This window comes from Mixophyes fleayi, chromosome 4, assembly GCF_038048845.1.
Source record: "Mixophyes fleayi isolate aMixFle1 chromosome 4, aMixFle1.hap1, whole genome shotgun sequence".
NCBI lineage: Eukaryota > Metazoa > Chordata > Amphibia > Anura > Limnodynastidae > Mixophyes > Mixophyes fleayi.
The window spans coordinates 226306757-226450935 of NC_134405.1; the positions used below are offsets into that span (position 1 = coordinate 226306757).

Below are 144179 nucleotides of genomic sequence, written 5' to 3' on the forward strand. Positions count from 1 at the left end.
TTTTGTAGGCTGGTTATACTGTTACGGTTACAAACAGGAGTACAGCTAGGAGTCACGCATATGGTGAAAACACTCTGTTTATTTGCAGAAAAGTATAAATAGCAGGTAATCGAGAGCAGTAGTAAAAACCAGGTGCAAGCTGATGCAGGAAATAACACGAATGTTCAGAAACCAGCAGGTAAACAGCTAATGCAGGGAAGCAGGAGGTATGAACAGGTTCCAAGCAGGCATGAACCAGAGGAGCAAGGCAGGAGGAAGAATCCACAGGTTGCAACAAGGATATGACATCACAGGATGGGACAACAATAACCAGCAATGTGTGCTGGGAGTGACAGGTATATAAAGGGAAAACCACACCCAGGTGCATGGGATAATTGGTGAACATGATGGTTAACCCCTAATGCACACAATAAGGCACAATAGCAGCACCTCTGGTGAATGGAGGTACTGCCAATACCAATACAATAATAAGGAAAAAAAGGCAGGAGCTGCCATGCAAAGCAGCCTGTAATGCATAAGCTGTAGGCAGATCGTGACACCGGTGACCCTGCTGGTACCTAACATCTTCTCCGGTGCTCAGTCCAGTCCACAGATCTCTAGCCTGCCTCCACTCCGTGTGCTACCTCCTGTACCTGTACGCGGCCGTGTGAGTATAAACTTATACTACTTTGAGCTTAAGTCCTGGGGGCATTTGAGTACCTGTGAGCATAACCAATCTCTACGGGAAAGGCGGCTGCTAAAGGTGAAGACCTCTGCTACTAGTTCTATAAGTTTATGCCGCACTGGTTGTCGTAAAAGTTATGTGACAGAACGGAGTCTCCTCCGTCAGTTTTTCAGTCAACTGCTGCTAGAAAAGAAATTAGCTTTCCCAAGAGACCCAGGGATGATGGAGATGACCCAGCACAACAATTTGACATATGGTCTGGTCTAAAAGAATTGACCAAAAACCGTGACACCTCTGCCGTAACTCCACCTGATCCTACTGTCAACATCCAAAGGATGGTGAAGGATTATTTTAATGACAGCATAGAAATAGACACGTCAGACAGTCCCTTTGCATACTGGGAGGAAAAAAAAGGCAATTTGGAAAACCCACGTACCAACTCACTTTGCAATACCTAAGCTGCCCACCCTTCAGTGTGTACTCGGAAAGAGTTTTCAGCACAGCTGGGAACCTTGTCAGCGATTGGCGTAGGAGGCTACTTTCTCAAAATGTGGAAAAGATGATGTTTCAATTACATAAAAGTACAGAGACTTCTGTAATGGTGGATTCCATCAGGGATGAATTAATAATGTGTGAGGATGATGTACACACAGATAAGGGTGAGAATGAGGCTGAGAATGATAACAACAACAACATCTTGTACACAGTAGAGTTCATTAACAGCACTGTTAGCTTAGGTACCTTAAGCCCATTGTTAACTTGTTTTATGAGGGCCCAAACAAGCTAAGCACTTCAGTCAGAAAAGTGGCGCTCCTTGTCGCTGATGTGCTTGTTTGTTAAAGTGTGCATGTCCTTTTTAAGATTCTATATACTGGTGGGTGGGAGAGTCCAAGGATAATTCGATCTTGCACCAATTTTCCTTTCAGCTACCACTGTGTGCCATTGTTACCTATATGTGCTACATACTGTTGTGTGCTTTGCAAAACTTAGCTTATGCAAAACCACCCATTGATGATGCAGATGATTCAGCATAAGATTTTGACATCTGTTCTGGTCTACTGTAAAAGAATTAACCATAAACTGTGACACCTCTACCGTAACTCCATCTGATCCTACTATCAACATCCAAAGAATGGTGAAGGATTATTTATTTATCTTTTTAATGGTATAAAGACAACAGTTTTATTAACAAAGAACAACATTGTTTGCAGAAGTAATGTAAGCATAGATGTCTAAATAGACGTGTATATGTATTACTCAAACCTTCCACTTTGCTGCTGTTTCATCAGTATTGCACAAAGTGTTTGTAATCTGCACTTTATGTCAAAGGTACCCAGCTATATTTAAATTTTTGGGGGATTGGGGCAGATTCAAAGCACAGTGATGGCCTTGCTTTTTGCTGTGAATGTCAGTGGCTCTTTTTAGTGCACTGTCTGGAACAAGATCTGATATACTCATGTCAGAGTGATCACAGCCAAATTTTGGACATCTGGCAGATTTACTCTTTTACAGTTTGTTTTCAATCATTCCTTTAATTGCTTCTCTCTCATATGTGTGACAACATACTTTGTTTTTCATTGGGTTCGCAACCTCCATGCAGTGCTCTGGGTGACGGCGATCTTCTAGTCTTCATCTTCCAAAGCTTTGTCTGCAGGGGCCGGTAACACACCCATTTGTTTTCTCAGGTCTCTTAGCTGTTCTTTAAACTGGACATATTTATCGTTTTGCCTCGTGGCCTCCTCTGTATTATTCTTCTGAAGCACAGTGTATCTCTCGTGTACACCACCGCCGTCGAAATGGACGTGGCCATATAGTGATGCGTGTGTGGCTAACATGGGCTGTAGCTGTGCCTCTTTACACATGACATTATGGGGGGAATTCAATTAGCCACTAAGTGTCTTCGCAACGTCCGTGAGACACTTCACGGTAGAGATTTTGACAGAAATTTCTACCGTAATTGAAGGCAATGTGTGCGGTGCAATGTCCATGCACCACATCGCCGCCAATTGAATTCTCCTCATTATGTATTAAAATGGTGTTGCTCTTACCTAACTGTTATTGCAGCTTTCACAACCCGGTTACTGAATTCTTGTATGGATCCTGGAATGTTGGGACTTGTTTGGAAAATTTATAGGTATATGAAATATGGAAAATAATTAGTGAACACGGTAAACAGAACAGATCACAGAGTATATAATTATATAAAAAGCAAAATATGCTTGATAAAAATAATCACAGATATCTATATGTTTGTAAATGGTCAAATAATGAAACACAATTGTAGCCGTATAAAAGAAATGGCTACCTCTAGGGGCTAAATAAATACATCATAAAAATTAAGAAGCACTCAAAAACCCTTAAACATAAATTCAATAATGATAACAAAAAATGACATAAGATTTTAAACTCAAAACTAATTTATTCATAAAGTAACAATATGGTGGAGATTCAATTGCTGGCAATGTGGCACATGGACATTAAACTGCGCACACTTCCAGCAATTACATTAGGAATCTCCACTGTGAAGTGTCTCCTGGATGTTCCTGAGACTCCTCTTGTCTATTTGAATCTGCCCCATATCTCACAATACAGACAAATTATAAAATATATGTATATATATTTTTATATATTGAGTGCCTCTTAATTTTTTATCATACAGTATACAATACATACATTATAATGATACATAACATTTAACACGCCATTCCCACGGCCACATCACGTCACCCCCTTTGCCACATCATGCCACCCCCGTGGCCACATCACGCCACCCCTACAACTACATCAGGCCACTCCCACAAACACATTACAACTCCCCCAGACACCTCATACCCCCCCAGATACATCATACCCCCCAACACATCATAAGCCCGCTGACACATCATAAGCCCCCCCAACACATCATACCCCCTTAGATACATCTTACACCCCCAGACACATCATACACCCCCAAGACACATCATACGCCACCAAGACACATCATACGCCCCCCAGGCACATCATACACCTCCCAGACACATTTAACCCCCCACACAGACACATCATATTATCCCCAGACACATCATAACCCAGTGGTGCATGCAGGGGGGGTTTCTGGGTTTTCAGAAACCCCTCCCCTCCGCTAACAAAGTGCCCCACATAGCGGCACTGTACTATACAGCAGCCGCGGTGCTGTCAAAGAAGTGTCCGCAGCGGTGCTGTATTGTATACAGCACCGCTTCTTTGACAGCACTGCGGCTGCTGTATAGTACAGTGCTGCCGAAAAAAAAACAAAAAACGAGAGAGCTGCTGCGCATGCGCCCGCCCTAACAATCCTGCGTGCGTCCCTGTAATCCTCCCCAGCAAAGCAAATTTACCTAAGCTGAGCTGGAACTCAGTTTACAGACAGAGCTTAAGCTCCTCCTCCTTGCTCTCCAGGCTGCTGAAACAGTGTGTGCTGTGTGTAAGTAATCTTCTAATAGGTAATAAATGGATGAACAAGTTTTCTTCCAATAATAGGTTTTTTATTGATTAATAATGAAATATAATGAACTGAACGGAGCAGGTACGTTCAGTGTATATCAAAGTCAATATGATAGCCAATTCTGATTAGATAAACTTGGAGCTCGTATCTTTATAGGGTAAAATGGTAACTTGTGCCAAAAACATTACATGTCATCAATTGTCACTCGCCAAAACCAAACCTCCTGGCGTTCGATAAGACAGAAATTTACACACATATTTAGTTACATGTCACATGAAAAAAAAAAGTTTTTATGTGCATATAAAAGGGCTGAACTGTTAAAGTAAATTTTACTGAAACTAACAGAAATATATATATGAATTCACATGTAATACTAATATATACAGAACCAATGTATTATAAAGGCCTGTAGTATTACTCAGGACCTGTACTTTTAAGAAGATGAACTTTATCCTAGTTTTAGCAGAAAAACAAGTTATGCAATATTACTAATGAGACACAGATGTATATTTTAGGGTCCAACTGTTGCGCAAGATGGAGTCAACAGGATGGGAACCAAGGTTAGTTTGGCTAAAATAAGGTTAGAATGACCTTTAAAACAAAGCCTATGTCCAAAGAAATGTCTTCCTTGTAAGTGGGAGTTATGATGTATTGTCTGTCTTATCGGACGCCAGGAGGTTTGGTTTTGGCGAGTGACAATTGATGACATGTAATGTTTTTGGCACAAGTGACCATTTTACCCTATAAAGATACGAGCTCTAAGTTTATCTAATCAGAATTGGCTATCATATTGACTTTGATATACACTGAACGTACCTGCTCCGTTCAGTTCATTATATTTCATTATTAATCAATAAAAAACCTATTATTGGAAGAAAACTTGTTCATCCATTTATTACCTATTAGAAGATTACTTACACAGCTGTCCCACACTGTCCAGCGCCTGGGAGCTGCTGACAGCTGTCAGCTCGCTCCCTCCCTCTTAACCCTCTTAATTGTTTACTAGACTGTGCGGGGTCCGGGTTCCCCAGACAGGCCGGGTACTGGTAATTTGTATCTTCCCCACCCTCCTCTCGGCGCCCCTGGGTATATAGTACATACAATATAGTAAAATATGAAATTAGAGTTTGTTTTCACATGCATAAATCATATGAACACAAAAGTGTTTATTTGTATACTTACTTATGCCTATAATGTTGCATTGCCCTGTAAAAAATATTTTGTGGATTAATAAATATTTACCACTATTTCAAATAGGTGAAGCGATACAGTATTTTAAAATTATTTGGAAGTCTATATAGAAAATAACCACATGGTGGCGGCAGAACCATACACTATTTCTTCAGGATTACTAAAACTACAATTTGATACCTGGTAAACATATTAACTATTCTAAAATGTCTCATGCTCAACTCAATAGTGTTTGTTGAAAAGCAGAATTATATTAAGACACAAGAACTTTCAAGGTAACATTACCAACAATCTTTATGTACATCTTTTGTCCAGGTGTTGCGCATTTTACATTTACTTCATTTGAAATTAACCAGATTAGCTAGAAACTTGTAGGTAGCATACAACAAAACAAAATACAAATACATGACTGCAATATAATTAATTCAGTTAAAATGTTAATTATGAGAAAGTACTTTATGTACATTTTTTGTGCATATTATTTTCCAGTTTTTAGTATATTTAATAGGTACATTTATTTATATGTGAAATGTTTCATGGAGAAAAAAGTTATATTGAATGAAATATGTTATACACAGTTGGAATCGTCATTTGACATTGCAAAATATGTTATGTATTATAAAGCCAAGTACATATTTTATTTCTGGTTGTTTAATTGAGTTTCTAGTCTTCTGACTTAAACAAGTCTGCCAACTGGTATACGAGGTAAACACATATAGGCCTGTGGTGTTTTACTCAGGTTTATAGGATTTCCATCCAGCCTGATGTCTTCAAGAGATCTACGGGCATATGAAAAATCTTTCATGTTGCAGAAAGTATCTTCATGCAATTCCTGAATGTTGTTATCCTAAAACAAAATTGAAAAAGATTAGCCACATGATAGAAAGTTAATTACTGAAGGTTAAATCTACCCCATTGAACTTTTATATGAGAGTATTGGTTAAATGTATAAAATAGGTCTGTTTTGCAATGTATACACTGTCCTATCTCTCTTGCAGGGTTTTATCTTCATGGGCTGGGCATATGTAATCCTCTGCATTCATGCAGTCCCCACCACAACACCACATATCCAAAAGCTGTTTTTGGCTCCCAAAAAAAAAGGTCCACCTAAGGTGTCTTAAGGTACTTCACACCAAAGTCATACTTGCCAACTTGAAGTTGGCATCCAACTAATGGATGGCTCTAATTCTCCCCACTACACTAGGAAGTGGGCAGATGCGGGATACTGCCCTACTCTCCCCGGATTCCTACCTGACATTCCGGGAGAGATGGCAAGTATGAACTAAGTGCTGCTAGCCAGATCAGACCCAAACGTTACCTCTGGGTCTGCATTAGACCAGATAAATCAATCAGCTTACTGCAAGTGAGACCCTTACGGAACAATATATGATCAATCTAACACCTGTTTTTTATTTTATGGAAAAATTACAGATATTGAAACAGATGTAAATAGGCCCTCACTGATTTTTAGTTAAACCAACTGTAAACAGTCATGTCAAAGATGTAAGATGCTCATCTCAGAGCTAACCATTTTATTTATTATGGGGATTCCATCCTGCTTTGTGGAAGCCACCATAATTTATTTCATCTTCAATCTTTGAAATTCAGCAAATTAATGTTCCCACAAAGATTTCTTTCATATATCCTCATTGATATACTTTGCATTGCATACAATAATTTAACTTAGGGCATTATTTTTTTCCTACTCATTATTCCCTTGTTCAACAATTACCTTGGGTATTGGCATATTTTACTATAATTCTGCTTATAGCCATGGTGGTATTGATTACACTTAACTCACTCAATTTGTTTATATTGGAGTGTCTTAAATATGTAGAGCACAATTGAAACTGTAGTAGTATTTGTTATATATACAGTAAAATCTTAGATTGCAAAAAAGGAAACCTATTATTCAAAAAAGGTATGTAGCTCCTTAATCTCTACATTCTCCTGCCTTGACCAACAGCAAGTGTTACTGTCATCTGCTCTGGGTGAGGTTTCTCCTCCCCACCAATGGTGCCCAAACTTTACCCAACCACAATGTGGTACATTTACCTTAAAAAATGCCTGCAAATAGCCCCAAAAGTGCTGCTGAATGCAAAAGGAGGAAACTGCTTAAACAATTTCCAATTCAATGACTTTGACTCTGCCCTGAACTTGGCTGAACAAACTTAACTTTCCTCACTCATGTTCTTTAGAAGACTTAAATCCCCACAGCATGATGGCCAAATTTGTGCTCTCATCGAACTTCAAAATCTTTGAACAGTCCCAGAATACTAATTTCTTCAAAAAAGCCTATCCCTCTTTTTCTTCTCCAGCATAAGAATTCTTAAACCAACGCTACCTTATAGCATCTATTCTCACTTTCCCCCCAAGCAGCTAATATTAATATTCCTCTAACTTATTTATCGTGTTCCCTACACCTCTTATTTTGTAAGCTCATTTGGACATGGTCATTTTTAGCTACAGATTCTTGTCATTGTAGGTAAATTGTTAATATCATGAACCCATCAATATACAGTGCTGAGAAATATATTGGTGCTTTATAAATTAAAGACAATAATAATAGTACTAACTTGATGCATTTAAGTGTAAGATATGCCCTTTCCCATTTCTTCTGTTTCACAGAGCAGATGCCTTACTTACAGCAAAGGGTTTAATTTTCCCAAACCTTCACCTAGATACCAGTGTTACAAACCACAGGGACTTCTGCTGGTGGCCAATGCCTCAAGCCACTTACATAGTGAGAGAAGCATTCTATGAGAAACTGGTAAAATGTTTCAACCCGAATGCATTTGCTGTAATGGCATCTGGACTGGGCCATGGAAGGAACAAGTGAGATAAGAGATAGTAGTTCATGGCTGCACTGATTCAAATATGGGAACGTAGATGCAATGTCCTGATGGTCAGTGATATCATTACAGGTGCCAGACACATATCTACAAACATCCGACAATGCAAACGTGCAGTTGCCAGAAAATGTAATACCTGAGCAGTGTCAAGCATACTTCTGTTTTGGGTCATCCATGTACCAGACATTGACTTAATTATTTAACCTACATCTTTGACCTTGGTTTTTCATTTGATTCATAATCACCTCTTCTGATCCAGGCTATACCTGTGACCTCCATTCTGTTTGATAAGTTTGATGAGACCTTTAAGTGTACCAGACACTGACTATCATTATATAACTACATTTTACCCATAAAACCACTGGTACTTGTTTTACAACTTCACCACAGCATTTCCTTGCTCACTACTATTAAAGCAATGGATTCCTGCTGTGGAATTCCATCTCTATCACTCATCACTTGCCTCCAAAGTGCTGGTTTCTTGTTGAGGATTTTAAATATTGCTGGTGCAGTGTAGAATTGTGATTATTACTTTTTACAGCTTAGTTTGAACTTGCCAATGACTAATCTGCATACTGTGGTTTGTATATATCTATGGATGTATCCTTCATATTGACAATCCTGCATTACAAGCACCAACTAACTATTTGTGTTGCAGACAATTTGTTGGTGAAGTTGACCACCATTCCAGAACAGCTTCAATTCAATGACTGAGTCTGCCTTTTAATCTTTGTATTGACTATATTGTACAGCGCTATGGAAAATACTCCCATTATACAAGTAAATGTTAATGATTACTATATATTACATATATACAGTCATGGCCAAAAATCTTGGCACCCTTGCACTTTTTTCAAGTAACTCACAATTTCCTCTAAACATAAGATGAAATTAACAACAGTATTTGGTCTCCACAATTCTTGCACTGTTAATACAAAGAACTTTGTTTTTGATTTTGAATTTAATATTGTGTATCCTTTTAAATCAGAGAATGAAAATAAATGGCATTGACAAATTGATTGATACCCTAGACTTAATATTTAGTAGCACAGCCTTTGAATAACTGCAATTAACCCCTTCCTAAAGCCATGGATGAACTTGTTCTAATGACAGTTTAGTTCACTCCTCTCAAACTGATCTAGTTCTCCCATGTTTAAAAACTGCCTTCTTCCTAGTGCTGTTTGCAGAGCTCTCCATAGATGTACTATTGGATTTGGATCTGGAATTATTGCTGGGTGCTTTTGAAGAGTGTTTTAGGTCTGATGGAAGATCCATTAACTTCAATGGAGACCCAGCTTTCTAACACTGGGTTCAACATTGAACTTCAAAATGGCTTGGTAATCTCAAGTTTTCATATTGCCATTCCCATTTTCAGACACCCAGTCCCAGATGCAACACAGTAATGCCAAAACATTAGTGAGCCTGCTCCATTTTTAATTGTAGCAAAAATGTTCTTTTCATTTTGCTTTCTGTAAACATAGGGATGACATGCTCTACCAAAAAGCCCTAATTTGGTCTTATTTGTCCAGAGGACATTCTCCCAGGAGCAATTTGGCTTGTTCAGGTATGTTTTGGCAAAACTGCTAATGTGTTTTCTTTTGTCTTTTTCTTATCCATGGTGCCCATCTGGGCCTCTTGAAACTATTGTACTTTGTGTCTGAAGGTCAGTTTGAATCTGTTTGACAGTCGATTGGGGTGCTTTCTCCACCCTTCGAATAATTCTGTGCTGCAATCTATGATTTAGCTTTCTGTTTTCAGAGATGTTGGCTAGAATGCCATGGGTCTTAAACATCTTAATAATACATATGGTGGAAATAGGAACATCAAGGTCTCTGGAGATCGATTTGTAGCCTTGAGGTTGTTCATGCTTGGCTTCAGTCTTCTGCCTGACCTCCTCAAACAATTATTTGGCTTTCTTTGCTCATTGTAGTACATAGTGATGCAAAAACCGGAGACTGAAGGGTATATGTACTAAACTGTGGGTTTGAAAAAGTGAAGATGTTGCCTATAGCAACCGATCACATTCTCGCTGTCATTTTGTAGAATGTACTAAATAAATGATAGCTAGAATATTATGCAGTTTAGTAAATCTAGCCCTGAATCTTTCTTCTATTCAAGCTCATTTCATGAGTGTGTTTTATATTGCAGATACCTGCTACTCACCGCAGGTGAGTTCAGTTCAATGTAAAAGAGAATCACTTGCTTGAAATCTAACTATTTCGAACTACTTCTAAAGGATAACAGTTTTGCAAAACACTAAATTGTGACAACTAGGTTAGGAACATTGGGAATGTACTGTTGTAAAATAAATGTGCAAAACTTAAAACATACATGTACATCTAATAGTATTGTTTTGTTAATATTTCTACTGAGAGAAAGAAAATTGACTGTAAATAAAATGTAAACATAATTGGTAAAATACTTACCTGGAGATGAAGAGCCTGCAAGCTGTCAGGAAGAGGCAATGGGACATGATCCAGGTTGTTGTTAGTTAAATACAAAAGTCGAAGATCTATCATATCCTGAAAAAAAGGAAAGATATTTTTTCTTAAAGTGAAGCATATTTACATGCATTTTAACACAATTACCAAACATATTCTAATGATGATGTGGAATATGGTTTAAATTATGTGTATTAGGAAATCATTAAAATTCCTTCCTGCCTTCTGGATTATTTACATATATTTTAATTATAATAAGGAGCAGTAAAATCATGATGAAGAGTTTCTCAGGACAATTCTGTAGGTATACTTGGGGGATCATCAGGTTTTATAATTATTTATGGTGTGACCTAGAACATTAGCTTTCATATCAGAAATTCACAACTGGAAAGTTGTGAATTTCTGGCAGATGCCTATTAGATAGGCAGATGCTTATTAGGTTGTAACAGGTGTCAGAAAATGTGAGTAAGAAGGTTACTCCACATATTGTCTCTTAACCAGTACATTGGATTTATTGAATACAGGTTATAAATGCAATAAGCAGTCTTGTGTAATCAGGATAGATATACAAGGAGCTAACTACTGCATGTCTGTGCAGCATTTCGACGCTCATATGTGTTAAGGAACGAGCATTGCCAATATGCAGTAGACATTCCAGATGGGCTGGGAGTTACCCGACTATCGGAGACAACATACAACGCCAATCAGTTTCAATAATTGGCACACTTCTTTGTTACTAGTGGATGACCACTCCTATTCCTTTACCTCTTCCTCGCACAAGTTTAGTTCTTGCTACATCAAATATTTCCTTACATACCACCAATGAACCATGTTTTAAATAAAGGCACAATTCATACACATTTTGTAATGTTTATATTATTATATACATTTAACTGCCAAAGTAAAGCAAACATATGCATAGATGAAGGATACCAAGAATATTTCACATAGTTGTGGCATTTGAGTTAAACAAGAAATGAAATTCCATCATGTAGGTATGATGGACTGCAAAGTTGTTTAATAATTATTTATATGGCTAAACCAAGAGATATTAAGTGCACTGAGATAGAGATTAATGTTGGGGCACATTTGGCAGCAGTTCATGTGATGACATTTGCTGAACTCTAAGATTTTTCTAATAAATAATTGCAGAGGTAATGTTGGATGAAAGACTGAGGAAGAGATGTCATCAACTGCCCTTACAGTACCATAATGTCTGTTATTTAGCTTACTGCAAATATTAATGTATACTATGTGCACCACACAAAGGGCTAGATTTACGAAGCTGCGGGTTTGAAAAAATGGGGATGTTGCCTATAGCAACCAATCAGATTCTAGCTTACATTTATTTAGTACCTTATACAAAATGACAGCTAGAATCTGATTGGTTGCCATAGGCAACATCCCCACTTTCTCAAACCCGCAGCTTAGTAAATCTAGCCCAAAGTCTTTATTGTGCTTTAAAATGAAGGTAAAGTGGAGTATAGAACACAGACACTGGTCTATGGTAACGTGGAATATAGTGTTAAAGTAATAGTCATTCAGGGCCTGATTCATTAAGGAAAGTAAAGCAAAACAAAGAGTAGATTTTTTCCAGGACAAAACCATGTTATAACGCAAGGGGTGCACATTAGTTTAATATTTTGCACATAAGATATATACTGTCTGTTTTTTCATGTAGCACACAAATACTTGATAGCTTAATTGTACACTGAAATTTAAGGTTGATCTAGGACATGCTCTACCCCAATTATATAGCTTTCCTCACCTTTTAAATGTACCTCCTCCTCCAAAACAACATGGTTTTGCCAAGGTTCAAAGTTACTCAATTTGTCTGCTTTACTTTCCTTAATGAATCAGGCCCTCAGACTTTAATTTTTTAAGTAGGGAAAATTGTGTTGTCTATTTATTTGTCCAGAGAAATCCATAATAGATCAAAGGGGTACAGGGAAGCAGACAAAAGTACCTTACACAGAGTCAATTCATACTTTTATTGGTACTAAGTACAGAGCAGTTGGCTGTTAACCGATAACGTCTCAATTCTCTGGCTACATGTTGGTTCTAGTGCAACTGATTTAAAACTAGCTTACATGTAGCCATTCAAGTAAAAAAGAAAGCAATACTTGCTTAGAGTCTATTGAATCAAACTTAAAGTTCCTGGTTAAATCCTTGTTTGGAGTGGAATCTCACCAAAATTTATTATCCGGATTTTGCTCCATTAAGTATCATTGGTCATCACAACGACGACAGATGACTTTTCAGGGGAATTTAATATATAAAAGGAAAAGGGGAAAGGGTAGGAAAATGTGTATATAGGGCACTCTTTTGGTTCAATATATACAATAAATTTCTGTTAAGAGTAATATCTTTATTAAAGTAAACAAATAATTCGTTAGCGAAATAATTAAAAACACTCAGTGAATGAAAATGATAACCAAATATACTGGGTAGAACACTGTTAAGAAGTAGTAAAAAAGACTACTTTGCTGTCTCACTGTGTTCTGTCAGTAATGTTAAGAGATGAGCTGTACCAATATCAAATAAGGTATTAATATTGAATTCAATATATATAGGTATGATGGATTATCCTTGTTGTGTATCCAATCCTTCTTTCATGTCATAGGTCTATTTCAGGACACATTATTTCCCATTAATACCCCTATATATATCTCCTCTCAAAAAACAGTCCCATATTATTTCTCCTAGGGGTAGAACTAAGTACTACACTGGTTATTGTAGTGTGGATATTGATAATCTGATGGTACAGAGGTACATAACCTCACCCCTCTACTGCTAAATAATAGTTAGGTGTAACAATTTGCTCAAGTTCTAATTGGTTTAGCAATAATAGAGACTAGGGTTAGGTATCACTAAATATCTAGATACCTGTCTCACCACCTAATCTGTTTATCTACCTCTAAATCTGCTAATTAGTAAGGTGCTCTTTGATAAAGCTCTTAGCGAAACGCGCGTTGGCGTTCAGCTGAGCTCACTGTTTGACTGTCTTATATCATTTGAATATGTATTGAGCTGCACTATTTAACTCCTCTCCAACAGATTAGAGGGGTTACGCTAGGCACCATTTAAGAGTGTTAGAGAGTATTTATTATTAAGATCTGCATAAGAAACTAGCTATTCCCTAACCTGTCAGGCTATGGGCTCTCACACTAAAGAGCACCTTACTAATTAGCAGACTTAGAGGTAGATAAACAGATTAGGTGGTGAGACAGGTATCTAGATATTTAGTGATACCTAACCCTAGTCTCCATTATTGCTAAACCAATTAGAACTTGAGCAAATTGTTACACCTAACTATTATTTAGCAGTAGAGGGGTGAGGTTATGTACCTCTGTACCATCAGATTATCAATATCCACACTACAATAACCAGTGTAGTGCTTAGTTCTACCCCTAGGAGCAATAATATGGGACTGTTTTTTGAGAGGAGATATATATAGGAGTATTAATGGGAAATTATGTGTCCTGAAATAGACCTATGACATGAAAGAAGGATTGGATACACAACAAGGATAATCCATCATACCTATATATATTGAATTCAATATTAATACCTTATTTGATATTGGTACAGCTCATCTCTTAACATTACTGACAGAACACAGTGAGACAACAAAGTAGTCTTTTTTACTACTTCTTAACAGTGTTCTACCCAGTATATTTGGTCATCATTTTCATTCACTGAGTGTTTTTAATTATTTCGCTAACGGATTATTTGTTTACTTTAATAAAGATATTACTCTTAACAGAAATTCATTGTATATATTGAACCAAAAGAGTGCCCTATATACACATTTTCCTACCCTTTCCCCTTTTCCTTTTTTCCTTTTCTAAATACATATATTGGTAATGTGTAGGAGCACCTCCCCACTTGATGAGACAAATAGATCTCTGTTATATGTAAGGGGTTGAGCTTGGTGCGGTAAAAATTGTTATGTTTGGAATTTAATATATAAGTCATGTACCTAATAACATGCACATTAACACAATATATAATTTATTGTATACATGCTATCTAATTTTACCTGCTAACTTTAAAGCAAATAATAATTTTGCATACACCTTAGTCATAATGAAACCTTGTGGATTTTTGTGATGAAACGGGGTGCTACTGGACTGAGAACTTTTTATTCATCACCCGTTTCTCACAGTTTAATGTACTTTTTATTCCTTGGCCCAGTAAGTATATACACCAGAGCATCAGTGTATTATGTGTATATTTATTTCATGTTATTACATGCATCTGATAGGAATGCTTTGGGTTTTGACCCAGAGCCCTTACTATTCATGTGAGTCCTAGTGGAGCGTATGCACATTTGCCATTTGTGATAAACAATGCAGGTGAGAGCAGCAATGCTGCAGGAGGATCCGAAAATCCCTCTCCTGTGATGCTCTCCCCATAGGATTGAATGGCTAACACCATCTTCAGATGGCTTTAGCTAAGGGTGTCAAGATCCAAAAAGCTAAGCTTTTCGGAGCTTCATAAAATTGGCCAGACCGCAGTCCCCATTGAGTAATAGAATTTCATATATCTCCTACGTTAGACTTTTCTTAAATTAACATGTTGCTTAAAAATGTCTATACAGTGCGGAAAAAGTAGTTTATGGTTTAGGGCTTCATAAATAGGCCCCTTGGTCTTTTAATTCTTATTACCTGGATTTCTGTCACATTTTTTAAGGAGCTCTGTGTTAATGTAAAATGGATGACATAGATTGATGTGAGAATGCAAAATATCAGGCTCCCCTTTAAACACCCCCTCCAGCATGTTTTATTTTTACTACATACTTTGAATGCCTCCTGCTTTATTCCTTTGCGTCCAAGTCTGTTCTTGCTGACATCAAGGAAATTCAGAGAGTTTGGCAGTTCTGGAAGTTGTCTTACTCTGTTATCCAGTAGAATTAGCTCATTAAGCTGAGGTAAGGTCCTAAAAGCATCTTCATCAATTGCTGCTATGATATTTGATGTCAAATCAATCTTCTGTAATTTTTCTAACAAAGACAGTGACATGAATGAATTATGACTGTAAACAGTGATGTTATTAAAAGGCAGACAGTGATGTAGTATTGTACATTAACAGAATATATAATTTATTGTATGCATGTTATCTAATTTTACCTGCTATCTTTAAAACAAATAGTAATTTTGCATACACCTTAGTCATAATGAAACCTTGATTTTTGTGACGAAATGGGGTGCTACAGAAATGAGAATTTTTTAATCCTCACCTGTTTCACACAGTTTAATGTGCTTTTTAATCCTTGGCCCAGTCTAAGTATATACACCAGAGCATCAGTGTATTATGTGCATTAATATTTCATGTTATTAGCTACATTTTGCCCTTGCTATTACCTGCAATATTGTATTAATAGAAATAGAAAGAATATTGCCATATAGTGTGAAAATAACAGGACAGCAGAAGTCATTTGCTTGTGTTAGCTAAGGTAATTACCATTTGTCTCAAATGTCCATTGTTATGAGGTGTGGCTAAGATCTGGTTTGTAATCAGAACAATGCCTGAGTGACTTGACATAGCTAGCTAGCAGCCCGTGTTAATTAGCTAGATCAACAGCTAATCTGAGAGATAATTAGGTTAGAATTTCTAGATGATATGCAATGTGCCTCCACAGTAATATACTGGCTGAAATAGCATTGGGAAATGTATTAGCATGTATCAATATAAATGTTATTGTATCAAAATGTATTACAGACTCAGACTGTGTAATGTTGCAGATACAATGTGTCAAATGTCTTGTTGATTCACTGAAGCGTGAAGTGTCATTCCTTGATGCTATATTGTAACCCTTTGTTTAGTGTATCCAGCCAAATAGCTAATTAAGTTAAGCCATTCCATTGTATAACCAAGGTAACAGAGACTGTATGTCTGACAGTTAAAGTGTCCACTGATGGACCCCGGCTGTAAGGTGGAGGATTGATACATTTGACCAAACTCCTTGTGAATACAGCCAAGAACATAAGGAGAGCAGAATGCTGTATTTTGTTAATGTCTTGTGGTGTTGTGCTGTCGTAATAAAGCTTTATTTTGGATATTCTCTGGTCTACCTGAGTGAGTTGACTCCCACAGAGGGTAACTGCCATGCCAGCTAAAGGTGGTATTCATACAATTTTACTAATCAAACTTAAGTCACTTTATACTAATAGCTCTAAAATATTGCTTTTCTTTATAGATTACTACCCAAAACTCTCCAAGACTGGCATAAAACCAAAATACATTCATTTCTTCTTTGTCACTGTACCTTGTTATAGACTAAAGCGGCGGTTCCCAAACTGTGCGCCGCGGCTCCCAGGGGTGCCGCGGCGCTGTCACTGGGGTGCCGCGGGCCAGACCTAGAAAGAAGAAAGAAAACAGGAACTTACCAATCCGTCGGGCGCCGGGACCCAGCAGCCTCCTCTCTCCCGCAGCTGTCACTGAATATCGACGTCAGTGACAGCTGCGGGAGAGAGGAGGCTGCTGGGTCCCGGCGGATTGGTAAGTTCCTGTTTTCTTTCTTCTTTCAATGGCTGGTACCTGGCGCGGGGAAGAGTGTGAGAGGGATCGTAGCAGAGGAGGGGGACAGAATGATGGCAGAGGAGGAGGGGGGACAGAATGATGGCAGAGGAGGAGGGGGACAGAATGATGGCAGAGGAGGAGGGGACAGAATGATGGCAGAGGAGGAGGGGGACAGAATAATGGCAGAGGAGGAGGGGGACAGAATGATCGCAGAGGAGGAGGGGGACAGAATGATGGCAGAGGAGGGGGACAGAATGATGGCAGAGGAGGAGGGGGACAGAATGACGGCAGAGGAGGGGGACAGAATGACGGCAGAGGAGGAGGACAGAATGACGGCAGAGGAGGGGGACAGAATGACGGCAGAGGAGGGGGACAGAGGGCAGAGGAGGAGGGCAGAGGAGGGAAACAGAGGGCAGAGGAGGGGGACAGCGTGAGAGAGGGCATAGGAGGGGGGGACAGCGCGAGAGAGGGCAGTGTGCCTGGATGCAGAGGGGGCAGTGTGCCTGGATGCAGAGGGGGCAGTATGCCTGGATGCAGAGGGGGCAGTGTGCCTGGATGCAGAGGGGCATTTTTGCATACAACTAAATAAGTATTTCTGTCGTGACCTAAATACTTATTACAATTTTTTGACCCAACTACTTCTAAAACAGGACTGCTTAGTAATTATTTTGGAGGGGTGCCTTGAAAAAATTTGGAGACTCTAAGGGTGCCGCGAACTGAAAAAGTTTGGGAACCACTGGACTAAAGTGTTAATTTCAATCTGATCTTCATTTTATTTCAGCTTCAAGAACAACAAATAATCAAGATAGGTATAATTTTGTCTTGTGATTTATCCCCATCCACCATCCTGCATGTCCTCCACAAAGTTTGTGGAGGACTTGCAGGATGGTGCATGTCCTCCACAAATGTCCTCCACATCCCAGAGCCATGAATATATGGCACTGGGTTGCTTTCCAGTGCCATGTATTCAGAAAAGCTGTGCAGCAAGGTAATCTGAATTTGTATGGCAGCTATGCACCAAGAATAATCAAACCCAGTTCTGAGGGCGGTGGGGTGGATCTGTGGATAGTTATGCTCTAGTGTTGTTCTGATGTCATGACATAACCAATGTTTTAATAGGAATCTGCTGCTTTTCTTTAAGTTTAATTTACTTGGGGGACCAGGAACATCATAGGACACCAGTAACAACATGCAAATTTATTTTTCAACTGAAACACCATGATCAGAACTAATGATGGAGTTCTTCAGGTATATGTTGATTTGTCAGCTATTAACTCCAAACTGAAAGATACTACTGAGGTGCTATGAACCTGACAGAGGTCAAATAAGCTCCCTGAATCATTTTGTTATTCATAGTGGCAATAATAAAAAAATATGGGATATTATTTTTTTGCGAAAATGTAAGCACTCTCTTCCACTTCTGATGCAAATTTAACTAATAAATTCCTCTATCTGATGCCTCAAGTTTAACCATGCTGAATGTTAATTTATAGCCACTATAATTATATTGCACTATTCTTTATGAATGGCATATAAGCCTGCTTTATTTTGAAAATATTAGTGAAGAATAACCTTTCTAAGAAGATGAGCATAATCCAAAATTGGAGGTCTAGTTGACTACTTTGGGGAGTTTCTTCTTAGTGAGAGCTGTCATAGACTTTGCTACAGTACTAAAGTCTGTAACAGAACGTCTGCAGTACCCTGGGGCCAGTCTCGGATTGTCTCTAACTTAGCTGCTTCTGACCTAACCCTACCTCCCTCCACACGATGACCGAGGTACTGTACCTCTGACATCCCCATCTGGCACTTTTCTGCCCTAACAGTCAGATATGCTCACCCAATCTTCCCTAACACCAGCCCTACTTGCCCCAGATTATCTTCTCAGATATTACTGAAAATGGAAATGTCTTCTTGGTAACCCTGAACTATGTCCAACTCATCTACAAAAGCGTTAATACAGGGCAAGGGGTAGGTGTCAGACATGGTCACATTATTCAACCGGTGGTAGTATACGCAAAACCGCATTGCCTTGTCATTCATGGGATCTAATACAACGGAGGAAGCGGATAGACTGCGCAATGGCTGGATCCCACCTAGCTCAAGCAGACCCCACATCTCCCTGGATATGCTCTCCTTGGCCTCTGGTGAGACCCGATAAGCGGGTTGTCTAACAGGCCTATGCTCACCAGTGTCCACATGGTGCATCACCAAGGAAGTCTGACTGGGCTTCCTACTGAACTGAGTCGCAAAGGGCCACAGCATTGCCTCAAGCTGCTCCCTTTTGCAGGCACTCAACTGCCCACTTCCTCTACATGCCCTTCACCTTGGGAACCCATGAGGAGGTCAGGTAGTGGATTACTTCCTGGTTCTTCAGTCGATAAGCAGCAAACCGCTGCTATAGACTCCACATGCTCGTGGTATGCCTTCAACATATTCAAGTGGTAGGTGCGCTGCCGCCTACCGTCGCTATCAAATGACACCACGTAGTTGATGTCACTTAGACATTTTGAAACTGTGTATGGTTCAGCTCAGGCAGCCTTGGACTTTGTTCTGGCATGTGGGCATCAGAACAAGGACCTTCTGTTCCAACTCAAACACTCTGGCACGCGCGGCCTGATCATACCAAGTCTTTTGTTTCGCCTGCGCTACCGCTAAGTTAGCCTGCAACAGCCCCATGAAATTATCTAACCGGTCCTTGAGCTATAGCACATACTCCACCACAGAGACATTCTGGGTGGGTAGCTTCCCTTCCCAAGACTCCTGGAGCAGGTCAAGACTCTGTGCAGCCATATAGTAGGTCAAAGGGGGGAAAACCGGTAGACTCCAACGGCACTTCCCGATAAACAAACAAGAGGTGCAGCAGGTAACGTTCCCAGTCTTTCCCCCTCCGAAGTTACAAATGCACGTGGCATGCGCTTCAGAGTGCCATTAAACCGCTTGACCAGTCCGTTAGTCTGGGGATGGTAGGGGGCAGTACGGAGTTGCTGTACTCTGCACTTTGGCCAGAGACACTGGACCAGTTCACTCATAAACTGTGTCCCTTGATCAGTTAGGATCTCAATAGGGAAACCCTACTCTGCTAAATACTCCTAGCAGCGCATCCTCTACCTTTTCTGCAGTTATGCAGCACAGAACTACAGCCTCCGGATACCGGGTAGCATAGTCCGCCAAGGTGAGGATGTACCTCTTCCCCGATTTGCTGGGCACAGGCAGGGGACCTGCTATTTCCACAGCCACTCACTAAAAAAGGTTCCCCAACTATTGACCTGTGGTGAGCATGAGCACTTGGGTGTCCATGACGCTGACACACATCACAGGACTTACAGTAGGCACGGACATCATCCGATATTCCCGGCCAGAAAAAGTTCTGTGTCAGACGCTTTAGTGTTCAGTCTCTTCCCTGGTGTCCTGCCATAGGGATTTCGTGGGCAACAAAAGTCCCGTGGTACCAGTAATTGAACTTGTTCCCGGACTGATCTATCTCCACCTATCTGCCTACATGGTACAACAGCCATTTGCGCCAGATCACACTCAGCACCTCCATCCCTGGAAGGCTGACAGCTTAGCGCCTCATGCCTTCCAGCGAGGGATCAGAGAGCTGAACGACCCTCACTATTGTCTAAATCAGGATACACTGCAGGGGGTTCTATGTTGGGGTTATTAGGGTCAGTCAAAGTGGGGGTCAGTCAAATGGGGGTCACTGTGGTCAGCTATACTCACCGCTGGAGCTGGCATACTGCTAGGGAAAGGAGCATCACCTGGCACCCCACAAGATCAGGTTGGCAGGAGACAACATCCTCTACATTGCTAGGGGACGTAATTTTTCCAGAGGCAAAGGGCTGCCTGTTTCCTGAAGAAATAACCGAGGGAGTCTTTTTCTTTGCGCTGGCTGAAGCTCTAGTTGCTGGCTATGACTGTTGTCTAGCAGCTGTTATCTTTTCCTCTGGACTGGGTTGTGCAGGTGTAGATCCTGAATACTGTAGTCTGGCAGCTTGGCTTTGGGTAATAGAGTTGAGGAAAGCGGTCACAATTCTACCCCCAACATCATTGCCCAAGATCACATCGGTTGGGAGGCTATCCATAATGGCAACATCTCGCAACTCCTGGCCATCTTCCTAGTCCAGATACACCCTTGCTACAAGTACTTCCTTCTCCAGCCCATCTGCCACAGTAACTTTGGCAGTGCAACCTTGCAATTCTGCAGCAGGATCAATAAGATTGGGACTGACACCAGCCCCTGAATCCCTAAATCCTTCCCCCTGCAGGCGTCCCACTTTGACAGGCTGCAGGTTTCTCCAGATGTTTTTGGGGTTTCTTACGGACAAACAAGTCACTCTCTCCACTGAGTCACCTTCAGAGACGCCACACTCCATTGGTCTGGCAGGGGTAGAAACAGTCTCTACTGGCTCACCTTCGCCAGTTAAGCAAGTCAGCAGGGCCCCAGGACTCAGATTTGTGGCACGAGTCTGGGGTGTGAAGGCTGTAGGAAAGTTCATCCTTAAGTGACCGGTTTTCCTGCAGCTGTAGCACTTCTTCTCCAGCCTGGGCTCCGATGGTCTCTGATAACTCTCATGGACAAGGGCGGTGGCTGGCAAAAGGTACTCGAATGGTTGGATACTTGCTATTGGGGATGAGTAGAAAAGGGGTGTACCCCTGATTGTACAGTCCTTTGGTGTTGGCTGTTAACCTGGTGCTTCTGCCAGTGTGGCCTCACTGCCACATACTGATCCACCAACTGGGCCACTTTTTCCAGGGTTGCTGGGCTACGGTCCAATACCCACTCCTTCACCTCCAGTACGCACCAGTTGTGAAACTGCTCTCCACTAATTCTTCCCAGAACTTGGCGTTAGATCCATTAATCCATCTTATTGCCAACTGGTGCAACCGGTTGGCAAAATCCTCATGACTGATGTGGGTGCTTTTAGCCAAGTCCCCAAACTTCTGCCAGTAGGTCTCCGAGCTAATAACATAGCGCTTAAGGAGGGCCCTTTTTACCACGTTGTAGTCTTCACAGTCCTTTGGGGCCACTCTGCAATAGGCTTCCACTGCACGACCTTGTAGCGTGAGAACCAAATACTTTACCCACTCCTGTTTGGGCAAGTCATAGACATTTCAAACACCTGCAAATGTTCATCAATATCTCCAAAATTGTCATCAAATTTGGTAAAGTGGAGAGAGTCTAATCTGGGCACAGAAGATCTCTGTTCACAGGCCACTGTAGAAGACAGTGCCCACCGATTGCCCCACAACTTGATAATAAGCAACCTATCTGCCTCAGTTGTTCTGTCTACCAGGGATCCCACCGATGCCACCAGAAATCTGTGACAGGATGGACTGCCTATACCACCCTGTCTGTTGTTGCTGGGAACTGGCTGGGCATGCTTTGCCACAGTTTCCTTTCTTTATTCCAATTGCGCTCTCACCATAGTAGGAGGGGCTTACAATGCTGCCACCACTGAGCTCCTTAACGGCATCCAGAATCCTGTTCCTTCTGGGTAACTGTCACTGCTAGTGTACCCCCTTGCTGGTACACCTGGGCTGGTATACCTGACTTCTTACCTTCAGATCAGGGTTGCTGTGGATCCCATAGATTGTAAGCTTGCGAGCAGGGTTCTCTTACCTCTCTGTCTGTGTGTATTACCCAGTATTGTTTTATTAATGTTTGTTCCCAATTTTAAAGCGCTACGGAATTTGCTGGCACTTTATAAATAAATGTTGATGAAATGTTGATGATGGTTACCCCCTGGCCTTTCACACTGGCCAAAGCTGCAGGTAGCGGCAAAACGTTGGTAATGGAATGTTTTGTCCACCTCAGAACAACTGAAGAATTGATTAGATTTGGGTCTTATCTGTAGGTCACAGGAATTTACAGCAGAGTAAGTAGTTGTCACAGCAGGTTCTTGAAGCAAAAGATGGTTTATTAGCTCAAGTAATCCTAACAAAGACAGTTCACACGCTAGTCTGTGGTACTAGCGATCTTTCCAGAAGTATAGATGGTACAATAATGATACATTTCAGTACAAACCAGTGCTGTTTTATACAGTTTTGGACACAACCTAGAAGGGGGTTAGCCAGCCCCCTGGACTCTTTGCTTGCCCCAAGAAGTCTGAGTTATTTTTAGTATCAGGATACAATATGTTTTCCAAAACATGGATTTAAATGCAATGTAAAGTTAAAAATAAATACACTAATCTGCTATATCCCAAAACCTTCTGTGTTCATTATTCGGACAGTATCTGAGATGCAGGATACAAGCCACACAGACAGAGAGACAGTGGTTCCCCCTGCTGTATATAACGGCCGAACTAATTAACATGAAGGACTTTCTTTAGAAAAGTTATACACATCCAATCATGACATCCTGTCTCAGAAATTACAAATCAATATCTCAGAAATTAATGCATTTACTGTAGAAAGTGCCACATGATATAATAAAATCAGTACAGTAGCAATGATCTAAATAAGCGCCCTGCGCTATTTCCATTAAATTAATTTAAACCATAAGTTATTTATAAGTGATCCAGCCACGCCTTGGTTGACTATCTGACAAGGTCAAGACTATATTTGATTATCAAGAAAAGACTGTCTTATAATTATGATGCACTTAGAGATAAGAGAGAGATACGTTTTTGTTATGTCATAATCAAGTATGATTCTTCATGATGGCACCTCCTGATGTGGTTAAATGTAACAAATTGGATTATTCAAAACAGGAGATAAGAGTACAATAAAGGTTAAAATTATTGGTGCACTTGTTATTTTTTCTTTTTGGAACAAACATCAAGACTATGCCTTGACTGTGCCACTAGCTATATTTGAAAGGACTCTCCAGAAATTCGTTGCAGTAGAATATCAGGTTACTTGTATCGATAGGATATCAGGTACTTGTCTATTATCCATCTCATTCTGTGGAAGTTGAACCCACACACATGCCTCTTCGTTTAATTATCTACCTCTGGGGGCTTTTGCCTTTTGTGAGATTTGATTGGGCCATTTTTAAATCCTCTGATCCTGATTACACCTGTTCCCCTACTGAGGAAAGTACCAAGTGAGATTTATTTTAAGAGGCATCACACCCTCCTCACAGGAAGACTGTTAATATAATCTCCAAATCTACATTTTTCAGACAGATATCGACACATAAATTAATATACATCTTTACAAAATAATTACATGGAGACAAATTAAAGGTGCAAATTAAATGTTCCTCATAAATTATCCTCCAGGAAATAAAACCAACTTTAATAGAGTTCTTCTTTCCCCCTATGATTACAGTCCTGATACTAAAACACATTAATAGAACTATACATGAGTATTCTGCTCCAGTCATCTCAACTATAAAATTTGTGTAATGAATGATAAATGGTGTGGGGGACTTACCTGGATGTAGAGCTCTCTCCGGCGGCGGCGGTATTGATGGCCGGGCCAGGAAGCCAATTAGGGCTCCCCATTCGTCCTTTTGAATTTTGGTTCTGCTGTGAGCAACGGCGCAGTGACGTCACATAGTATCGGCGCTTCAGCGGTTATTTAAGTCTCTCTGGAAGGCACCATATTAGTTCAATGACGGCAACTGAAAAAAGAAGCATGGGAAAGAGGCACCACCTGAAGAAGAGTGGATGCGCAAGACAGAAGAGACAGCCACCGCAGTCAAGAACAGAAGCAAGAAGACGGCTGAGAGCAGAGACAGGGAGCCCTTGTAAGGGCTGAGAAATACCCTGCCAAGAAGACGACAACGGCAAGCGGAGAAGAACATGGCTGGGTGAAGAACTCCGCAGTTGAGCCAAGGATGGAAGCAGAGGCCAGGAAACAGGTAGGGCCATTGTGGTCATCCCATAAACCAGGCGCCCACCCCGCACCTCTTTGACATTCTTTCTTGGAAATAAAGTTTTGCTTCTTTTTGGCACCGGGCATTAGGCCCGAGCTGCATAACAGTCACTAGGCCTGAAAATCAGATAGAGTGGCCTCAGTAGGAGTTGTGAAAGGGGCATTTGGCCCAAGAAACTACCAGTGGGCATAAGGCCCAATAGTAAGTATAGGGGCGCCAGGCCCCAATAGTAAGTAGGCAGGGGCACAAGCCCCCAAATATAAGCAGGGAGCACCAGGCCCCAAGAGTCCACAAGTGGGCATAAGGCCCAGTAGTGAGACCCTAATAGTCAATAATGGGCATTATGTCCTTTAGGGACGATGGGCATTAAGCCCTTTTGTGTAGTGGCCATTTAAGCCCATTGTATAGTTGGCCATTTAGGCCCTTGTGGTAAGAGGGGCGCTAGGCCCTTGTTCTTAGCAGGGTGCTAGGTCCTGGTTCTTAGCAGTGTGCTAAATCTTGGTTGTTAGGAGGGCGCTAGGCCCTATATAGTTTAATAGAAGGGTACTAGACCTTTAATCTAGGGGACCTTTGATCCCTGGTTATTAGTTCATTTTAATCTGTTGAGAGTGCCCTACGAGGCCCTCCATCCAGCCCGGAAGGACACCTAAATTCCTGAACCCATAAGAGACGGACTTAAGAGCCGGGTTCAAGCCACAGGCAGAGGCCTGTGGAGGGGCTATGTCAGCGGTATCAGATGACGATTGTATTGTGGTCGCTGCAACATTCAGAAGGGGGATGAATGGAAAGTGGGGGTCCTGGATCGCTGGTCAGAAAAATACGGTTCCTCCTAGCTATACCTCGGGATCGGGTGAGTACCTGGGGTGTCGGGAAAGGGGATTGTGGTTTGAGTGGCCTTGTTCCCCTAGGCACCCATTACACATGGCAACAAACCAAACATTGTGTCAAAAGAAATTATTGGCACTCCAGGTTAAATAATAACATTTTACCCTGAGAACAAAGCAACATTGTGTTCATGGTGCCCAAACATTATAGTGGCAACAATGATGATCCTGGATCTTGCTACCATTTGGACCTGGTAGTATTTAAAGTACCTGGCTCTCTGGCATCGTCCATCGCAAAGAGAACTTTGTGACCCATGGATCACTTGCTCAGCCTCTCATTAATTCAACAAACATGATCTCTCCATTCTTTCCAATTAGGAGAGATCCTTCTCATATGTAATGACTAGACAACTGCAGCATTCACCCATTTGCATTGATTTTTCTCTACCTCAGCAAAAACCCATACAAGTACAACTGGGTATCAAACCCCATCTAGTGCAAACTACATCTTGAACCATTAGCTTGCCCCCTCTCTAGTTCTGGTGCTTCTGGGGCCAATTTCGAGGACAGGCAAGTTTAGCAATGGTGGACTGGCTTGATTCTACTTTCTTTGAGGATTCATCTGGCCACATTATAGCCCACCTTTATGGGTGGGATAGTATTGAGAAGGGAAGAATACACTCTTTTCCTGTCTCTTTTACCCCTTAGTATCTCTACTACTGGTGCCTGACTGATGTTTCGTGGCTGTTCTGCCCCAACTACTGTGGCCAGTAAATCATTACTCTCCACGACCTTCTTTAGAATTATGTCTAGAGATTTGGTCAGCTTTGTTAGTACAGCTTCCTTCTGTCCAGGCCTTTGACTACTCGATTTGTCACTTTCTGCATGAGATTCAGGGGGCTGAGTTAAGACACTTGTTCAAACTGATCCACCAACCCGAGCTCTTCTCTTCATCTTTTCAGTGTAATTGGAGCTAATCTCAAATGCTCCTGGCCAGAGTACAGGATCGCAGGTGGCAGATGCTCTGGGTTGACTTTTTTGCTCATCCTAACTTCAAGGTAGAAACAAAATAAAGTTTATCACAGCACTAACCCCCCTCCCCCACCATTGAGTATCCATCATTGAGCATTATTTTTAACCACTTTTCACAGGCGTATGTACTAAAGGTGTGTGATGAAACAAAAGGTCCCTTATCACGCAAACACTACTTAATTTCTCACACTAATAAGGGTTGATTTACTGTACTTTTTACCCTTGGTCCCCTCATCACAGTCTTTATTATGGTAGAAATATATGATGCAGTTAATGACCCAGTCGCAACGGGAAATGTATTTTGTGTTTTCAGTTATGTTCCAAATGTGCTTACATTATTAACCATGTTGTCTATATACAATTATTATGCAAAGTATATTATGTGGTTTATCGTAATGTATGGGAATACTCTGTTTGTGCCACTGTATATACCTAATGTTATAATATTTAGTGGAAGTACTGCTGCATTCAAATATAGTTAAATAACGCTGTCAGAAAGGTCTTGTGGCACTACAACGCCCAGATGCTGACATTGTGCTTCTGAGCAGGTAAACAGATTATCCACACAGTCATTGTTGACAGACCCACACTTCCACAGACCTAGACATTTCAGGACTGATTCAAGTTCGGACGCAACCTGCGTGGAGTTTGCATTTACAAAACAAGCACAGAACTTGAGCGTATTTCTGACTCTATGCAAATACAAGCAGATCTCATTATATGTTTCCATTTGAATCTAAGTATTTAGTACACTCTGGCTAAACGTTATTTGCTGTACGTAGACAGACAGATCAAAGAATAGTTGAATAGTTGAAGTTGAATACGTACATGCATATGAGCAATGTAAGTCCTATTATGAATGCAAATTTTTTTTTTATAAAACAAATGAACAACTCTTAATACTATAATCATTAATCAAATATTTGTAAAAGAAGTCCTCATTTTTTTAACAGTAAATACATAAAATCAGGATGTTCTTAATGAATACTGTACATACAATGCATTTATATAGTCTATCTTACTTGCTTATACATGTTCTGTGCTATCCAGTGGCACATATATGAGTAGTTCGTTTTTAAAATAAAGGCCATCATTTAGGGCTTTACTAAGCATGCGCTGGTGCCCACACATGCTCAGAAGAACAGAGAAGGGGCCCCGGGTCCCTTTTCTCCAGATCCAATAGCAGCCACACTAATCTCTGGCTCTTGTGGCACTAGACTGAACCATTTTTAAACCCACTGATCCCTCCTCTTACTTCTGATCTCATCCCAGTGACAGTACTATCAACATTATGACTAAGGAGCACAATCGACTTATTGAAACAATAGTGTTATTTACATATGTTGTTAAGTTCATACATGACATCCACCTCTTTCAAGATATTTTGGACAATTGTGCGATACTAATTCTAATACCAAATTGTGTTACATATACAATTAGAGATGAAAAGAACAACTTAGCAGAAGGTTGACCTAGCCCTCCTAAGTTATATTAGTAAATCAACAGCTATAATATATATAAAAAAATACATACTTAGATATGAAAAATCATTCTTGTTTATCTTGCTTATCTTATTAAAACGCAAGTAGACGTGAGTAGTGTCTTTAGGAAGAGGTGGAACTGAATCAAGGTTGTGATCATCGCAGTAAACAGTGGTACGAATGCATCCACAGAGAATACAGGTTGAGATGCCTGCAAAGCAAACAATCATAAAGCAAGGGCTTAATATTGTAAAGTATTGTATGTTCATTTAAAAGTCGAAAGATTAGATTGCTATTATTATTATTATTATTATCAGGCGCCACAGTGCTCCGCAGCACCGTACAGTGTGGTACATACATAAAAACAGAGACATACAAGGTAGACAAAATAAATGCAGACATGAAAACATAGGTATGGAGGATCCTGCTTATTAGAGAGCTTACATTATAAGTGGAAGATGGCACAGCTGAAAGAGAAGATAAAATGTGGCTCAGAGTGGAGATTGGGACAGTTGTGCATTAGTGTGAATAGTCTTTGACATAATCATGGGCTGTGAGGGAGGAAGGGGAAGGAGGTGCAGGTGGGCAGAGTTGAAGGTGGAAAAACAATGTGGGCCACAAGACTGGGTGAATATTAGAGATTTGCAATATGTTTGTTTGGCAATTGAATGTGCAGTGCTGTAAGTTGAAAGGATGAATTTATAGTGGAGGAAATCAGGATATGAACAATATTTTCTCCAGTGGTGCTCTGCATTATGGGATTAAATCAGTGAAAACATAAACAAGTACAGTATGCTTCATGTTGCCTTTTCTACCATTTGTCTCCACCAGTTCAAATCATTCCTGCTCATTTTAGTCTGTCAATGTGTCAATGTGGTCTTAAATTTAAACCTGCTTCCCTTGAGTGTTACACAAGTTTTACGCCTTTAGATGACTTTAATCAATTGCTTTGTACGTGCTCTCCAGCAACAGTCACAGGGTGCTTTGCTTTATCTCTATGGCTTTCTTCTCTGTTTTTTTTCAAGCTTTTTATTTAATTATGTCAACAGTGCTTAATTTTGTTGCTCTTGGAGATCACTGTGTGCATAGAAAAGGAGAATGTTAGCTCAACAGTTAAGGAGGCTGTCCATGTAATGTCAACCCTGCTAGACTTGCTAGAGAACATGGTGTAAATTTATCAAGCTGTGAGTTCCGACAGGTTTGAAATGTGGAGATGTGGAACGGATTTACTGGATTCACTACTAACCTTGATTAACGCTGGCTTACCTGAGGTGCGGAGTCTAACGATCTCCCCGGTATTCACCAAGAACCGCCGCAAGGCGGGATGGGCTTTGCTGCCAGGAGTCGCAGGTCGCGGTCCTCAGGTTTGCCCCGAGGTGTAGTACAGCGGAGCAGGAGCGAGATGAGAGTAGTCAGACAGGCTGGGTCGGTACACAGGCAGGCAATGCAGACAGAATCAGGAAGCGGTCTTGGAGTCAATCAAACCGGGTCGGTACACGGGTCACAAGAACAGAAGCGAGGTCAGCTAGCCGGGTCGGTACACAGAGGACAACGGAATCCAGAAGAGTGAACAAGCCGGGTCGGTACACTGGGAGTCAATACACACGAAGCAGGAACAAGGAAGGACACAGGAATCAGGAGCCAGGAACTGGTAAGTTGCTCTGACACTCTCCAAGTGTCAGAGCTAGGTTTTTATGCAGAGTCCCATTTGAATTCCCCGCCCTGGGTGATCATGTGACCGCCCTAGGTAGCGGTCACGTGATGCTGAACCCGGAAGTGCGGCTTCCGGGTCCGACGGAGCGGTGGGGGAGCGTGGAAAGGTAAGTATCGTAACAGTACCCCCTACCATAAAGGTGGACTCCGAACACCTATACAGGTTTACAGGGGAATCTTTTATGCTAGAGTTTGAGTAGACGGGGTGCATGAAGGTCGACTGCTCTTACCCAGGAGCGTTCCTCGGGATCGTAACCTTTCCAGTCTACAAGGAATTGTACACCACCTCTGTTTTTACGGGAGTCCAAGATTTGTTTCACTTCATATTCACCCTGATTCTGAATAATAACAGGGGTAGGAGCCCTAGGAGGGGTGGAAAACTTGTTGGTAACCACTGGTTTCAGCAATGATACATGAAAAACATCTGGGATCATAGAGAACGTGGTAAGCTTAATCTGAACGCTGCTGGATTGATGATCTCTGAAATGGAAAATGGACCAATGAACCTGGGAGCAAATTTCTTGCTGGGAACCTTTAACCGAATGTTCTGTGTAGATAGCCAAACTTTATCCCCGATAGAGAGATTAGAGCCGGCTCCTCTCTTTTTATCATAAGACTCCTTAGAACGAGAGATGGCTTTTCTGAGACTTGATTTGGTTTGTTCCCAGATATGTGCGAAGTTACGAAATAATATGTCCACTGCTGGGACTTCAGAAGCAGTAGATTGGGAAAAGGTGGGTAATCTAGGATGACAGCCATAGAGAACGAAAAAAAGAGAATTAGAGAGAGCCTCGTGGAAATGGTTATTATGGGCAAACTCAGCCCATGGCAGGAGGTCCACCCAGTTGTCTTGATTGGCAGATATGAATATTCTTAAAAATTTCTCCAACTCCTGGTTGGTTCTCTCTGTGAGACCGTTAGACTGGGGGTGATATGCAGAGGAAAAATCAAGCTTGATCCCAGATTTATGACAAAAGGATCTCCAGAATTTGGATATAAACTGAGATCCTCGACCGGAGACAATGTGATGAGGACAACCATGAAGGCGGAATATCTCTTTGATGAAAATATCAGCCAACGAGGAGGAGGATGGAAGACCTTTCAATGGAATGAAGTGAGCAGTTTTCGAAAAGCGGTCTGTGACCACTAGGACCACAGTACAAGACTTGGAGGGAGGTAGGTCAGTGATAAAATCCATGGAGATTTGTGACCATGGGTATTCAGGAACTGGTAATGGAAGTAGATGACCATAAGGCCTCCTCCTGAGGGTTTTGTGTTGGGCACATATGGAACATGAAGACACAAACTTCCTTACATCTTCCCATATGGAAGGCCACCAGTAATTGCGAGATAACAGGGCCCAAGTCTTGCAGATGCCAGCATGACCCGAGAATAGGGAACGATGAGCCCATCGCAGAAGTTTGATGCGAAGAGGTGCAGAAATGAAGGTTTTGCCTGGAGGACAGCTTTTCTTGATATGGGTTGCTGCCAATATTCGACTAGGGTCCAGAATAAATTTATTCTCCTCCAAGGGTTCCGAGTCAGTAGGATCAAATGAGCGAGATAGAGCATCTGCCTTGATATTTTTAGATCCAGAACGGAAGGAAATGTTGAAGTCAAATCGGGAGAAGAATAAGGACCATCTTGCTTGTCGAGGATTTAGGCAGTGTGCCGTACGTAGATATAGCAAGTTCTTGTGATCAGTGTAGATAGTGATGGGGAACTGGGCTCCTTCTAGAAGATGCCTCCATTCAAAAAGAGCCAATTTGATGGCCGGGAGCTCCTTATCCCCGATACCGTAGTTCTTCTCAGCAGGAAGAAGACGACGGGAAAAGAATCCGCATGGACGGAGATTTCCGGTAGTGTCTCGTTGAGAAAGAACTGCTCCTGTACCTACGGAGGATGCGTCCACCTCTAGAATGAACGGGCGGGAACAGTCAGGTTGCTGGAGGATGGGTGCTGAGGAAAAGAAGGATTTTAAGGTAGCAAAGGCTTGGATGGCCTCTACAGACCATATTTTGGCAATCGCAGACTTACGGGTTAAGGCAGTGATGGGAGCCACCAAGGTAGAGTATCCTTTAATGAACTGGCGGTAGTAATTGGAGATTCCCAGGAACCGCTGTGTAGCCTTAAGGCCCGAGGGTTGAGGCCAATCCAGTATGGCTTTTAACTTGGTAGGATCCATTTGCAATCCAGTGCCAGAGATGATATAGCCTAATTAGGGAACTTGCCTTTGTTCAAAGATGCACTTCTCTAATTTACAATATAGATACTTCTTCCTAATGCGGGACAGAACCTCCAAGACATGTTTGCGATGTGATACTAAGTCTTGGGAGAAGATGAGGATATCATCCAAGTAGATGACCACACATTGATATAATAGGTCTTGAAAGAGTTCATTCATGAAGCCTTGAAAAACAGCCGGGGCATTGCATAACCCAAACGGCATGACCAAGTATTCAAAGTGACCGTCTCGGGTGTTGAAGGCGGTCTTCCACTCATCTCCATCCTTAATGCGCACCAGGTTATAGGCCCCTCTGAGGTCCAATTTAGAAAAGATGGTAGCCCCCTTTATCCAATCAAATAATTCTGAGATTAATGGTAAAGGGTACCGATTTTTTACGGTGATGGCATTAAGGCCTTGATAGTCAATACAAGGGAGGAGGCCCCCATCCTTCTTTTTTACGAAGAAAAAGCCTGCCCCAGCAGGAGAAGAGGATTTCCGGATAAAGCCTTTTCTGAGATTGTCTTGGACATAATCCTCCATGGCCTTAGATTCGGGAACGGAAAGTGGATAAACTCTGCCTCGGGGTACTGGTTTGCCAGGAATAAGATCTATATTACAGTCCCAAATTCTATGTGGAGGGAGTTTCATGGCCTCTTGTTCACAAAAGACATCGGAAAAGGTTTGGTAGGGTTCAGGAAGCAGTGCCAAGGGTACCCTCCTGTGGCGTTTGGGACCCTCCTTGGGAACTACTTTTGCTAGACAATGATTAAAGCAATGTTGTCCCCAGGATAAGATATGACCAGACTGCCAATCCACGTTAGGAGAATGGAGACGGAGCCACGGAAGTCCAAGGATAACAGGATTGGTAGTTTTATGGATGACAAAGAAGGAGATACTCTCCTGATGTAGGGCTCCAATCTGAAGACGAAGAGGAGAGGTGCGTAAAAAGATAGATCCTTCAGGGATTCTTCCCCCATTGATGGCTAAAAGGGAGATAGGTTGTTCTAGGGATAGCGTGGAGATAGAGAATTGCTTTACCAAGGCAGCCAAAATGAAATTCCCAGCTGCTCCGGAGTCAAGGAGTGCGGATTGGGAAAAGGTATGTTGTCCAAACTGTAAAGAAATGGGAATAGTGACACAATCATTATTATAAGGAACTGAGGAAGAAGAAATAAGGAGGCCTAATGACACAGTTCCTGAACACGTTAGGCCCTGTCGTTTCCCGGACGTTTGGGACAAGAGTTCAGAAGATGCCCGCTCTCTCCACAATATAAACATAACTTGTTTCGGAATCTTCTCTCTCTCTCTTCGGCCAATAGGCGGGTCCTTCCCAATTGCATCGGTTCCTCGGGTGGAAGAACAGGTGTTTGGAAATTGGGAGCTAGACGGATCATACTGTGTCGGGACTGTTCCTTCTCAGAACTACGCTCCTTGAAACGTAAGTCAATCTTAACACAGAGGGAGATGAGATCGTCTAAAGATGCAGGGAGTTCCTGAGACACCAGCTCGTCTTTAATTCGATCTGAAAGACCCTGCCAGAATGTAGCTACAAGAGCCTCATCGTTCCAGCGGAGTTCCGAGGCCATAGTTCTGAAGTGGACCGCATACTGACCCACAGACTGGTCTCCTTGGCGGAGACGCAATAACCCAGCAGCGGCATTGGAAACCCTTCCGGGCTCGTCAAAAATCTTCCTAAAGGTGGACAAAAAGGTGGATAAACTATGCAGGATAGGATCATTCCGCTCCCATAATGGAGATGCCCACGCTAAGGCTTGACCAGAGAGCAGTGATATCACATAGGCCACTTTAGCCTTTTCAGAAGGAAAATTCCCTGGCAACACTTCAAAGTGGATGGAGCATTGGTTCAGGAATCCTCTGCAAAGTTTAGGGTCTCCATCCGAATTTGGGAGGAAGACGCTGCTGCTGCAGGAGGGGGGTCCGGAGCTGCACTCACTGGTGCTGGAGGTCCGGTAGCCACTAAGGTGTTCTGAACAACATCCAGCCGGGTAGATAAGCTCTGAAGGAATTTTAAAAGTTGCTCTTGGTTCGCCTCCTGTTTATCCATTCTACCCACTAAATGCTCCAGTAGATCTTTAACCGCTGGATCCATGGTCAGAGCAAACTGTAACGGATTTACTGGATTCACTACTAACCTTGATTAACGCTGGCTTACCTGAGGTGCGGAGTCTAACGATCTCCCCGGTATTCACCAAGAACCGCCGCAAGGCGGGATGGGCTTTGCTGCCAGGAGTCGCAGGTCGCGGTCCTCAGGTTTGCCCCAAGGTGTAGTACAGCGGAGCAGGAGCGAGATGAGAGTAGTCGGACAGGCTGGTTCGGTACACAGGCAGGCAATGCAGACAGAATCAGGAAGCAGTCTCGGAGTCAATCAAACCGGGTCGGTACACGGGTCACAAAAACAGAAGCGAGGTCAGCTAGCCGGGTCGGTACACAGAGGACAACGGAATCCAGAAGAGTGAACAAGCCGGGTCGGTACACTGGGAGTCAATACACACGAAGCAGGAACAAGGAAGGACACAGGAATCAGGAGCCAGGAACTGGTAAGTTGCTCTGACATTCTCCAAGTGTCAGAGCTAGGTTTTTATGCAGAGTCCCATTTGAATTCCTCGCCCTGGGTGATCATGTGACCGCCCTAGGTAGCGGTCACGTGATGCTGAACCCGGAAGTGCGGCTTCCGGGTCCGACGGAGCGGCGGGGGAGCGTGGAAAGGTATCGTAACAAAATGTTGCCTATAGCAACCAATCAGATTCTAGGGCCTGATTCATTAAGGATCTTAAATGAAGAGGTATCTTATTTCAGTCTCCTGGACAAAACCATGTTACAATGAAAGGGGTGGAAATGACTGTTCTGTTTTGCACATAAGTTAAATACTGACTGTTTTTTCATGTAACACACAAATACTTGATACCTTATTTGGACACTGAAATTTCAAGTTGATATTGGTGTGCTACATGAAAAAACAGCCAGTATTTAACTTATGTGCAAAACAGAACACTCATTTGCACCCCTTTCATTGTAACATGGTTTTGTCCAGGAGACTGAAATAAGGATCCTCTTCATTTAAGATCCCTAATGAATCAGGTCCCTAGTTATAATTTATTTAGTACATTCTACAAAGTGATAGCTAGAATCTGATTGGTTGCTATAGGCAACTTCTCCACTTTTCAAACCTGCCTGAAAATCACAGCTTGATCTCAGTGTTGACCAGCCTTCCTGTGTTTCAGCCACAAGAACTAGATTATACGCTTGGTTAGCGAAGTAAATTGTGCCTGAACAATTCATGTGTGCTGTGTAAAATTGTGTGCTGATGTGCAATATAAAAAATAATAATATTTTAGTCATCTAAAGGTGAAAACTCCATAAACATTTATGAATCTCAACTTTTATTGTTTATTCCCTAAAATACTGCTCGGCTTAGCTTCACTTGTGGCGTAAATCAGGCCTGGCTCTCCAGGTGTTGTGAAACTACTAGTTCCAGCATACCTTGCCAGCTATTGGCTGGCTATCTGTTGGCAGAGCATGCTGGGGCTTGTAATTCCACAATACCTGCAGAGCCACAGGTTGGCCATGCCTGGCTTAATTTAATTGTGAGACTGAGGAGGAGACATCAGGAATATACTGTATATACTACATGTGTGCTTGAATGTTATTAGTACATTGCTAGAAGTGACATTAGTTTTTCCACAAAGATACAATTGTAAATTAAATGTATTTTGGGTTGCTGCTCTAAAAGTAAATGCACTCATGTGACTTATGTGCCCTGTGCTTATACATAAAAAAAACACAGTAGGCACCTGATGTGATAAAGCAGCATTAGCACTGTGCTTTTACACATTTGTAAACAAACCTGTCCAGAATAAGACTGCTTTTATTAACACAGATCTATTTTACCTAATATGTTTTATATAGTGCCTTTTCAGGAGAGAGCATAGAAAAACAGTGCACCCTGTACATAAATGTGGAACATGGCATGAGAGTCAGTGCACATATTGCACATATACTCCCTCCTGGTCAGCAGTTCCTCTAACAAGCATTACTGAAAAAATTCATCAAAATTTAAAGTCTTTAAGCAATGTATTCTCACTAATTCATCAATGATTTGAATTTGGCTAAAACAATTTGATTGCTGACCAAGTCAATAATCTTGAATCAAACAGGTCAATTAAAGGCTAACAGTACTTTGTTGTTTTTCTAGGTAGCATAATATAAAATAACCATACCTAACTATCAATTTCATTCAAGAATAATATTTCCATTGCCATTTTGTCCATTTAAAACCTAACCCTAATAAAACATTTATACTAAACACATTTTCCGTTATGGAGGGGAGGGGGGGTTTAACATGCTTGAAAATATCAGGCAAAAAATGTAAAAATGGTCAACAGAAACATTAAAACTTACATAAATATATATTGAATTAAGAAATCTTTTTGTTCAAGAAACATAAATTCTTTATATAGTTTTTGTGGAAAGCAAAGCTCTTTTAAAATAGTATTAAGTAGTTAATTATAAGCCCTGCTGTAAGATATATTCACATCTGTCTGCTCCTCTTTTTTTTTAACTGAACACAAACCTCCGCTTGCTTCTGGAATTTGGACTCCAGGAGACAAGGGCCCCTGTGGTGAAGAACCATCAATTAATTTTGGTGTTGATTCTTCATCTTCTTCAATTTCTTCTTGAACTTGTTCTGGTGGAAGAATTGGTCTATTCACAACAGGCAACACAGTTCCGATTTCTATCTGGAGGGGAAAATGTAAATTAATTAATCAGAAAATAAGAACTACAAACCCGTTCTTTATTACTTGTCTTGAAGTTAAAGAAATAAAGTTGGACACTAGGTGTCACTGTAGAACACATCCATAATTTTTGCTTATATAATCATTTACACAACTGTGAACAGAAATGTAATATGCTTCTGCAACTTATATTGACATTTAACAAGCTATTATACTTATATAAACAATATGACAGCACAACAGTATACAAATAGGTGAAAAACTATTTTGCCTATTTCAACAGGAATGTCAGATGGTATCTTCTTTTACTAATATAAAAAGGATAAGATAGCGCAAAACTCAAATCGATATAAAATTTATTACAAATACATGGGTATCAACAGTAAAAATGATAGGCAATTTATTTCAGTAAATTCTGGTTAAATAGATGAAATATCAGAGGAGACTTAACAATCAAGAGACTAAATCATTGGCATAATCTCATTATAAATGTCATAGTAGAAATATATATATATATATATATATATATATATTGTGATTAGCGTTATGCTGTATAACGCTAATCACAATATTAACCTCATAATAGCTAATTCTATGATGCTGATGACATTCAGCATTTTTTGAAGATTTTATGAACCTGGTTATATGTCTATGTGGGATATATTTTATAAGTCTCAAGTGATACTGTTTTAATAGTATATATATATATTTCTACTATGACATTTATAATGAGATTATGCCAATGATTTAGTCTCTTGATTGTTAAGTCTCCTCTGATATTTCATCTATTTAACCAGAATTTACTGAAATAAATTGCCTATCATTTTTACTGTTGATACCCATGTATTTGTAATAAATTTTATATCGATTTGAGTTTTGCGCTATCTTATCCTTTTTATATTAGTCTTTATAGTATCGACGGGTCCAGATCCCGTCTAGACAGCTGCATCTCGATCGATTGATATAGGATAACTAGCGCCCCATATATGCGTGTTTGTTTTGATCTTCTTTTACTATCACGTCTGTATTGCCCATTTTTAGTGGCATGTGCCCACCTCTCTGATGAGCCTTAGTGGTTGAAGTACAATTTGATCTATTATTTTACAAATACTTATTATATATAAGTAATAAAATATGAAATATGAAAGACAGTATCTATACTTTTTCTGTATTTGCCTTTCAATATCAGTTTAACAAGTGAAAATATACATACACGCGCACACATACACAACATACTCATTCAACAACATATATTTCTGTAATTTAAGACGAAGTTCTCAGCTACATGCTTTAACTCAACTGCATTAAATGACACGTATAAGGTTGACTGTCATTTTCTCCTCACTCCTCTGTTAAATCATGAAAAGAGCTGCATCCCCCACACGTATTTCACATGTATGTAATATGCACTTCTGCAAAACTATGATCCACAACACTATAACCGAATTCTTGTACACTGCAGCAAAACTCTTTACATATTGCATATCTACTATGGTCTTAGAAGAACTGTGTTGCACCACAAGAGCCCCACATGCCCATGAGAAGGAAAATGTCTACAAACTTATCCATATAAGCTATGTTCTAATGCGCACTCTCCCACTGTTAAGTGTTAGCAGAATGAGCAATGATACATTTAACTTAAATATTGTGTAATAATGTGTGTGTAAACATTATTACATTTAGGGGTCTATTTATGACCCTTCGGTTTTTTCAATTGAAACTTTTCAATCCTTATCTCCTTGATAAGGATTGAAAAGTAACAGCAATATATTAAAAAAACATCTCAGGGACAGCAGTGCTGATAACCTGCTGTCCCTGAGAAGTGACTCACCTGTTCATCGCAGTCTTTTCTCAATTTTGAAAGCTGCAGTGATATTCTCTTTTTTTTTCTTCTTTTTGTTAGTGCGCATGCGCCGACCGAAAACTTGGTGTATTTACTACCATTCTGGACGGCAAAAGGTACGTTATGTGGCAGGGAGGGATCACATTATCCCTCCACACATGCGCTGTCCAGCTCTGCTCTTCAGAGCAAAGCTGACAGCTGCGAAAGATTTCAGATATGTTAATGTACGCCAGCTTCAGATGGCATACATTAGCATGTAGAAAAAGAGAAACATTTCTCTAGGAAGACTTTAATACATAGCGTTACTGAGCACTTCCCATACACTGTTATGGGGAGTGCTCAGCAAAACGATAAGATATCTGCTGCGATGCTAGAATAATACATAGTAATATAGGGATTAATTCCCGAAAGCAACAGTTTTTGTGGATTAACCGCTATATTTACCACTAATTTACAGGGGGAAGATCTTTGCTAAATAGGCCCCATCACGACAAATAGAAGAACACATTAACAAGAAAAGTCAGACACCGACACAGATGTAAAGACATTTTTTTCAAATGATAGTCTTTGTGATGGGCAAATACCATTTCTACATTACATTATATAGCAGGGTTCATTTAGCAGCTACTAAATGAATTTCTGAGTAAACCAGTTTTTCTGACAGTCAAGGAATGTTACGATTGTACTATTGTTACAACATATTAAGAATATGCTTTAAGATTTATCTATATTGTAAGCTAGGGGAACACACCCAACCCTTTTGTTTCAGTTTCTAGTATTATGTTACATCTATGTGCTGTCAAGATTCCCTGTTTATTTGACTGTATTTTGGTGGTGGCACAGAGAACCTGCAATCTGCCATGTGGCCTGTAGGCAGAGACAGCTCATTTTTAATCATTGCACTTAATCTTTTTAGTATTCTGTGTCTTTTATCTGCACTTTATTCCCCAGACCCAGTCTTTTATGTACCCTGACTCTCTGCAATCCTTCTCCAATCACTTTTATATTAGTTCCTTTGTCACACTTACAGAACATATTTTGATTTCACTCATACCTGGGTGAGACTGAATGTATGCTGGATGCGACTGATCTATATGCTCAAACCTGAAATTCCAATAGCCCATATGATGACACAAGGGTTTTTAATAACAATAAACTATCAAGTTACAATTGTAGCAATCATAAAAATGTCACTTGGCACAACATTTTATAACATTCATGAGTTAAGGTTTTGCATTGTGTTACTTTATTATGATTCCAAAAATATGTATTATATTTTGCTTGTAGTACCATTACTGGCCCAGCGAGCCTGTTGGGGGACTCTTATTGTGCACTGCAAAAGTGATTTATACACAAAATTCATCATACAGTATATATACATGCATAGCAAACAAGTGACAGTCACATGTGACAAGTACAACTTTGGCCGGGAAAAGGTGCTTTTTTTCATATGAGTGAAAAGTTCCATTTATTGTGCCAGATTAAATTAGTTGAACACATCTATATACAGTATATAAAAGGAAAACTTTGTTTGTTAATTAATATCTTCAACACCCCTATACCGATTGGGATGAAACCAATGCGAGATGGTCCAGTTTGATTCTGGCCAGGTTTTAGGGGGTTAGGGTTCTCCCATAGGTGTACGCTGGGTAGAACTTTGAGGAGGAGAGCCTGTTCTGAGCCTTCCACTGGATGGATTTGGACAAAAACTTCACAGACTGGTAATATTGGATCCCAGAAGACACACTAGGGGATTGAGATCCCGGTCGGAACTCCTGTTGATGTGCGCTGGGCAGAACTTTGACCCAGGGAGCCAGTTCTGTGTCTTCCACTGGATAGATATGGATATCATCTTATATATAAACAATTCATTGTTCTGTTTGTTTGTTTGTCTGTCCGGTTATGCATTTGGTCACCCCTGCAACCGTTGGAATGAAACCTACGCGAGGTGATCCAGATGGATCCTGGCCAGGTTTTAGGGGCATAGGCTTCTGGTCGGACCTCTCATTGGTGTACAATTAACAGAACTTTGACCCAGTGAGCCTGTACTGAGTCTTCCACTGAATAAATTTGATTTGTTTGTCTTTCCGGTTATGCATTCGGACAACTTGCACTGATTGGGATGAAACCAATGCGAGGTGGTCCAGTTGGACCCTGGCCAGGTTTTAGGGGGTTTAGATTTCTGTTCCGACCTCCTGTTAGTGTACACTGGGCAGAACTTTGACCCGGGGAGACTGTTCTGAGCCTTTCATTGCATTGATTTCTACAATAATTTTACAGCCTGGTAACACTGGAACTTTGACCCGGGGAGCCTGTTCTGGGCCTTCCACTGGATGGATTTGGTTTGCTTGTCTATCCTGTTATGCTTGTGGATACTCCTGCACCGATTGGGATGACACCAATTTGAGGTGCTCCAGTTGGATACGGGACAGTTTTTAGGGGGTTTAGGGTCCCATTTGAACCTCCTGTTGTTGTACACTGGCAGAACTTTGACCCAGGGAGACTGTTCTTAGACTGCCACTGGATGGATGTGGAGAAAAACTTTACAAACTGCTAACATTGTATTCCAGATAACACACTAGGGGGTTGAGGTCCCAGTCAGACTACCCGTTGATGTACGCTGGCCAAAACTTTGATCCTGGGAGCCTGTCCTGGGCCTTCCACTGGATGGATTTGGATGACAATTAATATAAAAAAACAACACTGGGCAGCCACCTCTTGAGTGTGTTGAAGAGTTATTAAACTGCTAATTATTTTAAAAATGTTGACAGTTACATCCAACTTATGGATAACTTAATAACTTGAAGATCTAAACCCAGGCAATGCCGGTTACTTCAGCTAGTAAATACATAAAGAAGATGTTTGCTATGCATAAATACATCGACACACTTTTGTTGGTCAATCAACTTAAGCTTGCTTTCCCAATCTAATTTCCATCACCACGACAGTGCTATACAGTCTGGACTTATTTCCACTCAAGCACATGCACTACCAGTATGGGGATTACCCTGCTAAAATAATAATCAGCACCAAGCTAGGACAGACTGGATTAGGATAGCAGTGGCCGGGCCTCGAAAATAGGGGACTAGCCTGCTAGACATTCCTTCATGTCCAAACTGTATTTAATATTGCTTCTGTTGTAGTGTGTTAAACTTATATGTATGATTTTTATTTATATTAAAATATGTTTAAATGGTGCCAGTTGTGTGTACACACCTTGGTACTATTGTGCAAACACGCCTTTTGTTTGTGCACTGTAATGTGCCTTTTAGCATGTATAGACAGGCAGCAGGTTTCCAACTTAGTTGCACCCTGCTTAGCAGACATGATGAAGCCACACAACACAGGGTGCCTGCAAGTGAGCTGAGGACTGGGCGAGACCCACGGGCAGCCCCTAGTAAGTGAGAATGTGATACAATTTTAAAAAACATAGATGCAGGGCAGAGTGGGTTCTCGCTTCAGGACAGTGCTAACTAGGATTCAGAGCTATCCGGGATTATGACTGCATGGACATGGAAGTCTCTGTAGACTGTGCTTTCTTTGTGGATCTCGAAAAGCAGGAGGACACAGAGTTCCGTCCCTACCATGTGGGTAGAGGAGGGAAGAGTGTAACTCAGCAGCTAGGATTGCGCATCAAAGAGAATAAGACAAAGAAATTGGTGCCGTATAAGAGTATGTAATTTGCAGTATGGTGAACTCTCTGGTATTGTTACATGCGGTGGTAGAAAAAGGGAGTGCTTAGAAAGAAAGGTAATTGAGACTTAAAACTTTGGAATATACACTTTGTGGTACCTTTACTAAGCTGCGGGTTTGAAAAAAAAATGTAGATGTTGTTGCCTATAGCAACCAACCAGATTCTAGCTGTAATTTTGTAGAATGTACTAAATAAATGATAACTAGAATCTGATTGGTTGCTATAGGCCTTTGATTGATGTGATATGGTGTTTCATTACAAAATGCAATGGCTTTCATTTTGATGCACCAGGGGGTTCTGCGTTTTTTTGTTTCTGTTTTGTGATAACCTGGTGGTCTCTGAATTTTCTGCCACTCTGTTCAGTTTTGCCTTAGTCTTGTTGCTCTGCTGCATTTCTGTCTTGTGTGTGTTATTAACCCTTCCATTGCCTGTTCCAGTGTTATGTTTTATTCACAGTGATATGTCTAGCGGAGGATAGATGAGCTTGAATTATTAGTTTGAAATTCAATCGAATTTCTCCAGTTGAAGGGCTTAAAACTTTTGGGTAGGTCTGATTTGAGTTTGACTGCTGCAGCCAAGTGTGCATTTCAAAGTTTGCATTATAATAAGCTATACAATTGTTGCCTATGCAATCTTAACTGATTCAATTTTATAGTATTTTTAAATGTTTTAATTTGAGCAGCAAACATTTGAGTTCCAAATTTGAGTTTGAGACATGGAAACCTGCAAAAGTATGCAATTTGATACTTAAGCTTGAATATGTTCAAACTGGCTCAAACATGTTTAAACCTTTTTTCCTAAGTCAAATGTTACAAATTTTTCTTAGGCTAGCTAACTTTCTCCAACTTTAGAGCCATTTCAAAGAATTGTTTCTAGAACCGCTTTGACATACTATAGAACTGTGGATAATAAAAAAAACAATAATATTATTTTAATACCCTGCAAATCACAGTTATATTACTATATGCAACCATTCAGAAAACTACAGTTCCCCAAAGTGCTTCTGGGAAGTTAAATGCAAATTGCATCTGCTATTTTGCGATAGGCAAACTACAGTGAATGAACTAGAATGTTCCATGTGATTCTTGGTAAAAAGGTAGGAGCCTAAAATGGACTGGCTAGTGAGAGAAGTAATGTGCATGACTGCTTACTGAGCTATTGAAGGATCTTCCCACAAAGAGCCACTGAATGCTATGGCTGAATTGTTGCCCTGAGTGATGTTTGCAGCCAGCCCAGAAAGAAGCACCTTTGCAGTATAGGAAAAGACCTAACTTGCCATTACCCATGAGATGTCAGCAGGACTCATATGAAGACATAAGTTTATTTTGCTTTGCTATGTTCAATTTATTTAAGTGAGACCTCAAACTGTGTTATTAAAACCTCTGACCGGGACTGTAATCTAGCTATTAAGAGATGTTATAGCACTGGATAAAGGAAGAGTTTGTTCCAGCCAAATCTGCTGTATTTAAAGTTATTTGCAAGCTGACTGAAACTGCCTAAAATGGTTGCTAATGTTGCTAGAAAATTGCAAGTTGTTTAACCCTACAGTTTCTGGGAGAAAACTGCTTATTCCATTAGACGGATTGCTAAGTGGACACAGTCCTTTACACTGGAAATTGTTTATTGTGCAGAATTGCTGTGGTTTAGCGAGCTTAGGAGTCACGCATGCATCAAGGTAACTACTGATTTCAACTTGTTCAAGTAAATAAGCTTCATGTGTCAGCTGAAACTTCACTTAAACCTGTGGATTATAATTTACCCCCTTGGGTTGTGTGTATCATAAAGTGAACTAGAAAGCATCTAACCTGAACAAGCTGGATTAATCCTTTTTGAATCTCTACTGATTTTTGTCTGATATTTATAATCAGTATAATTGCACTAAAAGTATTGTGATTGATTGGTCTAAATTATTTGCTGCCGCAGCATTAATTGTAGTGGTCTAATTAGCTTGTAACAACCAGTTGTCTCCTAAAGTATCCATCCAATGAAATCCATTTCTCTGAAGCACAGTGCCTAGATTTAAAGTGGGATAAATTTATTCAGTGACCTATGTGTTGTGTTAATTTATGTTTGTACAATGTTAAACCAAGATACCTAAAGTGTTATTTATTTTGGGACATATTGAATAACATTGCATGTTGATGGTATCACGCTATTGCTTCTCTACACTACCTCTATTTATCTGCTGCTGTGGTAAAGCTTTATGTCACAAGCAAAGACAATAAACCCACGAGTTTATGCAATTTTAGCCATTATTATTATTATTATTATTAATTTTTATTTATAGGGCGCCACAAAGTATCCGTAGCGCTGTACAGGGACAAACAATGGCACAGTACAAGGTGAAATAGCACAGTACAAGTAACAGTAAGCACTATAACTCTGGGGGCTCAGGCACAGCATGAAAGAGAGGGAGGGAGGGGAAAAGTAAGTATAGGCAGGTAACTATGGCCCAAGAGGGTGGGCACAGATGACAGGTTGAGAGTCACTAAGGGGAGCGGAGAGAAGCGAGAGGAGACAGAGGGCAGAGGGACCGAGAGGCGGTGAGCAGAGTAGCTGGAGAGCGCAGTTAAAAGTGATGGAAACAGGAGGTAGGAGAGCCCTGCTCAAAGTAGCGAACAATCTAAAGGGAGGGGAAGACAGACAGACACATGGATGAGACGTAGAGACGGGAGAAACGGAGACGGAGTCGAGGAAGGGGGAGAAGGGAAGAAGGGATGAGAAAGAGAGGTAGCCGACCGGTGGGAGTTTAGGCATGAGACTGGAAGGCTTTAAGGAAAAGGTGGGTTTTTAATGTTCGTTTGAAAGAGGACAGATTAGGGGAAGTTCTGATGGATGTCATGTGTTCCTTGTTTTATTCCAACACTACTGGGGGGACCTTCGGCTCTCTACCATACCACCGGGCCTGTAGAATCCTTTCTTATACTTTTGAGGGGCCAACCATCCACCCTGTTACATTATGCTGATTGGAAACCCAGATAATATTTTTTTCACTATGGAGGCAAAGGCTAGGCTACTGCATGTAATGCTGATAAAATGCAAGACTAAATTTGCACTACTCTAGTTTTATACAATACTATACTACAATCCCCAACATAGATGTACTTTTTATCTTTGTGATATTGCAGCCAAATTTTATGTTGGACTCGAGTAAAAAAAAAAATATGGAATGCCTATAGCAAGGGGCCCAGGTATATAATTATATATATATATATATATATATATATATATATATATTTATTATTATTATTATTTGTGAAATATTACAAATGGGACATTTTTTGGTTCAAGCAAATAAAAGGAGGTTACATTCAAGCATTAGACTTAGGACCAAAAATCAACTTCATTGTATAAATACACCACATGACATGCACATAATAGTCAACAGGCTACGACTTCTAGTTCTATACTTTCAATATAACAGTTCCCATGCACAGTACAAACTACCAACCCAACACTGAAGGAAACTGGCACTCTACCCAAACCACATGGGTTGTTAGGAGTCGGACTGGGGTAATTTACAAGTTTCGGACCCCTGGAGTGGAAACTTTAACATCTCATTTTAGGGAAAAAAAAACTTTATTTAATTTAAAGGAGTGGCACTAAAGGCTTGTGGGGTTGAACTGTGATGTGACATTTTTTGGGGGCTGCACTTTACCTTTTTGTGATCTGGGTGGACCAGGTAGGGGGTTACCATGGGATAGGAGGTGAGGAGGAGCAGGAGGAAGAGGAAGGGGCGGGAGAGGCAGGCCCTTTGGCAAAACTAAATCCGGGCGCAGTGTGCGGTTTAGTTTCCATGAAAATTGTACCCTCATGCACAATTTAGTGCCTGTGTATGAGAGGGTTTTGGGGAACCTAGCTGCAAAGATCACATTTGCATGCAAGGAGCAGCTGTGGTCACAATTATTGGACACTGTTAATGCAGTACTCCCCATAAAGTGCTCCACTGAAAATTGTCAGATGCACATCAGCAACATAAAGCACAGAGTGAAGGACAAGATGGCCGAGGAGAGGTGAGCAGCTGCAGGGACTGGTGGTGGACCTTCTCTTGTCATCATCATCATCAACATCATCATCAGTTATTTATATAGCACCACTAATTCCCCTGCGCTGTACAGAGAACTCATTCACATCAGTCCCTGCCCCAATTGGAGCTTACAGTCTAAAGTACTATATAAGTTATGAGGAGATGTTCAAGCAGATCATCCCTATTGAGCTACTCGAGGATATTAATGTGTATGACACCAACAGACCTGTGTCACAGCCTAAAGCTGGTGAGTAATCAGGGGTGCACGGAGGATTGTCAGGGGGGGGGGGGTTTCTCCCCGCCGACCGAAGAAAAAAAAACCACGTGAGAGAGCTGCGCATGCGCAACAGCTCCGTTTCGCCAGCGCTGTCCTATAAGAAGCGTCTTCGGTGGTGCTGTATACAATACAGCACCGCCGCAGACACTTCTTTGACAGCGCCGCGGCTGCTGTATAGGACAGTGGCCACTTAGTTAGCGCAGGGGGTTTCTAGAGACTCAGAAACCCCCCTTGCATGCGCCACTGAGTAATGTATAATGGTGCAAATGTTAATCTTTTATGCTAAAGCAGCTGTACTGCAGCATGTAAAAGTTTGCTTTTTCTGCACATTGCAAACAAAAGTCTGAAAACGTTTAAATATTTTTACCTGCTTTTTTCAGGCTGAATGTTTTTTGCACAAGATAAAAATATTAATATTAAACATTTCACATTTGTGCACAAAGCCTCCGTCCAAAAGCAAATACCACCAGCGCCAGCAGCAGCACTCGCTTCCTGAAAATCACCTGTAACTGCTTTTGTCCAGATAATGGTTGTTAATGTTCTTTTTTTATATTTTCTAAGGAACATCACAAGGCGCCAGGGAGGACACAGCTGAAAGAGACAGTGCAGACATGGAGTCAGAGGACTTCATAATCTTACAGCCTGTTGGCACATTATCAGAGCTTGTGGACCCTGTGCGGGCTGTACAATGTCCGGCAACTTCTACATCCAGCCAACCTCAGCCTGCTCCTGTGCCCAATTTGGCAGAATCTATTCGGAAATTTAGCAGGGTGCAGCAGAATTTGGTGGAATTTCACCAGGATTCCCTGAGAGGTATTCAGCGACAGCTGAATAAAAGACTTTAGATGCTTGCGCAATATGCAAGACACCCAACAAAGGATGTCTACATCATCAATGAAACGCTTAGATGCCAACCTGATGCTATTAAATACAAGACTAAACAACCTAACTGGGGTCATGTGTGAACTCTCAGGAAAGTTAGAAACTGTGTGTGGCCAATTATGCCTCATCATCTGTTGGCAGCACGGTCAGCACAACATCAAGACCGTCATTACCTGCTGCTCCTGTGTGTAGCAGTGATAGAATCAAGAATGGCAGATGACCATCCACCAGACAGGTCACCAGAGCCTGCAGCAAACACACACTGTGTTATTTCTGTTTATTTACATTAGTAAGTTAATACATTTTTCCTTTATCCACACTGTTGTTTACTTGGATAATTTGGGTACACTTATTATATTGTTTTTATCATTTAATAATGCCTAAATGTTTATTTCCACAAACATACATATACCCATAAAGTAAGGTTAATGGTGTTTGCTTATGATGTTCATATTGATGTTGATTTTACAATAACAGATAATAATTAAAAACAAGGTTACTAGTAATTACACAATAATTACACTTTCTTTAAAACCACTCTCACCTGAAAGATAAGTATATCTGATCCTCTATGACCTGGCTCCCCCCCTCTATATTATGAACATCAGCTGCTGGAATGAGCTTACCTGGTATGTTACTGTATATTGCTGGCATTAGCGGTATACTTTGGTTTAGGGCCAAATTATGCAGAACACAGCACCACACCATATCAGCCACCTTAACTGGGACATATAGAAGCACACTGCCAGATGTATCAAGGCACATGAATGTGGACTTCTAAAGGCCAAAGGTAAGTTCTATCACCCATGTCATAAACCTGGATTGACACCCATATCCAGAATCACTTACAATTAAACATAAATACTTGTAGCTGATTGCAAACACACATAAAAACACTAAACACCAAAAAGCAAAAAAAAAAACAAACACGTGGCCAGCGCAGCCTAAGAGGAGCCTGGTGCTTCTGTGGATGTTCCTTGTTCCCTGTCTGTGCTGACTCCAAAATCAGATGTTGCTTAAAACAACCAACAAGACTTTGCTATCCATTTTCAAGCAACCTCAGAGTAATGGGCATGTGGTTCCCTTTTTATAGTCCTCATTAGCCTGCCTAGACCAATGAGTGACGTGTTTGTTAATTACGTATATAAAATACAGCACCTTGTAGTGCAACAAAAATGTAATTTAAATGGTGACCCCCTTCTGGAAATAAGTGTATAAGTGTTGCCACATCATACAAATATAATTATTGGGCCACTGTTGATGAAATAGTAATAAAATAAAATAAAACCCTTACATATCATTTAAATTAAAGTTGGGCTATTAATTTATTCTTAAAATAAATTGTCCCTCATAAGAGAATTCATAATAATTTGTTGCCCCTCTACAACAAAAAAGATGCTTTATTGAAACTTCCATTTAACCTTCTGTTATAATAACATTGCCCTGCAGTGTAACAGTGATGTGTTTGGCAATCTCTCCTATAGAAAGCGGCACAATGTATCTGGTGATTTTTAATTCAAACTCGAGTTTGCAAAATCGCAGTTGGAGATTTGAATAGCTAGGGTGGAAAAAATCGGACTGCGATTTGTAGTGATTTTGAGAATGGCAGTTTTGAAAGAAACACGTCTCTGGTGATTTTACATCAAATTGCCAGTTAATAAATCTGCGATTTTAAACTCGCCCGAGAAAATCGCTGGAAATGCATAATTGCAGCTTGATACAATTACCCCCAAAAGTTCTCCCTGAGAGTTTATGCTTCCTAAAATCTACAGTCAGAAGTTATTTTGTAGCATGGGTGGAACTTGTTCACAATAACCATCTGTATGAGTTCTCTGGCTCCATTTCTGTCTTCATTGTTTTTGGTACCCATCCTGTATTGACCCAGATTGCCCACTACTTGCTACTTGTGATTCCAGCTACCTCACTATCGACTGGCACTGAGGGCCATGACCTGCATATTCCATATTCCAGCTAAGACCAAACCTTGGTCTCCGCGCCTCTTTGACCAGTTGTGTCAAATTCTAGCAAGTGCACGTCCGTTCTTCCTAGTGAATTGTAACACATACAATGAGAAGATGAGAGTTTATAGCCAGCCAGCCAGTTATACTGCTGCATAAAATTAATGGATGTATCGATACAGACCAATTAGCTTGGACACTAATGTTCTCTTTTACAAATTCACCTTTACTGTAGAAGACACATTTAATGGGTTCTTTTATGTTTTTTTCTTATCCTTTCTCACCGAAATCATAGAAAAAAGGTGGCATGTGGCATAAGGATTTTAATGAATAAAATTCACTACAATTTGCAGTACCCCCACAAAATAATTATATAATGTATAATTGCTGCCAACAGCTAGTACATTCTCTGTACAAAATAGTTAGAGCAACTAGAAGCCTCACAACACATACACACATGCATACACAAAATGTACTTCTGCCAGTTGAGAATACCTCTCCATCTATGTGAAGCATTTTACCGCCTTTCAGTCAATGCCTTCCACTCATAGCATTCCTTATTATGATGAAAGTGAAGGTGTGTGGTGACTGGTCAGTGAATTATTAAACTCCTACTCCTGAATCAATGCTTAGCGTCTCTCCCCAGTGCAGAGCGCAGATTAAAAGTGCACTGGAGTTAAAGCCAAAATATATTCTTTTTTTGTAAATTTTAATTTTAAAAAAATAAAATGAATCTCCTGTTTCCTCTACATGTCTGCCCCCCTATTACCTTTATTTCCATTCTCACCATGCACTGATGAAGGAGAGGTTGCTTAGTGAGTGGTCTCTGCACATCTCCTCCTGCATCATTATCAGGAGAACCAAACAGAGAGGAAAGGTATTGGTGTAGAGTGGAGAAGTGCACAAAGATGCATGGTTGCATAGATGTGACCAAGCCAAAAAAAATCAATTTAGTTTGATCCTGATGTATTTTTAATTAAATATTTTTTTTGAGTATATGAGTACTTTGATATCTCGACTGACACCAGGATTTTGGTACAGTACGATTTTATTATGAAGTCAACAAGTCAGAGATATACAGCATAAGACCCCAGAGCTTAACTGACTTAAATAAGAGACAAACAGCTATAACTCCCCAACAGTTTGAAACACTGACCTAGTGAAACATTAACCAGCTGCTTGCGAGTCTATCTCATGCCCCTTACCCGTATAAAAACTATACTATAATCTAACTTAACTAACCTATACCTGATCTAATTAAACATAATGTCCTTTGCTAAATACCAACTAACTTAACCAATGTTATAACAATATTGACCTTTGTTATAGTGACAAGCTAACTAATCTATCTATACTATACATGCTACTATTATGAAGTGTAATATCTTCATCACCTCATTTTGTGGTTGGTCATCTACAAGAAAAAGTGCTGAAAATGGCATGATTAAAGAAGATTGTGACTGGAAGGAGAAACATGAAAGGTGTAAGGATAAGTGAGAGAATAATTGATACATTTCAAGAATGTATTATGGGCCAGTAAATTCTAGTAGATGTCAAGGATGGATATTGTTATTATCCATCCTTGACATCTACTAGAACAAACTTTGTTGCCAATTTTAAAGTTGAGTGATGTCTACTACACATATCGACAAACTGCTTCTGTTATTAAACAGCGTGACGTAAACAAAAAATGAATTTATTTCCTAATATGATTATGACTATGCAATGGAATCCCAGAGCATAAATCCACATAATTGAACGAGATGGCTAGATTGGGAACTTGTGCAAGAGGGACTTTTGACTTCTAGACATATCAATACTACAGAAACCAATGGAACAAAAGAGAGAATAGTCAGACTGGCCAGAGTCCACAGTGGGCAATGATATATCTATTGGTCATACCAAAAGTCAGTTAAGCAAGGGTCAATACCAGGAGCCAAATGCAGAAATAAACAGGACACAAGCACAAGAAGGTAATCAGGCTGGACTGAAGCAGGAATCACGCGAGAGGTATACGGAAAGATCCAGTCACACAGACCACTACTAGAAAACCAAGTTCCAGATGATGATGTGCTCTTGAGCCTATAGCAGTTACCTTTAACATTTGGGCTGCCCTAAATTTCTCTGATGCCTCAAGGGGGTAAATGTATTAAACTGCACGTTTTGCAACTCGCCAATATTCTGCAACTTTGACAGCAAAATTTAAAACAGCAATGTGTTTAAAGGCAAATTTTGCCTTTATACACATTGCCATTTTAAATTTAGCTGTCAAAGTCCCTGAATATTGGCGAGTTGCAAAAGGTGCAGTTTAATACTTTTACCCCTAGGACTTAAAATAGCACAGGAACATCAGAACCACGGCAGAGCAAACTGAGGGTGACAGAAACAATAAAGAGGGCCAATGTATGGTAACAATAAAATCAGATGAAGACAGACACATCTAAACAGTCGAACAGGGAAATGAGGATACACAAGGCATAGACAAATGCAGCAGTCCAAGAGTAATAACTTTAGATATTTCAGTTGAGCTCAGTCTAAAATGAAATAAACTTTAGTGGGATGCATGAAAAATCTAGAACCTGGAATTTTATACTGAGACAGAACCATTTTCTTAACTGTTTATTATTCTTCCATATCAATATACCTCAACAGAGTTCATTTAAAATTTACATTTATTCTCCTTCTATACTTATGCAACTGAATGATCCCCAAACTAACACTGTTGTATCACTAGATTTAAAAGCATCACTAAGTACTTTTTTCCATTGCAATCTGACTGCACTTCATGTATCAAATGCATATTTTGTTCATAGATCGCAAGCTTGTGAGCAGAGCCCTCTTATATCTTTATTTGTTTATTAATAGCCAATCTTCTTTTATTGTTGTGCTTATTCCCAAAGGTTGTAGAGTATGTCAGCACTAAATAAATAATAATAATAATAATAATAATAATAATAATAATAATAATAATAATATATTATTATTATTATTAATAATAATAATAATAATAATAATAATAATAATAATAATAATAGTAATAATAATAATAATAAGCTATTCAATTTAAGGGATTCAAAAATGCATTTTTCTAGTTCTCCATATAAAGAATGATCACTTAACACCAATTCTACATGGTTGCAGTGTTCTTGTAATGAGGAAAAAATTGATATATCATCAAGAGAAACCGCCAAATCTCAGACAGTCCCTAAAATGTACTTAAAGGCACATGGTTCATTACAAACAACAAAAGGCAAGACCATATATTCACAACACCCATCACTGGTGTTAAAAGTCTTGAAATTCATCAGGTATAAGTGTACTATATTTCTCAGTCAGGGACAGAATTCTAGTAGTAGCAGGGTGGACGTGTGCTATGGGGCCCAGCAACAAAGGGGTGCCACCTCCTCAGCGCCCTGTCAAAGCCACAAGAATTTTTTTGTGTGGACATTGTTCCCAATGCTGGAGTAGATCATGCAAGCAGACCACCAGCACCTCTTAAATGATGTGTCACTCATCGTTGTCTTTCTCAGGCTTCCCTAATGAGAAGGGCTAGAGGAAAGCAGCAGTAAGGGAACATCAAGCAAGGTTTGTGGGGGGGGGGGAGTAGAGCAGAATTCAAGTGAAAGAGTAAAAATGGAACATAAAACATTTGAGGGGTGTGACTTGAACATAATGCAATGTGTTTATGGGCAGTAGAGAATAATACAAAGGGGGGGGGGGTTTGAGTGACATTTGCAGGGTCAGTTGAGTATAATTCAAGTGGAGGATACGAGCTGGTGTCTCTAAAGTGGGAGGGGGTGAAATGCTGACAGTGGAGAAAACATCTCAAAGCAGGTGAGGTACATGTAGGAAATCAGGGTGTATGGAGCACAGTGAGAGAGTGGAGTGGGGTCTGGGAAGGAATTTAAGATAGGTGGACTCCTGGAGTTGTAGATGTCATATCTGTCTATGTGAAAGGTTTTGTTTGTGGAGGTGGGGCAGTATCTGAAAAGTCAGAAGATGTAATTGGTTAATGTTATAGAAAGTGGCAGTTGAACATGATGATATATAGCGATTATTGTGAGATTAGAAGATGAGGGTGATGAAGAGACATGAGGATGTTAAAGGGACATGAAAACAATGAATGGTACTAGCACAACCTCTGGAGCTCTAGGTACACCACTAGCCAGGGACACAGAGGACTTAACACTGGAAAATTACAGACAAAGCCACATAGCACACACCTTTGACATAATTACACCTGACACACACCATCACACAAGACCCACAGCCTCACCAATGCTATAAATACCCAATGTACAAATGACATGCAAAAAAACTAACAAACACAAACTTACCTACATAAACTAAAACCATATACCACAAAAATAAACCTTGGCTCACATGCCCCCCCACAAAAACTTTTAAACTACTCCCACAACTATCACCTAAACCATAGACTAACACACAATATCTTATACCGAAACAAAATAGCACACCAAAGAGACACACTAAAACAAACTCAACCACAAGCCATGCCTACAATTCTAGATGCCACAAGGACAGCCACCAGAACACTGCACAAACAACCTCCAAATCAAAACTCACAGACACAGGGAAACAAGATACCTCTAATTCAAGCAACACACAGTAATAAAAAAGCTCATCACCCATGCCCACTCTATAAGCAGAGCCCCATTTTTTAGACTAGGATATAATAGTAACAGACAGAAGAGGAGCAATCCATTAAACTTCCATTATAATACAAATAAGAAAAAGACAAAAAAAAACCAATAAAATCAGGATTTTCAAAATAAGCAAAAAAAACCCCTCAACACACACCATCTCTGCCTAAATAAAAATGGCAATGCTTCACCCCCCAAAATAGACTTGTACAAGCAAGTTCTGCAGGAAACTCCTCCCAAAAATATTCTTCACAAAAACAGCATTATAGTGATCGATCAGGACAAACAATCATATCCCACCTAACACACAACATGAACACACCAAACTTAAACCCGAATAAAAATTCTACCCATACACACACACACACACAAACACACAGGCAATGCCACAGACTATTCGAAAAACTTGTCAACCAACATAGAAAAGTATTTAGCAAAAACAACCCAAGCAAAATTCAAACTTAACAAGAGATGAATAACACTAAAACTCCTTAAAAAGACACAAATATCATAACCAAACCAAAAGATAGAGGAGGGGGTATTGTATTGTCATCTTGGACACAACCAAATATGTTGAAGAAGCCCACAGACAGCTTTCTGAACCCCTCACTTGCAAAAAATTAACTCACAACTCCACCAATAAATTTATCTCAGAACTAGAATTAACACTAAATAAAAGATGCAAAGAATAAACATGAGCTCCAATTCTGCAAACAAGACAACCCTAAATCCCTACATTTTACTTCCTACCAAAGACGCACAAATCTATTAACAACCCCCCCCCCCCCTTCCCTTGCTAGACCCATCATAACAGGAAAGGCTTCCATAACACAAAATTGATCTCAATGCATAGGTACATTCCTACAACCATACATCATTAAAACCACTTAATGTCTTAGAGATATAACACACTTACTCAAACCCCGTCATCATTATCATCATCATCATCATGATTTATTTATGGAGCAACAGCAAATTCTGTAGCACTTTACAAATGGGAACAAACAGTAATAAAATGGTACTGGGTAATACATACAGACAGAGAGATAAGAGGGCCCTTCTCACAAGCTTACAATTTATGTGATCAAAAACCACATGTGGATAGAAACATACATGTGGTGCACAATAGATGTAAGCTCATTATACACAAGCATTCCACACCACAAGGACTTACTATCAATAAGGTAGAACACTGAAGCACTGGAAGAAGACCCCACCATACACCAATACCAGATACAGTTCATGCTAAAAAGTATACATCCTCACACATAATTACTTCACATTCCAAACTCAAGGGACAAGGGGAACTAAATTTGCCCCAACTTATACATTTTTCCTGGGAGAAAGACTTCTACAGTAAAAATCCTTACTCACAAAAATATAACACTCTGGAAATGCTACATCAGTGACAGACTTCTTATATGGGAAGGTACAAAATCTCTACTTAACGACTTCATTAAACACATAAACAAAAACAGACTTAACCTCAATTTCACAGAAAAACACATTGCCACCAACATTAACTTTCTAGATCTTACACTAGACATTGAGAACTCAGAGATGCATTCAAAAACATTTTACAAACCTATAGAAAGCAACAATTAAGTCCTCAGAAGTAGCTGACACAAAAACACATGCTTAACCAGTATTCCCTTCAACAAATACAGACACATTAAAAGGAACTTCACAAACAAAAACACCTATCAAAACCAAGCCCAAGACATGACCACCAGATTCAAAGAGAGTGGATTTATATCCCCAGTCCTAAAAGAAGCGTTGCACAAACTAAAAGGTTTGAATTATTAATAATTGAAAAAGAGACTCCCTCTACCTAAAAACAAACAAAAGTTAACACATTCGATTCATTACACAATATAACAAAAAAAGCTTTAAAATAAAAATGGTATTATAGGAACTCTGGAACGTACTAAAAAGTGATGAGAACATAGACGCTCTGCTACCAGACAAGAGCCCACCTAACACACAGAAAAGCCAGAGATCTACAAGGTCTTTTAGTACCCAGTCACTTAAAAACCAACAAAACTAGTACAAGCAAGGGCAACACACTAAATCCTGAAGGATACAAAAACTGTGGGAGCTGCAAAGCCTGCAAGAACTGTAACACCTACACCTCCATAGCCATCGGTAAAATACTCCAAATCATGATAAGTATTAATTGTAAATCTACAAACTGTGTTTACTTTATCACATGGCCTTGTAACTTATGATACATAGAACATACAGCAAGACTTTTAAACATATGCATGCTCAAACACGTGAACAACACACAAAAAAGAAAAAGAACACAAAATCTAGTTGAGCACCATGCAGCACACAATAGTAAAATCGACAACTTCCATAACACCTTAAAAAAAGGTGACATACAGAAGGCACTGTCAAGTCTAGAGACCAAATGGATATATAAACTGAAAGCACTAACACCAAATGATCCCAATGTAGAGATGAAGATTTCAATAATCAAAACAATCCACTCCAGATGACCCCTATCAGTGTGCAACAATATTATAAACAAATTAATTAAATTAAAAACAGTATTAAAAGAAATAAAGAATAAACATACCTCACCCCGTCTACTAATAAATCAGTTTAACCATTACGATTTCACTAGGACAAATACTCCACTAATACTACACCAAAACATAATTCCTCCTATCTATCTTATATCGATGCATGCACATATAATAATACTGCCATATATTTATCCTGGAACATAATCAAATATTACACCCATCCACAGAGCCTTGCCCCAAACCCCCACACAATCCCTGTAAGATTTTATTCTAAACCTACTCAGACAAGACTTCATTGGCCAGCTAGACTGGCCGGATCACATAAAAAACCCTTCCCCTGTTAGCATAGTTACATAACATAACAATATAAGTCATAGCAGGTTCTCATCTCAGCTGTGAATGAAACTAAGGCATCACATGGCTCTCAGCCAGGCGTGCACACTAGCATGCCTGGATCTCCTTCACTGTAGATGGTGTACGCTTCAGACAGCATCCCCACAGAGCACCACTAGATGATAAAGTTTTAATGGCTTGGCAATTCCCAGAAAACCTATTGGAATGTCCAACTTGGACTCAGGAACAGGAGCTGAACAGGAGCTGCAGCCAGGACTGAGATTCTGGTAGAAAGGTCCTGGATGATTTGGGTAAGGCTGCAATTTAATCTGCAAGAACCTTAGCGAGATTGAAGTCCATGATACACATATACACTACACTACACTATCCCTGAAACATTTAGGATATTGCATATTACAACATGCACCCTTCGACACTGCTGTTGGAAGCAAGACTGCACTTGCAATTCTATTTATCACAGTGACTTAGCTGATCACCCCAGTTGCTAGGAAATCTAAATTTTTAGCTTTTTTTGGCGCTGGATACAATCTAAGGAACGGAAGATGGAACAGCATGAATTCAAGCGTTGCCTCTGTAAAGAACAACTTGAGATTTGGCTTGCCCTACCTTCCCAAGTCTTCCACAGAATAAGTCACGTATGGATGGAACGCCAAAACTGTAAGTGATATCACTTATTCATTCTAGCCCTGATTCATGTTCAGACAAAAGCTATATTTTTCAGTTTTTAACAATCCATATTTTTATTTATGAATATACTGACTACAGTTATTCATTTATTTTATAATAGAATGTTTTTGTATGAATTTTGATGTGACCTTATGTTAGAGATGCTCAGTCTCGGTTTCCCGAGAACCGAACACACCCAAACGTAGCAGATCTGAGAACCGAGCCGAGCCGGCTCAGTACTTTCACGCTCCCTCGTAATTGAAAACGAGGTAAAACATCATTGTTACGTCGTCAGATCTCGCGAGTTTTGCATTCTATAAGTACCGACCTCAATGGCGATCCAGCGCCATTTCACAGAGGGACACAGAAGGGGTAGCACCGTTCTTGGCAGTCTCTAGTGCAGTTGGGCAGCATCATAGGTAGGAAAGAAAGAGGAAGGGTATCAGTGTACTTTAAAGTCTCCAATGACATTCAGGAGACCTCCATTGCTCCATTGCTAATTGTCATTGCTGAAATAGAAATAATAGGGCTGGCAGTCTTGGTCTTCTTAATCTGCAGTCACATTGTACTGTGTTATATGGGTAACACACAAAGAGGAGAGCTCCATTGCTCTATTGCTAATTGTCATTGCAGAAATAGAAATAATAAGACACGCAGTCTGGTCTAAATCTGCAGTCACATTGTACTGTGTTATATAGGTAACATACAAACAGGAGAGCTCCTTTGCTCCATTGCTAATTGCCATTGCTGAAATAATAGGGCTGGCAGTGTTCTTCAAAATCTGCAGTTACATTTTACTGTGCCATAGCTCACTCAGAAACAGGAGAGGTGGCACGGTTCAGTGCTGAAACAGAAATTGTAATAATAGGGTTGTCAGTGTTCTTAAAAGTCTCCAGTGACATTCCACTGTGTCATAGCTCATACAGAAACAGGAGGGTTGGCATTGTTCTTGTCACTCTCCAGTCTCAGTCATCATGATACTAATCCCTCTACCTAAAGCCTATGTTCAAGTGCATAGTGGTTTTAAGTCAGGGAAACAAAAATGTAAATAAAAAGTTTGTACCATCTTAAAGAAAAGAACACCTCTCTAATAAAGGTAAAAGTTTACTGTAGAAAACATAAAATTGCCAACATGCCATTCTACCCAAAATATGACCAAACCTACCAGCATCAGCTAGCTCCCTTCTATCAGCTAGATCTCAGCACCTGCAATCTACACTGTCATCAAATTCACCCTCATCAGTGTGTACATCATTTTCAAACAATACTAATCCCCGCTGGAATCCACAGAATTCTTTGTACTTTGATGTAATTGCCGATAATGGCCTTCCTCATGAAATTTGTAGTTCATTTTACGGAAGAGCTGGCATGATTTTTGGCCAATTCTTTTAGACCAGACCAAATATCAAAATGTTTTGCAGACTCATCTGCATCACCACTGGGTGTCTTGGGAAAGCTAAGTTTTTTCCTAGCTGCAATTTCCAGAGAAACTGAAGGAGGAGACGTCATTGTGTAGTGTACCACTTGTGCTATCAGCTTGCTGACCATCATCATCATCAGCATCATTTATTTATATAGCACCAACATATTCCGTAGAGCTTTACAATTGTGGACAAACATAGTAAACTAATAAACAAACTGGGTAAAACAGACAAAGAGGTGAGAAGGCCCTGCTCGCAAGCTTACAATCTATTGAACCAGGAGCTTATTGCATCTCTTGAGATCTGGGTCAGTTGGAAAGAAAGAGAAGACATAGTTCTTAATCCTAGAATCAAGTACAGTTGCCAAAATGTAATGATCCGATTTCAAGATGTTGATAACTCTTGGATCTTGGCGAAGCGAATAAAGTAAATCTACAAGTCCAACATAATTAGCGGAATTGCTTTGTATCATTTGCTCATTCAAATTCTCTTACTGCTTTTCAAAAAGTCTAATTAGGGGGATCACTTGACTCAAGCAACAGTGTCTGCACTCTCTTCACAGGTGACTACTTCAAATGGTTTCAGCACCTTGCACAGCACGGAAAGTATTCTCCACTGCGCTGGACTAAAGTACATTCCCCCTAAATTCTATTCTTCTTGCAGCTGCTGCATTCTCCTACATGCTGTTGCAGAATCCCAAAGAAATATTTTGGGACACAGACAGCATCTCCTGCATGTAATTGTAATTTTTTAAAAAGTTCTGTACCACTAAGTTGATTGTGTGAGCAAAACAAGGAATGTGATGGAATTCCTCCAGCTGTAATGTTCTAACAATATTGGTTGCGTTATCAGAAATCACATATCCTCAGGAGAGTCCAGGCAGGATAAGTCATGTTGCAGTGACATTTTCAAACAGACTGTTAGCGCTATTACTTCTGACCTGCGCCTTGTCCCGTGTCTGATAGCCACCTCTCACTCCCGCCTACAAAACTTCTCCCTTGCTGCTACTCACTTATGAAATTCCCTACCACCCTCAATCAGGCTTTCCCAGAGACTTCAAATCTTTAGACACTCTTTGAAAACCCATCTCTTTTTTAGAGGTGACCTTATCCTTGATACCACTATTCACACTAATGCACCCTCACTAATATCTAAAACTGCACTCTGAGCAACACTCAGTCATCTTGTTTCAGCTGTGCCCTCTTCCCTCTAAAATGTAAGCTCTCTAATGAGCAGGGTCTTCCATGCCCTTTGTTTTAAAGTCTCCTTTCATTTTGTCTGCCTTCTCTGTTCTTGTTTTACGTATATCCTGTTTTATGTATGTCCTTGTCTTCCCTACTGTACGGCCCTGTGGAGCACTATGGTGCCTTGCAAATCTACGATAATAATAATAATAATAATAATAATAATAATAATAATAATAATAATAATATGCCTCTTAGTGAAGCAGATGATACACAGAGTAGCCTGCCTCTGACAAATGTGACGTTCTTGTGTACATGCTGCTGCTGTCGCTGCTGGTGAAGGCGAATCACCAACCCAGTGGGTTGTCACAATCACATTTTCTTTAGATTGCCCAGTTAGTTATTGTCCACATATCTGTGGTTAAGTGTACGGTGGGTAGAATGGCATTTTGTAGCCCGATAAGTACATTTTTATGAGCCTTCTGGTAGAGGTGAGGAATATCTTTTCTAGTAAAATGGTGTCGTGATGGAATTTGGTAACGGGGACAGAAGACCTCAAGTAACTGTTTAAAACCATCTGTATTAATAGTGGATCTTGGATGCAGATCTAATACTTGCATAGTCGCCATGGCGTCTGTGATCCACTTTGCGACTGGGTAACAGCTTTCATACTTGCAAAGGATTGTTTAGCAGTCAATTGTTGTAAACTGCTAGTAGTCTTCTTCTTGGTCTGTTTCTCGGTTGTACATCCACTCCCAGCCGCAGCAGCAGCAGCAGTAGCAGCAGTGGGCCTAAGACTCAAGGATTCTACTGAGGAGTCCTAAATAGGGGAGGAGTCATCGCGCCTTAGAAACTTGGATGCAGGACTAACTTCGATCACTTGTGAGGATATTGATGATGAAGGTGTTATTTTTTAGCATAAGTTTCTGATTTTCCCAACAGCTTTCCATGAACTCGCTTCAAATGGCGTAACATGGAGGAGGTTCCTATATGGTTAAGGTCCCTACCTCTACTGCCTGTGGCTTTACAATGCTACAAATAGCTAGACAACTGTTGTCAGGATTTGTGTAAAAATAATTCCACACATAAGAGGTGGATTTTAATGGCCTTCTTCTTATCACTGGCAAGAACTGCTTCCACTGGTGCATGACTTGCCAAAGTAGAGTTCATTAACAGCACTGTTTGCTTAGGTGCCTTAAGCCCATTGTTAACTTGTTTTGAGGGGGCCCAAACAAACCAAGCACTTCAGCCACAAAAGTGGCACTGCTTGTCACTGGAGTGCTTGCTTTGTTAAACTGTACATGCCCTTTTCAATATCTTACATAAGGGTGGATGGGAAGGCCCATGGACAATTCCATCTTGCACTACTTTTCTTTTCTGCCACTGTTGTGTGGCAATGTTTCCTAGATGTGCTATGAACTGCCGTGTGTTTGTGTCATTGCTCTGTCGCTTAGTATCCAACCAGGTCACTGCAGTCTTTGTTTGAAAGTGTATGAAAATAATATTGTAACCTGTGAGGGGGTCTAAATTGACTGCAAATTACTTGAAATTAGTGTTATTGAGGTTAATAATAATGTAGGGAAAAAAAAGATCAAAATTATGTGATTTTAGCAAAAAAAAAGGGATTTTAGAAAACAATAGGGATCTAAAACCAAAACATACAAGGGCGGTTTTGCCAAAACCAAAACACGAAGTTAATCCAGATCCGAAACAAAAACCTGAACACGGGGGTCAGTGAAAATCTCTACCTTATATTGCACATATGCTTGGGCATAATCTTCAGTCTGTTCTGTCTGTTAAAATATGTCAAGTAATAATTAAGAAGAGCGTACTTCCCCCAGATTCAAATGGAAATGTATCTTGAGTTTCGCTTATATTTCAATATGGTCGGAACTGCACACAAGTTCTGTGCTCTTATTTAAACCCAAGTTGAGTGCTGGCTGCATAGGAACATGAATCAGGCCATATATGTCGAAGATCATTGCTGCTACACCACAAATATTTCTGAAATACTTTCTACCATAATGGATTGAATGTACAGTACAATACTATTAATGTTTCTCTAGGACTTTTAGATGTGTATACAGGACTGAAATTTCAAATTTTTCTGATGCCATCCTTGCATATGAACACTGTCATTATCTTCTAGACAAAGGTCCAGAACTATGTCAATTCATACAGTGAATTAATTGTTACCTTGTTTTCAATTTCCCATGAATTTCGCACGAGATCTCATAGTGTAAGAATAAATTCATATTTTCATTTTATAATTTTATAATTTACATTGACCATTTGCTTCCAGCATATGTTAAATTAGTGGTCCATCTTATTACTACCATTCTTATTTATCTAAAGGTTTATCCTCTTAATATATGAACAATAAAACACACAAACATATTTCACCCTCTTTGCCACATCATTCTCTGCGCAATATAAGTTATTATGCTTCTTTAGTTTTAGAAGTAACTCCCTTATTTGCACAATTTAACTAATAACAGATATAAAAATAATGAATCTTAATAAATACCTCCCCTTGATCAATATTGCTGTTTTCATCATAGTCATAAATGGGATCCAGTTCTAGGTCAACTTCATATGTATCTGTGTCATAGTTTGGAGGAGCAGCTACTACAGCTTTAAGTATAAAAAGTCCCAAGAAAATATTTCCAAACGTCTTCATTCTTCAAAGCTTTGGAGGGAAACAGCAACACACTTGCATTGTGATTATAGCTACAGAACTGTAACATAATATTATATTTTCAATTTACTTATAAATTAGCAGTATCATATTCTTCACAGATATAGGCATTAGGTATTACGGAACACTGAATCACGGTGTAGCATGAATTCAGTGACTTCCTTCAGTGCATCTAAATGGGAGTTCTGATATATTTTGGAAGCCTGCCATAGAGCATACAAGTCAGCATCTCACTGAAGGGGCAACTGACATTTAAGGAAACATAATACTACCTTAGCATAATGTTACCAATATGATGTTTGGCTCAATGACACACTACATGAAATCATCCAAACGTCTATGAATTGCATGTTTACAATGATATATGCAATTGAAAAAATAATCAGCTGTAACACTATTTATTAATGTAAACATCATTTTTTTAAAATTTTTAAAGAAAAAATATTTTGTTTATAACATTATTTCATAGAATATGCAAATATTGTGAACATTTACCAAATTTGCCATTGCAAAAGCAACATGTGAGGGCAGCTTAAGTCTGCATTTTTACTTTTAATACCATGTAAGGAAGCAGCCATTTTGCTTGCTCTCAAGAGGTCACATTAAATATCATCCGTAGTTTTCTATGAAACTGCTCCTCTAGTGACCACATTATAATGAAAAATGATACAATGCTTGCATCACAGCGATGATAGTTGAACATCTGCTAACATGAAGGTAACTATTCTTTTTGCTTAACAAAAAATAGCCAAAGAATTATATGCAACTAATGTTTCAGTTTAATACCACTGTAACTCGCTTATCAGTTCTAGAGTAATAGAGAATATATTTGCCCTATAAGTTTTCCTTCTGCTTAGGTAGGTAGTTTGGAGACACCGGGCCTGATTCATTAAGGAAAGTACTCATTTTTTTTACTCACGTTTTCTCCTGGACAAAACCATGTTACAATGCAAGGGGTGCATATTAGTTTATTATTTTGCACATAAGGAAAATACTGACTTTTTCTTCCTAGACCAACTTTAAATTTCAGTGTATAAATAAGCTATCAAGTATTTGTGTGCTACATGAAAAAATAGCCAGTATTTTCCTTTTGTGTAAAATAATAAACACATTTGCACCCCTTGCATTGTTACATGGTTTTGTCTAGAAAGATTGAGTAAGAAAACTTACTAAATTTTTGACTTAACTTTCCTTAATGAATCAGGCCTACCAACTGTTGCTTAGAGCTACACACTTGTCCTATTCATCTACAATTACTAGCACTTTTAGCCCAGACATTATCAATTCATGTGCCAGAATGCACTAACATACAAGCTAAAATTCAGTAGCTTAAAAGAAAGAAAGTCTTTATGAAGCAGCTTTAGCCATGAGGATATGAAATTCCTCTGGGGACAGAGAACAGTACAAAGCTCTCATTTATGTCAGATTCTCAAAGATAGTTTATGCAGTGCACCCATCAAGAGTAGGCTACTGGAATTACCTATCTCCATTGCAAAATAACTTATGCTGCTGAAATATTTGCAGTTTGTGAACATCGAAAATAAGTACAATTAAATTAGAAGCCATCTGTCAAAATATATTTACAGATTAAATACCTAAATAAATAAATAAAATAAATATATATATATATATATATATATATATATATATATTTATATATTCATATATTGTATTTTTATTATGAAATATATACAGGGACCAATTCTTATCGTTCGAGACACATATAAACTAAACTGTTTCAAGGGTAGTGTCAGTTACATATATAGCGGAAAGTTTTACTTGTTTTTCACAGATAGTTAGCAGAAGCTGGCAGATAGACAAATGATTTTCTTGCTTTCCTGCTATTAAGTACTGTGTTTCTATAATTGAATGCAAAATGATATTTGAAGAGTACAGAAAATATGTATTTTCTATTTCAATGTTATGTAATCATTCAAATAAATTTCAAGAGCTGAAAATAGAAATATATGCAAAATGATGTAGCACTGAAATGCTATCTATATTTAATTTAAATATAAATTCTCATGAGACCCATTCTGATTTTTTGTTCCTAAACACTGGTGCACTGAATTCAGTTTTGCAAAACATGTAATGATGAGTAGTATTAAAAGAAATTTCTGAACAAAATGTGCCAGAAACAGTAATTCATATAAAGAGAGAGCAAGAGTGAAACTTACCTTGGCTCCTGCCTTTTGGAATGGCAACAGGTTAGTTAGAGTGTAGTGCAAGATATGTGACCTGACCAATTACAAGTCATATCTCAGTCTGAAGGAGGGTGGTACATCGACCTATGTAAGTATCAACTGGGAATGTAAACCCTAGGAAATCTTTTTGGAATTATGCATGCTAGAATTAGTAATATTAATGGTCTTATGTTTAGATGTGATGTCTTGAAATTGGTTTTAAAGACCCAGATGTCTCAGATTGAACAGTTTATTTTCACACATGAATACCCCTATTGTTGGTTTTGCTGTTTACCCTGGGATGTTTGTATAGATGTAATTTAGTTACAACAAGATTTATGCAGTCTTTTAAAAATGAGAAAAATGTGAGAACTTTAAACAACACAGCAGCCTAAAGTGAGATCTTGGACTAGGAAGACATATGTTTGAGGTTAACGTTATACCCAAAAAATAAAGATTTGTAAATTCCTACTTTATGCATTGTTCTGAGAAATTAGCACTGATTTAAAAATGCCAAATATATATAAATAGAAGGAAATTGGATTACATTTTAAAATGTTTTATGTGGGAATTATCTAAAGATCATTTAATTAAATGTGTATTTAACATTGACATCTATACTGTCACAGTGTAACAATGCTGCGGCTTCTGGGTTTTATGTCATAGCAGATCCCTATGCTTCATTACTACCCCTTTCACACCGAGCATGGACTCAGGAATGACCCAGGTAGTGTGTCAGTGTGAATGGGTCAATCCAGGTCCTGCAACTTGGATCCACACCTTGGGGTCGCGACCAGGGTTATTCCCGTGTTGGAGCCGGATATGCTGCGGTATGAAAGGTGTTCATGGTTTATTCCACCCTGGGTCTGTTAAAAGAAGCTTATTGGCCTCTTGTACATCATCTATATGAGCCGCTACTGTGCCCTTTTAATGATTTAACTTGATGACATGTGTCCAGAGTGAAAGACGGCAATCTGAAATATACCCGGGACCAAAGCGCAGTGTGAAGGGTTGCAACACGGGCTGGAACCATGTTCATTATCCTGTGCCTGACCTGAGATTTTGTTGAGAAAGGGGTATTATTGGTCCAGGAGAATTAAAGGTCTGGATACTAGGAAGATTATTATTCACAGGTAAATTTTTCCAATCACAAAAACTGTCCTAGGCAAGCTTTAGGGTACCCTACTTGGAATCCAATAGCTTGCCACATAATGTTTGATATTGCTGTTTGATCAGAACACTAGATCTGTGGACAATATGGACACACATACGGAGGACCAGATTTTACATTACTGGTTGTTTGACAATTACATTGTTGTTGTCTGATAATTGCATACAGCAGCAATGTGAAAATCACTCTTGATTGGATTTTCAATTTCACACATTAACGTTAGATCAATGTGAACAAAAAACGCTTGGAGCCTATGTTGAAAGCTAAATCATATTAATTTGCATTATTTACATATCCAGTTAAGATCATCATCGTATATTTATTAGCCCAAAGAAATTAGTGTTACATTCCAAAAGTAATAGGCGCTTTTGCTTGGTTGCACAGTGTGTGCATATTCAGCAACGTATTGTACGCATTTATACTCTACATCAGGGGTGTCCAACCTTTTAGCTTCCCTGGGCCACATTGGCAGACAACGAGTTGGTTTGGGCAGCACATAAGATACACTAACAATAACGATAGCTGATCATCAAAAAAAACCATAGAAAACATAGTTAACATATATATATATATGTATATATATATATATATTATACAAAAAGTGAGATATATATATATATATATATATATATATATATGTGTGTGTGTGAGATGGTGTATGATACCTAGGACCCGATTCATTAATAAAACGCAGATAGGTGCTGTATTTTGCATAAAATGCTCTGTGCATGCTCAGAAACTGGCTATATATGCCGGTGAATGCAAGTGTCTGCAATCAAGATCAACTGCATAAACGCATTAATAAATGTATTTCATGTAAAAAACTTTTTAATTTTTTTGTCATTAATGATTATGGGCCTGTTTCATTAAGGAAAGTTAAGTAAAAGTAAGTAAGTAAGGCAAAACCATGTTGCATTGGAGGGGGACGTAAATTTAAAATGTGATGGCATATTTATATTTGGGGTGTAATTTCAGTGTACTAATAAGCTTACAAGTATTTGTGTGCTACATTGAAAAACAGCCAGTATTTTCCTTATGTACAAAATAATAAACAAATTTGCACCCTTTGCATTGCAACATGGTTTTGTCCAGAAAACTTGAGTAAGAAAACTTACTCAATTTTTTGCTTAACTTTCCTTAGTGAATCAGGCCCAATATTATTAACAGGTGCTAAAATATAATTTTTTATTTTTTTTTCGTTCTGTGCATTCTGATGAGACTTTATACACATTTGCATTGTGCATATCCTGCAGTGTGTAGTGTCTACATATACTGCAATTGCTTCATGTAGACAGTGTACTTGCACCTGAATTCAGCTTCCTTAATGAATCAGGTCCATAATGGGCAATATGGTAAAGATTACAGCATGTGGAGATCCCTGACCCAACTGAAAGCAACTGGAAATTAGATAATTACAGATGTGGCTCGTGTCAAGAATTCAGAGTATTCTGCTTACTGGTTTTATCACTACTCACCAAAGAGGCGCGGAGTCTAACGTGTCCCAGGTCTTCGCCAGGAACCCCCGCAAGGAAGTATGGTCTTAGCTGCAGGAGACATGCAGGTCGCGGTCCTCAGAGGGAGCAACCAGTGAAGCGGTAGGATGGAAACGGTGTCATGCAGGCCGGGTCAGAACCGAGAAATCAGAATATGCCACAGGGAGAATCCAATATCGTAGTCAGGGGCTAGCCGGGTCAGGTATCAGAAGCGCAGAAGAGAATGGTCAACAAGCCGGGGTCAATACACAAGGAGCACAGATGAGGCGTAGTCAGGAGCAAGCCGGGTAATACACAGGAGTCACTAGAGGAAATGCACAGGAACACTGGAGCTAGGTGGGACCTAATACTCTGGCACTCTCCAAGTGCCAGAGTGATCCTTTTATAGGGCTCATCTCCAATCAGTGGCGGTGGTGACGCTAAACACTGAGAAGCTTTCCGTTGCCTAGCAACGGAGCGCGTGACAGCCGACCTGGAAGTGCGCCCGATTGCCTAGCAACCGAGCGCTCGGCAGCAATAGCAAGCGTCCGTCCCTGTGCAATGGACTCAGCACGGGGACGGCGCCTGACAGCTCAACAGTGTTTATAGTAAATGCTGAAGTCATATTACCCTATTTGCACACAATAAAATATTGCAATGAAGTGTCATGTAAATAAGAGAGAGAATAGTTCTTTACAGTATTATTAACAAATGTGAAAGTCACATTTTATTTGTTTGTTGGTCCTTATAGTTGACAGTAATTTTTCTTTATGCAGTCTCTGTGTGTGAGTGTGTGAGAGTGTTACGAATTTGTGCTGTCATTCTCCTGTTTAACATTTTTCTCTGTGATCTGTGAGTTCAATTTTTCATGGTCATGGCTACTTTTAGAAGAGGGGATGAGGCAAGGACAGTGGGGATGATGAAAGTAGATCAGAGACTAGAAGAGAATGGTGGAGATGGCACATGGTAGTAGACAATATGGCAAGACTAAGTCATAGAGTAATGATAGGTTCAGTCACAAGGAAAATTGTGTGCTCATATCACATATAATACTATGCTTTGAGCATATTATGGGCAGTCAAGCTGCTGAGACCCCAATCTCAAGAAAACACAAGATTCGGGCAGTGGTGTGCACAAGATGCGGACAGTGGATAACAGTTGCAAAGGTTCTTGTTTATAAAAGGAGGGTCAAAGAAAAGATGACAGAATAATAGAGAGCGCCATCAGGCACAGACACAGTAATATAATATGCAAGTTATGAGGAGGAACTAATGCCAAGGCTCCCAAGGGAGATAATTGACGTGGAAACACCTTGCAACATCCAAGAACTCTTATGACCTTTGCTTTTAATCTAATTGGTGGATCAAGCACCTCTCCCTATTTAAGGCACCTCTGCTCATTGTATCGTTGCTTGATATTAAGTCCCATTCCCTGTGAGTCTCTAAAAGTGTCTCCTGTGTCCTGCTCGTGTCCTCAGCTGTCTGCTGGATTACCTGCTCTGCTCACCTGCGGTTCCCTTACCCGCTACAGCCTCCCAGCGCTCCGGCTGTGCCTGCATATCCTCGTTGGACAAGCTTCTCTACTCATCAGCGGTATGCTTACTAATTATTGACTATCAGCTGTTATCTTGCATATCCGCTCAGGACAAGCTTATCCACTCAGCAGCGGTATCCATATCCGCTATAGACTATTAGCTGTTACGCTGCATACCTGTTTGAACAAGCTTCTCTACTCAGCAGCCATATGCATACTTGTTATTGACTATCAGTTATTATCCTGCATATCCGCTTTGGACAAGCTTCTCTACTCAGCAGCGGTATACATACCGTTATAGACTATTAGCTGTAAACGCTGCATATCTGTTTGGAACAAGTTCCTCTGTGCTTCCATTGTATTCATACAGTTATAGACTCCTTTCATTCCTCCACTTATCCGCACTTGGACAAGTCCTCACCTCCTCGCAGTGGTACAACTTGCTATAGGCAGACCACTGATGCCTCCACTACCTACCTGCACCTGGACAAGTCTTCTCATCACAGCAGTGGTACAACTTGCTATACGCAGACCACTGACTCTCCCGCTACCTACCTGCACCTGGACAAGTCTTCTCATCACAGCAGTGGTACAACTTGCTATACGCAGACCACTGACTTCCCCGCTACCTACCTGCACCTGGACAAGTCTTCTCATCACAGCAGTGGTACAACTTGCTATACGCAGACCACTGACTTCCCCGCTACCTACCTGCACCTGGACAAGTCTTCTCATCACAGCAGTGGTACAACTTGCTATACGCAGACCACTGACTCTCCCGCTACCTACCTGCACCTGGACAAGTCTTCTCATCACAGCAGTGGTACAACTTGCTATACGCAGACCACTGACTTCCCCGCTACCTACCTGCACCTGGACAAGTCTTCCCATTACAGCAGCGGTACAACTTGCTATCCGCAGACCACTGACTCTCCCGTTACCTTCCTTCACCTCTTCACGTCCACTCTGCTCTCCTTGGTTGAGACCTGCCTTTCCATTATAGCTGCAAGTCGCTGACTCACCTACCAGTATAGCTGCAAGTCACTGACTATCATCTATTCCATTGACATTCTCTCTCCATCTGCTGTTATATACGTTCCACTATTCCCCAGTGCAATCCCAGGTGTCTACCGCTTCCACGCTACACCTGCCTACTCCCTCTAAGTATGATGGAGACCCAAAAACCTGTAGGGGTTTTCTTAACCAATGTTCCATTCATTTCGAACTCCAACCTCATAACTTTTCTACTCATCGTTCCAAAGTGGTCTATCTTATCTCTTTGTTTTCCGGACAGACTCTCGCATGGGCCTCCCCTCTGTGGGAAAGAAATGACCCCTTATTGGAGGATAGTGCCATGTTTATTTCTACGTTTCGAAGAATTTTTGACGAACCTGGTCGTGTTACCTCTGCGGCTTCCAGTATTCTCCGACTACGCCAAGGATCCCGGTCTGTAGCTCAGTACGTCATCCAATTTCAGATTCTTGCCTCCAAGCTCCAATGGAACACTGAGGCGCTCATAGCTGCCTTCTGGCAGGGGCTTGCTGACAAGATCAAAGACGCACTGACCTCACAAGAGTTACCCTCCTCCTTGGACGAGTTGATTTCTCTATGCCATCGTGTAGACATGAGGTTTCGTGAGAGAGATTCCGAGAGAGTAACTTCTTTCAAAGCGCCTGTTCGCTCAGCATCTCAAGTTCATCATCTTCCACCTCCAGTAGAACCCATGGAGGTAGGACGTTCTAAACTAACATCTGAAGAGAGGGAGCGACGAGTGAAGAATAGACTCTGCATCTATTGTGCTGACTCTACTCACATGCTGAACTCATGCCCTAGAAGGTCGGGAAATGCCAGGCCCTAGCCAGTTCTGGAGAGGTAAGGTTAGGGTCCCTGGAGTCCTCTCCATGTTCTATGGATTCTAAAATCTGTGCTTTTGATGTTACCGTTTCCATTGCTATCAAATCGTTTATGTCTCAAGCGCTTCTAGACTCTGGAGCTGCTGGAAACTTTATCTCTAGTTCTCTAGTGAATCAATGGTCCCTACCAGTGATTCCTTTAAAAGCAGCTATAGCTGTCACCGCTATCGATGGTTCACGCATAATCAATGGACTCATCACTCAATGTACGACTCCATTGTACCTTCAAATCGGAGCCTTACACCGGAAGAAAATTTATTTGCTGGTCCTTCCTGTTACCACCAGTCCCATCGTACTTGGCCTTCCATGGCTTCAACTTCATTCTCCTCAGATCGACTGGAACACTCCTCAAGTCACTTCCTGGGGTCCGGATTGTCGTCATAGATGTCTGTCTCGAGTTGTTCCACTCAAAATAAATCGTTCTTCTATTACACCCTGCCCGCCGGGTCTTCCTCCACAGTATGCTTCCTTCGCGGATGTGTTCGACAAGATCCAGTCTGAACGCATTCCGCCCCATCGGGCGTGGGATTGTCTGATTGATTTACAACCTGGCAAGAACCCTCCTAGGGGTCATGTGTATCCACTCTCGCTACCAGAGACCCAAGCAACCTCTGAGTATATCAAGGAGAACCTCCAGCGAGGATTTATCCAACCTTCCACCTCTCCCGCTGGAGCGGGGTTGTTTTTTGTGAAGAAAAAAGATGGATCATTAAGACCCTGTATAGATTATCGTGGACTTAATGCCATTACCATTAAAAATCTGTACCCTATTCCGCTAATTACCGAGCTCTTTGACCGCATTAAGGGAGCCCGGATATTCACCAAGCTTGATCTCCGAGGCGCTTATAACTTAATCCGGATCAAGTCCGGAGACGAATGGAAGACAGCTTTTAACACCAGGGATGGACACTATGAATATCTAGTTATGCCCTTCGGGTTGTGTAACGCCCCAGCTGTCTTCCAGGGTTTTGTGAATGAGATCTTACGGGACTTTTTGTATGTCTGTGTCGTCGTCTACCTGGACGACATATTAATTTTCTCTCAGGATCTGCCCACTCATCATCAACATGTGGCAGTGGTCCTTTCCAGACTCCGGAGAAACTCATTATTTTGCAAGTTAGAAAAATGTTCCTTTGAGTTATCCCAGATTCCATTCTTGGGATATATTGTGTCCGGAGTTGGTCTAAAGATGGATCCGGAGAAGGTGAACGCTGTACTACGTTGGCCCCAGCCAACTACCCTCAGAGCAATCCAACGCTTTTTAGGGTTTGCGAACTACTACAGACGTTTCATTCAAGGTTTTTCCTCCATTGCTTCTCCAATAGTGGCTCTGACCCGGAAGGGCGCTAATACTAAACAATGGTCCTCCGAGGCCCTTCAAGCTTTTCAATTCCTCAAGAAGTCCTTCTCTACCGCTCCTGTTCTTCGACAGCCTGATGTGATCCTTCCTTTCTTTCTGGAGGTAGACGCCTCTAATGTTGGTCTAGGGGCCATTCTATCTCAAAGATCGGAGCAACAAAAATTCCATCCTTGTGCCTTCTACTCTTGAGGTCTTCTACCTGCGGAGAGAAATTATACTATCGGGGACAAGGAGTTGTTGGCCATAAAAGCAGCATTAGAGGAGTTGAGATATCTGCTGGCGGGGGCTCGTCATTCTGTAACTGTTTTTACGGATCACAAAAACCTGTTATATTTGCAGTCAGCTCAGTGTTTGAATCCTCGTCAAGCAAGATGGTCACTTTTCTATTCCCGTTTTGAGCTTATCATAACCTTCAAACCAGCTTCCAAGAATAGAAAAGCAGACGCCTTATCTCGGGCGTTTGTGGCGTCCTCTGACGCTGATGATTTTCCTAATCATCCCATATTGGATCCCAAATGTGTGACTCTGACCACTTCTTCCACCAAAGTGCTACCATTTGGGAGAACCCTCGTGCCTCCATCTCTACGTAAAAAAATATTATCGTGGTATCATTCTTCCCGTTTTTCTGGACATTCGGGTGAACGCAAGACATTAGAAGTCCTTTCTCGAAGCTACTGGTGGCCCTCTATGAGGAGAGATGTCAAAGAATTTGTGGCCGCGTGTGAGGTTTGTTCCTAGTTTAAAACCCCCCGCAGAACACCGGCGGGATTACTTCAACCACTACCCATTCCTTCCAAACCATGGACCCATATTAGTATGGACTTTGTCACCGATCTTCCTCCTAGTAAAAGTTGCAATACCATCTGGGTAGTGGTGGATAGAGTTTCGAAAATGGCACATTTTGTTCCTCTGACCGGATTACCTTCCTCATCTACTCTGGCTGACCATTTTATCAAGGAGATCTTTCGGATTCATGGATGTCCATCTGAGATTGTTTCGGATACAGGAGTGCAGTTCGTCTCCAGATTCTGGCGAGCCCTTTGCAAGACCTTGGGTATCCGATTGTCGCTATCATCCTCCTACCATCCTCAATCAAATGAACAGACTGAGAGAGTCAACCAACATCTTGAGACTTTCATAAGGATGTTCTCCTCAGCCAACCAAGACAATTGGGTAGATTTACTTCCATGGGCTGAATTCGCCCATAACAATTTGTATCACGAGTCATCTTCAAAAACTCCATTCTTTGTGGTATACGGTCACCATCCGTCTCTCCCAGAATTTCCTGTCCTCCCTCCCACCCAAGTTCCTGCAGTGGAGAGTTTATGTCAGAGTTTCAAAACTATCTGGTCTCAGGTTAAATCATCTCTGAAGAAGACATCTGCCAGATACAAGTGTTTTGCTTACAAAAAGAGGCGAGCTATTCCACCACTTAAAATTGGAGACCGCGTATGGCTTTCTACCAAAAATATTCGCCTGAAGGTTCCGTCCATGAAGTTCGCTCCCCGTTTCATTGGTCCATATAAAATCACTCAGGTGATAAATCCGGTGTGCTTCAAACTACTATTACCTAAGAACCTTTGTATCTCCAATGCCTTCCATGTGTAATTACTCAAGCCTCTTATCATCAACCGGTTCTCTGTTCCTCCTTCAGCACCTCGGCCAGTACAAGTTCATCAAGAGGAGGAGTTTGAAATTACTCATATTCTGGATGCCAAAATTTTGCGAGGAGTTCTTCGCTTCCTAGTACATTGGAAGGGCTTTGGTCCAGAGGAGCGTTCTTGGATCCGCGCAGATGATCTCAACGCTCCAGCTCTTCTAAAAAGATTTTACTCCAAGTTTCCAGGCAAACCCGGCTCCAAGTGTTCTGTGCCCGCCTTTAAAAGGGGGGTACTGTCACTTACCGGACCGTGAGTGCCTCTGCGCTGGTGTGCGGTTCTCTATCCTTCCTGCCGGCGCCTGTCCTGAGCCGCGGTCGTCCGCCATCTTGATGGACTGCGCATGCGCAGCATCCAAGAACTCTTATGACCTTTGCTTTAAATCTAATTGGTGGATCAAGCACCTCTCCCTATTTAAGACACCTGTGCTCATTGTATCGTTGCCTGATCTTGAGTCTCATTTTCTGTGAGTCTCTGAAGGTGTCTCCTGTGTCCTGCTCGTGTCTTAAGCTTCCTGCTGGATCTCCTGCTTTGCTCATCAGCGGTTCCCATACCCGCTACTGACTCCTATGTCCTGCTTGTGTCCTCAGCTGTCTGCTGGATTACCTGCTCTGCTCACCTGCGGTTCCCTTACCCGCTACAGCCTCCCAGCGCTCCTGCTGTGCCTGCATATCCTCGTTGGACAAGCTTCTCTACTCATCAGTGGTATGCTTACTTATTATTGACTATCAGCTGTTATCTTGCATATCCGCTTAGGACAAACTTATCTACTCAGCAGCGGTATCTATACCCGCTATAGACTATTAGCTGTTACGCTGCATACCTGTTTGAACAAGCTTCTCTACTCAGCAGCCATATGCATACTTGTTATTGACTATCAGTTATTATCCTGCATATCCGCTTTGGACAAGCTTCTCTACTCAGCAGCGGTATACATACCGTTATAGACTATTAGTTGTAAACGCTGCATATCTGTTTGGAACAAGTTCCTCTGTGCTTCCATTGTATTCATACAGTTATAGACTCCTTTCATTCCATCACTTATCCGCACTTGGACAAGTCCTCACCTCCTCGCAGTGGTACAACTTGCTATACGCAGACCACTGACTTCACCGCTACCTACCTGCACCTGGACAAGTCTTCTCATCACAGCAGTGGTACAACTTGCTATATGCAGACCACTGACTTCCCCGCTACCTACCTGCACCTGGACAAGTCTTCCCATCACAGCAGTGGTACAACTTGCTATCCGCAGACCACTGACTCTCCCATTACCTTCCTTCACCTCTTCACGTCCACTCTGCTCTCCTTGGTTGAGACCTGCCTTTCCATTATAGCTGCAAGTCGCTGACTCACCTACCAGTATAGCTGCAAGTCACTGACTATCATCTATTCCATTGACATTCTCTCTCCATCTGCTGTTATATACATTCCACTATTCACCCTACTGCCAGAGGACCGCTGTGCAAACTCCGCCCCTCTGGTAAGCCTCATCAACTGGTGAATCCTGGGCAGAACTTCTAGTGCCCGTTACACACCTGTGTCCCAAAATCTGTCTGGTGAGTATATTTACAATTTTACCCTTAAAATCATGTATTTCATTGTTTACAATTTTGAAGTTAACTATTATTATTTTGAAGACATGTTTTTAATGCAGACTATACATTTTATTTTACAAGATTTTATTATGTTCATTTTATCGCTTACCAACATTGTCCAATGTGATTATTGTGGTTCCAAAGCACTAAAATATTTAATTGCAAAATATAGCAGGATTTACAGCAAGCCATTATAACGCATAAAAGATATTACAATAAAGCAGGAAAGTGTAAAAACACTGAATACATTACATTTTCGCTAGCGCTTCATTCGGGCCCAGGATAAGATAATCATGTCTTCTGTGGTCAGGCTACAAGAGAGCCAGCTGGGGGACAAGCTTGCTTATATGCAGTTTCAGTACAACAAGCTTCTGATGATGCCACTATGTACACAAGCATTACGTCTAGGGGTCTTCATTGGCTCAGGGTTAATGATGTTCCAGTTGTCTGCTGGTCATAGGTTAATTCACAGGATTCCTCTGATATGGTGTGACCACCTCACTCCCAACAGCGGAAAACATGTGCTGTTTAAGGAAACTGACCTAATCCAGTTTTCATACAATGTCATTTTGAACATTTATCCTTTATCTGCCATAACTATTGATCGCAGGAAGCTAGCACTTCGCCAAAAGCAGAAGATTCCAAATAGTAATGTGCAGATCAAAATGACACTAAACATTATATATTTCCTATATCCTGAGCCTTAGATACCTTTTATATATTATTATTTAAGTATAAACAATCTGTAATACATTTTACTAATAAATAAATGTGGATTGCAATCTTAATAAATGTGTGTTTTTACAAGTGTAAGAGCAAATGTAAATGTATGTGTTATTAATCTGTGCAATTGCGTCATAACAAGTCGCGTACTAATCGCAATTTCACGGTAAAACAATATTAATCAATTTGGTTAACTTCATCCAATTATTTGACTTTCACTTATTATACAGCAAAGGGGGCCTATGTGTGGTAAGGCAGTCTCTATTAGCGAATTGCTTGTGAGCAGAGAGCGACAGCTAGCAAAATCAGGCTTGCAGATAGTCCAAGATCCAACAGTGGCTAAGACTGTCATCTTCATCCAGAAATAAAGAGAAAAGTTATAACACACCAAACACTGTGACACTGTCACGCTAGGCTGATGGCTACGTACACAAAGCTGGGTGACCTGATTATGTTCCTTTGCATGTAAGTGAAAGGACTGGCAGAGATGGTGATTAGAAAAGCAGAGGAGACCAGGCAGAAACCGAATTGATGGACTGGACTGGAACCGGAATGCTGGACCAGACTTGAACCAGAGCACAGACTGCGCTGTCTGAGCAGGAATAGACAAGACTGCAGACTGCTGGGAACAAGGTTGGCGTCGGAATAATCAGCATTGCACTGACAACTGGTAAGGGATACCAGGAATACTTTTATACTATACTAAATGGAGACTGCAGTCAGCTGAGCTGAAGCAGTACACTGATGGAGGGAGAGTAGGTGACTGAATTCAAGATGGCAATGCCCATGTACTAGTTTTGAAGGGATCTCTGGACTGGAGACAGACTGAGCAGCATCCTGCAGAGAGATCTGAGACAAGCAGAGCTTATGAACAGCAGGAACAGTTTAGAAAGATTGTAAAAGGGCAATTAACAGGACTTGAGAGCCTGGTGTATTACAAACACCATTAATGATGCTTTAAGAAAAGAACGCTATACCTATAATTCTACAAGTTAGACCTATTTACATAAATCTGCACATTTATCAGAGACTGTGTTACCTGTCAGAGATAGAGAGACATTTCAAGTACTAGAGATCTAATGCAAGTTACTGTGATTATTGTATTAAATCATTGCTAATTAATATTTTCACACTGTGTGTGAGTGTGTTTTGGGAGAGTTTAGGTGTCAGTGAATGTACGTGTGGCAGCCATCTTGTTTATCCTTATTCCTGTACTGTAACCTTTGATTATTATATTGCCTGCCGTCACATCCATTTATCCCATCCAGAATCTCCCCATATTTAAATCTGCCTCTCCCATTTATGATACAACCAGTTGATTGTGTTCAACCACAGTGTGTGGTACATTATTTTTCAGAGGGTTAGGGTGGTCGGGGACAAGGGGCTTCCCAGATCAATCCCTAGTGGATTCAGTTACAGTCCGCATTTCGCCATACAGTATAGAAGACTCGGGTGGAGGCACTGAAGGGAGAGAACATTTCACCACCCTTTCTGTGTGCTAGGGAAAGGGGTGTTACATTAGGATGTTCTTATTGTCTACTGAATATAAAAGTTTTACAGTTGTTCCTGATTGCAAACACATGTTATGTCATTACTAGTAAATAGGACGTAGATTAGCCTTGTAGCTGGAGCAAGACATAAGACTGAAAAACAAGTATCTTAGAGTTGCACAGAGCTTGAATTAGACACTGCTGTGTGTTCTCGCGAAAGCCCTTACTGTACATTGACTACGGTGAAATGCCCCTTCCCTCCTCCGCTCCCTCCCTTAAATCCTAAGCTGTCATAAGCGTTATTTGCACTCGAATATAAAACTGACGTTGCTGCATTCACTGGCCTACAAGCCAGTTCTAGGCATGTGCGGAGTAACTTTGTGTATGACGCATAAAATCGGCAGATACGTTCCTTGATGAATCAGGCCCCTAGTTGTTATAATCACCTCATTATATATGTGCCAGGCAGAAGTCTGAGGATGCAACAGAGGTGTCATAACCAGGAATGTCACCCACATGCTGAGTCACCTAGAATGAAACACAAAAGACAAATTACATTTATATTTATTATTAAAACAAAAAACACATTGCAAATATGGTTAAGTTTGCATTTGTACAAGTGCAATATGTTAAACGCAATGACTAAACTTATGTCATGAGTAATTAGGGCAGCACATATGTTTTTATTTACATACCTAGCCACCCTTCTGGTTTCTGACCACTCTGAAACTTGTAAAAGGGGGGCTGACTCAGGGCCGGCAGAACACAGTAAGCCAGGTAAGCAAGGCAGGGGGTCGCCAAGCCTGAGGAGCGCTCCCCACCGCCTGCCATCTCCCGCTTCTCCATCGGCTTTAAAAATAAATAAATAATAATAATAATAAAAAAACAATACAATCACCTGATGTCCGGCGCAGCATTGCCCTCCTCCCTGCTTCTTAATTTGCAACGAATGTCGGGCATGACATCATCACGCACGTCACACAAGAGGAGCGCCAACAGAAGACTTAAAAAGAAGAGAACTTTAAGAAAAGAAGACAGAAGAGAGCAAAGAAGGCAATAAAAAGGTAAGTCAGAGAAAAAGAATGAGAAACAGGCAAAGCTTTAAAGAAAGGGGGGAAAGCAATGGTGAGAAAAAAAATAAAAAAAACGGCACAACATGTAAAGGCAAGGAGGAGAAAAATAATGAATAAAGGGCCACAGCACGAAAAGGCAAGGGGAAAAAATAATGAGTAAAAGGGCACAGCTTGAGAAGGCAAGGGGGAGAAAAATAATGAATAAAGGGGCACAGCTTGAAAAGGCAAGGGGGAGAAAATAATGAAAAGGGCCACAACTTGAGAGAAAGGGGAGACAAAAAAGCAAAGGGGAGAAAAAGAATGAGAAAGGTGCTCATAAAAGACATAAAAACAGCATGATGTGTGCAGTGTGAATGTGGGGAGACATAAAAGACATAAAAACAGCATGATGTGCGCAGTGTGACCGTGGGGAGACATAAAAGGTGTAAAAACAGCATGATGTGTTTGCAGTGGGATGATGAAGGGGGCACAGTGTGGTGATAAAGGGACACAGTGTACTGAAGGAGGGGGCATATGTTTATGAAGGAGAAGTGTATGATGAAGGAGGAGACTGTCCCCTCTATTTAACCTTTTATGTTTTTATTTTGGCCTAGGGGTGCTTTGAAATATTTACTGAGACTCTAAGGGTGCCCCAGACCGAAAATCTTTGGAATCTTTGGAGAGGGAGAGGAGTGGAGGCTTGCATCTAGTAGTACACCATCAAGCAAGTGACAATAACTTCTTACCCACTACTACAATTTCTATGATCTTATGAGTTTATGGAGAAATTATATTATTGTATCAGTGTCCTTAGTAATATCATATATAATAGTCATATTTACATCACTGTAATTTGCAAAAAATTAAACATTTCATTACATACAAATACATTCTTCACTTATATGATTCATATATCAGTAAATCTTTGCTGTTTCATGTATTACTCTCTTTATTACGGTTTATTATATGATTGTATTAAAAGAAGCAAAGCATTATTGAATTCAAAAATAAGTTATTAAAGAGGAGGGCACAATTTTTTTTTTTGCATGGGGGCACGAGACATGCTAGCACTGGTCATGGGCTGACTGGCACAGAATATAGGCATCATGGCACGAGCCATGATAGCCTGCAATTACACTCATGATTCTCATGTTTGCATCACAAATCACCTTCACATTCAAGGGTCCGCAATGTTCCTAAGAACATACCGTTTATACGGTAAAAAATAATGCTGAGGTTTGCTCACACCTCTATGAGGCACAAGTAGAAATCAGCGTTACTTCTGTCAAAAAGGTGGCCGGTACGGAGGCACCTTGCGCTAATATTTAGGGAATTCAATCTGCTTCATGGAGTGTAAATGGTTGCAGTTTATGTAGGTCTCCGCCCTCTGGCAATATGTTATGAGCGCAATGAATGCTAACTTTAGGTCATGCCACTGACTGTAGAATCAGATATATGTGTGCAACTGTTTATTAAGAGCAAAGAAAAGTGTCTTGAAAAAGTCATCTGTGTGAGCTCTGCCACGTGTGAGCACACAGTCTGGAATGAATTTGTGGCCAAAATGTGCAGCGCACACATTAATCTTTGCAGCCCAAACATTGCAGTGGAGCATGATGTTAATGGCTCCAAATAATATTTCACCTGCTCACACAGCTGCAGAAGGTTTGTGCGGTTGAGCCTAAACATTTGATCAAAGCACTTATCTGAGAAGGAGTCCAGGGTCAAGTGTGAATGAAATACACATGCTCTGTGTAGCCTGTTTGGATCCTAGTGCTGTTGATGTTGATCCTCCTCCTTCTTCCTCCTTTCCTCAATACCTAAAGAGTACGTGCTCTGTAATAAAGGATTCTATAAAATTACCAACAAGTGCCATCTTGCCGCACCCACAATATCAGACAGTGGTCTTTTTATAGGCTTCATAGGCCTTCATAGGCCAACGGCTAGTGTTTTAAGCTGCACTATTTGTGTAATTTGTGTAATTATTTGTGCAATAAAGTCTAGAGGGTGGGAGTTAGATGTTGGTACCAGAGAGGAGGAGAGGCATAGGTTTGAGGCAGATGACAGTGATGAATTTTAAGCTGCAGGAGCAAGACCTGTAGAGCCACCAGGAGACCATCTGGAGGATCCACTGCATTGCAATCTTCCGCCTGAGACATCATCAGTAAAATGATAAAAATATGAAACAGTAAAACCATTGTTATTTGTACAAATATTTTACATTATATTAATTTTTAAACTTTTACAGGTGGGTAAGGTTGTTAGGACAGGAAGGGTAAGATAGAAATAGGGGAAAAAGAGGTGTAAGAGGCCCTTATACAAATGTCATAAAAAATAAGTTACACACCTTACCTAATGGTTTGTATTGTAGAGTTAGATTGGACTTACTTGGTTCACATAAGTGATGAGACAATTGCAGTGTGATTTTCTACATAGAAACATGTTTTTTTTTAAATGCTGGAAGGGAGGCTAACACAGATCCTTCCAATATTTAGCTATAGTTGATTAAGTTGAATTTAAAATATAAGAGGCAAGTTTACTAACAAGAACCAGAAATCGGGAGGTATAAAAGAGTGGACTACGGACGAAAAAGAGCATTGCATGAACTTATTATACACCTAATTCTATTTCATATGTCTTCAACTGTGGGAGGTCCGTTTCCAGTGGCGCTCATGTTTCAACAATAGTTCAGAGTTAGTTGTACGGAGTAGGTTTAATAGATAGGGGTTACACCTTTTCTGCTGGGGTAGGGTTTCTAAACATTTGAACCCTAGTCAAAGACTGTGGAAAGGAATGCAATTGCTCTTATTTAAACATATTGTTTCTCCTTACATTATTTCATTAAAAGTGTTGTGTAGATATGGATAGAAACCATATTGAGTTGCTTTATGAGAGGTCGCAGAAAAACCATCTGGTCCTTGTGCTACCTGACTTTCTGGCCCCATATAGCTTGAGTGATTTTTTCATTAGTAACCTCTTTGCCCAAAAATTGGATCTATGCCTACACAACTTGGGCAAGAGGCAGGATGTGAGAAGTTCATTTATAGTTTTAGTTAGTTCAGGGATAGATTTAGCATTATTTGGAATATAATATAATGTTTCATAAAAAAAAACAATATTTTTGACGGATGTATAACAGTAATCTGGCTGTCTTTGATTATAAGGATATTTTTTTTGGACAATTTTCAACCTTTATGTACTAATTGTTTATCGACCTCAACCCTCCTTTAAATAAATATCTAGTTTCGCCATTTCAGCTCGCTCAGCATGGGCAGATAAGAGGATATTTAACTCTTCTCTTATTGCATTTAGTTCAGAAAGTGATTCTTTAGAAAGGGTAGATTTATATAGGGATTCTAATTTATGGAGTTTCTAGACAAATTAAAACATCTTTTTGTTAAATGGAGAAAAACCACCCAAAAATGAAGTTCAACTAATATTAAAGTGTGGTCAGACCAAGTAAATGTATACTTCTGATCTTGGAGATGGCTATTGAATGCAAAAAAACATGTTTATTCTGGTGTTCATATTGTAAATCAGAAAGTAGAAGGTATAGTCATTGCCCAGGCTTACCTTCAGATGAATGGATGATTTCCTTTTCACCTCACTGTGCATTCACATCTGGAGCCTCCCCAAGATGCATAATACCAGGGGCTACATGGACCCTTCACACTACGGTCCCCAATCTCACTTTGGACTGAGTGAGGCCTGGTACTTCCGTACAGTGAATGTAGCCACCTCACATTTTGGTGTGACGGACAGATAAGAGATAGACCAGTATGCAGGGCTTCTTGTATTTTTGAACAGGCTTGTGACACAGACCAGGAAACCGTGTGGCCGCCAATCCTCATTCTATGGTGCTGGGTGAGAAATCCAGCTACTGGATTCCTCTGCCAGCCTGCACATTTTATTGCAAGAGGCAGTCCTGCCTTGGTAACACAGGTGCTCAGTCTTGGCCTAACAGGTTGAGCCATGGTATATGGATAGCGGCTTTCTATTACAATGTGATTGCTACAGTGGGTGCTCTGGAACTAGAGCTTCACTTTATCTGGTGAGTGATTTGTGAGGGTCTAAACTCCAAATTTCAACTCTTTTGGCACTTTTGGCCTTTTTGAGCTCTCATCAAGTGAATGTACGCTGCTATAGTGACAGATCACCCACCCCTTTAATTTGACTTTTGCTGTAGCTCAGCAAATTCATTAGGTCCCGAAAGAGTGAAAAACAGACAGCAAATGTCTTATAATTCTTTTCCATAGAACTGTCAATGTAATTGAACATGATTATGTTCAATAACATAAATAAAAATAGTTTGTCCAAAAATAAGTTATTTTTTTCAAGTAATACTAGTCAACATTCTCCTATATTATATAATATACATAGTTTATTTTCTTTGTCCACAGACTTCCTTAGTCCACAACTTCTAATTATTTTAAGAGCAAGAAAATCTTTTGACATTGATTTTTATTTCAGACCTTGCCACAATATTTCTTTCCGGTAGTTTGCATAAACAGACAAAAAGAAAAGGGTTAGTGGTCAGCTATATTCAGTTTGCCATGTATAAAAAAATCAACACCTGCACTCCTACCGCTTCCCCTCTCCTATGTCCAATCTCTGAGACAGCTCATTTTTTTCCATACAAGAAAGAAACAAAGAAAGTACCTATAGGCGCTTGGTATATCACAGCCTGTATCACTAGAGAAAAGGTTAAAAAAAAATCAACCACCAGCAACCACTAAAAGATTATGTGATCTCCAATAACCATCAAAGTGATAAAAAACAAATTATAAAACGTGCTAGGTTGATTACTCTTATATAAATATAGTTGTAAAAATATCTTAGAGATCTGCAAGACAGTCTATAAATTTTATCAAGTTTAAAATTAAATGTATAATTTATAATAATACACAGTCAATACAGATTATAATATAAAGATATACTGTATATAGGCAATCAGTATTCACTAATGTATTACAGCCTTGTCTCCAAATTATAGTAGTCCATGTACAATAGACTACCTTTAAGAACTCTAAGGATCCAACTCAAAGTGTTATGATTGTCCACATAAAAAATTATCCACTTTATGAACTAATTAGTCCCATCAGAAATTATTTCTTAGAGAGGGCAGATACATCTCATAGGGTAACAATCCCACAGAATATCTTCAATGGAGAAACTCTGAAACGTTATTAGTTTGAAAAAAAAATCTCCTCATTTAACTAAAGATCAAGTAATCCCCCTCATTAGCACTAAGTACTTTCAATTTTTTTGTACCCATGGACTGTGGATATATGCTGTAAGATAATTTACAAAACACTGATGTATATCCAGTAGAGATGGGCGGGCTCGGTTTCCTCGAAAAAAGAGCCCACCCGAACTTAGGGGATCCGAGTGCTGAGCCGAGTGGGCTCGGTACTTTCATGCTTTTTCAGATTCCAAAACGAGGCAAAACATCATTGTGAAGGTGTCGGATCTCGCGAGTTTTCAAAAATTATAAATACCGCCCTCCACTGTGATCTAGCACCATTTCAGAGAGGGATACAGAAGGGGTAGGATAGAGTGAGAGCAGTTGGGCAGGCAAACGTACAGAAGTGAAAGAGGAGGGTGGTAGCAGTGTTCAAGAAAGCTCCATTGCTAAATGTCATTGGTGAAATCCAAATATACAAGCCCTTGCAGGCTTTTTGTCAGAATCTGCACCAAAAAGTGTATTGTGTTATATACACCCTAAGACAAGAGTTCCATTGCTGAATTTGTCATTGCTGAAATACAAATATAATATACTAGTCCTTGCAGGCTTTTTTTCTGAATTTGCAGGTAAATTCAGAAGTGTTATCTAGGTAACAGACAAAGAGGAGTGCTCCATTGCTAAGAGACATTGCTGAAATAGAAATTATAGGGCTGGCTGGCTGGCTTGGTCTAAATCTGCAGTTACAATTTACTATACCATAGCTCACTCAGAAACAGGAGAGGTGGCAGGGTTCAGTGCTGGAACAGAAATTGTAATAATAGGGCTGTCAGTGTTCTTAAAAGTCTCCAGTGACATTTTATTGTGCCATAGCTCATACAGAAACAAGAGTGGTGACATTGTTATTGTCACTCTCCAGTCTCAGTCATGATGATACTAATCCCTCTACCTCATGTGCTAAATTCTATGTTCAAGTGCATAGTGGTTTTAAGTAGGGATGTGCACCGGCGACTTTTGAGGTCTCGTGTTTTGTGTTTTGGATCCGGATTTTCGCGATGTTTTGGGTTCGGATTTGTTTCGCAAAACACCTGCCGAAAGGTTTTGGTTCGGATTTAAGGTTTTGGATTCGGATTTTTTTTTTAAAAAAACTAAAAAGTGTAAAAATCAAGCTTTTGGCCTTATTTTCACTCCTACGCTATTATTAACCTCAATAACATTCAATAACAATCATTTCCACTAATTTAAAGGCTATTCTGAACACCTAACACCTCATAATATTTTATTTTTTTTAGTACAAAACCTTGCAACGAGGTATCTTTCTGGACTGCGTAGAGGAGTGTTCCCCACAATATAATTAAAAACCCATCAACAGGTCTGAATTACACCCAAAAATAGTATCTGGACTGCGTAGAGTAGTGGGCACTGGGCACCACAATAACAAATATATAGAAAACCTTCAACAGGTCTGAATTACACCCAAAAATAGTATCTGGACTACGTAGAGGACTGGCCACTGGCCACCACAATATAATATATAGAAAACCTTCAACAGGTCTGCATTACACCTAAAAATAGTATCTGGACTGCGTAGAGGACTGGCCACTGGCCACCACAATATAATATATAGAAAACCTTCAACAGGTCTGCATTACACCCAAAAATAGTATCTGGACTGCGTAGAGTAGTGGGCACTGGGCACCACAATAAGAAATATATAGAAAACCTTCAACAGGTCTGATTTACACCCAAAAATAGTATCTGGACTGCGTAGAGGACTGGCCACTGGTCACCACAATATAATATATAGAAAACCTTCAACAGGTCTGCATTACACCTAAAAATAGTATCTGGACTGCGTAGAGGACTGGCCACTGGCCACCACAATATAATATATAGAAAACCTTCAACAGGTCTGCATTACACCCAAACATAGTATCTGGACTGCGTAGAGTAGTGGGCACTGGGCACCACAATAAAAAATATATAGAAAACCTTCAACAGGTCTGAATTACACCCAAAAATAGTATCTGGACTGCTTAGAGGACTGGCCACTGGCCACCACAATATAATATATAGAAAACGTTCAACAGGTCTGCATTACACCCAAAAATAGTATCTGGACTGCGTAGAGTAGTGGGCACTGGGCACCACAATAAAATATATATAGAAAACCTTCAACAGGTCTGCATTACACTGCACATATGGCTGCTCCTCCATCCTCTCCATCATATACATGTTGGAGTTTCAGCGTGTCAAAACCTCTTGTTTTTGATAATGACAGTGCATTTTGAATATTTTTCGATTTGCCCCACAACACTGAATGTACTTTATCTATGATACGCATCTATCTTTCTTGACTGCGTAGTTTGGTGGCCCCGGTACACAATTTGGTACCGAGGCCACAATATAATTAAAAAACCCTCCACGGGTCAGAATTCCACCAAAAAAGGGTATGGACTGCGTAGTGTGGTGTGCCCAGAACACAATTTTTTACAGCGCCAACAATATAATTAAAAAATTGGGCATCAACTGTCACCGTTGTTTAATATCTGATACACCTAAATATGGACTGCACAGTGGAGTGGCGCCGGTAGTAAATTTGGTGCCGGGGCCACAATACCCCCTCCAACTTCCAAGTGTAGTGTTTATAAAGACACACAGCGTCGAAGTGTTATTTGTTGACTTTCTTAACCCTAAAATTGTCCCTGTTGCAAATATTCGTGCAATGGAGAGTTACTTTTTCATTGAAAGACTCAAGCTTTCAAGTGTAGTGTTTATAAAATATAAACAACAATACAGTAGTTCTAGAGCACGTCAATCCCTCTTGTTTTAAATTATGACAGGGCATTTTACTTTTGGTTTAATTTCTTGAATTTGTTTAAATTTGGTTTTAATTTTTTAACATGGCAAACGACTGTTGATTGGTCATATAATGCAAAAAAAAAAGTTCCAAGATGGAATTGTCCTTGGGCCCTCCCACCCACCCTTATGTTGTTGAAATAGGACATGCACACTTTAACAAACCAATCATTTCAGCGACAGGGCCTACCAAACAACTTTGGCTGAAATGATTGGTTTGTTTGGGCCCCCACACCAAAAAAGCTATTCATCTCTCCCTGTACAGACTAAACAGGCTCTACTGAGGCAAGATGTCGTCCTCATCCTCAACCTCTGATTCCTCTCCCCCTACAGTGTGTACTTCCTCCTCATCACACATTATCAATTCGTCCCGCTGGACTCCACAACCACAGGTCCCTCTGTACTATCTGGAGGGCAGTGCTGTACTTCATTGAGAAATTGATTATTCTTTTTTATAAACATCATTTTTTCAACGTTGTGAGGAAGCAACCTCCTTCTCCGCTCACTGACCAGGTTCCCCACTGCACTAAAAACTCTTTCCGAGTACACACTGGAGGGGGGACAACTCAGGTAAAATAGAGCCAGTTTGTACAAGGGCTTCCAAACTGCCTTTTGGAGTTCTACCACGTCACTACCTCTAGTTAATTTAGATTGCAAGGCATGTAAATACTTTGAAGATAAAAAAAGCAGGCTGCACAGACTGTGGAGCTAGAAAGTGAAATTAAATGGACCACGTTACTTTGGTGGCTATCTATGCCCCCCCCCCCCCCAGCCTACACTTGTAGTTGAATATAAAAAAAAGCAGCCTGCATAGACTGTAGAACTAGAAATTCAAATATACAAAAAAATGGACAAAGGCAGTTTGGTATCTGTCTGCATCAGATCCCCTCTCCACTAGAAGTAAAATAGAAAACTATTCAGCCGTTATATAATCTAGAATATAAATAGAAATTGAGAAAGGCAATTTGGTATCTGTCTGCATCATAATCATCAACATCCTCCTCAGCGCCAGCTACATCAATATCCTCCTCCCGGTGTACAACATTCACACCTTCATTAGCCAAATCTGTAACTGGACTGTGGGTGATCCTTCCAGCATATGCAGAGGGCGTGCTGCAAATGCTGGATGGAGTCACCTCTTCCCGTACAGTGATGGGAAGGTCAGGGTTCACAACCAACAACACCCTTGGACTCGCCTTGGGGATTTGTGATGTCATCTGTTTAGAAGGCAGAGTTCTTTGCTGTTTTGTTGTTGTTGCTGACAGCATAACTCTCTTAAATTTTTTGTAGGGGGGGGAGGAGGAGGGCTAAGATCCGTGGGTGAAGCTGAACCACTAGTCATGAACACGGGCCAGGGCCTAAGCCGTTCCTTGCCACTCCGTGTCGTAAATGGCATATTGGCAACTTTACGTTTCTCCGCAGATGATTTTAAGTTTCTCTTTTTGCTACTTTTTCTTAACTTGGGCTTTTGGGATTTTATATGCCCTGTACTACGAGATTGGGCATCGGGCTTGGAAGACGACGTTGATGGCATTTCATCATCTATGTCATGACTAGTGGCAGCAGCTTCAGCATTAGGAGGAAGTGGTTCTTGATCTTTCCCTACTTAATCCTCCAAATTTTTGGTCTCCATTATATGTAGCACAAGATACTGCAGAATGTGTGAACTTGGTAATATTGCAATACCAATGGACTTATACTGCTGGATTGGTTTTGCAAATTTGGTTATAATTATTTTTTTTAAAAAAAATTTTATTTTTATTTTTTTTATAACTTTTTTTTTATTTTTTAAAAACTTGGGAATAATGGGGAAATAACTATGTCCTTAGAAGCACAGAGCACAGGACACAGCACCACTGGACTGAACAGGACACAGCACAGGACCCAGCAGCACTACTGAACTCAGCAGGAAAGAGCACAGGACACAGCACCACTGGACTGATACTGCAGAATGTGTGAACTTTGTAATATTGCAGTACCACTGGACTTTTACTGCTTAATGTGTGAACTTGGTAATATTGCAGTACCAATGGGCTTATACTGCAGGATTGGTTGTGCAAATTTTGTTGTAATTAAAAAAAAATTTAATTAGTTTTTTGTATTATTTTAAATAACTTTTTTTTATTTTTTTAAACACTTGGGAATATTGGGGAAATAACTATGCCCTTAGAAGCACAGAGCACAGGACACAGAACCACTGGACTGAACAGGACACAGCACAGGACCCAGCAGCACCACTGACCTCAGAAGGAAAGAGCACAGGACACAGCACCACTGGACTGAGCACAGCACAGCACAGAACTGAACAGCACGAGATATAGCAGGACAGAGAACCACCTAACACACCCTCCCTCTACCCTGATCAATGCCCGAGTGAAGATGGCGGCGACTAGCGGGGAATTTATAGGATCCGAGTATCGCGAGATCCGACAACGGGATTATGAGTCAGAGCCTCAGTTTCAGATTTGAATTTGGCGCCAATACCCGGATCTGTCTCGGATCCGACTCGGATCGGCAACGTTCGGGTGGGCTCGGATTTCAGAAATCCGAGTGCGCTCATCTCTAGTTTTAAGTCAGGGAAACAAAAATGTAAATAAAAAGCTTAAACCTTTTTAAAGAAAAAGAAACCTCTCTAAAAATAGCTGAAAGTTTACTGTAGAAAAACATAAAATTGCCAACATACTATTCTACCCAAAATATTACCAGGCATACCAGCATCAGGTAGCTCTCTTCTCTTAGCTAGATTTCAGCACCTGCAATCTACACTGCCATCATATTTACCCTCATCATTGTGTACATCCTCCTCAAATAATATGAATTCAGCTGGAATCTACCATTACAGAAGTCTGTGTACTTTGATGTAATTGCCGATAATGGTCTTCCTAATGGTCCTAGATCTACAATTACAATATAGTTTGCGGATTTGCTTAGTTTTATTTCATCCTTCAATTTCTCTAGCTGCTTCTCAAAAAGTATAATTAAGGCAATCACTTAACTCAAGCTAAACATGTCTGCACTCTCTTCACAGGTGACTACTTCATTGGACTAAAGTATGTTCCTCTTAAATTCTAGTCTTCTTGCAGCTGCTGCATTCTCCTACATGCTGTTGCAGAATCCCGAAAATGACCCTAAATTTTTCGAGATACAAACAGCATCTCCTGCATGTCATTGTCATTTTTTAAAAAGTTCTGTACCACCAAGTTGATTGTGTGAGCAAAACAGGAAATGTGATGGAATTCCCCCCTGCTGTAATGCTCTAACAAAATTGGGGTCGTCATCAGAAATCACATATCCTCAGCAGAGTCCAAGCAGGATTAGCCATGTTGCAATGACATCCCTTACTTTTTGTAACAGATTGTCAGCTGTATGCCTCTTAGTAAAGCTGCTGATACAAAGAGTAGCCTGCTTCTGAAAAATGTGACGTACTTGGGTACATGGTGCTGCTGTTCCTGCTGGTGAAGGCGAATCACCAACCCAGTGGGCTGTCACAATCATATAATCTTTAGTTTGCCCAGTTCCGCTTGTCCATATATCTGTGGTTAAGTATACAGTGAGTAGAATGGCATTTTGTAGCCCAATAATTACATTTTACGAACTTTCTGGTAGAGGTGAGGAATAGCTTTTCTAGTAAAATGGTGTCATGATGGAATTTGGTAATAGAGACAGAAGACCTCAAGTAACTGTCTAAAGCCAGCTGCATTAATAGTGGACATTGGACGCAGACCTAATACTAGCATAATCCCCATGGTGTCTGTGATCCACTTTGCCATTGGGTGACAGCTTTCTTACTTTCTTCCTCTAGCAAAGGATTGTTTAACAGTCAATTGTTGTAAACCACTAGTAGTATTCTTCTGGGTTGAATATCCACCCCCAGCAGCAGAGGCAGCAGCGGGACTAACACTCAAAAATTCTTCAGAGGAATCATGGTTAGTGGAGGAGTCATCTCGCATTAGCAACTTGGATGCAGGACTGACTTCGATCAATTGTGAGGATTTTGATGATGAAGGTGTAGATTGCAGGTGCTGGGATCTAGGTGCGAGAAGGGAGGTAGCTGATGCTGGACTGCTTGTTGTTATTTTTTTAACATAAGTTTCTAATTTCCCCAACAGCTTTCCATGAACTCGCTTCAAACGCCGTAACATGGATGAGGATCCTAGATGGTTAAGGTCCCTACCTCTACTGAGTGTAGCTTTAAAAACGCTACACAACTGTTGTCAGGATTTGTGTAAAAATATTTCCACACATAAGTGGTGGATTTTTGGTCTTATGCCCAGGCATAACAATGGCCGTTTTCTTATCACTGGCAATCACTGCAATCTTTGTTTGAAAGTGTATGAAAATAATATTGTGACCTGTGAGGTGGTCAAAATTGACTGCAAATGAGTTTACATTGGTTTTAGTGAGGTTAATAATAATGTAGGATAAAAAAGAGCAAAATTATGTGATTTTAGCATATTTTAGCAATTTGTAAAAAATACAGATCCAAAACCAAAACACACAAGGGTCATTTTGCCAAAACCAAAACCAAAACACGATGCTAGTCCAGATCCAAAATCAAAACCACTTCACGGGGGTCAGTGAGCATCTCTAAATTGTCCAGTAGCCCGTACTCTTAGCTTAATGTATTTCTTTGCTGTGGCTGTACTTTCACCAGAAGCACAGATCCACTGGGCTGAGCTCCATATTTAAAAGTCCCATAGCCAATCAGATTTCAGCATTAATCAGCCTCTGGCTGCGTATTTTATTTTATTATAGAATTAAACCATCATGATTCATAAATAAGCAATACATCAAACCTATATATTTTCTATAATAAAGTTTATATAACTTGGAAATAGCTAAACAGATAATTTGTTAAAAATTAAAAATCATCACCTGCCACTGAGTTGATAGGAATTGTTTGAAGCTCAGGGAGTTGAGTTCATACTTTCCAATATAGAACCTAAACAAGATTCTTGGAAATCATATTATTTTAGTAGTAGCTTATTTATTTTTTTCAAATATTTATAATATTATATTGTCTTTATTGTGAGGTTGTTGTTTCACTGTTTTACTAAAGAATACAAAGTAGAGAGTTCTGCAAGGAAAATCCCATTCATTATAAATCCGAATAAGGAGCATTTAACACAATATTTTTTTTTTATTTAAATGTTGTGGTACTATACATCTTAAGGGATCTTAACAATAATATACTAAAACTATACCCGCATAGGGGTAATAACAGTGCCATAAAATAAAACACACAATATTTAAGTACCATCTAAATTAGAAGACAATAGGAGTCAAACACTGTATATATTATAAGAGTGAGGAAACTGCCATAATAAATTTCATATGAATTGTCCATATATATATATATATATATATATATATATATATATATATATATATATTAACCCCATGGCCAAATTATTTCAAAATATGTATCTAGACCTTCAATATCGAAATATCAAAACAATAGTGGCTAGGTGTCCGTCCAGTGCATAGTATCTAAGAGAGATTCATCTCCTGTAGCTCCCTCATAACAAAAGGAGAGATTCTCCATCTGTATCAAATCTTTTCATATTTAGTAGTCAAATTACATAAACCATTCGTGTGTAGCTCATTTTCTTAGCTATAGTAAATCCTTCAGGAATAAATAAAGAGAAAACTGCACCAACTTATTATAGTTGTTATTATTAATATAATCTACCAGTCTCATTATTCAAAATGGTTGTCAAAAATCTGAACAATCTGTCAAACCTGCTTTGCAGCCACAAATAATTAATATAACATTCTATCACATCTTCATGCTATCAATTTTATAGCATTACGACAGTCATTTTCATTATCTTATAATTAATACTGTGATCATATTATTTCAATGATCGCTGCTTTGTTAAATGTGGCAAATTCTTCAGGTGTAAAGGAAATGAAGGCTGCACAGACCTACAATAAGATATAATCAACCACTACCATGATTCAAATTGGTTGCCAAAAAATATTCTAAACCACCTGTCACATACATCTTAACTCTATAAGAAAATAACTTAAACAGTCTGTCACATGTAGCTTCATTATAGCAGTTCAGTAGCATTGCAGCAGTTATAATTATGAACTTACTATAGTAGATCTTGAAACAATTTATTACATTTAATTTGCTTATAGAGACTCAATAATGTTGTAACAATTCAGGTTTTTGATTTGTTCTAGCAACTTACAAATTCGTGCTCAATATCCTAATATAGCAATTGCATCAAGTACAGACACCATGACAGCCATACAAGATAATCTTGAGATTAATCTATAAAAAGACAACCCTCTGTTAATAAAAGATCACTTCAATACAAAAAAAATAATTTCATTGACACTCGATCCATTATACCCAAACTATATGTCTTCTCTATAATTATAGCAATCAGATACTTTTTGCCTGAAATAAATTAGCAAGAACCTTATTAACACAAATAATCTAACTATAAAGAGAATATATATCAGACACTATCAAGAGGAAGACTTGTTTAATTCTACAGATCTTATTTTTTATTAGAATCACCCTTTATTTTATTATATAGTCATAACTTTCTAATTGTATGAATATATTGTATTCCTTAAATAGGAATGCAACTAGATTCTGAATCAAATTCAATAGATCAATTTATCTTGACCCTTAACAAGATTTTTATTTGAAAATATATGTTGTTCCTATATATGATTTATTTTATATTATAACCAATGTGTTAAGGATATTAACCTAGAGACAATACCATTACTAATAGGCATGCAACATGCAGCAGTTGGCAGTATATCAAGAACATATGCACTATTTTTAGTATTTCAATGTGAACCCAAATGTATAGGATTTTACAATCATTATGGCTCTTATTCAAAATAACCAAAATACCCTTTCCAATATACAGGTGTATATTGATTATTTTTATAAAACCTGTTTTGGACAAATGAAAGATATCTGTAAACAAAAACTAAAAGAAACTAAACATAAATATTTCAACCACAATTTTTTGCCAGCTGATCAAAAGTTTTAAAAGAACTTTGTGATGAAAATTCCATAATTATCAAAGTTACAGACAAAGGGGGTGCAGTAGTTATTCAAAATTTAGAGGATTACCTTAAGGAAGTCAATTGCCATTTTACAGATCAAGATTTTTACAAAACCATTTCATCAGACCCAACTTCCGTTTTCCAAAATCAACTTGCCACATTGCTTAATGGTACATTTGATAACTAAGGATATCTCCCCCATTTCATTACTCCTACCTATTATCATCTTCCAAAGATCCATAACTCCCTTACTGATCCTCCTGTTGCCTGATTATCTCAGGTGCTGGGTCTTTGACTTCCAACCTTTCTTCATATGTTGACTCCAACCAATAGCTACTTCACTTTCATCTTATGTACACAATACCACACAATTTTTGAGTTTGTTTTAAAATATCCAATGGGATCCTGTTTATTGTGTTATTACTTGTGATGCCTAATCTCTTTATTCTAATATCAAAAAGAAGTCAATGTGAATAATTTTATACATTTCTGCAGTAACCACCATAAAAGTTGGCCAATTTTTTTTCCATCTGGGCAACTTAGAAGGCTCCACAGAAATTGTACCAACAATACTAAATGTATTGAACAAACCACAGTTTTATTAGATGCTTTTAAAAAAAGGATTATCCTGCACATTTACTTAATAATTCCCTTCAAAATTCTCTTTCCCTAAAAAGAGAAGATTTAATCATTTCCGACCATGGCCTTATCTGTGTGGAGTTTGTATGTTCTCCCTGTGTTTGTGTGGGTTTCCTCCTGGTGCTCCGGTTTCCTCCTACATTCCAAAAACATAATGTTAGGTTAATTGGCTGCTTTTAAATTGATCTTAGTCTCTCTCGATCTGTGTATGTGGATATAAGGGGATTTAGATTGTAAGCTCCAATGGGGCAGGGACTGATGTGAGTTCTCTGTACAGCGCTGCAGAATTAGTGGCACTATATAAATAAATAGATGATGATGATTAACTTTGAATAAACCTAAGAATATAACCACAACATCTTTTGAGGAGTTTCCTATTTTTATTTCTAGTTCAATGACTGCTCTAACCAGATAAGGAAAATAATTAATCATAATCATAACATACATCATTTAGATCCATTATTAAAAGCGACAATAGGACCACATGCGAAAGTGTCTTTTTAAAAAAAGCTAATAATCTAGGAAACATTGGTTGCACTATAAGGAAACTAAAGATCCAATTTCTAGAGCATAGACATAATATTACATTTCAAAAAAGAGACCATAGTATCCCTCATAACTTCTTTGAAAAACACAACAGCAACCCGACAGGAATAAAACTGATTGGTTTGGAAGCTTTTACCCCAACAACCAGTGGAGGTGATAGATTCAAGTGCTTATGAGAATCCTTTTGGATTTATCAACCATGCACCCTACAACCTGAAGGGCCTAATGAAGTCTTTGATCTAGATTTTGATTAAAAACACCATTATTTATGTTTTTCACTCTGTTAGTTGATTAATCCATTCTCTTGTTATGGATATTTTATATTATTATTTTTCTGTATATTTTTTTATTTTTATTTATATATTCTTTCTTTTGTGTCCTTTTTATTTTTATTTTTATGGCTGTTATGACATTATTTGCATTTGTTCAATTATGTTATAATATTATTACTATGGTCAATGAATTGCTAACACATACATTTTATTATGATAATGAGATTTAACATTTTAGCTTCAGACATGTACCTATTATCAGAGGGTAAATGTATCATAGTGCGGGTTGTACAAGTCGCCGGAAATCGGCGAGATGACAGCTTAAATTTAAAGCGGCGCTGCCTTGTAAAGGGAAGTTTCCCTTTACAAGGCATGCTTTTATATATAAAATATAAACTTTTAAAATATTACATATATTTATATTAGTTACTCTACTGCTGCATGCCTTATATATTTCTGAAAATAAACCAAACTGCTGAGTTACAATGGTCACAAAGGCTCTGTTACTAATTAAGGTGTCTTATTGGACTGCCGGCAAATAAATAATTACCTCTTTCCTTCTGAAGAAAGTGCTCTCAGCACAAAAAAGCATCAAGGTTTCTTACCCCATCCTATAGAGCAGCATAGCAACATATTTTGCATTGGAATAATAAGATTTACTTCATTGTATGACAGAATACAACCGTGGAACAACTTTTGGCTTATTCATAAATAGTGGGCTCAGGATACACCTGATGAACTTACTATTCCTCCATCTAACGGGCCATTGCATCAGAAGTTGATCTATACAACAAGGGTGAGACTGTTTACTTGTTCCATCATAAGCTGATACTCTTTGTAATTAGATACATCTATTTTGCTATACTCACCCTTAATAATATTCTCTGTGGATGCCCTCCGGAGAACACATTTTCTTATTGTTTTTTAATAGTATTACAGATGAATGTTATATTTTTATATATCTTAAGGAATGTGACAACTGTGTTTTACTTAGATTTATATTGTTCCATAAAATCATTCTCTAGTGCAGTCCTACCCATGTTTTCATATAATTTATACTCTGAGACTCCACCATCTCCATGGACAGCTGCTGTCATATTGATTTGTTGTTCATAGCCAATAATTATATCAACCTAAGGGTTTATCTCTTGCTGTGGTTCTCTATGTAGATAGTTTAATTGTCTCTCTACAATAGAGACACATTAAGAGCATAAATACTCCTCACCCTTGACTTCAAGACCCTCTCTCACTCCACTGCCCCTCCTCTCTACCCACACCCCGTCCCGTTCCCTGCGATCAGCCAATGACTGTTGCCTCTCCTCCACTGATCACCTCATCCGACTTCAGAGTCCAAGATTTTTCTCGGGCTGCTCCCCTTCACTGGAACGACCTCCCACGCTCCTTCCGACTCTCCCCTAATTTGTGAACCTTTAAACGGTCACTTAAAACTCTCTTCTTCCTCAAAGCATACCATTCATCCACCTAACCTGTTTTCCATACCTGTTCTCCTCTGTTTACTCTATTCTCTGGTCCAGTCTCTCGCTTCTCTCGCTTCTCTTGCGATTGTTCCCCTCTGACTCCCTATTGTGCCTCTTGTCTGTTTGCCCTCCCCATAGGATGCAGAGCCCTTTTCCCTCCTGTCTATACCGATTCATCTGCTTCATCTTTAATGTATATGCTATGTTTGCAGCTTTGAAGTCCTAGTACTTTTCGTTTATTGTTCTGTATGTTTTACCCTGTATGGTCCACTGTCTGTAACCTGTACAGCGCTGCTGAAACCTTGTGGCAGCCTATAAATAAAGATTAATAATAATAATAATACCAATAATAATAATATATATATATATAAATATATATATATATATATATATATATATATAGACACCCTCTGTTATTCTGCTGTAGCTGTGGAATAAACTTTTAAAGCATTTCCAGTTTACTTCTGGATTTGTTTCCTGAGGATAAGAAAGTTCTACATATATCAAATAAGCTGGTCACACTTCACATCTTGGTATGGGTCCTAATTGGCCCTTCTCACTTTATTATTTTGTTTTAAGAAGAATTCCACATTGATACATATATTTATATATATATATATACACACATATATATATATATATATATATATATATATATATATATATATATGGGATGTACCACTGTTATGTTTGAAGGGGGATATACATTTGATTCAATCTAAAAAGTATTTTTAGAAATTTCTATTTTTATGGGGTGCTTACTTGAGCATCAATAACATATTCTTAACTTTCCTGATGATGACTGGTTTTTATTTATTTTTTAACACCTTCTAAATTGTGAACTGATATGAGAGTTTGGTACCTTTTCACAAGCAATAATGCATGATTATTTCACCAGTAGAGAGAGAAAGATTTTCAATCATAAACAGGGACAGATGCTGCTGATTGATGCAAGCAAACATAATTACTCCTCAAAGAGTGTTATTGTATTTAAAGTGAAAGAAGGAAAGTAAATAACTTCTTACTGATAATATAGAGGCTTCTAGTGAGAGACCTCTACTGTGGACTTTTAGGAATGAAGCTTACCAGATTCACCAAGGGAGCACATTACCTGGGTTACTTGTGTACAATATGTTGATGTCCTGCAAATATACTACCTGTGACTAGGCACATAGACTGTGTTACCATATATTAAGAATTTGAAATACTTGCTATTTATTATTATTAATTTTTTATTATTATAAATTTTTATTTATAGGGTGCCACAAAGTATCGGTAGCGCTGTACAAGGACAAACAATCGCACAGTACAAGGTGAAACAGCACAGTACAAGTAACAGTAAGCACTATAACTCTGGGGGCTCAGGCACAGCAAGAAAGAGAGGGAGGGAGGGGAAAAGTGAGTACAGGCAAGAAACTATGGCCCAAGAGGGTGGGCACGGGTGACGGGTTAGGAGTCACTGAGGGGAGCAGAGAGAAGCGAGAGGAGACAGACGGCAGAGGGACCGAGAGGAGGTGAGCTGAGTAGCTGGAGAGCGCAGTTAAAAGTGATGGAAACAGGAGGTAGGAGAGATTTATTTTACTTAATGTAGTCCATGTTCCCAGGTTACCACTGAGAAGGGCCCCATCAATTAACTATATTAAACTGTTGTAGTACTGCTTAGTATAGGAGATCTTATTTTATTAGGACTGTAACAATATTACATATTTTAACCAAATATCTACATCTAAATATATATATTGTGACATGGGCCCACTTCAGGTGATATACACAAAAACACCTTCTTGCTTTTTACTGCACTTTTATTGTCACAATGGCAAAGTATTTCATAACATAAAGTTGCACACACTTTCTTGTGACCCTAATGCTAAAGTAACAGAGACCAGCTCCCTAGACACCGCCACTGTCTGGCATCAGTCACATTGAATAAAAGAAAAAGAGAAGTTTAAATAGTTTACCCTCCTTGAACAGCTCTAACTTGATGGACAGATGACACTTCAACTTTGCCTTTAAAAAGGAGATCTCTGCAGGTGCTCTGTTTAAATGCAGACACACCCTGTCAGTTGGCTGCTAGCTGTGGAAAGGGATGCTTTTTAACCACTTCAAAATTTAAATCAGACTCTTTACCATTATTTTGACACACATATTTTCTCCACCTGTATCGCTTTAAATTAGGTGCACCGCTGTAAAAATGTGTAACTTTGCTTGCAGCCTTCCTCCGCAGATTGCCAGCTAAAGACCCAACTCCCCTTTTAGAGATATATATATATATATATATATATATATATATATATATATATATATATATATTATATATCGTAATACCTTGCATGTATAGTAATAGTATTGTTGTAAATTGTACTTTCAATCTTATATGTTGCGGCCACTTTGATGGGAAATATCAATAACCAATGTTATGAGGTATTGATTTCACAGGAACTGTAAGGAATTAATGTAGAATGAAACATCCATATGTTTTAGATTAGAAGAGCATTAGCACTTGTGATCATTGCTATATTTTAGGGCTTCCTAATGTCCAATACAGAAATTACTGGCGATTATCTTGTCATGAGTGCATATACCTTTTTATTTGTTGTCTGTATCCTCCTTCCTCAATAGAAATTAGTTTATCACATGATTTTGCAATAGTAAATAGTATGTCGCTGGTAACCACTAGAGAGAGGAATAATATGGATGATCACTATGTAATAGAAGTTAATGAAACTAATACTTTATAGAATGTATTAAGGAGTTAACAAAATATATCTTACCAATCAGAAAAACTCAGACATTAAAGTGCTGATATTTGCATTTTTACTATGCGGCTTACTGTTTGCAATTATTATTGTGAAATGTATCTTGTGATTTCTAAAGATAAAATTGCAGTCAGGCCTAAGATGAGATATTTTGTTTTGTTTTATAGTGATTTGATTATGACTCATTGTTATATTTTCTTATGATTAGCCGACTATAAAAGGTATAAAAGATTGATTTGTGATTACCACTGCATCTTTTTGATCTGCACGGCGCTATACTGCGCAAGGACAAAATAAAGTGAGTATATTCTGAAGAGACTTCGTCTTAGACTTATTCCATAACAGTTTCTTTAACTAGCTAATTAATAAATATACTATAGTGGGCTTTGCAGACAGCATTGTGTGTGCATGGGTGATTGTTGATAGGTCTGTGGTTCCCCAAGTTGCCCAACATCACCACACAATTGCGTACGAAGACTTGGGTGGAGGCAGCGCATCTGAAGAACAATGAATACGAAAAGCACTCACAAGCAAACACCTCACCTTAATACCCATCCTCATCCCAGTGAGGGGTGTTACATATAATAATCAAAACCCTGAATAAATAGAAATTGAATTGTTTTATGTGAAAAATGTATGCATTTTCACAGACAAAAGACTTGTTAAATGAGAAATTCATACCTGATTGAATAATCCTCTTACTATCATTTGCTAATACTTTGTGTGTTGCACTGGAAAGAGTAAATCAAATGTTTTCCCATGACAAGGGCTCAAACTCATGCAGGTGAGTTAAATTTTGCATGGTTTGGACTAGATCCATAACTCAAAATCCATTAGTCAAAATGGCTTGCCATGTCCATGGGAGAACGTATGTTCTTCCATGGACATGGCATTGTTATGTTTGTCTTGGAATTTTGAGCATATTGTTATGTTTGTTATGTTTGTTATTGTTATGCTTGTCTTGAAATTTTGAGCATCACCTGAATCCTGTCCTAAAAACCTGTCTATAACCATGTGTACTGTCATGACCCAGGTAATAAACTGTAGGTAGACACAATTACCTTATGATCCTTTAGAGCAAGGTTCCTACGCATAAAAAACAAAATCAATATTGCTTGCCTCAAGGGTGTCCACAAATAAGGGTGTCCACAAATAAGGAGGCACCTGAGACATAATCTCCTGATTGGTCAGTGTTAAGGACTCATTAGCTCTCTGTTCATCAGTTTCATGCAAAGCTGCCAGAACCTTAAACTCATTTTGAGAGTTTACCTCAAGATTCACTCAAGCGAAAAAAAAATCAGATATTTCTCAAAGTGGTTAATAGAAGTTATATAACCAAAAAGTAAAGCATGTTTATCACACATAGTACAACAATTAACAGCTACAGGCTTAGAGACAGAGTGAGCTAAGGGCTGGTTAGAAACACACAATATTGTAATGGTTTCATATTTAGAAGGAAAAGAAGTTAAATTTCAAGCTCTCACGACATATTTACAATCTCAATAATATGCATTTCCTGCCAGCCCACCTTAAGAGTTTTAAATTGAGTCTGGTCATGTGACAAAAGACCTTTTACAAAATCTTAAAAAATAACTTGTGGGCCCTGCGTCATCTTGTCTTCGATTCCAAAGTGCCTAACAAAGGTTTCTCTCAATCTCTCAAAGCAATATTTTACTAACTCTGTCTTGTCTTGTTTGCAAGTATTTCTCTTATACCAATGTTTACATCTATTTTGTATCCCACTTCTGGCATGAATTAAGCACTTTAAAAATTGCCACTTGAGACATTTATAGTGTTGATGGATCAGAGGTTCCTTTATTAAAAGAAAAGTATGAATTCAACATAGACTAATATAACATAGATACATCATGCTATCTTAAGATAGCTTTTCTTCTGTGCCTACAATGCCAGGGTTATATACGTTTACGAATAAATATTGACATATGTAGTGCATTCCTAAATTTTAGCCTATATTGTAAAAAGAAGACATGTACAGTACATGATAGGATTAGATTGACAGCAAATACGAAAGACATCATAAAAACTCCATAACATATATATATAGAGTGTTACAAAGCCGCTTGATTGGTTTGTTGGGGACAAACCACCTGCCTGTAATTCACACTGTCTTCTCCTGAAGGTTTTTTTTAAACCATTGGATTAACAGAGAATAAAGTGGCGATAAGAAAAGTAGAAGAAGAATGAAAAATGCCCCTAATGATTTAGGGGAGAAACGCAATTGGCCACGCAAATGCCGTCGGACATTGCCTCTCTCTCTCCGGCTGCGCACAGAAATCTCTGCTCATTTCCCCTCGCATCTCTATGGACCACGAGTTTTAATGTACGGAGATTTTAATAAAACTTCCAATATAATGCATGTTTGTAGGCTGTTCCGGAGACTCATGGTAGCACATTGCAGCCAATTGAATTCCCCCCTTAGACATGAAATAAAGATCACAATGAGGGAATGGATGAATATTTAAATAGACAATTTTTTACATGGTGTCATTGTGTTTATTGTTTTGTACTTTACTATGTGGCACTACAGATTCCAGAGAGCTTTAGATGCCAGGGCTAGTAGTTCTAAAAGCGCCAGCATACTTAAGCAGAACAGGTATAGTTTTCCCAAGGAAAAGGGCACATTTTTGCATGCTCATTTCCTCTAGACAATTCGGCCCTGTGCTTCACAGGCTATTACTGAGTCTCATTAAAATGGGGGGGGGGGGGGGGGGAACCAGACAAGGCTGTTTTCTCTGTTATAGTATGACCAGACCAGGCTGTCATAGCTCTGTATAGTTGCTGATGATCCCCTAACATTGGACCTCATTTAGTCGGATGCAAAGTCTGTTATAGGCGCAAGTGTCCAAGATTCATGCGGATTTGGTGCTTTCTGAACATGCATGATAGTGTTTTCTTGTTGGATGTGCCTAAAACGGACTTTGCGTCTGACTCTAAATGAGGTCCATTAGCTGTAACCAGAGCAAGCTATGAGTGCTGCTGCTTGTATCACATGTGGACTTTGCCAGGTTTATTTATTAGTTTATTTTTTTTTTTTTTAAACATTAAAAACAGCAGTCATTATGAATAAGTTGGTGATGATGACTGCTGTACCTTTAAACACTCTATTTTGAGTTGCACGTATCAGATTACAATGTTTGGGCTGGGAAACTTCGCTCATTTTTAAAAGATTTATGTTGACAATGAAGGAGATCTTTCTATATATTGAAATGTTTTCACACAAAATATAGCAGATAAAAAATATGAATATAAACTCCTTTTTGTGAAAGTATTAATCAGCTCATGCAATAACTGTTTTTTTTACATATTTATGACAATTTCACAGACATACATCTGAATTGTAGTGATCATTATATAGCACAAATGAAAGTAAAGATCCATTGACATTATTCTACAGTTAATTTAATCATGGTAGTGCATAGTATCCATGTACACCATGGATAAGAACATTTAGTCAATGAGTTTTACCTTGCCGTAACGTTATAATTTTATTTTATTTATTTTTTTAAATACAAGAACATGATAAAAATTACCCTAAAGAAATGCTACAAAGATTTTACAGAAATGCAATGCAAAATCCTACATTAAATATAAGAATGTCATAATCAATCCTGTATATTTTTTTGGGGGAGTCTGAGAGGTTTCATAATATGATTAATTAGATTACAAGAGATTTCAGTTTAAAGGAGGATTCTATGTTGTTTTATTATTCTTAAACTTATGCCTAACATATCCCAAACTAGTAAAATCATAGGGCTCCTACCCTCCCATCCTTCCAAACATCATTATTTGTTTTGCACTCCTTTGGCACCACACCTGTTTTACTGTCAAACTATCCAGCTGAATGAAATATATCCAGGTAGTTGTGCTAATGTGGCTCCATTTATGAGTAAGCAGCAATTACTGTAATGCCTAGGGTTGTGACCCTACACTTTTGCTAGTTTGGGAAAGCTGAACTTTGCAAAAAGATAAAGAGTTCACCTTTAAAATTCATACACAAAAATAATCTGAGTATAAGGAAAAAGTTTAAGTTTATGTAAATATATTTTTCTTAATGCAACTGAAACTACTTAAATAACTACAGTTTGAAGAAGTCTAAAGCAAATCATGAGATCGAGTGGGATTGGTGGCGCAATTTCATTTCCATCCAGACGCAAATAGCGGAGACGAGGTCCACGTGGAAAATGTGGGTCAAATTCTTCTTTAACTTCGTTAGGGCAGATAATTGTTCCATTTATGTCTGCAAAATATAAATAAATTCACATGATAAAACACATTTTGGCAAACAAGAACTGTTTACTTAAACTTAATCACAGCATGTCATGTTTCATAATGGTATGTATTTTATATTTATAATTACTAGGGATGTGCACCGGCGACTTTTGAGGTCTCGTGTTTTGTGTTTTGGATCCGGATTTTCGTTATTTTTGAGGTTCGGATTTGTCTCGCAAAACACTTGACGAAAGGTCTCGGTTCGGATTTAAGGTATTGGATTCGGATTTTTTTTGAAAAAAACATAAAAAGTTTAAAAATCAAGTTTTTGGGCTTATTTTCACTCCTAGGCTATTATTAACCTCAATAACATTCAATAACAAGCATTTCCACTAATTTACAGTGTATTCTGAACACCTCACAATATAGTTATTAGTCCAAAACGTTGCAAAAAGGTATCTTTCTGGACTGCGTAGAGGAGTGGGTCACCACAATATCTTAAAAACCCTGAACTTTTATGATTCGCACCAATAATTGTACCTGGACTGCGTAGAGGAGTGGGTCACCACAATATATTAAAAACCCTGAACTTTTATGAATCGCACCAATAATTGTACCTGGACTGCGTAGAGGAGTGGGTCACCACAATATCTTAAAAACCCTGAACTTTTATGAATCGCACCAATAAATGTACCTGGACTGCGTAGAGGAGTGGGTCACCACAATATATATAATAAGAAAACCATCAACTTGTTTGATTCGCACCAATAAATGTACCTGGACTGCGTAGAGGAGTGGGTCACCACAATATATTAAAAACCCTGAACTTTTATGAATCGCACCAATAAATGTACCTGGACTGCGTAGAGGAGTGGGTCACCACAATATATATAATAAGAAAACCATCAACTTGTTTGATTCGCACCAATAAATGTACCTGGACTGCGTAGAGGAGTGGGTCACCACAATATATTAAAAACCCTGAACTTTTATGAATCGCACCAATAAATGTACCTGGACTGCGTAGAGGAGTGGGTCACCACAATATATTAAAAACCCTGAACTTTTATGAATCGCACCAATAAATGTACCTGGACTGCGTAGAGGAGTGGGTCACCACAATATATTAAAAACCCTGAACTTTTATGAATCGCACCAATAAATGTACCTGGACTGCGTAGAGGAGTGGGTCACCACAATATCTTAAAAACCCTGAACTTTTATGAATCGCACCAATAAATGTACCTGGACTGCGTAGAGGAGTGGGTCACCACAATATATATAATAAGAAAACCATCAACTTGTTTGATTCGCACCAATAAATGTACCTGGACTGCGTAGAGGAGTGGGTCACCACAATATATTAAAAACCCTGAACTTTTATGAATCGCACCAATAAATGTACCTGGACTGCGTAGAGGAGTGGGTCACCACAATATATTAAAAACCCTGAACTTTTATGAATCGCACCAATAAATGTACCTGGACTGCGTAGAGGAGTGGGTCACCACAATATATTAAAAACCCTGAACTTTTATGAATCGCACCAATAAATGTACCTGGACTGCGTAGAGGAGTGGGTCACCACAATATATTAAAAACCCTGAACTTTTATGAATCGCACCAATAAATGTACCTGGACTGCGTAGAGGAGTGGGTCACCACAATATCTTAAAAATCCTGAACTTTTATGAATCGCACCAATAAATGTACCTGGACTGCGTAGAGGAGTGGGCACTGGGCACCACAATAAAATATATAAAAAACCTTCAACAGGTCTGCATTACACTACACATACGGCTGCTCCTCCATCCTCTCCATCATATACATGTTGGAGTTTTAGCGTGTGACAACCTCTTGTTTTTGATAATGTCAGTGCATTTTGAATATTTTTCAATTTGCCCCACACCACTGAATGTACTTTATCTATGATACGCATCTATCTATCTTGACTGCGTAGTGTGGTGGCCCCGGTACACAATTTGGTACCGAGGCCACAATATAATTAAAAAACCCTCCACGTGTCAGAATTCCACCAAACAAGTATCTGGACTGCGTAGTGGGGTGGCCCCGGTACCCAACTTGATACCGGGGCCACAATAAAATAAATACACCCTCCACGTGTCAGAATTCCACCAAACAAGTATCTGGACTGCGTAGTGGGGTGGCCCCGGTACCCAACTTGATACCGGGGCCACAATACCTCCTCCAAACATGCTACAGACAATTCGTCATTGAGATCCCATTAAGTATGTTAAAGACAGACAGGGTCCAAGTGTTATTAGTTGACTTTGTAAAGAAAAAAACTGTCCCTGTTGCACATAGTCGTGCAATGAAGACTTACTTTTTCATTTAAAGGCACGATCTTTCAAGTGTAGTGTTTGTAAGTCTAAGTCATATTATACTTTTGGTAAAATTGGTTATTTTTGTTCCTCTTTATGTTAATTAATTAGTAATAGAATTAAAGTAGGAAATAGAATTAAATAGAATTAAAGTAGGAAATAGAGTGGTATAGAGTTGTAGTGTGGTATAGATAGAGTGGTCCACACAATATAATAATAAAACCCTCAACTGGTCTGAATTCCACCAAACAAGTATCTTGACTGCGTAGTGTGGTGGCCCCGGTACACAATTTGGTACCGAGGCCACAATATAATTAAAAAACCCTCCACGTGTCGGAATTCCACCAAACAAGTATCTGGACTGCATAGTGGGGTGGCCCCGGTACCCAATTTGATACCGGGGCCACAATACCTCCTCAAAACATGCTCCAGACAATTCGTCATTGACAGACCCCAGACAGACAGGGTCGTAGTGTTATTGTTTGACTTTGTAAACCCAAAAAAATGTCCCTGTTGCACTTGCACATAGTCGTGCAATGAAGACTGACTTTTTCATTTAAAGGCACGATCTTTAAAGTGTCAGAAAGAGAGAGAAGACACAGGAGAGGAGAGTTGTAGCTGGGGACCTGGGGTGGAAGCTCCCAGGCTCCCCCAGCATTGCCTGGAAGTCTGAGCGTGGTGACTGAGCCAGGGCAAGGAATGTGTGCCCTTGATGAGGGGGAGAACTCCATGCCACTATAGTGAACCCAAGAGAGAGGGGGACACTGCACATGGAAGAGGCCCTGGAGTGAGGGCTGCTACAAGAGGCATGGTAGCTGTAGTGTCAGATCCTGAGGCTGAGAGTACACAGAGTGACGTGTCAGAGCACAGGAGACATTATCCCCGCAGAGGAGGGATGAGCTGCAGTTGAGAGGTCTGCTGTTGAAATAGGACATGCACACTTTAACAAACCAATCATTTCAGCGACAGGGCCTACCAAACAACTTTGACTGAAATGATTGGTTTGTTTGGGCCCCCACACCAAAAAAGCTATTCATCTCTCCCTGTACAGACTAAACAGGCTCTACTGAGGCAAGATGTCGTCCTCATCCTCAACCTCTGATTCCTCTCCCCCTACAGTGTGTACTTCCTCCTCATCACACATTATCAATTCGTCCCCGCTGGACTCCACAACCACAGGTCCCTCTGTAGTATCTGGAGGGCAGTGCTGTACTTCATTGAGGAATTGATTATTCATTTTTATAAACATCATTTTTTCAACGTTGTGAGGAAGCAACCTCCTTCGCCGCTCACTGACCAGGTTCCCCGCTGCACTAAAAACTCTTTCCGAGTACACACTGGAGGGGGGACAACTCAGGTAAAATAGAGCCAGTTTGTACAGGGGCTTCCAAACTGCCTTTTTTTCCTGCCAGTAACAATATGGACTGTCTGACATGTCTACTTGGATGGTGTCAGCAAAGTAATCATCCACAATTTTTTCTATTGTGACAGCATCCAATGCAGCGAGAGTAGACATGTCTGCAATGGTTGGCAGGTCCTTCAGTCCGGACCAGATGTTATCAGCATCCCCGCCAGTGCCTCTTTTGGGAAAACTGAGCTTTTTCCTCGCAGCCATAGATGTGGAAGAAAATGAGGGTGGAGCTGTTGGCATGTCACGGTCCTCTTCAGAGGACAATCTCCTGACCAGCAGGTCTTTGCACCGCTGTAGATTTGTGTCCGCCGGAAACAGAGACACAACATACGCTTTAAACCGAGGATCGAGCACGGTGGCCAGAATGTATTCCTCTGACTTTAAAAGAGTGACCACCCTCGGATCCTGGCAAAGCGTACGAAGGGCTACATCCACAAGAGCTACATGCTTGCTGTAATCGCAATGGCTTACCAGCTCCTCCCTCACTTTCTCCAGCTGCTTCTGCAACAGCCTGATCAGGGGAATGACCTGACTCAAGCTGGCAGTGTCGGAACTGACTTCTCGTGTGGCAAGTTCAAATGGCTGCAGAACCTTGCACAACACGGAAATCAGTCTCCACTGCGCTTGACTCAGGCGCATCCCCACTCCTTTGCCTATGTCGTAGGTGGCTGTGTAGGCCTGAATGGCCTTTTGCTGCTCCTCCATCCTCTGCAGCATATAGAGGGTGGAGTTCCAGCGCGTCACAACCTCTTGTTTGAGGCGATGGCAGGGCAGGTTCAAGCTTTTTTGATGTGCCTCTAGTCTGCGGTAGGCACTGGCTGAATGCCGAAAGTGTCCAGCAATTTTGCGGGCCACCGCAAGCATCTCCTGCACACCCCTGTCACTCTTGAGGTAATGCTGCACCACCAAATTAATGGTGTGGGCAAAACATGGGACGTGCTGGAAATTGCCCATATTTAATGCCCGCACAATGTTACTGGCATTGTCTGACACCACAAATCCCCATGAGAGTCTAAGTGGGGTAAGCCACTGGGAGATAATTTCCCTCAATTTCTCTAATATGTTGGCAGCGTTGTGCCTCTTATTAAAGCCTGTAATGCACAATGTTGCCTGCCTTTGCATGAGCAGCCATTTTGTAGATGCTGCTACTGATGCAGCTGTTGCTGTTGCTGCGGAAGGGGATGCATCTACCCAGTGGGCTGTCACAGTCATATAGTCCTTCGTTTGCCCAGAACCACTTGTCCACATGTCCGTGGTTAAGTGGACAGTGGGTACAACCGCATTTTTAAGAGCACTGAGGACACTTGATCGTACTTCTCTGTACATTTTTGGTATCGCCTGCCTAGTGAAGTGGAATCTCGAGGGGATTTGGTACCGGGGACACAATACCTCCATCAACCCTCTAAATCCCACTCCACTGATGGCGGACACCGGGCGCACGTCTAACACCAACATTGCAGTTACAGCCGCAGTTATACGCTTTGCAATAGGGTGACTACTATCGTATTTGGTGGTCATGGCAAACGACTGTTGGACGGTCAATTGTTTGGTGAAAGACTTAGCGGTCTTACGACTTCCCCTCTGGTAAGATGACCGACTAACAGCAGCAACAGCAGCAGTGGCAGTAGTAGGCGTACCGCTGCAGGATTCCTCGGATGAATCCCGTATTGAGGAGGACTCAGTCTGGCTGGTGACTTGGGCTGCAGGACTGAATCTGATGGAGATTGTGGAGGAAGTTGACGAGGAGGGTGTTGCTGGTGTGTATCCAACTGGACCACGGGATTTAGGTGTCCCTGTACCAATGAGGGTCCTAGCCCCAGTTCCTGAACTAACCACTGAACTATGAAGGTTATTCAGGTGACGTATAAGGGAGGATGTTCCTAGGTGGGCAAGATCCTTACCCCTGCTTATTTGAGCTTTACATAAGCTACATATTGCCATACATTGGTTGTCTGGATTTGGATAAAAATAACTCCAGACCGAAGAGGTGCATTTTTTGGTCTTCTGACCAGGCATGACGATGGGCTTTTCATCCCATGGACATCAGCTGTTTCCCCCCCCTGGTGCCTCATTTACAATAACCACATCACCATCCTCATCATCAAGTTCCTCCACAGCGCCAGCTACATCATCAATAGCCTCCTCCCGAGCCACCTCTTCCCGTACAGTGATGGGAAGGTCAGGCTTGACAACCACCAACACCCTTGGACTCGCCTTGGGGATTTGTGATAATTTCTCTTTAGAAGGCAGAGTTGTTTGCTGTTTTGTTGCTGACAGCATAACTCTCTTCAATTTTTTGTAGGGGGGGGGGAGGAGGAGGAGGGCTAAGATCCGTGGGTGAAGCTGAACCACTAGTCATGAACACGGGCCAGGGCCTAAGCCGTTCCTTGCCACTCCGTGTCGTAAATGGCATATTGGCAACTTTACGTTTCTCCTCAGATGATTTTAAGTTTCTCTTTTTGCTACTTTTTCTTAACTTGGGCTTTTTGGATTTTACATGCCCGGTACTACGAGATTGGGCATCGGGCTTGGAAGACGACGTTGATGGCATTTCATCGTCTATGTCATGACTAGTGGCAGCAGCTTCAGCATTAGGAGGAAGTGGGTCTTGATCTTTCCCTACTTTATCCTCCAAAGTTTTGTTCTCCATTATATGTAGCACAAGATACTGCAGAATGTGTGAACTTGGTAATATTGCAGTACCAATGGACTTATAATGCTGGATTGGTTTTGCAAATTTGGTTATAATTATTATATATATTTTTTTTTTTTTAATTTTTTATTTTTTTTTACTTTTTTTTTATTTTTTACAAACTTGGGAATAATGGGGAAATAACTATGCCCTTAGAAGCACAGAGCACAGGACACAGCACCACTGGACTGAACAGGACACGGCACAGGACCCAGCAGCACTACGGAACTCAGCAGGACAGAGCACAGGACACAGCACCACTGGACTGATACTGCAGAATGTGTAAACTTTGTAATATTGCAGTACCACTGGACTTTTACTGCTGAATGTGTGAACTTGGTAATATTGCAGTACCAATGGACTTATAATGCTGGATTGGTTTTGCAAATTTGGTTATAATTATTATATATTTTTTTTTTTTTTTTAATTTTTTATTTTTTTTTACTTTTTTTTTATTTTTTACAAACTTGGGAATAATGGGGAAATAACTATGCCCTTAGAAGCACAGAGCACAGGACACAGCACCACTGGACTGAACAGGACACGGCACAGGACCCAGCAGCACTACGGAACTCAGCAGGACAGAGCACAGGACACAGCACCACTGGACTGATACTGCAGAATGTGTAAACTTTGTAATATTGCAGTACCACTGGACTTTTACTGCTGAATGTGTGAACTTGGTAATATTGCAGTACCAATGGGCTTATACTGCAGGATTGGTTGTGAAAATTTTGTGGTAATTAAAAAATATTAAAGTAGTTTTTGGTATTTTATAAAAAAAACTTTTTTTTATTTTTTTAAACACAGGGGAATATTGGGGAAATAACTATGCCCTTAGAAGCACAGAGCACAGGACACAGCACCACTGGACTGAACAGGACACAGCACAGGACCCAGCAGCACCACTGACCTCAGAAGGACAGAGCACAGCACACAGCACCACTGGACTGATACTGCAGAACACAGCACAGCACAGCACAGCACAGCACAGCACAGCACTAAACAGCACAGCACAGCACAGCACAGCACTAAACAGCACAGAACTAAACAGCACAGAACTAAACAGCACAGAACTAAACAGCACAGAGGACCACCTAACACACCCTCCCTCTACCCTGATCAATGCCCGAGTGAAGATGGCGGCGACTAGCGGGGAATTTATAGGATCCGAGTATCGCGAGATCCGACAACGGGATTATGAGTCAGAGCCTCAGTTTCACTTTTGAATTTGGCGCCAATACCCGGATCTGTCTCGGATCCGACTCGGATCCGCAACGTTCGGGTGGGCTCGGATTTCAGAAATCCGAGCGCGCTCATCCCTAATAATTACATGGGCCATTGGTGTCCGCAAATTAAATTTAATTAAAGCATTACACTAATGTGAGCAGGAAAAGGTAAAAGCTTTATGATTATTATCTTATATTTACAAAGTGACAGACAGCATATTATGCTGCACCATAAAAAAGGAAACATTGATAATAAATCACAACATACATTGAGATAGAAGGTGAAATTAACCTGGTCTCTAGAGCTTACAATTTCTAAAAAAAAAGTTGGAAATTATACAAAAGTGCTTGGTTTTTTTCAGTGTATCATCATCACCATGTATTTATATAGCACCACTAATTCCACAGCACTGTACAGAGAGCTCACTCACATCAGTCCCTGCCCCATTGGAGCTTACAGTCTAAATTCCCTAACATACACACACACAGACAGAGAGAGAGACTAAGGTCAATTTACTTGCAGCCAATTAAGCAACTTGTATGTTTTTGGAGTGTGGAAGGAAACAGGAGCACCCAGAGGAAATCCACACAAACACGAGAGTAACATACAAACTCCACACAGATAAGGCCATGGTCGGAAGTCTAACCCATGACGCCAGTGCTCTGAGGCAGAAGTGCTAACCACTAAGCCACCGTGGATCAACCGCATATATAGTTATTATCCATAAATTCATTCATTGACTCAGTAGCGCAAAATGCAAAGAAAGAAGCAAATATTTGTAGAGGATGTTACAAGAGTAAGCTAAGGGATGTGTGATGGTAGTTATTGTAGTGAAGATTAGGTCAAGTGATTGTCATTTGTGAACTGGAAAAAGGGCATAGGCGCAGTTCAAAAGCGATTTCTTCATCTTTTGTGACATAATTCACTTTTTTTGTTTTGGCAGTTCAAAATATTTTACTATCAACTGCTTTTACTCGCATCCTCCTCTAATCTGAACCTACTTTCATTGTGACTTGTGCCTCACATCTATGCAACTGTGTTTTTAAATGTATGTAACAGGAATTTGTTATCTATTGCTATAATCCGTGTTGGGCTGCTGATCAGTGAAGCATTGATTATGACACTGACCTGTCATCTGGCCTAATAAGACCAATAGTCGTTTTTCTTTTTCTCTGATCAGCTGACCAATTTTCACAGATGTAGCTAGTTTGCAACCTTCCCTACTATCTTAGCATTCAGTCTAAGCGTAAACGTGTTTGGGGTGTGACATGTTTCAATTTTTCTCCACTAAGTGGGTTTTCTCACATAGTGTTAGGAAATGCACAATTAAATAACACAGTGGAACAAACATTGAACAGGCATTTGAGGACATGCAGAAATAGTCTTCATGTACTACAACCTGATTACACTGGACAGTGCAAGTAGGTATTTTTTCCCGTTTTTCTCAACATTCCTTAAGTTTATTCGCCTCAGGTTGTTGACCTTTATTCTTAAATCCTAAAGCTCAACAAATTGTTTTGTTTTTACTATGCTTTCATTGTATTATCTTAACAACTATATTATCCTTCATCATCCCTGCAACGCACACACCTTGTTCACATTTCTCCTTCACTACTCCACTCTCCTTTAATTAACACTCATGAACTTTCTTCCTATTTGTGCTCACTTATTGTAACATCCTCACCCTGTTGCCAGAAAATGAGAGGTCACACATCTTACAATCATATTTCCTATTTTTCTCTCTCTCTGCTTCTATTAGCTGGTGATATGTCCAATCCAGATCCTCCACATCTCCCATACATGTATATTTTATTCAGAACACTACAGAGATCCAGCGAACTTAAAACACATCACCTGTCTTCCATCTCTTCCAAGGTCCTTTAAATGTGCCATATGTAATGCACACTGTTTTAATAATCTTAACTCCAAACATGACCTCCTCTTCTCAAACAACCTCAACCTTATGGCAATAACAGAAACATGGCTTATACCATCAGATACTGCCTCACCTGCAGCCCTTTTACACAGTGGCTTCCATTTCACCCATATCTCTAGACCAGGAAGCAGACAAGAATGTGGGTAAGGACGTCTTTCCTGATATTGCACATTGACAATTCTACCAAATGTCCCGTCATTCACGTTCACATCTTTTGAAGTACATGCTGAGATTTTCCACCCATTTTCTGGATCCCAGGTTCATATATCAACAACTTTATTGTCCTGAATAAGGCTTTCCAGCTCCCTCCAGTAAGGCTGTAAATGCTCGGTTAATGCAGCAGCACCAGTTCTGCTTACCAAAAATCACCCCCCTGGACCAAACCAACAATTTATCTACCTGGCTCCCTCATTTCTTAGCTTCTGACATCCCAACCATCATTATGGGTCATTATGGGTCATTGCAACATCCTCATTGATAATCCACATTCTACTAGTGCTTTCCAATTACTCTCTCTAACCCCCTTCCTCTGCCTTTCCCAGTGGACTGACTCCTCTAGTCATTGGAATGGCCACAGCCTTAATTCTGTTTTTTCTAGACTATGCTCAGTTTCTGTTTTCCTTAACAGTCCTTTCCCCCTCTTGGGTCATCACCTTATCAGCTGCAAGCTCTCCCCCAGTACTGAGTTTTCTCAGTGCCCAAGATCCTGCTTACTCCAAAGATAAGTTTGATAATATCTGACTTGGAATGGTATCTTCTTCAACAACCAGCACAATTCCTTCTCAGCACCCTCTGGCACTCTTTCATGATGATGAAGTAAATATTCTCTTCTTATCTTCCTACTCTATCAACTGTCCTCTTAATCCTATACCATGACAAATCAGTAGACCTCTTGCTCCTGTGCTCATCCCAAATTTAACTAAAATCTGTAATCCCTCTCTTACTACTGGTAATCTGACCAAAACTCTCTGAAATTACCATCTCATCACTCAGCTCCAATGTCCCTTTAAAGTTTCTTGAGACAGTAGCCTACACTTGCTTCACACACTTTCTTTCCTCATACAACCTATAGGACCCTCTTCAGTCAAGCTTTCATATCCAACAGAGACTATGCTGACAAATGTTTTCATTGATTCAATCACTGCTAAATCTAAAGGTCATTACTCACTTCTAATTCTCCTGGATCTCTCTGCTGCATTTGACACCATATTTCCAGAATATGCACATATCACACACAAGACACCACCAAATCTTTAATCTATTCACTCATCATCTCTCTCACCCCACAATCTATTTTTTGCTTTTGCAATCTGACTGGGCTAACACGTAGCACTTAACCTCATATATTACAACTCCCATTGTCCTATTGATTGTAAGCTTGCGAGCAGGGCCCTCCTACCTCTCTGTCTGTCTGTATTATCCAGTATTGTTTTATTACTGTGTTTGTTCCCAAATGTGAAGCGCCATAGAATATGCTGGTGCTATATAAATAAATGTTGATGATTATGATTTCATGGAGAATGCTTTTTAGCTGCAGTAATGCACCTACATCTTTGCACAATTGCAAAACAAAATTTTGTTTTGGCAGTACAAAATATTTTAATAAATGTCAATGAATAGTGATTGAATAGTGAATAGTAACCATTTTTGGGAGCGTTCTTGCTTTAGCGGGTGTCCACAGAGATTTTGTAACCATGCAAAAATTGCCAGACATTCACGGTTGGATTTATAATGGGCCTGATGGGGCTACAGCCCAAGGCCTCTCCACATAATTAGGCCCATAAAGATCTGAGGTTAATATTATTTAACTTAGCAGCTGTATAACTGCTACACAACTGGTTTGGAATGGATGATTTCCGGCAGGCACTTTAAGTTATGAGTCATTATTTTGACTCATACCTTATACATTGGTTGCTGGCTGGCTTTCTTCATGGAGGGCTCTGCCCCGGTCTGGAAACAGAAGAAAGTAAGTCTGGCTCCCAGCTCCCTAATGCGTTGTGATGTCACTATACTGTCAGTATAGAGGAGCTGAGAGGAGCCAAGAAGGCAGGAAGAATGCAAAGAAGCAGGAAGAAAGAAGATAGAATGCAATGAGATCTGTCAGCCTGGTTTCCTAATCATCAACTTATGTAGTATTGGATTTACATAGCCCTATAGGGAAATATCCAACAGTAATAATAAATATTTAAAAAATGGAAAAAGTGGTGGACTGCGCTAATCTCAGCTGCTGCTAATCCTCTTATTGGAACCACACAATGTTCCCAAAGAGATGTGCCAAAAATAAATAATAAATGTATTTGTATTCATCGCCACTGAGTGTGTTCACATAGGTCTACAGGTTAATGTCAAATAAAATCTCAGCAAAATAGCACCTGACACAAAATTGGTGCAAAGGGATTTAATGACGTTTAAGAAGAACATCATCAGAACTTCTATTTATCTTATGTGAAATAACTTGGTCCAAACAATGTCACACTATGTTATTTTTTTCTTTCCCATGTAATATACCACTTTCATACAACACGGAAGGAAAGATCAGAATATTGTGACAGGTGGATCTACCCGTCATCTAAATATAAGTATTTTTTCACTATATTAATTTATGTTCTGTTTTTATGTTTGTATTTGATTTTTGCACCAATTTTGTGTCAAATGCTATTTTGCTCAGGTTTCATTTACCATTAACTTGTAGACCTATGTGAACACACTCAGTGAATACTCTTATATGTTTATTATTTATTAGTGATAATAAATAGAATGTTTGTATTAAATTTATAATATTAGTAAATGCAACACCAGCTGAAAAATTAAGCTAAAATAGCTACCAGGACATATTATATTTTAGGATTATTGATAATGAAATTGAACCATTGCATTGGCTATTAACTTCCACTCTGGAAACAAAGATTGTGTTGACAATGAGTGTTGAATAAAATTCATACTGACAATGGGAGGGATGTTTCTAATAAACGTTTGAAAGTAATCTGATGCTAGCAGCTGTAATAAAGATACAACTACAATAAGGATAGGTCTCACTGCAATTACATGCTAAACGGATAAAGATGCATACAAATTTTCTGCTCATATGAACAACAATAAAGAAATGTGAAAACATGACTAAGGTGCATTAAGTTTTAAGTGCTCATTTGAGCAATAAAAGAAGAATCTGAATATATGTATAACTTAATTACATGAGCAATTTATATGTACAATGTCAGTATCATTATTTAACTGATTCCTATCTATGCCTACAATAAGTCACAATAAGGATAATTTAGAAAGAGAATCAAAAGTGTGAGTATGCGGAGAAAAATAGAGAGCACTTAGGACCGAATAAGGGGATAATTTTTCATTTGTTCCCCTTATTTTAAACTTTTATACAAATTTCCTACTAATATCACTAATATTCTATTATATATTTCACAGAAAAAATAATTAATTACCATGCTATTAAGATACTATTTTAATGAGACATTAATACAATTTGCTTTTAATATATAAACACTGATTGACAGTTTGAAAGTGAGTCAATATACTGGCATATACAGAAGTAGTACCATCAGTATCAGAACCTTTTCTTTCCCTTGTGTGTATAATATATGAATTATTTGATCTGGGAGTGCACCCTTATAATATATAGTGAGGCATATATAGCGGTAGCTAGTAAGCAATAAACAGACTCTTCATTATTATACTACAAAAGAAGAAAGTAGAAGCAGAGAAGTGAGCAAGAAAAGAAAAGAAGAAGATAAGGTCATTATATTACTTTAGAGAGAACTGGCAGACAGGTGGCTGGATGGAACAAGTGGAGGGGAAGGTGGCAGGAAAAAAATGGTAAAAGTGTTGGCTAGAGAAAATGGAGGAGGTAGGCTGGAGAAAATGGAGGAGAAGTGGCTAAAAAAAATGGATGGTGGAAGAAGGGGGTCTGAAGAAAACAGGGAGAGCTGGAGAATAGGGAGAGAGTTGACTGGAGTGAACGGGGGAGAGAGGTGGCTGCAGAGAACGGGGAGGCAGGGAGATGTGGCTGGAGAAAGCACAGAGCGAAAAGTGGTTGGAGAGAACAGGGGGAGAGGTGGCTGTAGATGATGGGAGGATTCAGGAGGCTGGGAATTGGAGAGAATGGAGGATTTTCTTTATGATATATAAACATATGGTATATAAATACAATAAAATAAAATAAGCAATTAAATATAACTATGAAAATTAAACCTGTAATATATTCAAAAGGCTGCAATATCTTTAATAGAAATAATTGTCTCTATTAAATGTAGGGGAAATCTGTAAGCGAATCATTTCATGTTGGGACTCATAGGCAAATACATTTCTTATTAAATGGGAATGTTATTATTTTAATGTGTGGGGCTGGCATGTGGGAATATGCCTGTTTATTAAATGGGAATGTTATTACTTTATCATTGAAGGTGGGGGAATATGTTAGTTTATTAAAATGACAATGCTTTTAATTTAGTGTTACAGCTGGTGGAAGGAGAAATAGGTCTCTTTATTAAATGGGATATTATTCATTTACTATTGAGGCTGCTGGCGGAAAAGGAATATTTTGGTCTATTAAATGGGAATGCTATTAATTTAATGTCTGGCTGGATAGTGGGGAGAAAGCCTAATTATCAAACATGGGTGCTAATAATTTAATGTGAGGACTGTTATGGGGGTATGCATATTTATTATATGTGAATGCTATAAATTATATTTTGGTCTGATTGGGTGGAAAGAGGCCTAGATTGTTCACTCACTGGCCAGTTTTTCATGAGGTGAATAGTAACTATCTGGTTTACAAACAGGGCCCCAATTTTCCAGGATCCGTAGCTACTGAGCTTAAGCTCAACTTAAGGGATCGGTATCAGCACCAGGTAGTCAAAGCTGAAAGAACAGGTTGGGGATTCATTTTCTTATGTTTTCAAGTTATGCACTGTATTTATGTCTGTATTTTGTTCAATGTTAAAACTTGAAAATTAGCATTTTACCTATATTTTTTTAAGCAATTTATAAATAAAAATAAAGGTATTTTTATAATCAACCATTGTTTGTATTTTTGTCTTCAATGGTTAATAAAGTAACATACCTTTACCTCCCAAATGTCCCGATTTCATCAGATTAGTCCTGATTTTAGGGGACTATCCCGATCATCCAGGAGCATGTCCGAACATAAGGGAAAGTTGTGACATGTTTCCCTTTGCATACATACTGCTTGAATCAATAAGTGGTGCACTCTTCATATATGGGAAAATGGGAGGGAGATGTTTTTGGTTGAAGGCAGGGGCTAGCTATTCCTTCCATGGTCTTGGTCATGCCCATTACTGGCCACATCTTCGATAGGACAGCACTTCTCAAATTTCAGGTCCAGGAACCATGTGGCCCTTAATCTGGCCCTGCAGGCATTTATACTACTTCAGAGGTTACTTCAGAGGTTATTTCAGAGGTTACAGGTAACCAGACCACTTGATTAATTGGAATGTTTTTTGTAACATCTAGGTGCATTTTATAGTTGTGCTATTTTAGTTGGCACCAAATGCACCTTACTAGCATAGTTATACAAAATTGAAATAATGGTCAAATGGGAAGAATTAAAATGTATTACATAATAAGGTGGTAATAAGTTGTAGGCAATATGCGTTATTTTGTAGTTATGGTTTTACTTTTGCTGACATGCACATTTCTGTTATGGATAACAAGCCCTCAAATAATTAATAAAAGCATCTATGCAAATGAACATCAAAAAGTGTGATGGTGATGTGGTGAAATATAAACTTCCGTCCGTATGCAGGTTCGGTAGCATCTTGCGTTTACGACTTCTTATGCTTAGAGAGACAGTAGAGGGCAGGTAAGGGGCTGTGGGCATAGAACTAATAATGTAATGGTATAATGGTGTGTTATGGTAAATGTGCCTGAGTCAGACCTGGACGCAGATGCATATCTGCCTGTCAGGAGGCGCATGTATTGCGGGTGCTCGCCCCTTGGTGCAAAATACATACTGAAGACGATGACAATTGGCAGTCATTGATTGGTTAATAGTAATAGTTAGTTGGTTTAACCCCCCTTATGCACACAGTATGTGAATAAAAGTTTTATCTAGATGGAAGGTAGCAATATCAGACTTCATAGATAAGTTATAGTACATAGACACGTATTCGGTATTAGTGCAACAGATATAAACCTTACTTTTAAATATAGTAATAAAAACAATGTTTGTGTGTACAGAACGTCTTGTAGTTCACAAAGTGCCAGCATGCCCTGGCAACCATGGGTATGTATGTGCTTTTAATACTACAAGCACCAGCATGTCCAAACTGTTAATGGCATCCTGGGATTGCTGGGACCTGTAGTGCAGCAACTCAAAATGGTGTACTTATTAATAAAATGACTTTTATTGCCCCACATCCACCACCCAGTGGCTGGGTACCCATGGGGGGTGCACTTCTTTTTGTGGACACCAGCTCCCCAGGGAATCCAGTCCCATGCTGACCAGTCTGAGGCTGGTTTGTCATTATGTCAGGGAAACCCCACGGTATGGGCTCCCCAGCTTAGTGCTGGTTGTAGTAAAATCAGATGGACCCCACGCTTTTTTGTCCCCCTGATTTTGATACTACTGCCGAAAAATATGACTACCACCGATATTACCATCTGTGTGACACTTTGAAAATAATCATGGAACCAGCCATTTAACTTGAAATGCCCACAGACATAGAAAGGGGAAGCTGGAATGAGGATTCTATCATTTCACCTATGGCTTTGCCAGCACACTCCACAGTATTGTCAGAAGCAAACAGGCTGTGCCAGGTTATCTATGCAGGCAAAGTCATCTTTCAATGACACTTAAGCCTATGCCTTTACAGTGATTAAAAAGAACAAATCTGCCCTCAAAAAGTGGAAAAAGATAGAAGCTAGATGGGCTGAAAAATTTCATCTGCATAATTAGGAACCTTTTCCAAACTTTCACAGAATATATATACAAGTAGAACTCCTCTGAGAATTTGATTTTGTTAAAACCTTAACATTCTTAAACTGTGTTTCTACAGAAACATAAAACTTCCTAGATCTTGATTTCAGTAACTATTTTGTTTCTGCCTGTTAAAAATCCTTTTCAAGTTTTAACTTTATATATTAGACCTCTAAGAGATGGGGGATTATTTTATTCTTCTTGATTCATTCTCCCTCTTGTCAGTCCTACTAAGTTGTTAAACATAAAACTCTGAAGCGAGTACTCCAATTTCTTCCAACACTCCAAAAACACTCTGGTAGGTTAATTGGCTGGGATCAAATTAACTCTAGTCTCTCCTTCTCTCTGTGTGTGTTTATGTTAGGTAATTTAGACTGTAAGCTCCTATGGGGCAGGGACTGATGTGAGTGAGTTCTCTGTACAGTGCTGTGGAATTAGTGGCGCTATATACATAGCTGCTGATGATGATAGGACATGCTGATGTGTTTTGTAAGAAATCTGCTGAAAAGTACTACATCTTCATAGGCCTTATGATAGCCTATTGATACAATGCCTCCATGAGGAAAGTTTATGCCTTCTTTGAACCTGAGAACAAGACTACATAGACATATATAGATGACAATCTTTAACATGGTTTCCTTCACCGTTTCACTGCTCGTGCTTAAGCTGGGTTATTGTTTCTGGGTATAAAACATGGAGGTCTTTCTACTTGTACAAAAGTCTGAGCAAAATTACTGTTAAATATTAATATCAATTACGCCTTATAATGGATCTATTTGGTCAAATATAAAATATTCACTGTTATAGATTTAAGAGGAGCATATAATTTGACATGACTCAGACAAGATGATAAATGGACAATGGGTTTTAACAGCACACATGAGCATTATGTATATTTAGACATGCCATTTGGCCTCTGTAATGCTTTTTCACAATTCTATAAGTGACATTTTTAAACAATGTTTGGGTGATTTATAGTAATTTATCTTGATGATATATCATTTCAACCCTCCTCTTTGGAGGGAACTCATAACTATGTCTATTTAGTATTAACCAAAATTAGGGGATATTCTTTATATATTAAACAAGGGAAATGTTTTTTTTTATAAATTTCCAATTCTCCATTTCCTAGATCTATTATTACCAACTTTGGATTCAAGAAAGGTTTAAGTTATACTAGACTGGGCATACCCTAAGAATTTACAACCCATCCAGAGGGTTTTGCTTGTTTTTTTTTGCAATTTACTATAAACAATTCAAAAATTCTTTCTGTTAGTTCAACCCATTACTGCTTTATAATAAACAAAATATTGTAAAGTGCTAAATTTAAAACTGTTAATATTTAAAATGTGTCCCCACTATATTTAATTTAATATTAAATGAAGGAATATCTTAATACTTATGTATCAAACATTATATTAGATAATAAATATGGGAAACATTCAAACGTATCAACTTGATTATGCAGGGAGGTCACACAACACAACCAACCAAAGGAGGAGGAGGAGAGTTTATTGCAGTACATCTAGCACATGCTCTCCCTTCTTCCTCTGGGGGCTCTGGTTGTGCAAGAAAGTGTAGGGGGGTGGAAGTGGCAGGAGGAGAGGTCTAAGTGGCATGTGAGAAGCATGTGGGGAAGTCTGAGTGACATTGGGTTGTCTGTGGGGAGGTCTGAATGAGATATGGGGGAGTTTTGGCACACATGTAGGATCTGAGGGCATATGTGGACATTTTTTAACAAGTGTGGCATGTGGTGACAATGGAAGTCTGTGTGACAGAACAGAAGAAATAGAAAATAGCAGCACAAATGAAAATTGATTCATTGTATAAAAATTGATTGAACATTGCTTCAATGATACAAAACTCGCGAACCAGTAGGAAACAAATTGACATGTCAAGTACATTACAAATGAATAATTTGAGAGATAGAAATCTAGACTTATCGGTAAAGGATACTTATAAAAAGGTGGTTTAGAGTATGATGCAACATTTGTTCCAGTGGTAAACGGCAAGAATACCCTTACATATTTCACCCAAGAAACCGATGCAAGCACAACACTTAGAAGTACAACTGTATTTCTGTATGGTGAGACTGGTTTTCCTATGATACACAGGAAAACCACAAGGGATTATACATTGAGGAAGCAAAGATCTAGGGCCTTATGTAGTGTTGGACACATTTTATGTAAAAATCAGACGTAAAATGTATCTTAAGTGCAGTTCAGCATACTATGTTAAATATTATGTGCCTCTGCTGCATAAAGATACGTTTAAAGCATATAATACCATATATATATATATATATATATATATATAAATATATATGTATCAAGTCTATGATAATGTATGCATTAATAGATATGTATTCCTGTATCTGAATTACTCTTCTATTTGGCCTGGACGCATCACTACGGGTAAGCTCAAATAGGAGACTTGTCTTGCTCTCACTTGCTTTAAGCAGAAGCATCCTTATTGTTTTGCTCTAATGCAGCAGATACATAAGTGTCTTGCACTATGATATAACCAAATCAAAAAGTAGCTGCTCAAATAGACTGTATATCTTAATTAGGTTTAAGAAATCAGTTATAAAATTCAAAAGAATTTCATGAATTGTAGATCAATTTAAAAATTTTGCTAAATTTGAGAAAATGTAATATGTTAGATCCTGTTTAACCAATTTCGAGCTTGTTCGCACATAGTCGAGCCATTTTACAATACTAAATCTAGTTTGCATATGCATGAACCAGCTTTCACACATCTATGTTCAAATTAATATTGTTTGGCAGTTTTTAATTACAAAGACAAACCTTGAATAAGCTCCTTCAAAAAATAGTAATGTTCGAAGTGTGATTAAATAAAATGTAAAAAACTAAAATTATTAATTAAAAATATTATTTGTATAGTGTTTAAAAAGATAAAAGAGTCCCTCTATACATATGCATATTTTACATTTTGCTCTGTATCACTCTCATTGTATATTTCCCCCAAATGTAGTCCGTGTGCATAGCTTTGGTTTTGTCTGTGGTTCATGCTCACTTATGTACATCCTAACAATAAAGTCTCTGTGTGCGGCATTTATGATGTTTGTTTGTGTTCTGGTTAACATTGTAATATTTGTGTCCAAAATTTCTGCAGTATGTTCTGCCTGTAGCATTTGCTTTGTGTCTTTCCCTTCATATTTGTATCACTTCTGTCTAATCTGTGCAATTAACTGCTTGTGTCTTAAAACAGCATGTACTTCTTGTGCTGCACCCTACAACACTTTCATATTTTCTTGTGCTGTGTCAAAGGTTCTGGAAATTTTAGTGCCTTCTTTAGGCTGCAATATTCTTCTTGTTAATATGTTTATATATTATATATACTATATATATATATATATATATATATATATATATATATATATATATATATATATACTATATAGATATATAAGACTATATTCTATATATATATATATATATATATATATATATATATATATATATATATATAATATAGTCTCGTTAATATGCAATCTCTAAACAAATTGCCTGTATATCTGACCATAGTGAGCCATTTAAATGAAACCATTGATACTGTATGAGATACATTTTGCAGGGATTGCAATAAACTTTTAATTTATCTATTAACAAGTCTGGTTTCTTTTTGCTGCAGACAGCGTTCCACTCTCGAACTGTACCCAGTACTGCTCACTTTTTGCACCATGTATACGATCATATATTCTGCTATTTGACTCTGAGTCTATGGGTGTGGTTTAGAGTTCAACATCATCATCCTTTATTTGTAAGACACCACAGAATTCTGCAGCACCAGACAGAGTTACCAATCATGCAAAATACAAATTGCATGTAAGAAGTAGGGGCAGATGTGAGGCAAAGGGTAGAAAGACCCTGTTCATGAGAGCTTACAGTGTAGAAGGAAATGCTGAGACAATAGGAGCTAGAGAGACTCGTATTAAACATGGGACTGTAACTGATGACTAGTATTAGGTGGAAGTAGAATAGGTTACAGTCAAGAGGTTTTAAGAGAGCACTTAAAAATTGAAGGTTGGGAGACAGTTTGGTCAGGTGGGGTAAGGAGTTTCATAAGTGGGAGCAACACATGAGAAAAATCAGAAGTCGGAGTGAAAGGTGGTTATCAGAGAGAAAAAGAGGCATAAGTAAGAGGCAGATCGAAGATGGTAAATGGGAATGTATCTTGTGACACCGATGTATGAAGGGGGGGAGGATCTTTGAAGGTGAGAGTGAGTTGCTTGCATTGAATTCTGGAGATAATGGGCAGCCAGTGGAGGGGTTTGCAGAGAGAGGAAGATTAGTATTGCTGAGATATTTAGGATGGATTGTAGAGGGGAAAGATGGGTGAGGAGAAGGTCAGACTGCATTAGGTTGTACTATTAAAGGAATAAGATAATGAGAGAATGGATATTGATTTTGGTAAGATTCTGAGTGAGAAAGGGGCTTATTCTGACAATGTATCAAAGCAGGAGGTGATAAGACAGTGCAAGGGTTTGGATGTGTGACATGTTGCTGATGGCGCAGAGTTGCATTTAAAAGCATTTGTACAACATAAAGATGCATATTGTTGTCTCTGTACCTCGCACCTTTACGATCTTGTGCTTGAAGAAGCTGGTTGGGAGCATTGACATGCAAGTGCAGTGCAGTAAGGGTGTGCTGATGTGAGTTAAGCATGCCTCTTTGAGATGGATCCTATTTTTAATTAACTGAATCTTGAGATACATTAGCTACAAGACATAAAATTTACACCTAGATAAATTGGCTGCAAGTTTTTGAGTTGAGGATAATGATTGTGGCATCTCTGCTTTGGACGCATATTTATGCTTAATTATTATTATTATTATTATTATTATTATTATTATTATCCTTTATTTGTTTGGCACCACAAGGGTTCCGCAGCGCCGTACACTGTACAAAACAGTAGACTATACAGGGTAAGACATTACTGAACAATAAACAATAAATACCAAACTTCAGAGGCTCCAGGCAGGCTAATGCAGTAAGGATAGAGCAGAAGAACAGGTATGGATACAGGAGGGAAGAGAGCCCTGCTCAAGTGAGCTTACATCCTAAGGGAGGGTGAACAAGACTCAGGCACAAAGGGAGTCAGTTGATGCATATGGGAGGGAGAAGGGACCGGGAGGAGAGAGGGGAATATGGGTTAGGTGGAAGGATGTTAGGCTTTAAGGAAGAGATGAGTTTTAAGTGCTCGTTTGAAGGAGCTTAGATTGGGAGAGAGACGGATGGAGCGAGGGAGGTTGTTCCAGTGAAGGGGGGCTGCACGGGAGAAGTCCTGGATTCTGGAGTGGGAAGAGGTGACCAGGGTGGAGGAGAGGCGACGGTCATTGGCCGAGCGCAGGGAGCGGGCAGGAGTGTGAATGGAGAGGAGGTTAGAGATATAGGGGGGAGTGGACTGGGAAAGAGCCTTGAACGTGGTGGTCAGGAGTTTGAAAAGGATTCTGTAGAGGATGGGGAGCCAGTGAAGGGCGAGGCAGAGGAGGGGATGCGGAGGAGGAGCAGCGAGAGAGGAAGATGAGTCTTGCAGCCGCATTGAGAATAGAGCGGAGGGGGGCAAGGTGGCAGAGGGGGAGGCCGGAGAGGAGGAGGTTCCAATAATCGAGACGGGAGATAATGAGTGCGTGGATTATGATTTTGGTGGCATCCTGAGAGAGGAAGGGCCGGATGCGGGCAACATTGCGAAGCTGGAAGCGACAGGCTTGGGTGAGGGATTGAATGTGGGGTGCAAAAGAGAGAGAGGAGTCGAAGGTAACGCCCAGGCAGCGAAGTTGGGTGACAGAAGAGATGGTGGTGCTGTTGACGGTGATAGAGAGGTCATGGTGGGAGGGGAGCCTGGGGGGAGGAAAGACAATGAGTTCAGTTTTAGAGATGTTAATTTTGAGAAAGCGGGAGGACATCCAGGAGGAGATGGCAGAGAGGCAGTCGGATACACGAGAGAGGGGGGTGGGGGAGAGATCGGGCGAGGAGGTGTAGAATTGGATGTCATCGGCATAAAGGTGATACTGAAGACCGAAGGAGGAGATGAGAGCACCATCTCCTCCTTCGGATGTAATGTAGCTGCTAAATGTAGCTAGATATTCAGATGTGGGATACTCAAAATCCAGATGTGAAAATTTAGGGGTATAAATGCATCTTTGCTCATACACAAATGGGACACCTTAACACTGAACTGTAAATCAGGCCTTTTAGGTCTGCATTAAGATCTGAAGCATTTCCTTTCATCTTGGTAAGATCTGTGAAATGTTTCCTGTGTCTAGGTTCAGCTGAGCAATGTGTGTACCAATATTTACCAGGCCACTGAGGGCTGGTGTCTGGCAATTTTGCCTAGGATACAGAGAAACCTTACATCGGCCCTGATTTCCACTAAACATATATTGTATTGTGATACTGAAAGACTTTCTTGTCTTTCTGCCCTAAACTTCTTCTATTCTTTCTGCAATACTTCAGTGCTTCTAAGTCAGACATCTAAAACATGGCAACTACTGCCTAATGAAATGTACTACATAATAAATTTACATCACCAGGAAAATACATTAGAAATATATAAAAATTGTTATGTTTAAAAATAATTTCCATTGTATCAATTATCTAGATAATATCAGTGGTATACGCCTCTGCAACTAAAGCAATACCCTTTGGACATGTCTTAACTAGGTTTATGAGGTTATTATTCATTCTGAACAATTTAACTTGCTTGTGTGCTGTCCATAGAAACACATTGTTTTGAGTACATTTTCTCTAATCTTTTTGCTCATTCTGTCCAGGTGGTGTTTTTGTAAAAGAAAGTATGAAAAGGAGCCTGGAGGACATACGGTATCAAAGAAAACATCTCCCTTTGAGCCCTGTCAGACATGAAAAGATGTCTATAGGGGTAGAAAATGTCATATTTTTTCCTTTATTTGTATCTGACAGATGTTAATGCTGATGGGCTACTAAAAATATCTTCTTCTATCCCCTGGGATATGTTTGCAGATGGTTATGTTAAAGACTTGCTGAAAGGTGTAAATTAAAGCAAAAAATAAAACCTCTTAGCCTAAAGAGCAGATAGAAATCTGTTATCACACAACCTTTTCATTTCTATGTGATCACAATTAGCAAGACAGTTTAGGTGAGAAATTGCATGCAATGGATGTAAAACTACAAAAATGCTTTTCAAAGCGGATTTTCAGATAATAAAATGCAGCATTTCAGGGGGTAGTTCCTCTTTATCAAACAAATCTTACTGTCAGAAAATTCATACAATATTAAAAAAAATACAAGCCAACACGACATCACTAAGTCTCGCCCCCTTCAAGTCTCGTTACCACTCTTTTGATATTAAATGAATGTATCACCTGACAATACATTATTATTATAAATGAAGAGAAGAGTTAATACTGCATTTTTTATTATTATAATTATTATTATTATTATTATTATTATTACTATTATTGTTATTATTATTACTCTAATATTAGGTGTTAGTTTGGTTTAACTATTAAATTATATATAGTGCTCTATATATTATCCATCCCCCTTGGCAACTCATATTTCCTGAAACTTGAGACATGGAATGTGTGTACTATTTTTGTCCTCTGATTAGATAACATCATAGGAGGTGTAATGAAAGTTTATTCGACTTGACATGAAGGGGACTAAGCTTAGTGGCATTATGTTGGCGCATCTTTCTGACTGAGTAATACTTATAGGAATACCACTCTCTTTTTGACCAATTTCTGGAGTGATGAATCAATTCTTCACATTTTAGCCTCTAGTGGTGGGGGGTGAGTGAAAACTTATAATAGCACCCATGCTGCTTAATATTTAAATATATGACCTTAGGTTGCAGTCTCTGTCATACACACAGTTCTTAACATGTGCCTATGGTTTGTTCCTGACTAAGTTATGTTCAGGCACTGTAATTGCAGATTAAACATTATTTTCAATTGGAATCATTGATCCCTATATTGGTCATACACACAGTATATATTGTGTTGATACAGAGCACTAGCTGATTCATAAACAAAGCAGATAGGACATCTTTATAGCATTTACTATAAATGTCAAGCATAGTGTGGCTGCTTTCTCCATAGCCTCCATTTCACCCCTTTTACAAGTGAAAATTGTCCTGTGTAAGTGCAGCCCAGGCAAGAGTTGTGCACTTAAGCATGACAATCACTGTGCATACTCATACCTCCAAAATGTCCCGAATTTAGCGCTCTGTTCTGCTTTCCTGTCTGCAGGGCCTGATCAGTCACTAGGCTGACCAGGCTGCAGCCTGGGGCGCTGGGTCCCGGGGGGCGCTGCACTGTGGGTATTTATTTTTTTTTAAAAAAAATAAAAAATTTTTTTTTTTCATTCATTTTTTTTCGGGGTGGGGGAGGGGGGGTCGCTGCTGAGGATCGCCGCGGGGGGGATCGCCACGGGGGGGTGGAGGGCTCGACGATCAAAAGCATTGGTGGTCAGTGGTTAGCAACACACAGCCAATCGCCAGGCTGCCTGTTGCTGTGCAGCAGACAGGAAGCGGGACGTCTTCACTTCCTATCTGCTGATCTGAGGAGAGGAGCGACACTGGCACAACTACAGGTAAGTGAAGGGGGGAACTGCCCTGCATATCTATAGGGAGGGGGGGAACTGCCCTGCATATCTATAGGGAGGGGGGGGGAACTGCCCTGCATATCTATAGGGAGGGGGAGAACTGCCCTGCATATCTATAGGGAGGGGGAACTGCCCTGCATATCTATAGGAAGGGGGGAACTACCCTGCATATCTATAGGGAGGGGGGAACTACCCTGCATATCTATAGGGAGGGGGGGACTACCCTGCATATCTATAGGGAGGGAGAGGAGGGACTGTCATGCATATGTATAGGGAGGGAGAGGGGGACTGTCATACAAATCTATAGGGTGGGAGGGGGGGGCTGCCATGAAAATCTATAGGGAGGTAGAGAGGTTGATATGTATAAAGGAGGGCAGAGGAGGGGGGCTGATATATGTGACTGGGGGAGTTTTGATGTGACGGGGGGGGGGGATAGCTAGCTAGCAGAGTGGAGGTAAGGAAAATAGCTGCAAGGGGGATGGATGCAGGGTGGGAGGTAAAGAAAATGGCTGCAGCAGGGGTTAAGGAAAATGGCTGTGCGGGGGGGTTGTGGTTAAGGAAAATGGCTGCAGGGGCTTTTTAAAAAATAGAGCAGCTTTGGGGGGCAGAATCTCATGATTGTGTGGTGGTCACATGGGTGGTCTCAGCAATCACTAGAATACTAAATATTAGTGAGATGGGGCTGGTAGAGGTTTGTATTTGATTGACAACAAATATTCAGATATTGCTTATATATGCCTGTCCAATGGGGTACTTTTAGCTGGCCATAATGGAGTGTTTTGTTTTAACTAAAGGGCCTAATCATTCAGGGTTTGCATTATAATACATTTTTCCATTTTCAAAAAAGGACGCCAACTTTCCAGAAGCCAACGAGAGGATAACAAAGTTGCAAGAGAGAAGAGTAAGGACAGGTTAGAGACAATGGCACAATCTGTCTAAATTTGAATGCTGGAGAATACACCTGAACATTCATATTCAGGAGTGTTCCTATACACCTATATACAGTGCTTTTTTTGTCATAGAACTGACAGAACTGAGTTCCAGCACCTTTTTCAACGGATTTTCCAAGTTTTAAAAGTACCTTTTGAACATTTGATGTTTGGTCCATGTAGATTTGAATCGCCCTGTCGAGCGTAGTAGGTCGGCGGAAAAATCATTAAAACGGTGCATGCGGGCTGCTTGTGTGTTGAGTCTGATCCATGCATACTTCATTCACGCTGGTTATGATGGCACTGCTCAGCCTGTGGCGCTGCTCAGCTTGTGATTGGTCGTGTGGTCGCTCGCTGAGTGCTTACTGCGGGCTGCGACCGTTATGTTTTGTTACACAACTGACGTGTGTGGGTGTGTGTACAGTGATTAACTACGTGATGTGAGTTCCAGCACCTTTTTTCTTACAAAAAAAGCACTGCCTATATATTCGGAGAAGGGGGGGGGGGGGGCGCTGCGGCCGTATTAGCCTAGGGCGGCCAGAACCCTTAATCAGGCCCTGCCTGTCTGGGTACATGTTTGTGAATGTTCGGGAAAGGGACATAGCTAATGGGCAACCCAGCGCTTTACACCGTTAGGCAGCCCTCTGGGGGCATGACCACATCTCCATTGTAACATGACCACATCCCCATCGAGATTTGGTCACGTCACCTGTTCCACTGCTGGGGACATGTATGTTGGCAGGTGTGCATATTGAACCTAAATGTCTATGTCATTACTAGCACCAGTCTGCATCATTATAAACTACATGAAAACACATTTATGTTAATTCCAAATAGATTGACAAAAGAGTTTTTTGGCAAAGCCTTTCTTATTTAAATTTAATAAATACCATACACACATAGCAAAAAAGGGACTACATTTTTAAGTAAGTGAAACAGATCTTAATGCTACAATGCCAATTAAATGTAATAAATTAACCGAGCTGCACCTTCCGCCTAGAGGAGCTCTAGAAACTGCACATTGAAACAGTTTTTCCAGGAGCTCCTGCATTCCAAAATGGACAATTAACATACACGTGAAGACCAATAGGGAGCTACTGGCTTTGTGTTTGCCGCTTGTGTTTGGCGTTTAGAGTGGTTTGCTCAATCACAATCCTATTGGCTGTACATTCAGCATAGGCTTTTTACCGGTGCTGTATAACTGCAATCCACTAAGAAGAATGTTAGATAGCAATATTGCCATTGGTAGTTGAAAATTAAAATCATGACATAAGTGAAGAATCTACTGTTTTGCAGGTGACAGATACCTTGAAAAGGAAGAAACCCCAGACTGCACTTCAATATTTATTTTGATGGAGCAGGGGAACTGCTCACGTCAGATCCTGGGACCTCTTTGGCCAGGTATGTAGCTTTGTTGTCCAGTCCCCTGGCCAAATTGTAATAAATGCTGCCAAGCATCCAGGCGTTTCCTACTCCTTTAACTATAGTAAAGTAAGGAAGAGGTATACTTTGTTGTGTTTTTATTTTGGGGATTAATGCTCCTCCTTAGATAGGATGTTGTTTACCATTACTATAACTGACTGACCAATGAAAATCAACTCCACTAATTATTCAAGAGTGACATTCTCTAAAAAAGAAACAGGTTTCTGCTTTGAATTAAATTTCCAGTCACTAGGTTAATGTTCCCACTACAGATGTCTTCTGTCCATGTTAATTATTGCTAAGAATTTATAAAATATATATATAGGATAGGATATAGGATATAGAATAGGGCTATGTAATTGTGCAAATTAGTTTTACCACTAAACCTGCAAATATAGAAGTCGTCAAACTCGCCTTAAAAGTGATATCTCAGAAATCCAACATAGTGGGCCTGATTTATTAAGGATCTTAAATGAAGAGGTATCTTATTTCAGTCTCCTGGACAAAACCATGTTACAATGCAAGGGGTGCAAACTAGTTTTCTGTTTTGCACATAAGTTAAATACTGACTGTTTTTTCATGTAGGCCCAGTAATCTCTAAATAAATTTGCTAAACTGCATTCCTAATTGTAGTTAGAATAAGATGAATCAATATAATAGATATTTCTTTAGAAAAAATGGTCGCATCTCTAATAATACTAATAATTTTATGTACTAATAATATATCATTAATGAGACATGAGAGAACATATCTGCAGTAGATGCATTGATATTAAAAAAAATTGGGAATTGGATACATATAACCCATTTATCCTTTATTCATACTCTTTGTATTCAAGTACAGTGCATCTTATCAATAGAACATCTTGTCAGGTTGAGACAAATGACCTAATAAGGAACAGGATATGACAAAAAGTAATGATGAAAATCTAGTAAGATACAATTTAAGGCCTCATTCTTCAGCCTAAATCAGGGTACTTGTTTGCATTATCATTATTTACTAGATGTAATTATAGATGTGTATGGATCCTTAAATTAACTATAAATTCTGAACAAACACTCTTCAGTCATTGACACATTCTTGCATCTTGCTGTCCTACAACCAGCAATATATCGTGCATCCCCTGGGTAGCCTATGTACCATACCGATCTGTATTGCATGCCCGTCAAAGAATATTTATTCATGATAACTTAATGCAAGATTACTTCACACCGCACAAGCCAAAATGAGAGTTAAAGTAAGATACAGCTGTACAAAAATGTTATGCCACTTATGATGCTATTATTGCTTTAATTTCAGGTATTTGTTACTATACTGTAAGAAGTTGACTTACTTTTGATCTTGTTGTTATCAAGATGGAGACGCTCCAGGTGACCGTTAACAGTGGGCACAGCTGTGAGTTCATTGTGTGACAATTGCAAGTCTAACATAGAAGTTATGTTAAATACATTTTTTGGTATGCCCGTATCTGCCAGTTTGTTGTAGTTTAGCCTAAGAAAAGAGATTTTTGGTACTTTATTAAAGTAGTCATTAGGGATTGACTCAATGTTATTGTTGTCTAAATACAACTGTACAGTGTTAGATGGAAGGCCTGATGGCATTTTCTTTAGTGAATTCTTTGCTACATTGAGTTGCACCAGACTCTTGAGTCCAGTTAAGGCATCAGCTTGAAAGGAACCATCTGTAAGCTTGTTATGGTGCAAGTCCAGTAAAGTAAGGTTTTCTAAATTGCTAAAAACACCTTCAGGAATCTTTGAGATTTTATTCCTTGCCAAACGAAGTTGCTCCAGGCTGCTTGGGAATGGTGCAGGCACTCCTTCTAAGTCATTGTCCTCTAAAAATAGGTAAAGTAAGTTTTTCATATTTTTAAATATATTCTTTTCAATATTTTTGTTGGTGATCTTATTTCTGTTTAAATTAATCCACCTTAGGTCAGTAGCATTTGCAAATGATTTTTCATTAAGTGCTTCAATGACATTATTATGAAGGTATAGGTACCAAATTCTTGATGGGATGGGTGGCACTTCCTTTAGACCTTTGTTTTCACAATATAAAGCACGTGGAAAATTGGGAGGACAAGAGCACTCTTTTGGACAGTAATTGGCCTGTAAATGGTAAGGTTCCAGATCAAAATAATCATAAGCTTGAGTCTCCGCAAAATTAAAGATGAAAATGGCCAAACAAAATATGAAAGTTCTGCAAATTGCATAAGTATCCATTGTCGACCTTAAAGAATGATAATAAGTAATGTTACTTAACTTGAGAGTGACAAAAAGTTTCCAGCTCTAATGAAATTTGCAGCTATAATATCAGATTTCCTGAAGTCATATTCTGTACTGGTATTGCATGTAGGCCTTACTATGTTTCTGTCACATGGCATAGTGAAATGTCTATAGTATATCTGTACACATTATATTCCCTACAGAGGACCAGATGTTTTTTAGTCTTCTACATTTACAAAGTACTGCTTGAGTGAACAAGCTACATCATCTAATTTTTACTTTTCCATTATCCCAAAACACTAATAAAACAAAGCTCTTTTTATTGTAGATTTCCATGAACTAGTGTGATGTATGGGCAGTGAAATTAGTCTAATGGGAACATAAACAACACAGATTGAGTTGTTCAAATCAGGTAAGATTTTAAAAATGTATTCACATGTTATGACTTTCAATCCCCCAGTATAAAAAAGAAAAATCATCTGGATAAAATTTTCTATGAATATGTTGTGCTCTTGCATAAAGGATCAAAGGCCATTTAAACAGCTGTTCCTTTTGTATGACTCTAAAACCAGGAGAAGTCTATGAGAGTCCTTGCCCTCAAGCAACTTGAATACCCTTAGATAAACAATAATGTTTAATCATCTCTAAGAACATGTTGTTTCAATTGAATTAACATTGTTAGCAAAGAAAGCTATTCACTATGTATAATATTTCCTAATAGCTATTTCTAATTTAAAATATTTTACATTTTGTAAGAAAACACTTATAATCAACATATTCTTTATCATGCCATTGAAATAATAAATACTGTGTATATTTTGGAAGAAATGACCTTAACTGAAAATTTTACACAAGGTTTTACCTAAATAAATAAGAGCAGAAAGTTAGCTTATGTAGCCAATGTCTTTGGTTCTCAAACTGAATAGGGTCTATTCCAATAAATTATGTCAAGTTCAATGCCTCATTAATAGAATTTTACTTTGTCTGTTGTTGCATAAGTTATGAATAACTATTAAAGATTATGCTATGTGGATTACACAAAAGCTGTACAATATGTCAGGTGGATGACAGTTCTACATATCATTTTACAACACAGACCTGGACTCTCTCCAAAAAACATTAAATGCATTAATGAATGCTTGAACAAAAATAATCAACAGTTAGCATGCTTACTACATCTGGATGTTACTTCAAAATTTCATCCCAAATAGTAATAGTTTCAAAAGTTTTAGAATATTTACCTTATATTTGTGGAATATAGAAGTTTTTCCTCAAGCTATCTGATGCCTGTTAGATTTCACCTTAAAGTGGAAACTCCTGGCTCTTAGCAGAATGTTTTGATCCTGCCCTTTGAGGTTTAACTGCCTATTACATCAACTGTATTCTCCTTAGACTCAGAGTCACAAGCTGATTCTTATGTTACTTGTATAATATACTGTACAGTAATCATAACCATTTTCCATAATGCCCAGTTTGCTGATGTTTTAGATTTAAACTTACCTCTGATGTCCTGACTGCTCGGTTGAACTCTGGTCAGACTATGACTGAAGGAAAATGCCTAGGTTTATGAATGTTGCCTGCCTAATATATATGCACCAGTGACTACAACAGTTAACCCATAAAGCTTCTTAAGATACTTCAGCACATCTCAAATAAGTTGCTGGAGGGCATCGTGTGCTAATCTGCCTTCTCATTTCAGAAAATGCCACAAACAATATTAAGCATTGTCAATGTTTTATGTGAAGTGCATATATTTGTTGCTGAGCATCATTTGTAAGGTAACGTGCAGTTAGCCTGAAATGTTATCTTAGGACATTATCTAGTCCTACTAATCTAGCTGTTATGTACTGCAAAAAGAAAAGCAGTAATATCTAAAATAAACTATAGTATTGAATAGGAGACAATGCTGATGTTACTAAAATACGAACAGATTAAAAAGTCTGTGTAGCTTATAAACATTTTCTCCTGACCATTTTATCTTGATGTGACCACAGCAATGTGTGATAAGTGGTCTGTGCCTTATGTTCATGTAGTATATGGAAAGTCATAATACATATAGAGACTCAGGGTGGCCAATAGGAATTTCGGGTCCCAGTACAGCAACTTCTTGGGGTCCCTCCTATAGCCACTGAGATGGGCATGTCCACACCTGTATAGTGGCTCCTCCTACTACACAGGCAGGCTAAACCCCCAGACAGGCTTGGGCCCAGGTACTTTGTACATGAAATGCCCCCTCTCTGCACCCCTGTAGAGACTTTGGGGTATAGTTACTTAGAAAGTGCAATTGGGCAGTAACACATAGCAGCTACACAGAAATTAGCTTTTATTGATGTAATGGATTTTAGAACAGAACAAACATCAACAATTTTTACAATTAAAAAATGGTGACAAATTACACAGTCACATCACCATAAATCACCAGCAATTTTTTGCTTCCATTCTGCACTATTTACTATCAAGTGTTTTGCAGGGTGAAAATGCAATCCGTCAGTGATAATGTGCCTCAATTTATATTCCCCAAAATGGATTTTTCACGCAAAAACGCAAATTTTTCAAAGATTCCTTTATCTGATTGGCTGGCTTCTATTGGAACTGAAAAAAGCGATGTGATTTTTAGCACTATAAAAGCCAGGTAACTTTATTATTAACTTTGAAAGGCGTCTGAGAAGGTATAGGGATTGAGAAAGGAGAGGAGAGTATTAGGCAGTGTCTAGCAGTAAGTTAACTAATAATGTACTGACAGGTGTCATGTGATTTGTTCCTTATGTGTTTTTTTTGTATCCTTCCTGTATTCTGTGATTTTGGGTCAAAATGATGTCTGTGTTACTTGTGTGTGAGTGTGTTGGGAGCAGGGGCGGATCCAGACTTTTGCTATACCCCGGGCGATTTTAGGGGGGGGGGGGGATTTAGGCCCGTCCCCTTTCTAATTTCTAAGGCTGCCGGCGGCTGCACAGTATGTGCAGGTCCGCTCGGTAGTGACAGTGTGCTGCCCCGCTGCTCTGATTGTGTTTAAAACACAATCAGAGCAGCCGGGCAGCACACTGTCACTGCTGAACGGACCTGCACAGTGTGCAGCCGCCGGCAGCAAGCCCCTGCTAGGGGGGGCGATCGCCCCGATCGCTTCCCCCCCCCCCTGGATCCGCCACTGGTTGGGAGTGTGCTGTGAGTCTCATTGCTGTTGGACTAGCGTGTATTTTTTTCTCTCTGTTTTGTGCGTCATAATAATTGGAAGCTGTGGTCAAAAGCAAAAGAAGAGGGGGTGAGGGGGTGGACAGTGAGGGGTAGGAAAATACCCAGTTAGGGCGGGTGGCTGAAGAGTCACAATAATTTGGAGAAAAAACAGGGACAGGTGATTGTAGACAGGCTAAGACAAGGAGGAATGTGAAGTTTTTACATGATGAGAATTGTGCCCTCGTCTCAACTATTCTGCTAAGACCCTGCTAGTAGCAAATTTTGGGGAGGCTGTTAGTACAGGGTCGTTTTGCTCTGTCTCCTTGTTTTCCTAGGTTACCCGAATTCCCGGCGGTCTAGGAGAAAATGAGAAGTGGGGCAGGACGCCTATGTCCATTTTGCGCTGCTGCGCATGCCCAGACCTTGATAACTTGAAGTTCATCTTTTTCGCACTATTTTTCCACCAGAGCTTGAGAGAGACAGATGCACCGTCTAGAGCTACGTACCATTGCTCATATAAAGCCTCAAAGTGATTGTACTGTGAACCGGAGGGTCTCCCCATATTATCTATTTATATTGGAGAGGAGTCTGACAACCACATAACAAGTTTCTGCACAGACGTGCAGTATATATATAAAGTACTTGCATCCATATGCATAACTGTATAAGAGTGTACCACCATATACAACTACTGCATACAGGGACCTGTACTGCATAAAGTGTATATTGCCTGCTGTACTACAAGTAACTGTGAGTACTTGCATTCTACTGTTGTTATCATCTTTAAATAAACAGCAATCTGTTTAACTTACTAAAGTGTTGTGGCTTAACATCCACATTAACACCGCCTAACACCTTTAGTAACATCAAAAGGTATGACCAACAGAGGCATGGTGCAAGGACCCCAATAGCCCACCAATGCCGACTATGAGCAAGCATTTGAGATGCAGTAAATGCAGGGGGGGCCTTTAAAAGGAACTTTGGTGCACCGCAGGAAATAATTTTTGGACATCAAAAGGCCAATCTGTGATGAGATGGAGGTGTCAAGACATTGAAACCAGGGAATTAGCCTGCTGGACACTACTTCACATTCAAAACTGTGTTATCATTGCTTGTATTCTATTGTATTGCATGTATTTGATTATAGTGTGTTAACCATGTCTGCATGTACTTAAAAGATGCCAGGTGGGTCCATGGCCTTATCATTAACCTTATAATTAGTGTTTTGTAATGCAATAATTGTACAGAGATATTGGCATTTTGTAAAAGAAAATCTACACACAGTGGATTAGCTTTTGGTTTTAGGCAGCAGGGAAAGCGTTATCTTGATTAAGCACATTCCAATGGTGGGAGCATTTGTAAAGCTGGGTACACACTACACTGTTTTCATCCAATAATCGGCTCAAACAGCCGATATACGACCGCTCGTTCAAAAGTCGGTTCAGTGTGTGCAGTGACACGATGGTCAAAAGTCTGCCCAAATGGACGATTATCGCCTCATTTGGTTGGTCATACCGTTTAATGTTTTCGGTCCAATCTCTTTTCCGCTGTGTAGTGTGTATAAACTTCCGACCGATCCACAACAGTGAGTACGAAATTACAGTCATTGCTCACGACAACATGGCTGTAAAAAGTCGCTAAAGGGACGTCCGCTCTTCCCTTTATCGTCCTAAACAAGGCTAGTGTGTATGCAGTCCAAGGACCGAGCGATCGGACCATCGATCGCATGTAAAATCGCTCGGCATAAAAAGTTGGTCTAAATTTCTGTAGTGTGTACCCAGCTTTAGTGAGCCGAGTAGTAGGGGATAACTAGGAGCGATATTCATATCCAGAATCTCTTAAAAGTACACAGCAGACATCTTTAATGTAATTAACACATATTGCAGTTAGCACACATGCATAGGAAACAAGGTACATGTACAAAGTAGTTATTCCTACACATCGAATACACATTACTCTGGCATTTTCCTTATTTTAAGGGCTGTCTGGCGGAGGATAAAGGCATCATGGCATGACCCAGTTTAGCAGGCCACAAATCATTATAGGCATGTTAGCATCATAGTCCACATTCACGAAGTGATAGTGATGGCAGTTGGTGTATACCTCTGCCTTGTGTTGAGGTGGTCTCAGACCAATATGTGCGCAATCCATTGCTCTCAAAACATTAGGCAATCCTAAAATCCAATCGAATGCTACCTTTAGCTAAGGCCACTGTGGCCACTCGCTGAGGCATCAGATATACTGTATGTTTTTGACAATTTATTTAGCACACTTTACACAGTGCCTTGAAAATAGCGTCTGTGTAATGTCTAACACTTTTGAGCTCACAGAATAAAATTAACCTGTTGTCATAATGTATAAAGCACATAATAATCTGTGCATCCCAGACACTATATTGGCGAATTTATAATAAAGGCTCCAAATCACCTCTCACCTGCTCATAAAGTTGCAAGTTTGTACTGGTGAGCTGAAACATTTATACAACCTCCTGATCTGAGTGAGAGTCCAGGGCTATGGCTCCTCTACAGTTCTTGGTGCTGGTGCTTCTCCTCCTTCTCACCATCAAATTGCATATGACAAATTGCATGAGTAGCCCATCTAACAAATTGCCTAAAGCTGCCATACTGTAATACCCACAGTTGTTTGGGTGACTTTTTTTTATATGCATCATAGGTCATAAAAGGCCAATGACTTGCAATTTGAGCAGTCTTGTCTGTTACAACTAGTTCTTTTTTTGGCACTTTTTACAGCAGTTTGTGAAGCCACAGCTTCATAACTCTCTAGATTTGTATTCTCAACAAGTATAAACTGGGACGGCAATGTATAATGTCACACTTTGTCAAATAGTGATTTGGTAGTGGATTTCCAGCGATTTTGCACTTATTAAATTATGCCGCTTTTAAATTGTTTGGTTGCTATCAATTACTGCACATTTTCGCTTTGTTAATAAATAGCATTGAAAAGTGGAATTTACTTAAAAAGTGCAACGATATTTGGCCATTAGTTTTATTTTATGTAAATGATTAAATCTTTTTTGTAAAAAAAATTTATTATGTAAAGATGTTCAGTTGTATTTGGTTCTTTATAGAATGTGTTGTTCAGTAAAGCATTTAAAAATGCCAACATCAAAGATAATTTTGTTCTGTATTCCATGGTGTACCTAGGAATCAGTGGACCAAGCCTCTGTGGTGGATCTTTGCACCATGATTTACAGACTCCAGCTTCATCTTCCCATATCATCCAGATCAGGTATAATAAAGTGATGGATTTTCAGTGAGCACTTAAAGATTTAAAGGCTGTGGTAGAGTCTGACCAGGCATGGTGTGGAATTCCATAAGTGTTTAGTGGCACAGCAGAAGTCTTGTAGATGTTAGTGAAATGTGGTTACCAGAAATCAGGTGAAGCAAATGTTAGAGGTAGTTTTGTAGTCTTTACATGTATGATATCCAGCAGCTAAAAGAATTGTAAACATCCACCAGTCATTAATCACAACATGAACATTTACAATCATCTTATACATGAGGAGTTTGCACCATTCGATTCAACTTCATATTCAATGAATAACAGATCACTAAATCACGTTTTTGAAAAGCTTCTTTTGTGTTTGGGATGTCACAGATACTACATCTGGAGAGAAACTCTACAAAATTCTAAGAATTACTTGTAAAACAGAAAACATTTTTCCAAATGGTCCTACAGTCTGAAAAATCAAAATACTTAGTTTTTCAGTATGTAAATATGCTGTTTATGTGTACATATTGTTTGTACAGAGACCTACATTACTTTGGTTTACTTCATTTTTAATATTGCTGAACGTTTTATATAAAATGTATTAATATTGAGACTGCAGTTATAACCACATAAGACATGTCAATTGTAAGTAATACTCATGTAATCATGTGTTCCAATAATGTAGCATACCGATGATAAATTTGACTCACTGATTCACTCCCAGCTACCTTCTTGCTATCTGCACTTCTGATCACTCTAGATGCAAAATCTAACATCAAATGGAGAGTATTAATTAGTCGGTATCATTAATGGAAATTGCTGCTAATACTTCATCATCATCATTTATTTATATAGCGCCACTAATTCCACAGCGCTGTACAGAGAACTCACTTACATCAGTCCCTGCCCCAATAGAACTTACAGTCTAAATTCCCTACACACACACACACACACACACTCACACACAGACACACTAGGGTCAATTTGATAGCAGATAATTTACCTACTACTATATTTTTGGATTATGGGGAGAAATCGGAGTACCCGGAGGAAACCCAAGCAAACATGGGGAGAAAATACAAATTCCACACAGATAAGGCCATGGTCGGGAATTGAACAATTGAACTCTTGACGCCAGTGCTGTGAAGCAGAAGTGCTAACCACTAAGCCACCTATACTTATATTACTTTGGCAGAAATTGTGTACAAGGTATTGGAATAGGCACCTGGACATGGGGGGCGGCTCATGCATAGACTTCCGTTGGTGAGGGGGGGAGGTGTGTGCTGGAAATGCATCGTCCCTGTTTTGTTTTCGCAAATTAAAACTTTTTGCTGTAACAAAAAACTGGTGGACTGGTATTTCTTGGTGTATGAAGGTGTTTTTGAAGTCTAGGTGTGTGCTGTGATTGATGTGCGCCTGGAGAAGCTATGTGTCCATGGCCAATTCTGCATCTATCACATGGTATGTTTTCTAGTATTTTGTTTATGTAGTATTATCACGTACCCATACTGTAAATTGCATTGGATATTACAATCCATCCTGTAGTTTAAAGCCTTGTGTACTTAACCTCTGCTTTTATAGGGTCACCAAACTCCTTGATGATTCTAATATCCATAATAATTCATAATATTATGTACATTATTTATTTATAAATTGTACATGCTATATTTTTTATTCTAAGAACAATTGTAGCACTAAACACCTTAGACCTGATTCATTAAGGATCTTAACTTAAGAAATTTCTTATTTAAGTCTCCTGGACAAAACCATGTTACAATGCAAGGGGTGCAAATAAGTTTTCTGTTTTGCACATAAGTTAAATAATGTCTGTTTTTTCATGTAGCACACAAACATCAACTTTAAATTTCAGTGTACAAATAAGCTATCAAATATTTGTGTGCTACATGAAAAAACAGTCAGTATTTAACTTATGTGCAAAACAGAATACTAATTTGCACCCCTTGCATTGTAACATGGTTTTGTCCAGGATACTGAAATAACAAGTTTCTTAAGTTAAGATCATTAATGAATCAGACCCCTATTTTCTATCCGTCTCCATTAATAAGTAACAGCAAGAAAGCTGTTTCAGGCTAGTGTACGCAAAATTGTAAACCATTAGCATACAGCAATTTTTAGTAAGTTTTTAAACCACTAGTCACACAGGGCTTCCAAACACATTTCTGCTATGAAATTTTTACATTGGTATCAATGTATATTTCAAATGACTGAAGTTTATTATTTCTTTTTGAGACATTACACAATATTTGTCTACCAGTGGAGGAAAATATAGGTCATCTTTGGCATCTCACGGAAAGCCATTAGTAAAAAGTCCACAACATTATAAACAAGACATCAATGATATAATATAATGGAAACTAAATTATTAAGAAAAGACAAAGCATATTTGGAAGTAGCTTAATACTGTGTTTGGTCTGCACTGCAAAGTATGTTTACAACATTATAAATAATATACCATTATTTTCTAGATGAATTTGCATTGATATGTTTAGTAGGTCACCAATCACTGTAATTTCATTTTAGATTCTATATATTTATTTATTTATTTTTACGATTTTAGTCATAGAGCTGAAACAAGTTCTGTAAAATCGTGAGAATAACTTGTAAAGCACAAAGAATTTTTACTAAAACTGACATAAAATTCACAGAGCTGAGGTGCTCACTATGAACTTACCAGATGTTAAAGAAAGCAGAACCTGACTTTTTGACTATACGGGCATAAATGTGTCAGAAATGGGTACAAATGATAAAAATGGAAGCTTTTTTTCACAAAAACTAATTTACAAGATAGGGCAAATTTTATATAATAATATTTATCAAATTGCATAATTCCTAATTATGTCACATGTGATCCGGAAAACCTGCACTGTTAGGGAGCCCTGAGGACTGAGTTTGGGAAACCCTGATCTAGGGTATGCCATTATTTTATTCTTAAAAAAATGTCTGCGCTGCCTGAGATATTACATTTTCTGTACTATTCCTGTACAAAGTATAAATAAATAAATCTTTTTCTTAAACCACAAAAATGTGTATATTATGCTTAAATGAATAATTTCCTAAACCAGGGCCCTCTTACCTCTCTGTCTGTATATTTTACCCAGTATTGTTTTTTTACTGTTTGTTCCCATTAGTAAAGCGCTACGGAATTTCCTGGCACTGTATAAATAAATGTTGATGATGATTCCAATCACAACATGTTTTAGTAAATAGGAAAAACTATTTTATATACTCTGTGTCATACATATCTTCCATATCTACTCTTATTTTCTACACACTTCCCGCACACTGTCTGATTACATCTTGTTATGCTACTTGTTCCTGCAGCAAGAGGTGCATAAAAGTCATAATTTCCAATGATCTTTCCACTGCCTTTCCTTCTTTACACAACAGCTATCAATATCAGTTCATTGACCATGAACCACTAACATCAATAGTACTAAAGGTTCTTAGCCTTTAGCCCCATTCCATATTTCTAACTTCTGGAAAGAAAAAATATATTTGAATGCCCCCTCTGTCATGAGCCACTGCATACCCTATGTGATACATGGTGATGGAGGAGGCTTGTTCAAGAGATAGAGTGGTGGAACATGAGTGGAGAGAGAATTTGGGTCTCAGGGCTTTTAGGAGTTCCACAGGCACTCAGTTGACTGATGGATGTGGAAAATG

The 144179-nt window shown here is 39.5% G+C and overlaps 2 protein-coding genes across 3 annotated transcripts; both read right to left on the bottom strand.

The window, feature by feature from the left end:
- Window positions 1-5633: 5633 nt before the first annotated feature.
- On the bottom strand, window positions 5634-65444 carry EPYC (epiphycan). 2 transcript variants are annotated; one of them, XM_075205327.1, is made up of 7 exons: window positions 65369-65444; window positions 63021-63182; window positions 36830-36995; window positions 28351-28509; window positions 15414-15616; window positions 10597-10692; window positions 5634-6165 (listed from the first exon to the last, which is right to left on the bottom strand). In XM_075205327.1, the coding sequence occupies exons 2-7, from the start codon at window positions 63171-63173 to the stop codon at window positions 5995-5997; spliced, it is 948 nt and encodes a 315-aa protein (XP_075061428.1). In that variant the 5' UTR covers window positions 63174-63182; window positions 65369-65444; the 3' UTR covers window positions 5634-5994. The 2 variants fall into 2 exon arrangements, with proteins under 2 accessions (XP_075061428.1, XP_075061429.1); XM_075205328.1 differs by lacking the exon at window positions 65369-65444 and having other exon boundaries at window positions 63021-63349.
- A 38218-nt stretch (window positions 65445-103662) lies between these two features.
- KERA (keratocan) lies at window positions 103663-135679 on the bottom strand. Its single transcript, XM_075205329.1, has 3 exons — window positions 135594-135679; window positions 133205-134097; window positions 103663-104372 (listed from the first exon to the last, which is right to left on the bottom strand). Exons 2-3 carry the CDS (start codon window positions 134088-134090, stop codon window positions 104203-104205), a joined length of 1056 nt encoding a protein of 351 aa, XP_075061430.1. The 5' UTR covers window positions 134091-134097; window positions 135594-135679; the 3' UTR covers window positions 103663-104202.
- Window positions 135680-144179: the final 8500 nt, after the last annotated feature.

What these genes read in the sequence shown, in the direction of transcription:
- EPYC (XM_075205327.1), bottom strand. Translation starts at nt 63,173, where the DNA reads ATGAAGACGTTTGGAAATATTTTCTTGGGACTTTTTATACTTAAAGCT. An exon ending in TAAAGCAGGAGGCATTCAAA is followed by an intron (nt 10,693 to 15,413) that starts GTATGTAGTAAA and finishes CCTTTTTTTCAG; the next exon opens with GATATGATAGATCTTCGACT. An exon ending in TGCAGGCTCTTCATCTCCAG is followed by an intron (nt 6,166 to 10,596) that starts GTAAGTATTTTA and finishes ATTTTGTTTTAG; the next exon opens with GATAACAACATTCAGGAATT.
- KERA (XM_075205329.1), bottom strand. Translation starts at nt 134,090, where the DNA reads ATGGATACTTATGCAATTTGCAGAACTTTCATATTTTGTTTGGCCATT. An exon ending in TGATAACAACAAGATCAAAA is followed by an intron (nt 104,373 to 133,204) that starts GTAAGTCAACTT and finishes TATATTTTGCAG; the next exon opens with ACATAAATGGAACAATTATC.